The 136,132-nt window shown below is 38.3% G+C and overlaps 4 protein-coding genes and 1 long non-coding RNA gene across 5 annotated transcripts; 1 reads left to right on the top strand and 4 right to left on the bottom strand.

Moving 5' to 3' along the window:
* Positions 1 to 4,682: 4,682 nt before the first annotated feature.
* LOC104592809 (glutaredoxin-C1-like) lies at positions 4,683 to 5,674 on the bottom strand. Its single transcript, XM_010252303.3, has one exon. The coding sequence runs from the start codon at positions 5,463 to 5,465 to the stop codon at positions 5,094 to 5,096; it is 372 nt and encodes a 123-aa protein (XP_010250605.1). The 5' UTR covers positions 5,466 to 5,674; the 3' UTR covers positions 4,683 to 5,093.
* A 9,263-nt stretch (positions 5,675 to 14,937) lies between these two features.
* On the bottom strand, positions 14,938 to 82,355 carry LOC104593264 (ENTH/VHS family protein). Its single transcript, XM_019197028.1, has 8 exons — positions 82,331 to 82,355; positions 81,133 to 81,175; positions 55,240 to 55,459; positions 41,506 to 41,625; positions 41,271 to 41,427; positions 36,911 to 37,050; positions 36,771 to 36,806; positions 14,938 to 16,098 (listed from the first exon to the last, which is right to left on the bottom strand). The coding sequence occupies exons 1-8, from the start codon at positions 82,353 to 82,355 to the stop codon at positions 15,268 to 15,270; spliced, it is 1,572 nt and encodes a 523-aa protein (XP_019052573.1). The 3' UTR covers positions 14,938 to 15,267.
* Positions 82,356 to 102,886: 20,531 nt separating this feature from the next.
* On the bottom strand, positions 102,887 to 105,359 carry LOC104592808 (exocyst complex component EXO70C1-like). The gene has a single exon (XM_010252302.3). It carries the CDS (start codon positions 105,122 to 105,124, stop codon positions 103,118 to 103,120), a length of 2,007 nt encoding a protein of 668 aa, XP_010250604.1. The 5' UTR covers positions 105,125 to 105,359; the 3' UTR covers positions 102,887 to 103,117.
* A 7,817-nt stretch (positions 105,360 to 113,176) lies between these two features.
* Positions 113,177 to 124,988, top strand: LOC104592807 (uncharacterized). The gene is made up of 7 exons (XM_010252301.3): positions 113,177 to 113,743; positions 120,586 to 120,748; positions 121,222 to 121,422; positions 121,502 to 121,747; positions 123,920 to 124,070; positions 124,208 to 124,442; positions 124,543 to 124,988. The coding sequence occupies exons 1-7, from the start codon at positions 113,407 to 113,409 to the stop codon at positions 124,881 to 124,883; spliced, it is 1,674 nt and encodes a 557-aa protein (XP_010250603.1). The 5' UTR covers positions 113,177 to 113,406; the 3' UTR covers positions 124,884 to 124,988.
* Positions 124,989 to 129,569: 4,581 nt separating this feature from the next.
* LOC104592806 (uncharacterized) lies at positions 129,570 to 131,488 on the bottom strand. Its single transcript, XR_734452.3, has 2 exons — positions 130,572 to 131,488; positions 129,570 to 130,483 (listed from the first exon to the last, which is right to left on the bottom strand). It is a non-coding gene; the product is annotated as an uncharacterized LOC104592806 (long non-coding RNA).
* Between the last annotated feature and the right edge of the window lie 4,644 nt (positions 131,489 to 136,132).

The raw sequence follows: 136,132 nt of genomic DNA, 5'->3' as shown, positions 1-136,132 counted from the left end.
TCACCACCTAATGTGTACGCATTATATTTGACACACAAACCGGTTCCGGCTTCTTAATAAAACAAACAACATTAATCGGAATCCAATTCTGATTCTTGTCTGAAGTCTGAACCAAATAGATAGAGGGAATAGACCATTCCAATTCCAATCATAAACCAAACGGACCCTTTGATTCTTAAAACATCCCTATTACACCCGTTAAAGTTTAACCTTGACAGGAGGAAAGGTCTGAATATTGAAATGCCCCCATGTGCCATCAACATCGAACCATTCTTTTCTTTTTCGTCATACCACTTACCATTACCATTACCAAGATAACCCCAAAAGGAAAAGCCACATGTTAAGTTTCTAGCCGGCTAGCGTTCATAATTTCATATCGGTGAATCGATCTCTTGTAGACCTGGCAAAAAGTTAACCCAACCCGTGAATCCGATCCAATCCAACCCAAAAAAAGCAGGGTTAGGGTTTCATATTTAGATACCTGAATGTGACAATGGTCCAACCTGACCCGAAAAAAAACTGGGTTGGGTTGGGTCATGGGTGAACCTGCTAATCCGATTGTCAAGTCTAATTGAGACTATTTATACATTGTTAGAAGTTTCCACTCTTTAATTTTTTCTATTTAGTCTTTAGTCTTTATTGTTTATTCTTTAAATTGTTAGATGTTCAAATTTTTTATTTTATATTTGGAATTTTATGGTTAACTCTTTTATTTTTGGCATTTTTCATGTACTTTTTTTTTAATTTCAGTTATTTTTTAGGATGACTCGAATTGACCTATGAGTCAACCCTAACCCGAACATTTAAGGTTAGGGCCTAGCATTTGATAACCCAACCCAAAATTCAAACCAACCCGAAATCAACCCAAAGTGTCTTGACCCAACCTGAACCCAACCCATCCAACCCAATTGCCATCTCTAAATTCTCTTAACAGGCTCGATGCCCTTTTTTTGGTAATGTAAAGAAGATTATCATTAAACCCGAAGAGAAACAAAGAACAGGAACAACAGCAGACTAAAAAAGAAGGAAGCCAATCAGATGGACACGTTCCATGCTTGAATTGAAATTTCTGTATGAAGCATGCCTCTCATGGTGTATGAAAGAATGCTATTAATGTCGTGCAATCCACCTTGCCTCAATTTCGAGTAGATCATAATAGTTGAGAGTTGAGAGTTCAGTAGGGCCGGGCGATCATTTTCATCCCAGGTTTTGTGCTCAGGCCTACGCCCATGATAAATCTCTGGGCCAGGTTTGGGCCTAATGCTTCAGGCCTGGCCCAGCAGCCCATGTGTTTAAATATGATATAATATTCATAATCCTAGAATCAGGCTAATTAGCCCAATTTAGAGATAGGATTAATTGAAAACAATAGCTGTTCGGCGGACTGTGGAACCAATGAAGATAAAGCCACACACCATGTGTTTTATGACTGGCATGGGTGTTATCATTGTAGATGGTTCTACAGACCACTACACAGCCATTGCATTCATCAGCACATCTGAACCTGACCTGGGCCTGTGTAGGTCTAGGCCTGATCTATAGTCCTTATCACAGATGCGAAGTCTAGTCCGGACCAGCCCATGATCACCCCTAGAGTTCATGCTCGAATGGCTTTGTTGGAAATGTTCTTAGAAACGTTATTTTTACCTAAGGAGGAGTTTGGTACTATGGTTGTTTTGAGAAAAAAACGGTTCTACATTAGTGCCAATAGGTGTAAAGATTTTCTAAGGCAATTTTCTTTTTGACCAGAAATTGTTGTATCAAAATAGTTATTAAACTTTGCATAGAAATCCATGTCAGAGATGTTTCAAGAAAATGTCAAATTGATGGTTTTTACTAAACGAAGAAACACATTTTCTTAGGTGGTGTTCGGTAGTATAGTGAACCCATGAGATAGTAGGTTTCAAAATACACCACACTACTTATGGTTACAACTACACCTCTCCCTATCTAGTACTTCACATGTGTATTAATTCATACACTATTTTTTAATTATTTGTCTTATATCTAATTAATAATATTTATCTTACCATTACAATTGTTATTAATTTGTATTAAAAGTAGAAATTTACTTTTTTTATGTTTTTACAAATTTTAATAATTCTAGATTAATTTTTTTATTAATTATTTATCATGAACATTAGTTCTCTTATGTGTGTGTTTTATATTTTTATATTACTTTTAATTTTTAGTCCTTATTAATTATTTGAATTAATCCATTAATTTTTTATTAATTTGTATTAGTTATAGTTAAATTAATCACATGTTAAATTAATTTGTATTATGCTTAAAAAAAAGAAAAACTATTATTCTTGATTGACGTTGTAAATTATCTCACACTGTATATTTAAGATACATACAATCAAAACATAGGGTGTAGCGTAAACCACACCACACCCTGCAGAACACCTATATGGGTGTGGTGTGGTTCAGGCTACCTATTTTTGTTGACAGTACAAAACACTTATTTTGCTATGGCATGGTGTATTCTCAACCACAATACAGGTGTGGTGTGGTTGAGAATACACCACCTAATTTCTCATCCACACTACAAAACACCCCCTTAATAAAAAAGACAAGGGAGAGGATGGGTATACTTGTATTTTAAGTATAAATGGTGCTCAACTGAAACCACTTAAAGCAGAAACTTAAAAACCAATTCTACCAAACACAACATAAATAAGATGAGAAGAAAAAGAAAAGGAATTGAAGTCCTGTATGGGGGTGTTCGGTATATTGTGCCTTTCTTCTCAATTGCAAGTTTTCACTTTTGCTTTGGAGCAATACTATAATCATAGGTCTTATCTCTCACAGGGATATCAAATCATAAGAAAATAAAATTTAAAGGGGTATTTTTTTTTGTGCAAATGAGGAATCATAGGATTGGAATGTTACCTCTTAAGTTTTAAGTGGGCTCGTGATGCTAGCATCTCCTTTAATTTTCCCTTTTTTTTTTCTTGCTTTTCTCCAAAGAATTTTGACTGCTGGTAAAGAATTTTGGCTGCAACTTGAGTGGGATCGGGTCAAGCATTTGTTAAAATTTCAATAGATGCAAACCTAATGCTGTGTAAAGTTTAAGTCAGGTATTTGAAGCTGAATTGACTAGAGTCAAAATCATACACATCAAGTGAACAAATCAATATTTCATACATAGGAGACTATACAATGTATCACAAGTGAACATATGGGTGTTCCATACCATAAGGTGTAGGTCCGATATGACATTCATGTATCTGAAACACTGACCTATTTACTCATGATAGGTTTACCCAGTCCATTGGACATGATTTTGTCCCGGAACCACCTATGTTATAGTACCCCCTAAGTTGTGATAAGTTTCGCTTATGTTATTATTCCCAACTCGTACAATTCATAATTCTTTTTATCATAAAATACCTATTTTCTAATTCTTATATTATGATGTCCAAATGTGTTAATTTAATAATTAAGGGTTTATTATAAGCGGGTATGACCCGATGATCTTATTGTGTTGGGACCTAGACCCGATCCATTGACTGCACTACATGCAAGCAAGCACGCTATAACTCTTACTACGGACTTACCAGGTATTCTCATGAGTCATGAGCATGAGCATGCACCTCGAGATTGGTGGGAGAAGATACCGCATGCGTCGACCCAGAATTGTCGAGTAGTCGCATATGAAATGAAACGTGGCTACTGTCGTCTATTACTATTAATCTATGTCCTCCTCCTTTTCCTAGTAGTAAGTGTGTAAATAAAGTATTATTATTAACTAACATGGAAGCAATCTTTGTCGGGGAGGGGAGGTTGAGACTTGACTCGATACGCCTCAGCGGACAGCGGAGGAGGGACGTGGCCTGGTGGCCATCCACTCCATGATGGTGTGTCATGTGTGTTTATCGATAATTTGGAATGGTACGGTCTCAACCCTCAACCTGAAGAATGAATGGATGTGATATGTGACGTGGCGTAATAATCCCTACAGAATCTCACGCGCGTTACAGCATGAACCGGATTGCCCCAGATTTGGATTTCGACCTTTCTCCGTTCTTTTTTCCCTCCCCCCCTCCCCCCCTCATCCCCAAGTTTTTTGTTTCGTTATCCAAAAAAACAAAAAAATCTGACTTGGCGTTGGCGACGTGAATTCAAGTTGTGGACAGAGACAGAGGAGTGAGACTGTGAGAGTGTGTTGTACTCTGGATTCTGGTCAATGGTCTTGGAGACGAGAATCCGAATTTCATGCGCTTCCATTCCGTAGGACCTACACGCAATGGGGCGGCAACCGGATTGAACAAGGTTTTGGATCCGATCCACGTCATTCCTGAAATGACTCCCCGATTTGATGGAGAATGAGAACTAATAAACATTTCTTCGCCCCACCTCCTTTTCCTCCCTCCGGGTGTGATTGGTTTGGATATGGATGGAATGTTCCCGGCGGGAGACCAAAAAAGTTATTCACCCTCGCAAACCTACCATCAACTGATCAACTCTTCACATGAAGCAAGGGGAGAAGACAAACTCCCTTCTTTAATAAAACATAACATCAGGATTCAGGACCATCCTTCAAATTCACTCCAGCTTGTCAATCTTCAAATAATATATTGGATTGCCTACTAGTCCATTATCAATGTAGTCTGCAATGGTGAAATGGTAAGAGAAGAGAATTCATATTCCTTAGTTATAAGGCGAAAGAGAAAAGGTACAGAAATAAAAAAACAAATTTATATATACGAATATAAAAGCCAAGAGAAAACTGGGAAGAGGCAGCATAAGAACGGACTTGTCGACAGATAAGATAGAACCCAGTTAAAGAAAACTTTCATTTTTTCCCATTTCTCTTTCTTTCTATACAGAGGAGGGAGCAAATACATTTCTCTCTGCAACATTCATTAGAAGAAACCGAATAGAAAAAGAAGCCGAGTGATAAAAGAAATGAGAAGAGAACCTAAGCAAAGATGGGAAAGAGAAAAAAAAACAAGAATACATTGGTGTATCCAAAATGGAGGAGACAAAACAAACCCACTCCCCCCCTTCTTTCTATTCTATAGAGATTTCTGATTTTCTGTTACTATTTCCGGGAATCTTTCCCTCTGAATCATTCCATCTACGACTCAGAGCCAGAGAGCTCCAGCCTCTTTGAGAAGGGGTACCAAGGTGCCATTAATGTGAGACGCCATAACCCTGTCCATGGCGCCAACAAGCTTCCCTCCGATGAACACAACTGGAACCGCAGATGAACTACCCAGAAGCCTCATCAGAGCTTTCTCTATCTCCTTCCCTCTCGGGTCCTCGTCCAGCTCGTAGACTGTTGGATTCACACCCATCCCACAGAATAGCCTCTTAATAGCGTGGCACATGCAGCAAGTGCTGATACTGAAGATTACAACGGCGTTCTCGGAGGCGAGCCTTTCCACTCGTTCCAGCGGGTCTCCGACGCTCCTGGTCGGCATGTAAGATCCCCAAGACTCCATCTGGTAATGCATAGTACTAAGCAGAGATTGAGTCAAATAAGAAAGAAAAAACAGACACAGGAAGCTAGGAAAGAGACCGAATAACAAAACAAAGCACACACAAGGCACAAGGCAAAGAGCAAAGAGAGAGTGATAGATAGAAGTGTCTCTGAAACACTGAGAGTGAGCGAGTGAGGAGTGATTAACGGTTGGATGGTATTTATAGAGTGAATATGATACAAGAAGTCTTGAGTTGTGGTGGAGTTCTTATTACCAAAAAAAGTTGTGGAGTTCTGGCCTCTGGCCACTGGGGTGACTTTTTATTCTAGGGGCAGTTTTGTAATAATCACGCTTTTCGTTTTTCATGGACCTTTTCATAGTGTTGTAGTCGTCAGCCCACATGTTAGAGACTAAAGTTTTTAGAGGAGAAACGCTACATAGGGGGGACTGAGAGGCAGTGGAATATCTGCAAGAGTGTTTGCTCTTGATATGGTTTGTCTGACTCTCACCTTGTTTCTTCTTCTTATTATTATTTTTTCAAGAATTGTATTTTTTTTTTGTCGAAAAGAAGAAAAAGAAATGATAAATTAAATAATAATCAAGTAAAAAGAAATGAGTAACACTGTAACAGGCATTGGGGACATGGGACAGGCTTTTTCAGGAGAGTCTGTTGGTCATTAGACGGCTGTCTCCGTCCTTGTTGTCGGTTGAACTTCAAAAGGGTCTATAAGTGAGGTTGAGGTTGTGGCCATCACGAACTCTGTTTTTTTTTTCCTGGTGAAACAAATGAACCCCATGCGCATGATAGCTTGCCAACTTTTCTGGTAGGGTGGGGAGGATGTTTTTTTATACTGTGTTTGATTTCTTTAAAAACAAGTAACAAAGAGAAAGTTGTGGGAAAAGTCCTCCGGTGATACTAATTTTAGGAAAGGGCTTAAAGGACTTTTTTCATAATTTTTCCTTTCTCACTTGCTTCTCTTTTTTAATGAATTATGATATTTTTCAGGTTTCTTGGGACCCAATTATATTAAAATGAAATAAATTGTTTGTTAATTTGCTTTATTTTTCATAAGACATTTTATATTTTGTATTATTTTATATATATTTATACAGTACATATTTGTACTCCTGAAATACTGAAATAGAATGGTGTTTGTTAATTGGTCATTATTTACATGAGTTTGTCTTTTGAAGACATGTTTATAATAAATTGGACCAATTTATACAATTAGACCTGTTCATGGGCTGGGCTGCTGGACTTTCACTCTGTATTAACATATTTTTCTAAGGCCCGAGTTCGAGCCCGACCTAACCATCGGGCCTATAACTTGGGCCCAAGCCCAGCCCTCATAAAAAGCCCGAAGCCCAGGCTTGGGCTCGAGTTCGAAATTTAATCCATACTGTTACTACTGCTGAAAAGGCTGAATATATATATATATATATATATATATATATATATATAGAGAGAGAGAGAGAGAGAGAGAGAGAGAGAGAGAGAGAGAGAGAGAGAGAGAGAGAGAGAAATTATAAAGAAAAGAATAAAAAAAATATATATTAAATTATAAAATATATTTTTAATAAATATGATATTATTTATATATTTTATATAATATATAAAATACATATTATATATTTTATAAAATATATAATGCTAAATCGGGCCGGATTTTTTTGACAAATCCCGAGTCCAGCCCGAAACACAATCAGGCTTACTGTGTTAGGTCCGGAGTCATGCCCACGGGCCTAATTACATGACAAGCCCGACCAGAGTGCGGGCCGGGCCATTGGGCTACCCGGCCCATAAACAGGTCTATGTACTATATAGTTGCATAAAAACAATAAAAGCTGAATGAATATTAAAACTTGAGTAGTTAGGTGTCAGTTCTTAAATGGCTCTTTCTTCAAGGATGATGGTTTCATTCCAGAGAGAGAGAGAGAAAAGGGTATAATTCGATTTTGGTTGTCGGGGGTGGTCATGTTTCTGCTGTTGAAGCTGGGATAACCCTAATAAATAATATAATAGAGAGGCGTAAGAGGAATATAGGAAATAGACTAGTAATCAAGCCCTCATGTCATGGTTCCTTGAATAGTGTTTCCAAATTCCAAACAAATACATATGTTTGTTTATCTTAATTGAATTTTTAGTGGGTCTTTATGTGAGTGAACGTGAGAAGGGTGAGGGGAGCAGAAAATGGGTTAACTCTGAGGTCGTTTTCGCAGGGAATATGAAAGGCACGAATCTACGTTTTGTTTGTTTTTATTGGTGACGCAAATTCTGGCCTTCTGGGGGACAGTACTCTCTCTCTCACAGAGACAGAGACAGAGACAGAGACCAGAGTAGCGTAGCGCGATTGTTGCTATGCTACCCTGACTCCACTCCTTGTTCTTGAGGTTGATAACGACCGCCTGCTTCTTCATTATGCATTTATGCGGGAGTCTTCCAATAACAGAGGATTTGATCGGACGGCATGAAACAATTCATCATTTTGCTTCACCATGGTCTCCTTCCCCCTTCCAATTATCCAATGGTCGGAAGGCACGTGCTACATGAATTTTGAGGAGCGGGGGTTGAGCTTCATTATGATGTTCGCCAACTATACGGCACGTGGGAACACGGCGCCGCTACTAAAAAGCCGCTGAAATTGGATGGAGTTTCTCTTCTCGACTTCTCGTTTCTGTGAGCACGATAACCGTTACATGATGATGGATCGATCCGATTTCTTGTGTTCTGAATTTTGGTAAGTGGTTGGTTTCTTGATCTTCACATTTGGGTGACCGAAATGCCCCATCTGGAACTGTACTCACCCTTGGATTTGAGAGGGGCATTGTGGTAATTACAATATGGAGCTACATTACATCCCGTCACATAGATAGAAAGCAAAAAACAGAGATCTGTTTGTCATCACATTCATTCGTTGGCCGTGCCGTGCAATCGTACAACGTTGGGTTGATGAGTTGGAATTATCCCACTTGTTCTGGGTCTAGTCAGCGGTCGACCACCTTAGCTTCTACTCTACTAGATTTCTTTTATTTAATCAATTAAATGATGACGTCGTTCAAAAGAATGCATGATGTCATTATTTGCTGCCCATCCAACGGCTTGTATTTACCACCGGAGCAGCTAATCCAAGTTGGTATGGACGGACCATGATTCTGTGGGTGGGCAACTCGGTAATTTCAACCAGACAATTCTCTGAGAGGAGCAAGCAAAGGGCGGGCGGCGGAAGCCGGCGAGGGGTGGCGGTGCTTGCGAGGGAGATGTTATGTGGGTCCCATCCCAACAAAGCTTTTAGGACACCGTGTCGGAGCAGGTGGGTGTCACTCGCTGTCTGACCATGTTGTTGGGCATGCAATGCAATGCAATACAAGAGGAGAGAGAGAGAATCTCCATTCTCCATCCCGCCCCGCGTCTCGGCTCTTCTCCCTCATCATACTCCTGAACAGTCCCTGACGCACATACCAAGCTTGGCGTAATAGCATGAGAACTAATAATTTAGTATTCTCTGTGGCCGTTAAAGCGAAGGACGTGACGGCTTTTCTCAGTCATTGTTCGCCGTCACAGGTTAACGGCTTACGTTAAGCTTCCGTTGACCGCTATTTTGCTCTTTTAAATTTTGGCTTTACTTTTAGACTGTGTTTGATTTAAAGGAAAATTTTTAAAAGTCTTGTTTAACTTTTTCTGCCCTTTCCTTCCTTTTCCTATTTTTCTTTTAAACCATAAGTTTCCTTTTCCTTTCTTTTCCTGCTTTTCCTTCAAATCAAACGTAGCCTTACTGTTTGTCGCTTACGGTTTTGCACTCTCGAGCAAAGTTACGATTCTTTTCATCTATGGGCTTCAAACTCTCTCCATGTTTCATTGGGTTTTTCCTCAAACACTTAGAATGCACTATTGCATGGATGTGGTAGGCTGGTGGCTGAGGGTCTTTTCAATCTTGCTCTGGAGCTGAGGCGAGTTTGACAATGTACTCGCCTATGGTTTATGTCCATGAACTTTGGCTTCGATCATAGCCGCATCCGACTCAGATCCATATGCATCAGACCCGGTTAATTTACTCATAGTCATACTCAATAGATATTTAGTTACTATTAATATTAAGTAGTGAATGACCCCCGTACCAGTAATGTTAAATTTATATTTATTAATATTTTAAATAATTATTAAAATTTCAAAAAATAACTTTTTAATAATTATTAGAATATGGATTGAAAATAAATTGAAAGTGGTTGTGGATAATCACTTTTGTATTTTTTGCATTATTTTTAGGAATAGATTGAAAATGGTGGTATCAGGCTATAAGCTTTAGCAACATCTTCTCAAAAAATGCCACGTGTCTAGTTTTACAGAAAAATGAGAAGGCCATGTATTTGAATGGTGGGGAGTTATAGCCCGGTAGTGGATTGTGGACTTTAACAAGAATTTCTCAGAAATTGCCACATGTCTAACTTTCTAAAAAATGAGGAGGCCATTTGTCTGAATGACGGTAGTGGGTTGTGGGTTTTAACAACTTCTCAGAAAATGCCATGTGCTTAAATTTGAAAAAGCCACGTGTCTGAATAATGGGGGTTGTAGTCTGAAAGCCTTCCTTTAATATATAGGGAATTTGTCTAAAATTCATCATGAGTTTTTAACATTACTCTTAAACTCACCACAACCTTTTAAATTAACAAAGGTGTCCATATCAGCATAAATAACAATTTTCATGACCAAATTACCCTTGAATGGTGAATTAGAGGAAAAATTGTCTTTTTCAGTTTTCAATTTTCTTTTTTTTTTTGCATTTTTAGTGTTTTATTATAATTTTCAATGTTTTTTATAATTTCTACTTTTATACTTTCCTATTTTCTACAATCTATAAAGTTTCTTGTATTTTTGTTATTTATCTACAATTTCTGTGGTTTTCTATAATTTTTGGTATTTTTTTCTACAAATTTTATTTTCTGATTTTGTTTTCCAATTTCTATAGTTTTTATAATTTGAAAATAATTTTTTATTTTGTTTGCAATTTCTATAATTTTTTTTATATTTTTTGTAATTTCTATGTTTTTATGTATTTTATATTTGAAAATATTTTTTTGAACCTTTTCCCTTTTTTCTATAAAGGTTAAAATAGTAATATATTAACATCCATTAATCTGTTTAACGTCAAGTTAGTGACATGGTGAGTTTTAGACATTTTGGAAAGTTGTGGTGAGTTTAAGAGAAATGCTGAAAACTCATTGTGAGTTTTAGATAGAAGTAAGAAAGTAAATCCACATTTTTTTCCTTTTCTTTACATCTCTAACCAAGGTTTTTAAAATCAGATAAGACATGGAACCATTTTGGGGACCGGTTCTTAGATTGAAGGGTCCAATCGTTTGATTCAAATAGATGGCCCAATCTGTTTTGACTTAAAAAATTAAAAATAAATAAAATAAAAAATGACCAAAAAACGTTGTCCAAGTTGATGGTTGACTGAATCAACAGTTTTGGCCAAAAAACAATTTTAAGGTGAAACGAAACTAGTTTCCTGGCCATTTCCCAAGTCAACTGGTCCAAATGTATCCAGTTTACAAAACCATGTTCCAACTACACATGCAATAAAATCCCAAACTTTAGATGCACACAAAGAAACTTAGAATTTAGTTTTCAAATAGGATTTTGCCATTTTATACACGACAAATTTCTTAAACTTGTTTTAAGGTTTAGGAAATTAACTAACTATATCCCCTATTATTTCAGTATTATCTTAAATTACCCTACTGTTTCTAACAATTGACTAGCTCTACCTTTATGGTTATCATCCCTTAATATTCTGTTAAATTCCATACACATGTGACACCATGGGACTATATTTTTTTTAAATCCCAATTTTACCCTTCACTCTCTTTCTCTTTCTCTCTCCTTTTAGTTTTGTCCCCCTGTTTCGTCACCGCAGCTACAACTCGCTGCAGCAGCAGAACCCTCCACCTCGACCCCTCTCTCTCTACAACTCGTTTCATCACTGCAGCAGCGAATAGTGCAAGTTATCGAATCCGGTGTATCCACCACCAGCCGTTTCAAGGCCACCGTTGTTCAGGTGCTTGTCCATTGAGCCACACCTTTCTGTCACCCTCCCGTTCATCTCCATTCTGTCGGCCAACACCGCCGTTGCTGCATCAGCTGCCTTCCTCCATTGCTCTGTCTCTGTCTGCACCCTCAACTTCTTCTGGTGCTTCTAAATCACAACGGAGATGTACCTACTGATCCACATGCTCCACTTCCCGCTTCAGCTCTATTAGTGTTCCCAGTCCTCTGCCGCGTTAAAGTTGTTCAACGATGCTAGACAGGTGGTGGTCAAAACAGATGAAGGTAGCCGAAAGTGATTAGGTCATCTGGTGTTTCTTCAGAGTGGATTCCTCCTCCATAACTAGAAAAGAGGCAGACTTCACCGCTGCCTCCTTCACCTTCTTTTTCAAGAGCTCGTTCTCTTCCCGAGCCATCTCCAATTGCTTCTCCTTCTCTGTCAACTTCTCTTTCAGCAAGCTGATCTCGTCAATCATCACAACCAAGTTGTCCAATGCTGATTTCCTCATTGGGTTCATGGGTTTCCCCTTGAGGAGGAGGAAGGTGTTCTACCTCCTTAGTGGCCTCCTCTGCGGCTGGCTCCTTAGTCTTCTTCTCTAGCTCTTCCTGAGCTTCTTTCTTATCAGCTTCCGCAAAAGCCAACTGCTCTTTCAGCTCCTCTTGGGCCTGACCCAATTGAGATTTCAAATCGGAAATGGGGTCTCAAGCTTTTTTTATGCAAAGGATTAGAATGAGCCAGAAGTGGTATTTTTAATCCTCCCATTAACAGACATGCAGAAGATTTAGTCAATTGTCGGTAGGGACACTTTAACAAAATACTGAAACAGTAAACGTATAGTTAATCAATTTCTTAAACCTTAGAGATAATTTAAAAAACAAGTAATACTCACAAGGCCCAAACTTGACAACACCATTACCCAAGATAATAGCATAAGGTTTTGCCACGAGGGATATTTATTTAGTGGGTCCTAAGAGAGAGAGAGAATCTAGGTGGTTTGAGATTTGTTTATCTTCACATTTTTTTGGTCTCAATTCGTATAAACTATTCACAAGGCATACACACTAGAACACATACACAGACAAGATGTAGACGTAATTTCACTCAAGTGAGGACTTGAAACAAAAGTATGACCATCTTTTTGTCTCTAATCAGTGTTTCGTTCTGTCCCAAGTTACTTTGTTGTTTAGTAATAGTATATTGTTTGGGTTGAAGACCTAAGCTACAGTTCAGTCACAATCCCAAGAGCATGGGAACCTCCTGGCTCTTTGACCATAGTTTTTGCCGTAGTCAAATGCCTATTATGGTTTTTGTATTATACTTTGTTAGGGTTAGGGTTGGACACTGCAATGTGCATTAGTTATTTTGTCACCAACTTTCTGAAACATGAGTAAAACATAACAAGTTCACATTTGTGCCCCACAGCACATTCCCACTTTGTATTGGAAACATCTCCGGATGATGTTTTATCATCTCCTGTACTTGTTATGGGGAGATGTTTCCATTACAAGGTGGGAATGTGCTATGGGGCATTGTAGGGTGTTCCTTTGTGGGGGGCACACAGGGCAGATGTGAACTCAAACATAACACATGCATACACTCACGCCCTTACATATGCACGTTGTTAATTCATATATGTATGTATCTATCCCAAATGGAACTTTTATTCCATATTAGGACCATGTATTTTAGCTGATGACCCTGCAATTGAAAGGTTTGGATTTGGTCCCAACAACCATCCTAACAAGTCAATACAAGCCATACATTGGAAACATCTGCTGTGTCATTCATGAGGAGATGTTTCCAACAATGTTTAAAAGTTAAAATAAAAAATGGCTAAAAACCATTGTTTAGATTGAACAGAAGGACAGTTCCACTGCCCGGGTCAGTGGGTGGGTCACTGACCAAGTCAACAGTTTTTGGCTAAGGAACTGGTTAAGGGTGAAACAGACCCTGAATGGTTCCCGGGTCAAATGGTCCAACTGTCTAAATCAACGGTCAATGACGATTCAAAAACACTGCTTTCCAATGTACTGCTGCAATGGTTTGCGGGGACACTTGTTGAGACCAAATCCAAACTCGTAGCTGAATGGTGAGTTGGCATCCCTCCGAGTATAGAGGCATGGTATCAAACCCGCATAAATGCAGGATCTCCCTAATATAATACCACTATCTCCTATTCTCCTCGTGCACCCTGCTCTGTCCCCACCCCTTAATCCTCCTTTAATATACAACATTAGTACCAAAAAAGGTTTCAGCCACAACCATCTGTCCTACAAACATTATTCTCAACATTACCTCTGTGTTCATCTCCTCTACCTCTACCATTCTCACATATCACCACCTCTTTACCCTTCTAGCCTTCTCTTATACCCCAACAGTGGTCATTATACTCGTCTCATCAACAATCCCTCCACTACTGCCAGTCCATTTCACCTCCACTTCTACCTTATTTCCACCATCACCTCCTTCCTCATCCCTTTCACCATTAATATCATCAGGAGTTTCAAAACTATGTGAAAGTACAAGGTGGTAAATAATATAGGGGGTTAAGGGTCACGGTCTCCCTTCCCCAAGAATTTTGCATCCTTATCGTAGGGATGATGAATTGAGCACTAGGTGCAAGTGTGCAACCAAAATGCTCGAGAAAGAAGGAAATATACAAATTCAACTAATAATCCAGAAGAAAGACAATTGAAAACGAAAACAAAGCCAGAATTCCTTTGATTGATTGGGATTCCCCACTCAAAAAGAGGCCTTCCTCCATGTCTCCCTGTTAGTTACAGTACGCACCATACACAATGTATCGTATAAACATAATTCTAATTTCAAGTCTCCCTTCACGTGCTTTCCAGTTACCACTTTTTCTTTCCTTTTTTTTTATCAATCCCTTTTAAAGTATGTACGGATTTAAGTGTTAAACTCGCAAAAGTTTTTTTATTTGGGTAACAAAACTAGCAAAAGTTGATCACTTTAAATTTGTCAAAGTTATATTTGCTTATAAAAAAAAATTACTACAATGTTCATTGGCTTCAATGTTAAACGTAGGCTTTGATGGCCGTGCAAATAAAATTATATTTGTAACTTTACACAAGCCTAATTACATGTTCTGCGCTTCCCTTCTCCGCTTTATTTATTTATTCATTTTTATGGTGGGGGAGGTATTTCCATTTCAACCACTGTTCCAGAGTGATCCCATAACAGGAAACAGACATCATGGTGCTCCCTTCTCCCACCAACACATCAAAACAGTTCAATAATGTCAATCAACAGCTTTCTAGTATAGCTTGGTCGACACCATCCATATTGACCTGCGAGCCTCTTCCCTCTGAAGGTGCCAGCACAAAGTGGATAACGTTCTTCACTTACTGGCCACGACAGTTCTTTTCTGATTTCTTCCTATTTCCATAAACCCCACCCTATTATGGGGCCAACTATGCACTCTTACAATATAACAGACACGATTGAAAAGAAGAGCATTCCTGCAGAATCACTTGGCGGGTGTTCGACAATGCGAGTGGTTTTGTTTTCTTAAACAAAAACAACTGCTGTGTCAGCAGAAACAATACACATCACCCCTCAACTACTAAACTCACATCTACACGGATATAAAGATTATAAAACCCAAAGTGGTTGTGGACTGTGGAGTTTAATATACAAACATGTATGCGTTATAAGAACTCCCCGTTCATCAAGTGCTGGGAGAAAATGTTCCTTTGGTCAAAAGATCAGTGTAAAATACAGGTCACCCAACAAAACTTTCTTCCTATTGTTACCCCTTGAGGTCTGGGCATCTACTGTCGCGAAATGGGAGGTGGTGTTGACTGCAATGGTGGCTGGCTATAAAACCCACCTTCTGATGTTTGAAAACTTTGATAAGGATTCTGATGAGAAGGATAGGAAGGTACACTTGTAACAGGGGCCCCAACCATTGGATAACCAGGCAAAGGTGGGGGTTGTTGTAAGGCTGTACCATAGCTGTAAGGTACACTCATCATTGGTCCAGCTGTCTGTATGAACTGAGCAGTTGGAGGCGGCAGGGGTGGTAGTGGTGGTGGCAGTGGTTGCTGCATGGTTATACCTGAATGTGAGATTGGTGAAGATGATGTGGGCAGCTGTTGATTTGGTGTCAATTGTGAGGTGGTTGCAACCTGGTTTTGTAGTTGTGATTCAGGATGTGGAAAACATGGCAGCTGTGGTTGAGGAGCTACAAAAGATTGACCATTGTCAACTTTAGGCTTCTTGTCTGGAGGATAATCACTGAGAGATTCACTTAACGAGCCGCTAATTACACCCTCTGATGCCAGAGAGGAAAGTACAAAAGTGAGCATCTGGGCTGAGGAAGTTGAAGCTGCAAGCTTTGCTGCCACAGCAGCTGCTGCAGATTTCCGCGACTCTTCATGGATGTTGACGGACTTGTCAGGAAAAGATCCCTGTTGTGTATACATGACTGGAGCTGATTGTTCTTTGTTCCCACCAACAATCGCATTATCTGGAGTGAAACTGGGAGGTCCCTCAGAGGTGTTCACTTCGTTCAACTTTTGCTCCACTAGCAACTTCTTGCTGTTGCAGTTAAGCAACTGTTGGCAGATGTTGCCAGCATGTTCTGACTGAGACCGAGCAACCTGAGAAATGTCAAGAGAAAAAAGAGTGTAACATTGACCATATAAAACACAAAGTTCATTATCATGCTAACCTCTGACCTGTTTTGATACAATCAACCTAGATGTGAAAAATGATAAATACAAGAATCCAGACAGACGGCCATCATGTGTCATTTTTAGGCCACTGACTGCAAATGGAATTCCATGTTAAATGTGTGCCAATAAGAGAATGACAATGAGTCATATTTGATGACAAATAAAAATGATATTTAGACAAACCAGGAGCTATCATCATACAATTATCCCCTTGTTAGCTAATCTGTTGATACAACAACAAATTGTAGTTACTTTCAAAGGAGAATGATTCAGAATCCACTTTAGGATAAGCTTCGATAAATAACACATATTTTCTTTTCACCCATCTACACAGATAACACGTTTTAGCAGTGGTTTAAAAGGCATGCCTGGATGCACAGGTGAGGTGCATCTCAAGGCCTGTGCCACACCATACCACAATGTGTCCATAATTTGTTACTTCCATCCAGTCATCAAACAATAACTATTCAGTTTGACATGCTGATTAGGAAGCCTTCTGCATATTGTCATTTTACCACCGGAAACCATCATCTACACAGATCATTTGTACATTGTAGTATCAATCAAACATATAACAACCCAACAAATGTTTCCTTTTATTTGGTTACCAACTCTTGATACATTTTAGGATGTGCAATAACTATGAGTAGGCACTATTATCATGTTTTCAATCGCCAACACATGCTTTAAGTGACAAACTAATTTTGTCATCTCCTTTGCACCCTAGTATCCCAACCATTTGATGTTGGTTATATAGATCATATTTCACCATTTCACACTATGAAGGGCCAAATCCCTTGCTAAATCACAACTGTGATACTAAAGTACAGAAGGCATGCTGACACAAGCATGGATATGGGAAATGGGAATGACTCCATTTCCTAAGATCCCAAACATGGATATGGCTATGGGTACCCCACTAAATACACTTGTACTCTTAATCTAGTTTTTGAAACTGTATCATTTCATAATACTTATGTCTTGTCAAATTTAATGAAAATTTTTAAAATATGCATATTTTATAGTATGATTTGCTAAAATATATCATTTTACATATTTTGAAACATTTATTGCTATGAAGTATTCTTTTAGAAGTATTGATAGTGTCTGGTGTTGTATCAGGTACATATTAGAAACGGGTGTGTTTTCTTTGTTTTTAACTGATTTTTTTTATTAATAAACCAAAAGGATATTATGTACACAATGCCTAGCATCCCTTTGTCTAGGCTGGATTTCTCCACCTATGCCATTTGGTTGCACATATTGAAGCCCAGAATAGTTGCTCCCTATTTACCCCTTGTTTAGTCAATGTATCTACTAAACCCTTTGCTCCCATTTGGACCCACTGAAAGGTGGCTTCTAATCCCTTCTGTGGTCTTCTTGTTCTCCTAATAACTTGTCTATGAATCCATAGAACCTGGTGTTGTTCAGCCATCCCACTACCACTTTTGAGTCCCTTTCAATCATACTCTTGAGGTTAAATGACTTTGTATCTCCATTCCTTGCTTACCAATATGTCTTAAACATATGTTTAGGCACTAGTAGTTCTTCTCTCTTGATTCATAGCATTCAGCATTCAAGTACGTGTTTCTAGTTGATGAGTATCTCTTTCCTTTGGGACTCTTGGGTCGAAGCGAGTAATTGCCGATCGACTTGTTCTGTGCCGTCAACAACATTTCTTTCTTGTTGGATAGTCTATTCTTTTGTTGGTGGTCAGCAAGCCTCACATGAAGGCAGCTATGGAGTTAAGAGCTTTGTCACTTGTATTTCTTTCTAGTTAGTGATTCCTTCTTTCGTAACATGTCTCTCTAGTACCATGTTTTCTTTCCTTTCTGACTCCACTGCTCTAGGCTGTTGCTAATACTTCTGCTTACCACAGACAACCAGTCCTGAGTAAAGTGCAAGTATATCCCATTATTATCTCTAAGAGATCTGGCCAACTCTTGGAGGTCCAGGATTGACAATTGAGCTTCCATCAAAATTCAGCTGTACGCACCCAATGTTTGGAGATGTCCAATGGATATAGGCAGTATCCCTAGTAGTATATGAATCAGTCACCATTAGGGGTGATCATTTGTACCCACCCCGGAAATTTCCAAGCTTGGGCCTAGGTTGTGTCTAGACCTGTTCATGGGCTGGGCTTCAGGCCTGACTTACACTGTGTCGGGCTTGGGTTTCGGGCTGGGCCCCATTCAAATTTTAGCAAAATCCAAGCCCGAGCCCGGCCCATAAACAGGTCTACTTGTGTCCAGGCACAAGCCACAAATATTTACATATAATACATATAGATAAATGTGTTATTTTTAAATTGTATATCATCATCATTATCTAAGCCTTGTCCCAACTGTATGGTGTTGACTACATGAATCCCATTTTTCCATTCCGTTCTGTTTAGTGCCATATACAATGGACACCTAAGCATTTCTTATTATTTCCACCCAAGTCCTATTTAGCCTGCACCTAGCTCTTCTAGCCCCTTCAAATTGTAATAAATCACTTTTTCTTATCAGGTATTCTATACACGTGAACAAACCATCTTAATCTACTTTCTCTCACTGTGTCATCCATCAGAGCTACTCCTAGGTTCCTTCCTATGACTTCAATCTACTTTTTCTTGATCATACGCCTTCTTAGCTCTGTTATTTCTATCAATCTCAATTAATTCTTCCTCTTTGTATTTGTACCTTGAGATGTGCCAAAGGAACTTACCTTTCCCCCTCGCCGTAGTCCTTTTTTTTTTATTTTGCCCTTTGAATATTTCTTTCTTCCCAAATAGTCCAGATGATTGCCATTCTTGTACATCTCCATAGTATTCTCCCTATTTTTCGAAACAACTTTAAGTGATTTAGGTTGAAGAGTTTGGTCGTGTCCATCATCAACCAAAAAGAGAGAACTCCAAATGCTAGAGACTAAACAAGATGGAAGTAGTAAGTGGTCTCTTCCAGTGCAACAAAGAGGACAAACATGAGAAGTAAGACACCAATTGGGTTGTCTCTTTTGAAGAGCACCACAAGTATTGATTTTTTCAAGAGAAACCTTCCAACAAAAAGTTTGCATCTTAGGGGCAAAGGTCTACTCCAAACTTCTTTCATTGGAAAAGAAGGGACTGAAACAGGGGGGGGGGGGGTGAAAGGATATAGAAAACTGAGGCATACATGGAAAATTCCCTAGATGAGTCCCTCAGGCCTCTTCTAAAGCCAAAAATCCCAACTAGTCCCTATTGAGGATATAACAAAGAATTTAGAAATAGGCTCTTTTTTTGTAGGAGAGAGAGAGAGAGTGAGTAGAGATTAGGGTGGTCTCGGTGTAGCATCCCCCATCAAAAGGTCTTCACAGAGAAATATCTCATTTCCATCACAAGCATCATATACACTATAGCTCAGGAAGGAAGGAAGAACACAGTGAATTACCTTCCAAGGGGAGGTCTGAAACAGGATTTTAGGCATGTATACCTGGGTATCATAGATTGCAAGTCCATAGATCTTTGCCCACTGCTTCAACCTTTGTCTCTTTTGGCTTCTTCTTAGATCTTTTAGAACCCTCTAACTTGCGAGCAATTACTCTTTCTTATTGTTGTATCTTCAATAACATGATTAAACAATCTTAGTATACTTAACCTAAGTTGCCATAAAGGTGTTCATTTCTAGTTGTCTCTTTTAGACTTCCTGACTATCCACTTCTTTATCTCCACTGAAGTAATTTTATGCAAGTATTGGTTTCTGATTACCAACACTCCACCTTGTACACTTAAATGAAACATTCCAAAGATCATGATGAGACTCTTTGTGATGCTATTCACTACATGCAGCTTGTAGTTGGTCTTGTCCATCACACATCCCATTATTGCCCACGTTATCCATGTTATAGCCAGTCCATGTCAGTGCCCTGACAAATAACACCTAGCCATTGCTGACCAAGATCATTTGCTATCTAAAGGGTACTGTGTCCAAGATTATTTTCTATCACACATCCCAATCCTGACTTGGACACAGTAGACATTCTATGCTCTAGATGGTATATTCCTGGGTGATTTCCTCATCTCTTGGGCATACAAGAAGTAACCTACTGTGTCCAAATCATTTGTAAAATTGAATGCCATAATCATAAGCCTACACTGATATTATTTAGGTGCAGGGTCTTTCAGGGCCTTGGGTCTTACCACTTTATACTGATAACTTTAGTGTGATTCAAATTACCTCCAACATGGTTTTACAAATGCAACAAACCTATCGAGGTAGATTGGCACTTTATTCAGAACCAATTTCTTGTTGATATAATCACTTTTCCTCGCATAGTCTTTGTCATTCAGGTTGCTGATATCTTCACCAAATCAGTTTGAGGTAAAGTATAGAAAGACAGTCATATATAGTAATCCTACATCCCTACTGTACTATGGTACAACAATCGCACTGTGATATTTGCTATCTTTCTTTTATTTTCATTGTTGGCTTGGAGGGGCATGTTTGTACATCAGAGCCTCCCTTAATAAAACGACTCTTGAATAAAGAAAATTTTATAAAATAGTTTAAGGCCATTTATGCTATATTGAGTGGAGTATCTGGCAGTCAAGAAACAACATCCAGAAAATGAGTGGCAAAAATGTGTACTGAGATAGGATCAGTAATGAAGTCATTCGAAGGAACCTAGGAGTAGCTCCAATTGGTGATAAAATGAGAGAGTAGTAGACTAAGAAGGCTTGGTCACATGCATAGAAGTCCAGTGACAGTACCTGTAAGAAGTGATCTGTAAAATCTGAAGGAGCTAGAAGGGCTAGGGATAGGCCAAAAAGGAAATGGAGTCAAAGTAAGAAGTGATTTAAGTGCTCATAATTTAATAATGGATATGGCATTAAATAAACAGAATGGTGAAATATGATTTATGTACCCAACCCCATATATTTAGGATAAGGCTTGGATGATGATGATGATGAAATGTTTTCAAAACTGATGTAACGGCTGGAATTGTTGAACCCCAACCCATTGACTTTGGGTTGTGGTTGGGTTTGCCCAATTTCTTCACTTCCTTTTGCTAAAATATTCATGTTTTTTTTATGACTAGCAGATTAAGGTTAACTTACCTTAGCACTATTATATGTACAAGGACCTAGCTATGGTGCTTTAAAAATATAGTACATATACTAGAAAATTTTTGCCTTTAAATTTAAAACCTGTTGAAATAATTTAGTTGTTGGTGTTAGGGTCTGTTTGGCTAGTTAAAGCGTTTTTTATTTCTATTTTTTTACTTCTGTTATGTCTGTTATTGTACTCACTTATAGCAGCGGCACAAGGGTCTTTTCCCTTGTTATTTCTGCCGCCCTATATATATTATAATAAAAGTTGGCGCCGCCAGTACTGTTACATTGCCAATCCCTTCTCTTCTCTTCTCCCTTCTCTCTTCTTCTTCTCTTCTCCCTTCTCTTCTTCTTCTCTTCTCTTCTCCCTTCTCTCTTCTTCTTCTCTTCTCTTCTCTTCCCCTTATTTCTGGCTGGCCACACTGTCACGATGGTATCAGAGCGGGAATACTGACTGAGAGAACAGATCGAACAGACTTCACTCTTCCAACTTGCTGAATCTGGGCGGAACAGAGATCTGAATCTTGACTGAGGAAAACAGATCTACAACTGGTACAGTCCTTCCTTTTTTCTCTTCCTTACCCTCCTTGGTCGTGTACCAAGTGAAAAAACCAAATGAATCTGGGCTGCTGAATGCTGTCAGATCTTTGTACCTCTGTTTTTTGGGATAGTGTGATCCTGTTCCTGTGTTAAGGCGACTGTAGGTCAAGCATGACCTGTTATCTCAATTATTTGGCTTGATTATAAGTGTTAAGGATCTCTCCTTCTGATTAATGTTCTTCGACATTCTGGAAGGCTGGTAGGTTGGGACTGTTAAACCGTACAGGTCTGAAATTTGCCGAATATTGCCTTTTTTTGTCCTGAAATTGGTACTATTTGTGCTCAGACTGTTTTCAAACCCAAGTGTGTGGGTGTGGACTGAGTGGAGCATTTTTTTTTTGTGGAGTAAGGAGGGGTCCTAAGTCCGGTGTTTGGGACTGATTGTCTGTTTTGACCATGTCGTTTGAGAATTCTGCTACTTCAGAGATTTCAGGGAGCCACAATGGAGTGAGTGGGGGAATGGATATGAGTTTCCCCATGGCTGTTATTCCCTTTGATGGTCTGAACTACCTTGAGTGGTCTAGGGGAATAAAACTCTACATCACTGCTAGGGGGAAAATAGGATACATCAATGGGAGAGTGAAGGAACCAAAGTATGGAAGTGCTGAATATGATAGGTGGAACCAAGAGAATAGTATGGTGATGTCTTGGCTCTTGGTTTCCATGCTGCCACAGGTAAGTAAGACTTTTATGTGGGCTGAAATTGCTTGTGAGATATGGGAACAAGCGAAATCCACCTATTCAGAGCAGAGACACTATGCCAAGATATATCAACTGCAAACTGAATCCTCTACTTGCAAGCAGGGGGAGAGGAGTCTCTCGATGTACTATTCTGATTTGACATCGATATGGAAAGAACTTGATCACTATTAGAATGTGAATTGGAAGTGTGATGAAGATGCAAAGGCGTATAAGTCACTTGTATCTCAGCAACGGGTCTTTGCCTTTCTCCTAGGGCTGAATCATTCATATGAGTCCATCAGGGTGCAAATCTTGGGTAGTAAAGACTTGCCATTAGTTCAGGAGGTGTATGCCTTAGTGCTGTCAAAAGAGTAGAAGAAGTGTGATGAATTGTGTAGAAGGGGAGTCAGTTGCCCTAGCTGTCCAGGGAAATTCAGATACAAATGTCGGATGTGTTTTTAAAAAAGGTGACTCTTAGAAAAAAACAGATGATAAGAGTAAACTTTGGTGCACTCACTGCCAGAAGACACGACACACGAGAGATACATGTTGGATCTCCATGGAAAACCTAAATGGGCACAAGATTTGGGTAAGAAGTCAACACCTGATCAGGGCAAGAAACCAAGCCGGCAGAATCAGAAAAAGTATAATTCAGCTAATATGGCGTCAACAGAGACTAGTCCTTTGGTAACTCAGGAGAGGCATCCCAGTTCTAACCTTAAGGAAGAAATTATCAACTCCTTTCGTGAACATTTGGAATTGTATGGTAGGACTCTCAGCCAGATAGATTTTGGTCCTACTCCCTCTACCTCTTTTGCATCTACATCAGGTAATGCTGCCACTACCTTCCATGTGTCATCTCATACCACTGATTCTCCTTGGGTTATTGACTTCGGAGCCTCAAACCACATGACCGGTAAGTCAAATTTATTTCAGACATATAACCTTCTCTCTGGGAGAGATAAGGTGAGACTAGCTGATGGTTCTTTTTCTACCATAGCTGGCCGAGGTACCATACCTCTCCCACTTGGCCTTATCCTTCCTAATGTACTGCATGTTCCAAAATTACCTATTAATTTGCTGTCCATTAGTAGTATAACTCACTCCTTGAACTGTTCAGTCACTTTTTTCCGTCTTCATGTGTGTTTCAGGATTTGGCCTCGGGGAAGACAATTAGTAGAGGAAGCATGGTGGATGGCCTCTACGTGTTGGAGAATAAAGCTGGTCTTGTGGCTATAGAGTCCATGAGTTTGTCAAGTGAGAGTCAAGCCTATTTATGGCATAGTTGTCTAGGTCATCTTTCTTTTGAGTCATTAAAAGTTATGTTTCCAAAGTTGTTTGAGTCCTTGTCAGTGAGTCAGTTACAGTGTCAAACATGTCAATTGAGTAAACATTGTAGAAGTTCTTTACCTTTGTGAAATAAAAGATCTGAATTTCCATTTCATATTGTTTATTCTGATGTTTGGGGCTCTATTACTCTACCCACTGAGGCTGGATATAAGTACTTCATTACCTTGATTGATGATTATTCTAGATACACCTGGATTTACCCTATGCAATCTCGAGATGAAGTGCCGAAAATTGTGAAAGACTTTCAACGCATGGTGTTCACTCAGTTCCAAACGGAAATCCATATCTTCCAGTCGGACAATGCGAAGGAATACTTCCATAGTGATCTCACGGAGTTTTTTGCTTCGAGTGGGTCACTTCAGCGAAGCTCTTGTGCCAGGACACCCCAACAAAATGGTGTTGTTGAACGAAAGAACCGTCACCTTCTTGAAGTAGTTCGTGGCTTATTAATTCATATGAATGTGCCAAAACGTTTTTGGATGGATGCAGTCTTGTGTGCTACATACATCATCAACCGCATGCCCTCTCGGTTACTAGAGTATAAGGCCCCACATCAGCTTTTGTTTCCTACAGCTCCGTTGTCCACCATTCCGATGCGTGTTTTTGGGTGTCGTTGCTTTGTCCATAACCTGTTCCCTACTCGAGGTAAGCTTGATCCTCGGGCTATTCCCTGTGTTTTTCTTGGTTACCCTTTATCTCAAAAGGGGTATCGTTGCTATGATCCTACCTCTCGCAAGTACTATGTCTCCATTGATGTATCCTTCTTTGAGAATCAACATTTTTTCTCGATTTCTCCTCAGGGGGATAGTAGGGTGGAGGAGAAACAGACGACTCAAACTCAACTACCTCCTTTACCCGATCCTCCTCCATTCCGGGTTTTTCATCATCGCCATAAAAGCCAGCAGAGTTCAAGAGCCGTGGAACTTGACACTATGCAACCAACATCATCGGATTCACCAGAGGCAGATCCGTCTCATCAGCCAGGTACACTTGCTTCTATTGATATGTCTGTTCCTTTAAATGTTGATTCACCTGTCATCAATGATCTTGATATTCCTATTGCTAAGAGAAAGGGTGTTATGTCTTGTACCACTAATCATCCTATCTCTAATTTTGTGTCCTATGATCATGTTTCACCTTCATTCCGTGCATTCCTCTCTTCTGTGGACAGTGTCCCCGTTCCTAAGAATGTGGCAGAAGCTTTGTCTAAACCTGAATGGACAGATGCAATGCAGGAAGAAATTGATGCTTTACACAAAAATGGCACTTGGGAGTTGGTGGACCTTCTTGAAGGGAAGGAATCAGTGGGTTGCAAGTGGGTGTTCACAGTGAAACACAAGGCTGATGGAACTGTTGAAAGGTACAATGCTAGACTGGTAGCAAGAGGCTTTACACAGGTATATGAAGTGGACTATGCAGAGACTTTTGCTCCAGTAGCCAAGATGAACTCTATTAGGATCCTTCTTTCATTGGCAGCAAATCTTGACTGGGAACTGTGCCAAAGGATTCTGTGGAAGAGGAAGAGGAAGTATATGGGTTAAAACATCTGGGAGACCATGTACACTTGGAAGAGGAAGTGTACATGACCCAACCTCCAGGATTCTGTGCCAAAGGCAGTGAAAAAAAGGTGTGCAGGTTAAAAAAATCTTTATATGGGTTAAAACAATCACCTCGGGCTTGATTTAGTAAGTTCCATTTAGCAGTTCAACAGATGGGGTTCAAACAATGCCAGTCAAATCACACTCTATTTGTGAAAAAAGGTGAAGGGAAAATTGCAGCTCTAATTGTGTATGTGGATGACATAGTGATCACAGAAGATTGGGAGGCTGAAATACGGAGACTAAAAAAATTCTTAGCCACTCAATTTGAGGTGAAAGATCTAGGCCCCTTACGTTATTTCCTTGGAATTGAAGTTGTCCACTCTCACATGGGCATCTTTATTTCCCAATGGAAATATGTACTAGATCTACTAGAAGATACAGACAAGTTGGGGGTAAAACCAATTGACTCACCATCATCTGGGAGACAGTCAGGGAGAGTTTTTGAAAGATGTGAAGAAGTTCAGAGACTCGTAGGGAGACTTTTGTATTTGTCTATGACCAGGCCTGATATTGCTTATGCAGTGGGTGTCCTTAGTCAGTTCATGCACAATCCTAAGACAACTCACTTTGAAGTTGCAGAGAGGATCCTGAGATACCTCAAGAAGTTTCCCGGAGCTGGTTTGTTGTTCCAGAAACATGGTCACTTAAAGGTGGAAGTATATACTGATGCAGATTGGGCAGGAGCAGTCAATGACCGAAAGTCCAGCAGTGGGTATTGTGCCTTTGTAGGAGGGAACCTGGTCACATGGAGAAGTAAAAAACAAAGTGTGGTGGCTAGATCTAGTGCTGAAGCAGAGTATAGAGCGATGTCTCATGGGGTTTCTGAAATCATGTGGATAAGAAATCTGTTAGGTGAACTGGGTTTTGCAGTGAGCAATCCTATGTCATTCTACTGTGACAATAAAGTTGCCATCAATATTGCTGCTAATCCAGTCTTGCATGATAGGACGAAACACATTGAAGTGGACAAGCATTTTATTAGAGAGAAACTTGTAAATGGAGAAGTGTGTAGTCCATATGTCAGCTCAGAAGAACAACTTGCAGATATCTTCACCAAAGGTCTTCATCATGTGCGGCACAAAGATTTGTGTGACAAGTTGGGCATGATTGACATCTATGCTCCAACTTGAGGGGGAGTGTTGAAATAATTTAGTTGTGGTGTTAGGGTCTGTTTGGCTAGTTAAAGCATTTTTTATTTCTATTTTTTTACTTCTGTTATGTCTGTTATTGTACTCACTTATAGCAGGGGCACAAGGGTCTTTTCCCTTGTTATTTCTGCTGCCCTATATATATTATAATAAAAGCTGGCACCGCCAGTACTGTTACATTGCCAATCCCTTCTCTTCTCTTCTCCCTTCTCTCTTCTTCTCTTCTCTTCTCTTCTCTTCCTCTTATTTCTGGCCGGCCACACTGTCAAGAAAACCGTTGATACGCATTCATGGATGCTGTAGAAGAAGCTGGATCGAATCAGCTTATTCCAACTTCTTTTACAGGTGCAAAGTTGAACACACTTATACAGGCACATGCATGCATTCCTTCCATCCATCCATATATACATAAATGCCACAAGAGTACTTTAGTCCTTTTGTGTTATTTTTATTTTAGTTGCCCTAAGCTGGCACCGCCAGCCTGACTTTTTGGCTCTCTTCTTCTCTTCTCTGAGTTCTCTCCTCTCTTCCTTCCTCCCTCTCTCTCTTCATTCTCCTCTTCAATAATATGGTATCAGAGCAGGATGGTGAGCTCTAGGATTGTTTCCTCTGATTGTGGTCTCTGTTCTCTTTTCCTAGACTGAGAATGGAATGAACAACCTTCGCTCAGATCTGAAAACTCCATGCCTGCTTTTCTCTTCTTCTATCTTAGCTAAGGCATCAAGAATCAATACCGGAAATCTGTGGATGGTTGGTCTGAAGAGATTAAAGAGGTATGTACCTTTGTTTTTATTAAACATTACAACTTTTTGGATTGGAGACCTACAAAATCATACTTGGACTGAACAGGGACAAACTCTGTACCACTTGTAACCTTAGTTCTTGGTAGTAAAACCAAGAACAGTCCAGTTTTTGTATTGACCGAATGGTGTAGGGGAGTTCAAACTCCTTTGTGGATCAAAAGATCCAAAACCGTAGAAAGTTTGAACCTCTGTAGGTCATGAGTGACTTGGTTCTGTCAGCAAATTGCTGCAGTAATTAATTGCTGATGTTTGGGTGGCTTGTGTTAGCCTAAGAGTGGTCTGTATGACCTGTATATGTAGTGTAGCAGCAGCAGCATTGTCTGGATGTGTGCTTTGCATGTACCCAAGTTCATAGGGAGTGGTTGTCTAAACCTGCTGTAGTTCCTATTACCTATTTCCTATGTGGACTGAAGTAACAAATTACTGTCCTCTCTGAAGTTGTTATTTATGGCTGCTGAGGACACTACAACATCAGGAACTACATCTAATCAGGGTGGACTGAGCAGTGGTCATGATCAGTGTTTTAAAAGCGCAAGGGTCAATTTGTGCCTGAGGCGCAAGGTGTGCGCCTTTTTAAGCAAGGCGCAAAATTACAAAAAAAGGCTAAAAAAAAAGTCAGAAAATTCAAAAAAAATGCAAAAAATTCAAAAAATATTAAACATAATGTTAATAACAAATATAAACTTAAATTTTAAAATAAATGTTTTAGAAAACCTATTATCTAAAATTAAAATACATAAACATAACATTTAAAGCGTATTCAAATGAAAAATTAAAAATAAAAGCAAACATATAAAGCATTTTCAAGCATGTAAAACCCACAATCTCTTTTTTTCCTTAATTGCATTGCTTCAAGTAGCTAATGTGATGTAAAACATATTGCATTCTTGATTCTATGAGTCGCCTTTGTACCACGCCCCTCGAGGCAAGCCCGAACAAGTCTATGTTAGGGTCTGAAATTCTTATTTCTCACATAAAAAATAATGATTTTATAAATTTCATTGCCTTTTAAGAAGATATTTTATTGCAATGAATGAATGAACAACATTAGCAAATGGAGGGTTCTCAGAGCTTCGGTGAGTGAGCAAAATTTTAAAAAGGCTCATGCCTGGGCTGAGGCGCAAGGCGCATCAGGTGCACGCCTAGGTGCACCAGGTGTGCGCCTTTTGAAAGGGGTGTGCCTAGGACCTGGGCAAGAAGCATACCCCAAAATGCGCCTCGCCTGGGCACACCTGAGGCATGCCTTCCAAAACACTGGTCATGATATCTAAAATTTTCCCATGACTATTACTCCCTTAGGTGGTCGAAATTACTTGGCATGGTCTAAGGAGATGCGAATGTATATTACTCATGGTTCAAAGTATCGATACGATACGCCCCGTATCGGACGTATCGTATTGTATCTTTTACAAACGATACGGTTCGAAACACTTGTTTCTAGGTGTTTCGGACCCCCATTTTTTTTAATAATAAAGACAACCTAAATCTTTCCAAAAAACCAAAGTTTGAAAAAAAACTAAAAAAAATAAGTGTTTCAGCCATTTCTAAGTACCGATACGATACGGCCGAAACTCGTATGGTATTGATACTTTGAACCTTGATATTATTGCCAGAGGCAAGGTAAGGTATATCAATGGGAAGATAAAGGAACCAAGGAAGGTACCACTAAATATGATAAGTGGGATCAAGAGAACTGTATGATCATGTTGTGGCTTCTGGCTAGGGGTGTAAACGGATAGAATTCGAATCAGATCAGGCAATATTTGAATTCAAATCCGACTAGAAAATCTGATACCCGAATTCGACTCGATATTTGACAGATATTGAAAATTAATATCTGAATTCGAATCCGATTAAATATTCAAATATCCGATTCGATTCGAATTCGATTAATTAATTATTTTAGATAATTAATAAATATATAAATAAATATTTTATTGGCATAAAGTATAAAAATATATAAATTATTTATATAACTTAATTATTATATATAAATTATATAAAATATTTTATATATTATATATAAGAATAAAGAATCGGTCGGATTCGGGTATTTATCGAATCGAATCAGGTCATATCCGAATTTGAATCCGATTAACAATTCGGTATGAATAGGATATCTGAATTCGACCGGTTATAATATTTGAATTATCCGAATTCGATTCGACTATGTCGAATATCAAATTCGAAATCGGATTTTCGAATACCCTTGACACCCCTACTTCTAGCATCAATGCTACTTTCTATTAAGTAGAACTTTATGTGGGCAGAGATAGCTAGAGAAATATGGGAATAGACAAAGGCAACATATTTTGAACAGAGACTAATGGTAGGATTTATCAGTTACAAGCAGAATCTTCCACATGTAAGCAGGGGGAAAGGAGTTTATCTTCCTATTATTCAGCCCTTACTTCAGTCTAGAAGGAGCTGAATCATTACCAAAGCATTGAGTGGAAGAGTGACAAAGATGCTAAAGCCTACAAACAGCTGGTTTCTCAGCAGCAAGTCTTTGCTTTCTTGTTAGGCCTTAATCCACATGCATGAACCCACTAGAGTTTAAATTTTGGACAGCAAGGATCACCCTTCTATTCGAGAGGTATATGCTTTAGTCCAGTCCGAGGAGAGAAGGAGGTCTGCTATGAATGCTCCTTCGGGAGAGATTGTTGCCTTGGTAGTAAGAGGAGAGAAGGAGGTCTTCTTCTCTTCTTTGCAGAAACTTCTTTTCTCTTTCTATCACAGGTTTCAAATCAGATTGCAGTTTTGCACTTTCTACTTGGTATCGAAGAAAGACTAGGGTTTCTTGGAGTTTCCTCTATGCAGTCCTAGATTGGCCGACTGCACGAGGAGATAAAGGGCTGATCGATATACTTCAGACTGCCCAGTTATTGGATTTTTTGGTGGGTTTCAATCATTAAGAGGGTGATCTGTATTTTGGCATCAAAATCAGGAAGAACTGGAATGCGGGGAAGAGTCCTAGTTAAGTTGGACTCTTCATTTTTGACCTGATATTGGGTGATCAGACTTTTCTAGGCTTCTCTAGGTTTTCTATAGGGGCGGTTCAGTTTCTAGCAGTTTCTGAGCCCTCTGGAGAGATCGGTTCACTATTCTCTTTGGTGGGAGAAGGTGGGAGGAGAGAGATTTCTCTTTAGGTAGGTTTTTCTTCCTCCGAGAGCCCTTCTACCCTTGTTTGTGAGATCAATTTGTTTTTGGAAGCTTTCTACCTCAATATTTCTTGTTTTTGACCTGATTGAAGTCAAAATGGAGGGTTGGGGTACTGAGCAGAAGTCCACCGGTGACCTAGGTCTAGGTGGAGGAAGTATCAATGACTCTTTTGGGTCTGGGATTATTACCATAGTAAAATTGGATGGTAAAAATTATTCAGAATGGCTACAATCAGCTAAGATGGCTATTGTTGCTTGTGGGAAATTGGGGTACATCATTGGGGAGGAGAAGAAACCTGAAACAGATTCCTCTCGGTGGGTATAGGAGAATTACATGGTGATGACCTGGCTGTACAATTCTATGTTACCCCATATAAGCAAGAACTTTTTATGAGCTAACACAACCAAGGATATTTGGGATGGAGTGACAAAGTAGCAAAGTCTGTTGCAGTTTATGGTAGGAGATAGATCACTTGGAGACTATGATTTGGGAGAGTAGCAAAGATGCAACCACTTATCAAAAGCTGGTAGAGAAGAATAAAGTGTTTGAGTTTCTAGTAGGATTCAACCCAGAGCATGACATTGCATGACAACATATTCTTTCCTGGGATAAGGGTGGTAGTGATGATGAGAAACCTAGAGAGGAGAGTAGGAGGAATGTGATGATGAGAAACCTAAGCCTTGATAAATCGGCTATGGTTAACACAGTGAAACTTAAGCCGAGTGGAGATAAGGGTGGTAGTGAGCCTAGGAAGGAGGACAAAAAGGACTTGATCTGTGATTACTGTAAGAAACCTAACCATATTAGAGGTACCCACCGGAAGCTCTACCCACACCTTATACCAAGTCAGCTCAAAAACAAGAAGGGGAATGTTAATATGGCAGTGACTGGTGATTTATCAAGAGTTAGGAACACCTACTTCAACTTTTCTAGAGTCTATTGTAGCGGCTGCAGTTAGGGTCGAATTAGAGAGATATGGACAGTTTTTGAGTCAGAAAGATACAACCAGTTTCGACTCATCTTTGGGTAGACAGCAAGGTGCAAGAGGATCAGGAGGTAGTCATTCTACTTCATTTGCATATACAGGTAGTTCACATGCCACTACAAATTATGCCTCCACTACAAGCCCTAGATTATAGACTCAGGAGCCTCAGAACACATGACCAATATTTCCACCATTTTCTCCTCATACCACCTCTGCTCTATTAAGACAAAGTTTCCACAATTGATGGATCCCATGTTCCCATTGCTGGGAAGGGGTGTATCAAGATAACTGATACAATTATCCTACCATCTGTACTCTATGTTCCTAGACTGAGCACTAACCTTTTATCTATTAGTGGTTTGACAAAGAATTTGAATTATCAAAGAGGATATTGAGAGTGGTCGTGAAGTGAAGTGAATTGAATCTATCTTCATGATGTGATTCCCGGTCATCATGTCAACAGGGATAGTGAGTCAAAGTCAATGGGTCAAATTATGCTTTGGCATAATCAGTTAGGGCATTTTGTTTTTTGCTTCTTTGTGTTTTTTGTTTCCAAAGTTGTTTGAATTAGTTAGGTTGTCCAATTTAGAGTATGGGGGTTGTCAACTAGGAAAACATTGTAGATATTCTTTTAAAGCAAGCAATAAAAGATGCTCTTCAATTTTTGACATTGTCCATACTGATATGTGAGGACCATATCATATTCCTTCTATGGGTGGTTACCGTTGTTTTCTCCTATTTGTGGATGATTATTCTCGGTACTCTTGGATATACTTGATGAGATCCCATGATCAGTACCTTCTTTGGTACAATAATTCCATCAAATGGTGTTAATGTAGTTTAGAGTATGAGCGAAGGTGTTTAGAGAAAATAATGTCAGGGAATACTTTGAGAAAAATTTAGCATCATACTTATTGGAGCATGGAGTAGCCCATCATAGCAGTAGTACATATACTCCAGAACAGAATAGTGTAATAGAATGGTGAGCTCTACAGTCTTCTTGATTAATCAGGTACCCTCTTGTGTTCTTGGATACACTACTCCATTTAGCCTTCTTTTTCCCAAGGGGGAAATGTTCCATGTTCCTTTAAGGGTATTTGGATGTGTATGTTTTGCCCACATTCTTGGTCCTCACCACTCAAAGCTAGACCTTAAGGCAGAAAGGTGTGTTTTCCTTGGGTATGCAGGAAACCAGAAGGGGTACTCTTATTATGATCCGATTTCAAAGAGTCTGGATGTCACTTTCTTTAAGTCAACACCCTTTTTCATAGGCAGTTCTTCTCAAGGGGAGTGTTTTGGGGAAGGAAGTGAGCAATCTATACCACTTCCCGTTCTAGCTCCTTTGTCCACTCAAGTGTTTGACCCATCTGCTCCACCCACTTTGCTAGCTCCACTAGGTCCAGATACAGCTCCTTTGTCCACTCCAGTGTTTGACCCACCTGCTCCACCCACTTTGCCAACTCCACTGTGTTGTGCCTCTTAGTTTTTTACACGACAACACCTATGACAACACAAGGAGGTTGATTCCACAGCAAGGGAACCCATGCCACTCCTTATCGATTCATCGGAGATTCCAGGTTCTATTAACACATGCCCAGGTATGCTTCTTGCTCCCTCTAATGGTCCAGTTCTTGTTGATACTAACACCCCTGTTCTTAACACTATTGTAGATGACCTAGACCTCCCTATTTCACTCTGGAAGGGGAAAAGGAAGCGTACAACTCATTGCATCTCACATCACCTTTCCTACAGTAGGTAATCTCCCTCCTACCGGGCATTACTTTCCTCCCTTGACTCGATGTCTATACCTAAGAGTGTTAGTGAGGCTCTCTCCAAACCTAAGTGGAAGATAGTTATGCAAGAAGAAATGAAAGCATTGATTAAAAATCAGACATGGGAGATTGTAGATTTACCTGATGGCAAGGAGACAGTTGGATGTAGATGGGTTTATACAATGAAGTACAGGGTTAATGGAAGCATAGAAAGGTATAAGACGAGGCTGATTGCAAAAGGGTACACTCAAACTTTACTTAGAAACTTTTGCACTGAAGACCAAGATGAGTTCAGTTTTGATCCTTTTATCTCTAGCAGCTACCTACTCTTGGCCTCTCTTCCAACTTGATGTGAAAAATGCTTTTCTTAACAGAGACTTGCAGGAAGAGGTGTACATGGACGTTCCAGTTGGTTTTTATAGTGATGTAGCCAAAGGAAAGTTATGTATATTAAAGAAATCTTTATATGGTTTAAAGCAATCACCCAGAGCTTGGTTTGACAAGCTTAGGAGTGCATTGATTGAAATTGGCTATACTCAAACTCAATCTGATCATACTCTATTTGTAAAGAGAACGGGATCATTAGTGTCAATGTTGATAGTGTATGTGGATGATATTGTAGTCACGGGAAATGGCCTAAGTGAGATTGATACCTTGAAAATAAACCTATACTAGGAGTTTGAGATTAAGGACCTTGGGGAGCTAAAGTATTTTTTTGGGCATTAAGGTGGCAAGGTCCAAGCATGGGATCTTCATTTCATAGAGGATATGTTTTGGACCTACTACAGGAGACAAGAAAACTTGTGGCAAGGCCAGCTGATACACCTATTGATTAAAACCACAGGATGAATGCTTCAGATGGTGAGCTAGTGAAGGTTGTTGGAAGGTATTAGAGATTGGTGGGCCGGTTGTTATACTTATGTATGACACGACTAGATCTCTTATGCAATTAGTGTGGTAAGTCAGTATATGCATGCCCCACGAGTTCAACACTGGGAAGCTATTGATAGGATACTTGCCTATTTAAAGGGACAACTAGGTAGAGGCATAATGTTTGCTGACCATGGACATTTGAAGTTAGAAGATTAGACAGATGTTGATTGGGCAGATAACATGAGATCTACATCAGGAGTTTGCACTCTTGTTGAAGGTAATCTGGTTTCATGGAAGAGTAAGAAACAGTCAGTTGTAACAAGGTCAAGTGCAGAAGCTGAATACAGAGCTATGGCACATGGTGATAGTCATAGAAGAACCTATGATGTTATATTGTGATAATCAAACAACAATTAACATTGCCCATAACCTAGTTCAGTATGGGACTATGTTGTAGTGTGCCATGTATGTCAATATAATAAATACAATAGCCAGGCCCCTGCAGGACTCTTGCAACTTCTACCCATACCAAACAAAGTCTAGGAGGAGATTACCATAGATTTTATCACCGACCTCCCTACTTCTTATGGTAAGTCAATCATCCTAGTAGTTGTTGGTTGGTTCACAAAGTATGCCCATATCTCTGTCCTCTCCCATTCCTACACATCATCCCAAGTGGGACGGATTTTCATCCAAGATGTTGCCAAGCTCCAAAGCACCCTGATGTCCATTGTAACAAATTTGAACCCTACTTTTATGAGTAGATTTTGAAAGGACTACTTCAAGGCTCAAGGAACTGAACTGCATTATTCAACCAGCTACCATCCACAGACGGACGGCCAAACTGAGGTGGTGACCAGGTCCCTGGAGACTTACCTCCATTGCTTCGTCGGTGACAGACCTAAGCAATGGACTAAATGGCTCCTGTGGGTAGAGCTTTGGTAATAACACTTCCTTTCACGCCCTGGCTGGTAATGACACCCTTCAAAGCACTATACAGGAGGGAACCCCCATCTATTCTACCTTATGAGAAAGGGTTCTCAGCCATCAAAGAGGTGGATGCCCACCTAACAGAACGGGATGAAGTTTTAAAATTGTTAAAGGACCACCCACGCCGGGCTCAGTCTCAGATGAAGTTCTATTATGAGAAGAGGCATAAAGAAATGCAATTCAAAGTTGGTGATTCTGTTTATTTGAAACTACAAGCCCTACTGGCAGTTGACTGTGGCAAGAAAAGCAAACCAAAAACTATCTCCCTGGTACTATGGTCCATTTCAAATAACAGCCCGGGTAGGCGAGGTAGCTTACCAGCTGGCTCTTCCCCCCGTCTCCAAACTGCAACCTATATTTCATGTCTCTCTTCTGAAGTGGTGCCTCAACCCAAACACACAGGTCTGCGCCACCCTCCCTGAATTCTTAGAGGATGGCACACCCCAGTTGATTCCTCTTTAGGTGCTGGATTACTGCTGGGTGAAACAGGGTAAGAAGTTGGTACAAGAGGCTTTAATTGCCTAGACTGGGCTTCCTCTAGACAACGCAACTTGGGAATCATGCTCTTACTACATCAAGCATCAGTACCCTGGTTTCAACCTTGAGGACAAGGTTGCTGTTGAGTTCTGATCAAAAAAAAAAAAAACAAGGTTGTTGGTTGAGGGGGAGGCAATTGATGGAAGCCCACTAGACTCACAGACCCCAGCTGCAACTCAGGCCCATGAGAAGGCCATGCGGACAGCAGCCCAGGCCTGGCACCCAGTTCGTTTTGTGTACACTCGCAGACTGAAGAACATGTCAGCCTGATCAGTTAGGATTTGCACATGGGAAATCAGAATTGGTTAAGGAACGAATAGTGGATAATGATTGTAATAAAATGTTATAAATAGTAAGTCCGGCAAGAGAGGAAGGCATGCAGAGAGATATTTCCTAATTTCTTCTTCTTCCCTCTTCCCCTATTCTTCTGTTGGAGGTGAACCCCCTCGAAGAGGTTCCTGAGTTGGGCAGTATCCCAACACAATATCACTACAAGCACTAGAAGGAACTCTTCATAGCTGTCGAAGGTATGTACACGGGTGAATTCCTCTACTATGACAACAAGGCCAATCTAATGGTCGGCAATGTGTTGCCACTCCAGTAGAGAGACATGGAAGTTGTTCCTTTTTCAGTGTACAAAAAGAAACATAGAAGAAAGGGCAATTTTATCCAAAAAAGAATTTTAATTTTTATGTTGACCAATTTGAACATTTTTTTTTTCAAAATGTCACCAATTTTGTCAATTAACAAAACTTCATTAATTGTTTGTAAAAATCCCTAAAACATATACAAATATCACATAAACCAAGAAAAATGAAACCTCATGCATGATAACCAGAAAGCACACCCCTACTCCAAACCAACACTCAAATTTGTAAACATGCACAGACCAATACCTTTAAATTTCCCAGGCCATTATTCTTTTTTTATCACCTTATTTGGAACCTCCAAAATCTTAAATGTCAAAGTCCAAAGATAAATCTTTGACCTACAAATCACATGGACAGAAGAGTTAAAGAATTACCTTAAGTTGATTACGCACTTGATCCAGCTTCAATTCCTAAGAACATATTCATGTTAATTCTCTTCCAAGAAAATAAATTATTTATAAAATGAAAGAAAAGACAGAAGATTTGCTCCTGAAGAGCCTTCTAGACAACCAACCTGCTCCTGAAGAACCTCCCTTAAATGAGACACAAGATTTGTTCTTGATGATTCAACCACTCTCAGTTGTTCAATACATTCTCTCAGAATATCATGCTGCCCTTGCAATTCTTCCAAAAATTCAGAACCATTCAGTTGTCCTGTTCACCAAGAAGACAACATTACAGAAAGAACATGATAGAGAGAACTTCTTGGTTAATCTGTAAATCTAGGTTTAAAGAGATTTTATAAGAGAATGAAGAGGAGAAGAAAAGAGAGAGAATGGAGGGAACTTCTTGGGATGTGGGCACAACCCCTTCCTTTGCTATTTATATGAAACTTGCAAAAAAATTACAATAATACTCCTGACTGACAATGATAAAGATAGAAATGAATAAGAACAAAAAATAACATAATCAACACTAGAACGACAACTGCTTTCACTCTCAACACTCACCCTGAGGCCAAGTATAGATACAAATAATGCCCAACTTGCTTACATTATGATTCAGCTCAGAGTTGAGTGCCCCTTTAGTGAACACATCTACCAACTAATTATTTGACGGCACAAATGGATGACAAATTTTACCAAAAGACACCCACTACCTAATTGAAAAGCCTATCCCCCTCACTATATTTTGTTCTGTTATGCTGAATGGGGTTATAACCTATGTTAATACTACTTGATTGTTAGAGTAGAGCATCATTGATCTTTCATACTCAAGTCCCACCTCATCAAGTAGCAACCAAATGCACAGTATCTTTGAAATGCCATGAGCCATGACTCTGTACACTGTTTCAGCATTAGATCAAGCTACAACCAACTATTCTTATTCCTCCATGATACCAAATTGCTACCAACAAGAGTACTATACCTAGAAGCAGTGTTTTAAAAGCGCAAGGCGCAAAAAAGGCGCAGGGGTCAATTTGCGCCTAAGGCGCAAGGCAAGGCGCGCGCCTTTTTTAAGCAAGGCAAGAAAATAAAATAAAAAGGATAAAAAATAAAAAAATGCCAAAAATTATTAAACATAAGATTAATAAAAAGATAAACTTTAATTTTAAAATAAATGTTTTAAAAAATCTATTATATAATATTAAAATACATAAATATAACATGTAAAGCATATTCAAATGAGAATTTAAAAATAAAATCAAATATATAAAACATTTTCAAGCATATGAAACACACAATCTCTTTTTTTCTCAATTGCATTACTTCAAGTAGCTAATGTGATGTAAAACACATTACACTCTTGATTCTACAAGCCGCTTTTCTACCACGCCCCTCGACGCAAGCCCAAACAAATCCACATTAGGTCTTAAATTCTTAGTCCTTACACAAAAAATAATGATTTTATAATTTTAATTGCTTTTTAAATGTCTTCTTAAAAAGAAATTAAAACTATAAAATCGTTATTTTTTGTGTGAGAACAAAGAATTTAAGACCTAACGTGGACTTGTTTGGGCTTGCCTCGAGGGACATGGCATGGGGGTCTGGGGGCTGAGCCCTTGGCCCAGCCGCTAGACACAAAGAAAGCAAAAAAGTGTCAAAGTTTCAAAAGGCGCACACCTGGGCTGAGGCGCAAGGTGCACCAAACATGTGCCTTTTGAAAGGGTTGTGCCTAGGACCTGGGCGAGGCGCCTACCTTGAAATGCGCCTCGCCTGTGCGCCTAGGCATGCCTTTTAAATCACTACCTAGAAGTGGAACATTTATCATCAATTGAACCATCCCAATCTATATCTATGGGATTATTGAAGGGATGAGAGATCCATCATATGGATGGCCGAACCCTGCAGGTAGGTTGGGCGAAATTTCAAAAATCTCTCTCTCCCATGTGGGAATCACATTCCCTATTTTAGAAAACTGCATTTTCAAGGATCAATCTTGAACCTAAACCAGACTAGATCTGAAACCAAAAGGGAGTGGAGGGTTATACCTGATACGAAGTAACGATAACCTCCAATGAAGGTGTTCATGCCCAAATCCAAAGACTGCTTCCACCGAAGATGACACGGTGCAAGATGAAATAGAATCAGCAGGATGGCTCTTCAACAAGAACCTGATTTTTCAACAAGAATCCGATGGAGGGCTAGTGAGCACGACTTCTGATTACCTTTTCTGCCAAAAGGTAATATCAAGAACCCTTCTTGATTGCTCCCACAGTGGAGATCGAACAGGTATGGCGGCAATGGCAGGAGAGAGCAAGAGCAGAAGATAGAAGCAGTCAAACTGTATGTTGTCTTCTCTCTTAAATCAGTAGACTGATGGATGAACTGGAGGTTCGCCCTGCTCCTCTATATATAGCCTTAAAAAGAGATTCTTCTAATCCTATTAGGAGTTTCCTAATCCAAATCTTGTATTTGGATCTGGACTCTCTTCAAGAAATAAGGATAATCTCTTATCTTATCTGCAGATAAAGATCAGCCCTCCTAATCTAATTAGGAGTTTCCTGATCCAAATCTCTATTTGGATCTGGACTCTCTGAGTGGATAGGGACAATCCCTTATCCTATCCGCTGATCTAAATCCCAGAACCGCCCCTCTTTAATTAATCTCATTAAGCCAATTCGAATTGGGCTTTAGGCCCATTAAGTCTATGTGCTCACTTATCCTCCAAATTGCTGCCCAGTTGGATATCTTTGTAATGCGTGGGACCTAAACATTGATCTACACATTAGCCACATGGGTTCAGCCCAGCCTTTGTTATAAGGCCTGGCCGAATTCACTATAGGAGACAGTGAACCCTTGAGTCCATCACCATGGGCTCTTATTGGGCCCAACATTTACACTAAATGGTCACTAGGTCAAGCCAACTTATAAAAACCCAAGGATTGTGAGCAGATGCAAGATTAGCCCATCAGGTATTACCCTCAAAGGTCTTACGCTTAACCTCTCAGCCCATAATGATCAAACACTGCCCGACAAGAGAGAACCTCTCCCCTGGGTGCAAGGTACAGTGCTGCACTCTCTACTCACATGGATCCCAGGAATTAAAACTTTTTGCAAACAATTTGAAAACATAATATATATGTATATCTCTATATAAATATATTTTGCAAAACAAATTTCAACAGTTGAAATCAACTGCCAGCAGTTTAGGTTTCCATCAGAGAGAGTGCATCCCCGATCATTCACTTTGTTCGACAAAGGGGCTGATCCTGTCACTATGATCACCCACTCAAATGAATTCTCAGACTGTCCCAACAGCCCAATCCGACCCAAGGATCTCACCTATACCTTTTTATGCAAACAGTACTAGTGCTACAGCATTGCATCCAATCCCATGTTCCAAAAGACCAAAACGAGTAACTTGCAAGAATGACTATCCTTCCTCATGTGCCATTTGAATTTATGTGTGTGTATAGATCTAAACAAAGTCGTGGATGTGGAAGTGCAAGTAAGCAAAATTATGGGTTTATTTTTTGTAGGTGGGGGAGGGGGGGAGTTTGCAAGGAAGGTTTTTATGGAACTAGAAGTTAAGGATCAAGAAAATAGTGTTGGAATTGGAGTGGATAGGAATCGGGTTTACTCTGTTGGTAGAGTGGTTTTTTGAAGTGAATGGATTTGGGTCATTTTTTTCTTGGGAGTGGGTCGATGTGGGTTCTTTGTTATATGCTGGGTTGATTTGGGGGAGGTATTGAAGATCTGTCGGTGGGTGGGTTCAGTGTTGTTTTGTTTTATTTCTTTTTTTTTTTTCTTTCAGGTGATTTCTCATTGCTTGATGATGTAGTTGATTCTTGAGCTTAATGAATTTTTTTATTTATCTTAAAAAAAAAAGAATTCGAAACTTCCAGTAACAAACTGTGACTGCATGGTTTGTAAGTGATAAGACAACACTGTGACTGCATGGTTCTTGCACTGCATATTGATTGGGTGTTTCATAAGAAGGTATTCTCCATCACAAGTGAAGAAACCATGAATAAAATCGTAGAGTAGATGAAATGAGGAACCCCAAATGAGTATTTAATGGATGTGCCTTCAATAATGGCTACTCAACCATGGCAATGCCCAGTTGTGGTGTCCAGTGGATATGGCTTTAAATAGAATGGATTGGTGAAACAAGATTCATGTAGCCAACCCCATACAGTTGGGATAAGGCATGAATGATGAGATGATGAACTTTTTTGAAATCAAATTCATTGATAACAACATGGCTGAGATTGCAAAATAGATAAAAAGTCTCTTACTGCTGTTTTAATCATATTATAGAAAAATGAAATAACAAGAACTCTGCAAAACTATGAATGATGCAAATCTTTTACATAACAATGCAAAGCTTGCAATGTAAAAATAGACATCATACTTGAAAAAACTTCAAGAAATAGTATATGATGAAAAGGGAAGATAAATGGAAAAAAATGCAGTCAACCTAAGCAGTACCTGAGCTAAAACTGCCACCAACTTCTTTCTCTACTTTCTCAAGACTGTTAATAGCAGTTCTGCATTTGCTCCATACAGCATCTTCATCCACAGAACCATCATAAAGAACCTCATAACTTGAAATAATTTTTTCCAGTGTATCTCCAACAGATGGTTTCTGGTAAACAACAACAATAAAAATAAACTGCAATATTCCAACAAAAATAAATCCACGCATCAGTAAAGTGTCACTCACTAGTTTGAAGGCTGAATGTTTTCCACTTCTATTGCTGTTTCCCAAGTTCCTTCCTACAAGCTCTTCCTTGAGGACTTGCCCACGAGAACCAAAAACTTTTCTCTCTTCCCATATGTCAATCTGGTCAAAACATAGAAAACAGTAAAGAATATAAGATATGCAGATATTCTTAGCTAGATAATGACACTAAAAGAAAAAGAGATTATGATACAACCATAAAGCTGAAGCATGTAAGAGGAGTTTCATAAACCATATATTAATGGTATGTCCATACTTTGATTCCACTAATCAGCCTAATTTTTTACTGGGAACAGAACCTTGAAACTAAAAGATTTCATTCTATTCAGCCTAATTATCAGTGTTTATAAAGTATTTTTTGTATTCCTTCTTTTTGAGAATATAATAATAAAATAGACATTATGACACTAAATTATTCATTTTGTGAATTCATATACTAGTTTTTTTTATTTTCTTACTTGTTAGGGTTCGATCGACACACATGTTGGTGTATGCTGTCTCAAACCCTTGAAGATTTCAAACTCTGAACTGATAATCAAGGAAGAACTGAAAACTGTCTCGAACCATTGACCAATAACAGAATTTCATTGGAATTAATTAGGAGGTATTACGATCAAACAGAGGGAGGTAAACTGTCTTAACTCCCCCACAAGCAAAAAACAGAATTAGAAAGAAGCCCAAAACAATGAAGCCCTATACACCCCTTGCTTAGCTAGCCCGTCAGCAAAGGCATTTGCAGTTCTTTTAACCCAGTTGTACTTAACTTCAATATCCTTTGCCAGCCATTTAAATTTTTTCCTCTCATTGTTGTATTTCCACAAACCAGGCTTGTCTTCCTTTAACCAACTTACTACTATCTCCGAATCTCCTTCAAGAATCAGTCTCCTAATATCCAGTTCTCTTGCTCTTTGGGTCCCCTTCCAGGGCTGCTGATGTCTCAGCCCTGAGAGAGTCACCCTCCCCAATTGGACCAGAGAAAAGGGCAATAGTATTTCCTTCCTCGTTTCTGAAAACCCCTCCAATTCCTGATTGTCCTGGATTCCCAATGCTGCTGCCATCAAAGTTTTTTATATACCCAGCAGAAGGGGGATCCAAGAAGGACTAATGACCCTCTTGACCTGGACTGATTTTACTATTTCTTTCCAATTTCCCAACAAAACATCCACAGAAAAGTCTGAAAACAAATTCATGGATTTCAGCCAATGCACTACCCTTAGGTGGATCATCTCCATTAAGTTCTCAACTTCCCTCTCCTTTTCTGAGAAGATTCTGGAGTTTCTTTCTTCCCACAAAGACCAACATACAGCAGCCCTAACACTCCTCAACATGATCCTACCCCTCTTTGCAGGCCAACTGAAAAAGGATGAAGAAAATAAACTCTGCACATTCGGAGGGGGGATCCAGCTACACCCAAAGATGGACAAAGCCCAGGCCAAATAGATGTTGCATAATGACAAGACACTAATAAGTGGTACCCAGTCTCTCCATCAGCTTTGCAAATAACACACCTGTGTGGGGATAGACAAGTCTTGGGTCTTTTTCTTTGAAGAAGATCATGTGTTGATTCTTTTCAGAAAGGTTTCCTCTTACACTAATAAGTGGTACCCAATAGGAAGTTTATACTTTTTATGAAGATAATCAATAATTACTAGTGAAAGATAAATGCTGGTTGCTATGGAACCTAGGGAATTTCCCTAAGATTTAGGATTTTTATTTAAAAAAAATCACCAAGGGGACGCCTAGGCACCTAGGCGATAAAGCACCGCCCCTGTCAACTAGCCTCACCCTAGCACCTAGAAAACTATGGGAGCATCCCTTACTTACCAGTTACCACTTACCACCTATTGAGAGATCTTTTGTCTTCCAAGAGCAAGCTTTCTTTCCACTCTTTCTATAACCAGATCCCATATATGGTTGGCATTGCATCTAGCTCCCACCTCCCAGGAGTAGACCCACATACTTGATAGATAGATTATTAGTGACACATCATACCATATCAGCCACTTCCTTCAGATTTTTTGCCTACCCAATTGGGATAATGAAACTTTTCTTAAGGTTGACATGAAAACCTAGGAAGAAAATAGTGTTCTCAGCAAACCGTAACAAATTGACCTGGGAAGCACCTTCCTCACTACAAAAATCCTCCAGTACCACCATCCACCACTTTGTGTGTGAGTCTAGAGGCCTTAGTCACACATGAACAAGAGGGAGGGAAGGGAGTCATCTTGCAAGTTGCTGCTATAACTTCTAAAGAAATTAGCTAGTTCACATGTGAGAACTGAGAAGAATGGAGGATTTCTTGGTTCAAACATTCACCTAAATCCAGCTTCTCCACATCAAACTAAACCTCATTCTGTCTAGTATATAATCCAGAAATTTTGAACTCACATGGCATTATGCTTCTTCAAGTCAATCTTGCGAAGTATACTTGGCAGGCATTCCATTAATTTGGAAATCAATGATTCATTTGCAGAGAGCACATCATCCAACATTTGCCTTCCTAGGACCAATGCTCCTTGTGACTTAGAAATAAGAGTTGAAGGCACTAGTTCATTTTTTCAACCAACACCTTGGCCAAGATTTTTTAGAATTTTCCTACATAGCTTATTAGTTTTAAGTCTTTTAAGTTTATTGCACCTTTTTTAAGCACAAGGGTAGAGAAAGGAGAATTCTGAGCTCAAGTTTGATGGTAAAATTGATTGATACAAGTTGCCAATCAAATCTCCCCCTAATATTACTCATGTTGTTCAAGTTGCCAATAAATTCTCCCATATCCTGGAAATGCAAGAAACAACCCACTATCCCAAATCCTATGATGAAGCAATGTACTGTTCTATGTCCGCTGGTTGCAGTGAAAATTATTTAGTTACAAGGTCTTCTTAAGAGTCTCTAATTCCTCTCACTGGCCCCATGCCTCTTTATGCCAACAACTTAAGTGCCATAAGCATTGCTCCCAATCGGGCCTTTAATGACTGCACCAAAGCATACAGAGGTGAACTGTCACCTTGTTTGAGCCCAATTTCTTGCAGGCACTATCATACTTCTTCATGTTTCCTCTGATCCCAAGTGTGCTGGCATCTTTACTAAAGCTACCACTAGATCTCATCATCACTTTCTTTTTGATAAATTGATACTATCCTCGCACCAGTTTGAGGAGTGTGCATAGATTTATGTATTTGTGCATTTCTTTGAATATAATAATGGTATCTTTTCTATCGTCCTGGTGTTATAAAATAGGTTGGTTGTACAAAACTATGTGTTTTCATTTAGCGCAGAGGCAGTTTGGTAATTGTACATATCTATGCTCTCTTAATAAAATAAAACCTTTGGAGGTGGCGGTTATTCATTCCAATACACCTAAGACTGCTCTTCGTTCATATACTACCATGAGAAACCCTAAGTTTTCAATTATATATTCCTATTGTTTATTCATTTACTTATTCAAACATTGCACCAGCTTGAGCCTTATTCTTCATGATTTAGGTAAGAGAAATACTGAGATGCCTCAGCTCAAATATTAATGTTTAAAAATACTTCTATCAACCACAGGGTTGCAAAATTATAAGGCTTTAGGACTATGGACTACGAAAATGGGGTATCTCAATGGTGAACCATCATGGGGAATGCAGTGTCAGAGTCAAGTCGAAAAGGCAGAAATAGAAGAGAGAAAAGAACAAACAATTTGGTGGGTGTGTCGCCTTGTGACTGTCGACACCCTAAAAGAGAGATTTATATTAAAGAAAGTAAAAGGACAAATCTGCCCCTAGTATACAAAAGAAAGAGTACAGAAAATAGATGTATAACAAAAGAAGCAAAAGTACAAAAATAGCCCTACGGCTAGATCTTCTCACTATCTCTACATTCCCCCTCAAACGAATGCCTAGGAATAAGCATCAGTTTGTCCATGAGAAATAGATGTCAAGCCCAAGTCATTGCTTTTGTGAATAGATCCACCAATTGGAGCTCGGAGGAGACATGAGGAAGAGATATAACACCCTCAAGAAGGAGGTCGCGGATTAAGTGGCAATCAACTTTTATGTGTTTGGTGCGCTCATGGAAGACAGGGTTGGAGGCAATTCTGATTGCACTGACATTGTCTGCATAGAGAGGAACAGACGGCGATGGTTCATTAAGTATTTCAAGTAAAAGAGCTCGAAGCCATATGATTTCACTACACACGGAAGACATAGCTCTGTACTCATCTTTAGTGGAAGATTTTGATACAATAGGTTGTTTCTTGCACTTCCACGAGATAAGGGAGTTGCCTAAGAATACACACTAGTAGGTAGTGGACCGTTGGGTGTTAGGGCATCCAACCCAATCAGCATCCACATAAGTCGTAAGGTTAATGGGGGATGAAGAGGAGAAAAATATCCCATGTGATAAGGTGCCCCGTACATATCTAATGATCCGATGAACTACAGATAAATGAGGTTGTCTTCGAGAAGACACAAACTGGCTCACCAGTTGAACTGCATATGATATATCCGACCGAGTCATAGTGAGATAGATTAAACTCCCCACTAGTTGACGATAAAGAGTTGTATCTTCCAGAAGAGAACCATCATCTTTGCTGAGTTTCAAATTCAGTTCTAGTGGGGTATCCACAATCTTGGAGTCACTGAGATTGGCCAGTTTAACTAGATCAACTGCATACTTTTGTTGGTTAACAAAATAGCCCCGAGAGTTTTGGCTCACTTCAAACCCCAAGAAATATGTCAAAGGCCCCAAGTCTTTCATCTTAAAGGATTTACTGAGTAACTGTTGCAGTTCAGCAATTCCTTATACATCATCCCCTGTAATGAGCATATCATCAACATAAAGAAGTAAGATCGTCACTCCCTGCTTCCACCTTAAAATGAATAAAGAATAATCTGAAGAACTCCGGATAAAGCATGCATCAGTGATAATAGATATGAACTTCTCAAACCAGGCTCTAGGAGTTTGCTGCAAGTCATAGAGTGACTTCTTCATACGACAAACAAGTTGTGGGTCTGTACAATATCCAGGAGGGGGCTTCATATAGACTGTCTCCTTCAACTCCCCATTGAGGAGAGCATTCTTTATGTCCATCTGATGGATTGTCCACTATTTGGCTGTAAATATAGCCATCAGAAGTCGTACAGTGATCATTTTTGCTACAGGAGCAAAGGTTTGCTCATAGTCTATCCCATATTCATGTTTATAGCCTTGTGCAACCAACCTGGCCTTGTATCTATCTAGGCTCCCATCAGATTTCAGTTTCACGGAGTAGACCCATCGACTCCCTATGAGAGGTGTCTCAGGTGAAGCTTTGACCAAATCCCAGGTATCATTCTCAAGAAGGGCTCGGATCTCAGAATCCATGGCTTCTTTCCATTATGGTTCTAGTACAGCCTGCTGGTAAGATCTGGGAATGTCTATGATAGATAAAACAACAAAGAAGGAGCTATGGTCCGATAAAAAACCATAGCGGTCAAGTGGGCAAGAAATTCTAGAAGAACGACGTAAAGTGGGTATAGTGGGTTCAAGTGGAGGATCAGGTGCACTTACTGGGGCAATTGGAGTAACTGGATCAACAACTAGTGGTGGAGTGGAGGGGGGCATTGAGACTGAAGAAGACCGTTGCTTCCTGATGTAGGTCTGAAGTTGCTACGAAGGTGATATTGGTATGCATATGCTTGAGGCACTTGTAGACTCAAAACTGTGCAACAAGGAAGTGGAAGGAGTTGGAAATTTTACAATATGTTGAAAAAAGACACTCTCAAGGAAAACTACATTACGAGAGATTCGAATACGACGGGCCAAAGGATCATAGCAAAGGAATCCTTTATGTTCAGAACTGTACCCCATAAAGGCACACAAAGCCGCTTGTGTAGTTAGCTTTGTGCGTTCATGAGGTGAAAGGTGAACAAAACAAGCACAACCAAAAACCCTGAGCATAGATAGATCTGGAGGTTTGTGGAAGAGAGTTTGGAAAGGGGAAGAATTATTTAAAACAGATGGAGGAAGACGATTTATGAGATACACAGCAGTGCTGGCCGCCTCCACCCAAAACCAAGAGGGTACATGGGAATCTTGTAGACGTGTCCTAACTACACTCAAAATATGCCCATTCTTTTTTTCTGCTACCACGTTTTGTTGTGGGGTGCCTAGACAGGATTTTTGGGATTGAATTCCATGTTTTAAGTACGTTTGGAAATCCCCATCAAAATACTCTCCACTTGAATTCGGTCATAGCACACATATCTAGGCATCAAATTGGGTAGTAACATAAGCATGAAAGTGCCTAAATACAGAATAAACTTTAGATTTCTTTCTAAGAAAATAAACCCAAGTGAAACGGGTGTAGCCATTAATAAAGGTTACAAAGTACTTATAATCCAACCGTGAAATAACATGAGATGACCAAACATCACTATGTATTAAATGAAAATGAATTGTAGCACTCTCAAGGTGAGAAGGAAAAGGTAAAATATGACTCTTACATAAACCACAAGTAATGCAGCCGTTATTAACGTTCTTAAAGGAAATAACAGAAATAGGTAAACTACCAGAAGCAAATAACTAATCAAGTTTCTAAGAAAACGGATGGCCAAGGCGTTTATGCCACAAATGCCAATCATTATTACAATTAAAGGACTCAAAACTAGTAGTAGAAAGCAAACAAGAAGTAGAAACGGGTGCAGCCTTATTCTTCTCAAACTCCAGAGCAAATAGTCATCCCGGTCTACACCCCTTCCCCTTCACCTCCCCAGTTTGCTAGTCCTGTATCAAACGGCCATCATAAGTGAATGAGATAGTGTTACCTTCCTCTACAAGTTGGCCAACAGAAATTAAATTGGTGGTGAGCTTAGGTAAAAATAAAGTTTTGGATAAATGAAACGGAGATGACTTAGAGGTAGATAAATACAAATCATCACAGCCAAGTATATATAATTTTTCACCATTTGTAGTGACAATGCGTTTATTGGGAAGATGGGGTTTGGGATACTGACCGAGTGTGGCTCCTGTCATATGGTTTGTTTGAAATGGTAGAAAACTGATCTGCTTCATTCCATTGCCAATCGGCATATTTATACAGTAAGCTGCTGCAATAAATAGAAAAAAAAAACTTTCTAAATCAATCCCTATAATTAAGGGACTAACCTTTTTAATCCCCATATTTAAGGGATTATATTTTTCCACAATCCTAGGAATACATATTCACATAATTCTATTTTTACACAATTACCAAATATAAATGCTAACTACCAAATATACATCTACACCAGTAATCCCACGTTTTCCAACACTCCCCCTCAAGCTGGTGAATAGAGATCCTCCATTCCCAGCTTGGCTATAATTCTTCTAAAGTCTGTACTATTGAGCCCTTTAGTAAGTACATTGGTCAGTTGTCCTTTTGTAGATACATAGGGAGTGCAAATCAACTTGCTATCCAGTTTCTCTTTTATAAAGTGTCGGTCAATTTCAATGTGCTTCGTCTTGTCATGTTGAACAGGACTGTGAGCAATATTGATGGCTGACTTGTTGTCACAATATAGTTTCATAGGCTCTTCTCGTGGAATCTTCAGGTCTTCTAAAATTATCTTCAACCAGAGTAATTCACACACTCCTTGTGCCATAGCCCTGAATTCTGCCTCTGCACTTGACCGAGCCACTACATTTTGCTTCTTACTCCTCCAAGTTACTAAGTTTCCTCCCAAAAAGGTACAGTAACCAGAAGTGGACCATCTATCTACTGAAGATCCTGCATAATCGGCATTTGTATATGCTTCAAGAGCCAGTCCCCCATTTCTTCTAAATATCCCTTCAAATAGTGCAGAATTCGATGAGCAGCCTGCAGATGAACTTCCTTAGGATTATGCATAAACCGACTTATTACACTTACAGCGTATGCAATATCTGACCGTGTATGTGCAAGATAAACGAGTTTTCCAACCAGTCTTTGGAACATCTCCTTGTCTACACTTGCATTCTCGCTGGCTTCTCCAAGTTTATGATTGGGATCTATAGGCGTGGAAGCTGGTTTACATGCCATATTTCCTGTTTCTCTCAAAAGATCAACAACATACTTTTGTTGAGAGATAAAGATGCCTTGTTTAGAATGTGCAACTTCAATTCCGAGAAAATATTTTAGTCTCCCCAAGTCTTTTATCTCAAATTCTCTGGAAAGGCAGTTTTTCAATGCTTCCTTCTCCTTTTTATCATTCCCAGTAACGATTATATCGTCCACATAGACTAATAGTGCAGTAACTCCCCCTGAGGCTGTAGGTTTGATAAACAATGTGTGGTCACCTTGACTTTGCTTGTAACCTGTACTAAGCATCACCTTTGTAAACCTTCCAAACCATGCTCTCGGAGATTGTTTGAGGCCATATAGTGTTTTCTTCAACCTACAAACTTTATTCCCCTTAATGCCTTCTCCAAAACCTGGTGGAATGTCCATGTATATCTCCTCTTCTAGATCACCATGAAGAAATGCATTATTTACATCAAACTGTTGCAAATCCCAATTATAGTTAGCAGCCAAAGACAACAACACCCTTACTGTATTCATTTTTGCTACTGGGGCAAAAGTTTCCTGATAATCTACCCCATAAGTCTATGTATATCCCTTGGCTACCAGTCGTGCTTTATACCTTTCTAATGACCCATCAGATTTGTACTTAATTGTGAACACCCATTTACAACCTATAGTCTTCTTGTTTCTTGGTAGATCCACAACTTCCCATGTGTTGTTCTTTTCTAGTGCCTCCATTTCCACTCTCATGGCTTTTTCTCCACTCCTTATTAGAAAGTGCCTCTACTAGAGTATTAGGAATTGGAATGGTGTTAAGGCTGGCTAGAAAACTTTTATGGGATTTAGAGAATCTTTGGAACGACACAGATTTGGCTAAAGGGTACAATGGGTGTTTGGTACATTCTCTGGTTCCTTTTCTCAGTGCAATAGGTAGGTCATACTCAGACTGTGAAGGTGCAGGTTCAGGTTCTGCATATCCCTCAGTTCCAGGATTAGGAGTTGAATCTTGGACTTGCACAAGTTGAGGATCTGGATTTCTTCTCCTAGAGTAAACCTGCATATATCTCACATCATCATGCACATCATTGGTGGGGTTAACAGTGTCTAAACTTGGTTCAATGGTCGGGTTGTTTGACTCTTGTTGAGACTCGGGAATGTGGAGCTCAGAGAATTGTGACTCGGAGGGATGTGATTCTTGACGGTTGGATGACTGTGAGGAGGGTAATACATCTAAGGAGAGTAGATCTGAGGCCTTATCTTCCATTAATAAGGGCTCCCCCTGAAGATAAGGTTGAGTGAAAAAGGATTGTCCCTCCTCAAATGTGACATCGATGGAGGTATAGAATTTTCTGGTGGCTGGATGATAACATTTATAACCTTTCTGAGTTGGGGAATATCCCAAGAAGACACACCTGATTGCTCGTGGATCCAATTTTCCCTTATTATCGACATGAACAAAGGCAGTGCAGCCAAAAATTCATGGTGTGAGATTACTTGAGGTTCGAATATCAGGGTAGAATTGAGAAAGGACTTGTATTGGGCTTCGGTTGTCAAGAACTTTAGATAGTAGTCTATTTATGGTGTATGCAGCAGTAAGGACAGCTTCCCCCCAATATTGTTTTGGCACCCGGTTTTGAAAGAGAAAAGCTCGGGTGGTTTGCAAAAGATGGCCATTTTTCCTCTCAACTATCCCATTCTGTTGGGGAGTGTTAACACAGGAGGATTCATGCACAATGCCTTCTTTCTGAAAAAATGGGGACAAATTCTAATTAAAATAATCTGTAGCATTAACAGATCGAAACCTTTTAATTCTCACACCAAACTGAGTTTGGACCATGTTATAAAAGTTGGGAAGAATGGTACCCACATCAAATTTAGACTTAAGAGGAAAGGTCCATGTGACCCTAGTGCAATCGTCAATAAAGGTGACAAACCATCTAGAACCAATAATGTTGGGAATTTGAGAAAGGCCCCATATATCCGAATGAATCAAATAAAAAGGAGTTGAAGATCTTTATTTGCTGATTGGGAAAGAATCCCTTTTGTGCTTAGCAAGTTCACAAACATCACAATAAAAGGTTTCAACATCAATCCCTTTAAACAAGGAAGGAAGCATTGTTTTTAAAACAGGAAATGAAGGATGACCGAACCGAAAGTGATGACGCAAAATTAAATCTTTATTGGAGGTAGATAAGGATGACTCGTGTGTGACATGCATAACAGTGTGAGATGGTTTGCTGGTTTCTTCAAGGTAGTAGAGTCCAACCCTTTCCTTAGCAAGTCCAATCTTCTTCCCCGAAACCTGGTCCTGAAATACATAGTAAGAAGGAAAGAACACAACATTGAAGTTCACATCCTGGGTGAGTTTATGTATAGAGATAAGGCTAGTGGATAACTTAGGAACATGAAGCACATTTTTAAGTAATAGGGATGGAGTAATTTGAATATTCCCAATTCCTGCCACTGTGTTAAAAGAACCATCAGCAACAAAAATTTTTCTATTACTAGGACAGGGTGTATAGGTGAGAAAACGTAGTGAAGAGGGTGTCATGTGGTCAGTAGCTCCAGAATCAAGAATCCATGGAAAAACACTAGCCAAAACATGTAATCCTAGAAATAAAGACTCACCTGAGAGAGCAAGAGAGGTAGAACCACTTCCTGGTTTCAAGGATTTCAGGAAACTCCTTAGCCTTTCAATTTCTTCATCATTAAATGGCCCCTGACTTAGTGTTCTTACTGCGGGATTGTGGAGACATTATGGGCCTGTTGAACTGCTTTCGAAACTCCATCGGTTTGAACGGGAGCACTTGTTACAGTCACGTCGGACATTGTTAATGGAGGAAGAATAAGGCCAGCAGGAAAGGAGATTAAAGAAGGGAAGAACTGGCCAGAATAAAGGAGAATAAAGAAACACTTCTGGTTACAGATCAACACTAAAGACCAGAAAAACACGAAGAGAAAAAACTGGCAATGAAGGCCGAAAAAAATTCTCAAGGTTGGCAAACCTAGAGCTCTGATATCATGTTTGAAATGGTAGAAAACTGATCTGCTTCATTCCATTGCTAATCAGCATATTTATACAGTAAGCTGCTGCAATAAATAGAAAAAAAAAACTTTCTAAATCAATCCCTATAATTAAGGGAATCAATCCCTATAATTAAGGGACTAACATTTTTAATCCCCATATTTAAGGGATTATATTTTTCCACAATCCTAAGAATACATATTCACATAATTCTATTTTTACACAATTACCAAATATAAATGCTAACTACCAAATATACATCTACACCAGTAATCCCATGTTTTCCAACATGGTTAGAGGCTCCTAAGTCAATATACCAGAGGTGATTTGGTGAAGGACAATAGGTGGTGATTTACCAGACAGGCCAATAGCAAAAAAGGTTAAGGAGATGACCAAGGACATGAGCTATCAAATCCATTCTTCAAACATGCCACCAAAGGTCATTTTGGCCAGCCACATAAGTAATGGAGGAGGAGGCATCTGATCCATATATAGCAATCTGATAGGCCTTGTAGCTTCCTTTCTTCTGATTTGATCCACCACTTTTCTGAAGCCAAGTAGGGCATTCAGTAATTATATGGCCTAATTGGTTGCAATAAGTGCATGTATTCTTTTTCTTGCAATGGAAGACAACATTCCCAAACTCCTTATATTCATAGCACTGTACTTTAGAGAAGCCCTTCTTCCCTTTCGGTTTTGTTGCTAGGAAGATAGCATCAACGTTGGAATCTTTTCTCCCATCAAGAGTGGTCTGTATAGCAAATCTGGTTTCAGCTCTCAGAATTTCCCCACGAATAGTATCTAAGTCAGGAAGTATTCCTCAGCTCAAGATATTAAAACTAACAACTTCAAACTCAGGCCTGGGATGCATTAGAAAATGCATAGCCTTCCTTCTATCAAAGTATTCATATACTTCATGCAATAGTTCGACGAATCCTTTCCCATGTGTACTAACTCATACTTTATCTAGAGGTTAACAAACCCTACATAGTATTCCTGGACTCTCCTCTCCTTGATAATATGAGAAGATGTCAACCTCTATCCGGTAATGTTTAGAGGTGTTCGATTACTGATAAACTTTCTCAAGGTACTCGTACATCTCATAGGCAGTCCTATACCCTCTCATAGGGATTGCAATGTCGGTTTCGACTGATCCTAGGATCCATGATGCAATTTTTGCATTGTCGATCTTCCACTGATTAAGACCCTTAATATCCGAATCATCAAGTTTAGCTACAAAACTATCCAAATATCCCCAAAGACCCTTGGCTTCGACATGGAATTGAAAGTTAAACTTCCATAAAGCATAGTTTGTGCCATTGAATTTAATAGGGAGAACCCCCATCCTTTCTGATGCCATTGAAGGACAAAAGACAATAATGCACACTTCCAAGAAATCAATAAAATTCGAACCAGAGGGTAGAAAAGAGAGTACCTTTCAGCTGAGGTCCAAAAAAAGGTAATTGTAGTATTATGTGCTTCTGCCAAACTGAAAAGTGGATCGAAACCCTTCAAAATCAAAACTGATGCAAACCAAACCAAAATGATTCAGTAGATCTGCTCCGGGCGACACCAGATCTAAGATTTCAGGCTGATCCGATGTCTCTACAAGGAGATCCAAGAAGAAGGAGAAATCTGATGGCCCAACAGCCCAGAGAAATGATATGTAAAGTTCAGATCTGAAGCTTCTATAGGAAGAAGATTCAAAGACACTCAAAAGCCTCCCAAATACTGTTAGAGAGTTCTTGAGATAGCAGCAACAGAGATGATTGAAAAGATACTATATGCAGATCAAATCGTGACCTGCTCTGATACCATGTCAGAGTCAAGTCGAAAAGGCAAAATTAGAAGAGAGAAAAGAACAAACAGTTTGGTGGGTGTGTCACCTTGTGATTGTTGACACCCTAAAAGAGATATTTATGTTAAAGAAAGTAAAAGGACAAATCCACCCTTAGTGTACAAAAGAAAGAGTACAAAAAATAGATGTACAAAAATAGCCTTGTGGCTAGATCTTCTCACTGTCTCTACAAAAAACAGATATTAGCGTTTAAAAATACTTCTATCAACCACAGGGTTGCAAAATTATAAGGCTTTAGGACTATGGACTACCAAAGTAGGGTATCTCAATGGTGAACCATCATGGGGAATGCACTTCACATTGACATAAACCTCTCACCAACTGTTATGTTACGGTTGTTACCTATGTTACCCAAGGAGAAATGCAAGAATCCAAAATTCTGTGTTGTGAGCCTCTTCCAAATAAAGCATACAAAGCCATGCTTTTCCCCAATTCCCCCTTAACCTCCAAAAATTGTCAACACTCTCACTGACAATCAAATTATTCCAAACTTTGTTTACCCCTCAAAAGTACCTTGTAAGGGAGAAACTAGATCAAATACCTCACTAAGCCCATTGGGAAAAACCCCAGTGGCAATCCTACAAATACTTCCAATCAGGCTTATAAGTAAATTATCTAAGCTCCAATATACCTGTTTTCTTAGGGGTAAAGGAGATGAAAGTGGCATTCGTACTTTTGTAGTTTTGTTCATCATTCCTTCCCATTGTCTATTATACTTACAGATTGTAATATTGATCCAGAAAAGAGTTCCAATATATGAAATACAGGTATACACACAATTTTTTGGATTCAAGATAGTAACATAATGTGAAAAAGCATATTTCTACATACCAGTCTAAAAGCAGCATTTCTAACAAGCTCATCCCCATTTTCAATTACATCACTGAGGGCATCTGGAAGAACCTTCCAAAATTCATTGACAAACTCAGAACCCTTTCGCCTACTATTCTGTAAAATATCATTTGCAAGGTATAGAAAAGACAGCCGCTGTTCTTGAGGAGAACAATGAAACTGCCTGTCCCATGTTTCAACAACATATTTTGCTTTCTTCCTGTGAAAGATACACCAGTGTGATAAAGCTTGACTCTGTTAAGGATAACTAAGAAACATTTATAGATTAGGATATGAAGTAAAGAAGTACAAATAAAAAAGGAAAACTAGGCATAAAGTCCACATAGATATGTACAACCATATAGAGTACATCCTTTTTTCTTGGGAATAGGCAATGGTATTTGTATTCCATTCATAAGAAGGCATAAAGTACACAAAAATATGTACAAGCATGATTGATTAGAACTATACAGGGGCCTTTTGTATTCTGTCCTTTTGTTATTAATGAAATACTTTACCTTACAGTTCTCAATATATATATATATATATATATACATATGTACAAGCATGATTTATTAGAACTATACATTAGCAGTATACAAGGAGCTATATACATCATAGTAGTGTCAAGGATGATTACATACCAATAGGTGAAGGACACTCCGAGATGAAAGAATTGCATGCAGCACTTTATGGTTTAAGACTGGCTCTCAAGAATATGAAAATCTGATTGAAGGGGATTAAGAAACAATTGTGGGTTGGCTCAAGGATGGGATGGAAGGACCATGGTATAAAGCATCAGATGAGGGAGGTGAGACATTTGGCCATCATCGCGGAAGTAATATGTTTATGGATCAACAATCTGCAAATATTTTCGCCGACTCCCTGGCTTAGGAAATAGGAAGTTAGTTGACAGTCACTGATTTTGGGGGTATATCCATTTGAATTGAAAAAAAAAAAAAGGCATTTATGTTCCATGGGGCTTATTAGAATTTTTGGTAAAACAGCACTTGGCTAGCTCTAATTTTAATGGTTGGTAAGTGTTTTCTATGAATCTATGTACTTATACTTTGTATTATATTTTCCCCGTCAATACATTTTTTTATCAGCAGAAAAGAGTTTTATTAAATTGATAAAGAGAGTTAATACATTCAGTTAACAAAAATTTCCACCCAACTCTAGAACAGAGTTACATAGTAGCCCAAAAAAGTTGCTGCCTCAATACCCCTTGTTAAAGGGCATCAGCTATCCCATTTGCTGTCCTTCTCACCCACTTAAAGTGAATTTCATGGTCCTTTGCAATGCTTTCCATTTCTCTAAATGCATGTCTGAGAGTCCAGGGGATGTGTCTATTGCAACTTGCGCAGGAAATAATTAACTTTGAATCCCCTTCCACCACCACCCGTCTATAGCCCAACTGTTTTGCTAATCTTAGACCCTGCAGCAATGCCAACAGTTCTGCTTTTAAAGAGTTTCCAATTCCAATAGGCCTTGAATATAGTTCTAATATTCTGCTCTGGGACTCTCTGAATACACCTTCTATTCCTGCCATGCCCGGGTTTCCATAAGAGCTTCCATGAAAATTCAGTAATCCTAAAGATTTAAACCCATAGCAACTTATAACAAATCAGGAAAATGGCCACTATACTCATTACTCACACAAGACACATGACATCAGATCAACAAGATCTTGATGTGTCATTAGATAAGTCCCTGAATAACCTACCTAATAACTAAAATCAAGCCAAAAGGACAAGAAATCAACTCAACTCATCTAAGGGGCTGTTTGATAACAGCTGATGTGGCTGAACTGAAAAGATTATTGCTTTGTCTTTTAGTGAACAAGTTTTTGAGAAGGTTGTGGGCTCCTTAATTGTTGAAGCTGAAGTTGGGTAGATCACTACACCCTTAAAATTTTCATTATTTAATTATTTTATCAACTAAAAGACAAAGTAATGTGTCTTTCAGTTCAGCAACTTCGTCCATTATCAAACAGCACCTAAGCCTTGTCACCTTGTCCAAACAATATGGGGCCAGCTGCCAGCTACATAATCCTGTTCTACCATTCTCCTCTGTTCAGTGCCATATCTGTTGTTAAGTTATGGGTCCTTAAATCATTTCTCACTACTTTAACCCATGTCCTTTTTGGTCTGCCCCTAGCTCTTCTAGATCCTTCAACTTGTAACAGACTATTTCTCACTGTTTCTATAGATCGTCTTCCCTGTACATGACTGATCCATCTTAATCTACTTTCCCTCGTTTTATCACCTGTTGGTACCACCCCCACGTTCCTTCGAACAAGTTCATTTCTGTTCCTATCCTTTCTAGTTTCCCACTCGTACATTTCAATATTTGCATTTTTACTATTCAAAAACATGTGTTTGACACATGAAATATAGGGTGCAAGAAAAAGAAAATTTTAACATATTTTGATTCTCTAGATTAAATATAAGCACATCTACAACAACTATAAACTTCTCTAAATTCAAAAAAAAAAAAAATCTAACAAGAAATTATAACATATTTTGGTTCTCTAGATCAATAAATAAATAAATAAACACATGTACAACAACTATAAACTATAAATAACTAAAATTCACCCAAGTATAGAAGAAAAAACCCCAAAACTATGAAAAAGCCACCGCAATAGGAGAAATTGAGAAAAACTTATTTTCTTCCTCTACAGATCTTTCCCTCTTTACGTGTATTGTTAGAGTCAGCAGCCATAAGGGTAGTTTGGTCTTTTGTCATGTAATTAGAGCTGAGTTGTCTATTTTGTCTTTGTTTAAGTTATGTGTCCCACACTTAATGAGGGACATAATTGTCTTTGTAGTTCAAGATACATAACATATAAATAAGAGGGGAGTCAGCTGAGAGAGTCTTCTTTTTTCTCTGGCCAAACTCTCTATTTTTCTTCTCTTCTTTCCCTTCTTCTCTTTCTCTCTTTCTTTCTTATTTCAGACCTAGGACTGAACCGGTGTTAACCGAACCATTAACATGTATCAATCAGATTTCAACCTTTTGGCAGTATTCTAGTTAATGGGTGGACCAACTGAAGGGGCAAATCTCACGCTAAATCAATTGCAATCCAACTTATTAGGATGGCCCCAGGTTACAACTATAGTAAACTTTGAGAAGATTCCTAACAATACAGGCCACAAATGGGACCCTATGAAAGATTGCATAGACCAAAAGTTCACTCTCCCATTCGGCCTGCCCTTTAATTCTGTTAGACTGGTAACAGTCAAAGTAAAAGAAATAGAGAAAGAGAGAGAAGAAAGGAAGAGAAAGATCTGGTTCGAACAAGAGAGAAAAGTTCACTCTCCCATTTGGCCAGATTTGTATTTATATTACTAATGCTCTGGGAATGACACATGTGCCCCTACTTAAGTGAGGGACATAAGATCTAACATAACCTTACACATCAGCAACTTAAACATAAGCATAAAGACAAAAATACCCCTACATAGTTGACATTAACACTCCCCCTCAAGCTAGTGAGTATATATCATATAATCCCAGCTTGTTACATATGTAGTCCACTCTTACCCGACTCAACCCTTTAGCAAACAAGTCTGCCCATTGGTTTCCTGTGTTAACATATGCAGTATCTATCACTCCACTTAGCACCTTCTCTCTCACAAAGTGACAGTCAACCTCTATGTGCTTGGTTCTCTCATGAAACACCGGATGAGAGGAGATATGGACTATAGCCAGATTGTCACAATAGAGCTTCATTGGTATGCCAACAGTGTATCCCATCTCCTATAGAAGGTTCATTAGCCACACTAATTCACAAGTAGTATGTGCCATTGCTCTATATTCTGCCTCTGCACTGCTTCTTGCCACAACAGTCTTCTTCTTACTCTTCCATGTCACCAGATTACCCCCAAGAAAAGTGCAATAGCCTGTAGTAGATCTCCTATCAGATATAGAACCGGCCCAATCAGCATCAGTATACCCTTCTATTTCAAGTTTTCCACCACTTCTGTATATCAAACCACGACCAGGAGCCCCCTTTAAATACCTCACAATCCTTAGAACTGCATCCCAATGTGGAACCAGAGGCTTCTGCATGAACTGACTTACCACACTAACTGCAGATGAAATGTCTAGCCAAGTAAGGGTTAGGTAGTTCAATTTGCCTACAAGTCGCCGGTATCTGCCAGGATCTTCAAACTCTTCACCCAATCACTGCTCAGCTTAGTGTTTGTTTCCATAGGTATTTCAGCTGGTTTAGCACCTAACAAACATGTTTCTTCTAGAAAATCAAGAACATATTTCCTCTGACACAAGTTAATACCATGCTTAGACCTTGCTACTTCTATCCCCAAGAAATATTTTAGTTTACCAAGGTCCTTTGTCTGAAAATGTTCCTGCAGAAAAGTTTTCAACCTATTAATTCCCATTTTATCATTTCCAGTAATAACAATATCATCTACATACACCACCAAGAGGATCTTTCCTGCCTGAGAGTCATAACTGAAGACTGAATGGTCAACTTGGCACTGTTTCATACCAAACTTCTTTACCATCTCACTGAACCTACCAAACCATGCTCAAGGAAACTATTTGAGCCCATAAATAGCCTTCTTCAGTCAACACACCTTGCCATCCTCCCCCTGGGCAACAAACCCCGATGGTTGCTTCATATAGACCTCCTTGAGCAGATCACCATTCAAGAAAGCATTCTTGATATCAAGCTGATAGAGGGGCCAATCATACATAGCAACAAGAGAAATCACAACACAAATCGAACCAATCTTAGCAACCAGGGAAAAGGTCTTTGTGTAGCCAATACCATAGGTTTGGGAGTACCCTTTGGCAACCAGTCTAGCTTTCAGCCGCTCTACACTACCATCAGGTGAGTACTTAACAGTATAAACCCAGTTACAACCAACAGCCTGCTTACTAGGAGGAAGAGTGGTGAGGTCCCATGTATGATTATGAGTTAGAGCTAAGAGTTCTTCTTCCATTGCACGATGCCATCCTGGAGAGGCAAGGGCTTCCTGGACATCCTTAGGGACAACAACAGAGGATAACAAGGAGATAAACTAGCGATGGAAAGTAGAAGGTGAGTGAGAGAAACATAATTAAAAACAGGATGAAGGGTACAACTGTGTTTACATTTCCGCCAGGCAATGGGAAGATCAAGATCAAATATTGGGGTTAGGGATGGTGTGGGAACAACTACTGGATCTGTCGACGATGATGGAGCTGGAGGAGGAGTCGGTACATGTTGGCAATGTGTATACACTTGACGGATAGGTAGTCGTTCAACAGGTGGTGGCACCAGAGGCAAGGACTTGGTCACAGCTGGAACAAGAGGAATAGAATCCACAACTGGAAGAGGAAGGGGAGGAGGTGATGAGGAGGAAGAAACATCACAGGACCCCAAGAAAAACGGAGTAGACTCAAAGAAAGTAACATCAGCACACACAAAGAAACGTCGAGAGCAAGGATGATAACACTTATACCCTTTCTAAGTTCGGGAGTAGCCAAGGAAGATGCACATAATGGATCATGCATCTAACTTGTCCCTTCCTGGCCCTAGATTATGAAACGAAGCACACACACCCAAAAACTCAAGAAAGAGGAAACAGAGACGAGGTAGGAAACAAAGTGGTGAATGGAGAATGACCATCAAGGATAGACATGGGCATCCGGTTAATCAGGAAGCAAGAAGTAAGCACCGCATCACTCCAAAAAGGTTTAGGTACATTCATGTGGTGCATGAGGGATCGAGTTATTTCCAAAAGATGACGATTCTTTCTCTCAGCCACCTCATTTTGTTGTGGGGTGTAGGTACATAAAGTTTGATGGATAATGCCATGTTGGTCCAAGTATTCTTGAAATGATGTAGAGAAATATTCACGGCCATTATCGGAGCGAAAAATTTTAATATGGACACCAAATTGGTTGCGAATCTCAGCATAAATATTTTGGAAAATGGCAAATAATTCACTCATTTCTTTCATTAAATAAAGCCACATAATCCTTGAATAATCATCAACAAAAATGACAAAATATCTATATCCATTGTATGACATTACTTTATAAGGACCCCAAACATCTGAATGAACTAAAGAAAAAGGACTCGACATACGGTTATCAACCCTAGGACTAAAGGGAACACGATGATGTTTCCCCAACTAACACGACTCACAATCCAAAACAGAAAGATGACTCAATGAAGGAACCAAAGACTTCAAAACTTTCAACGAAGGATGACCAAATCGACAGTGCCACTGGAGAGGAGAAAGAGATGACTAGAGAGTTGTTGACGTACTTCCACAACCGTCAAGGTAATACAATCCACCAGCTTCATGCCCTCCACCAATCTTCATCCCCATCTTGAGATCCTGAAAAACACACGAAAAAGGGTAAAAAGTAATAGAACAATTAAGAGACTTGGTCAACTTACTAACTGACATAAGGTTAAACGGAAATTTAGGGACATACAAAACTAAGGATAAGGGTAAGGGGTCCATGTTAACATTACCAACACCACAAATGGAGGATGTAGAGCCATTAGCAAGGGTAACAGATTGTGATATTAGGCAATGAGAGAGGGAAGAAAACACACATGGAGTTCCAGTCATGTGATCGGATGCCGGACAAGCCATAATCCAAAAACTGGGTGTGGATGCCGGACAAGCCATACCTGAGTGTGCGATAGTGGCTGTGTTCTACTGAGATGTGGCCTGGACAAACCTCTCATACTCATCACAGGGAACACTCATCATCTCCTTCCCTGAAACATCTGTGGATGTAGGGAGCATCTAATCAGCTGAATGACTCTCCTATCCAAAGCTACTGTCACAAGTCATGCCACAGTGTGTACATCTCCTCGGACCTGAACTACGTCGTCTGCCACGGGCTCCCTCTGAATCTCGACCACCACCACGGTTATATGTAGGTCCACCACCACCACTCCGGCCATATACCGGTCCACTGCTACCACTACGGCCAGACTGAGCTCCTCGAGCTCTACCTCTAACACCACGGCCCCTTGATACTGCAAATGCTGATCTGTCGGAAACACTAGGGTTCTCGGTAAATCCAATAAAAATCCTCCTAAGTCGAGCAAACACCTCTTCTAAGAAAGGGAGAGCCCCGCATTGGTTCATATTTAGACTTCAGCCCCACCAAAAATCGAGTCACATCTAGTTGTTCTCTCTATTGTTGCTGAATTTTGACATCAGAAATAAGGGGGTAATAAACATTCAACTCATTACGGATGTTTCTCATACTAGCATAGTACTCCTCAAGACTCTGATTACCCTGTTGCAGATTAAGTATTCCTAATACAGCTGATATACTCTAGTTGTGTTGTCTTGACCCGAATACAACTTCTTAGCATGGTCCCACACTTCCTTGGTAGTATCAAGAAACAAGAAATTTACACTAATCTTGGGTTCCATAACCATGTGATAATCTGTGCATCTTCTTGTTCCCAGTCACCATACTCATGAGAATTAGTGGAGGGTTTTTCTTCCCTTGTGTGTTTTACCTTCTTTTTTGCCTTGAGAAAGACTTCTACAGATTTAGCCCAAGGTACATATTTTCTCCATTCAGTTTAATAGAGGTCATCTGAACATTCAGGTAGTCAGTAGGGACCATCACACTAGTCTTGTTGTCACTGTTGTCTCCCATTGCTGAATTATGTTATTGCTGAATTCGGTACACTGCACACTAAGGTGTCATTTGATTGCACTTTTTAGAGGTCTGAATCTGAAAATGCTACTTTTCAGACCTCATCCTTTGTTTGGTTGTACCTCTTAAATTGGGTCTAAAACTGATTTTCAAATCTGAAAATCATAAACCTTGGGCAGGCTCTTAACACGCTCAGATGCGTTTCAGAGCCAGCCCAATGTCCAAAATATCCTTACAATTTTTCATAAATGACCCAAGTTACCCATGATACCCCTGAACCCAGAAAACCTAAACATTCGACCTCTCTCTCTCTCTCTCTCTCTCTTCGCCATGTCTTCCCGCCACCGCCGCTGCAAGTTGTAGCGGCGGCTCTCTCCCCCTATCTTCTCTCGCTCTGTATTCCCGCCACCGCTGCAGCAACTTGCAACGGCTCTCTCTCTCTCTCTCTCTCTCCCTGTCTTCTCTCGCTCTCACTCTCACTCTCGCTCTCGCCATCTCTCTCTTCGCTCTGTATTCCCGCCACCATTGCTGCAACTTGCAACCGCGGCTCTCTCTCTCTCTTCCTCCCTTGTCTTCCCACCACCACCACCACCGTTGCAACAAGCAGTAGTGGTGGTTCGGTACTTCAGTGAATAATAATAATGCCTCTCTTAATTATTTTAACATTTTTTATTAAACATTAATTAATTTTTATTGAATTTACTTGTGTTATTTATTAATTAATAATTTTTAATTATTTCATTATTTCTTAAAAATTATTTTAATTTTATTTGTATAAATTATTAATTATTTTTATATTTTTATAATCATTAATTTTTTTTAATTTTAATAGTTTCATTTATTAATTTATTATTTTGTATTTGTATTGTTTCAATATTATTTTGAAGTTGAAAATTATTTTTTATGAGATAATATAAATTGAATTCAATATTCCCAAATTGTATGTTTTAGGGTTAAAATTGTAAAATCAGTAAATTTCAGATGGTAAAGGGTTGATCCAACACAAACAAACTTATGGATTCAAATCCTCTAAAAAGTAGAAAAGCAACTATGCCTCTTCTCAGATTTCAGACACATTTAATATCTTTTTAACTTTTCAAATCTAAATTTTCAGATTTATCAAACGCCACCTAAACCACACTACATATTGTTTTCAGCACTTATTATTGCTAAAAAATGCACTCTCTACACCACAACCCTACCATGACTACCTGAAAACTCATCACACTATTTGAGGATCACTCCCCCTTCGAATCACACTGAAATTTGCATAAACCCTAGCACACTACAATCTAAATTCCCACCATACAATTTGAAGCAGACTTATCATATGATTCACAACAAGAAATTGCAGAGAAACCTCTTACCTAATCACCGAAAATCAGACCACACAAGGCACCCACTACATAGCACGAATCAGCCCTCTTCTCTTCATCGATTGGGGGAGGGCTTCTTACAAATCACAGCAACCAACCACAAACAGCACAACTGGAGGCATAGAAACCTCCAAGGGGAGAGGCCGATCACTCCTTTTCAGCCCTTTCCCTTATCTCCAACTGATGGCAAACAAAGCAAAGGGAAACCCTAGACTGGGTGCGCAAATAACAGAATTCTAGGCAGATCCGATTTGCTCAATTTGGCTCTGATACCATATTAGGATTCGGCCTGCCCTTTAATTCTGTTAGATTGATAACTGTCAAAGTAAAAGAAATAGAGAAAGAGAGAGAAGAAGAAGAAGAAGAAGAAGAAGAAGAAGAAGAGAAGAGAAGAAAGGAAGAGAAAGATCTGGTTCGAACAAGAGAGAAGTTCACTCTCCCATTCGGCCAGATATGTTTTCATATTACTAATACTCTAGAAATGACACATATGCCCCTACTTAAGTGAGGGACATAAGATCTAACATAACCTTACACATCAGCAACATAAAAATAAGCATACAGACAAAAATACCCCTACATAGTCGACATTAACAACTTCAAAATGGGTGCCTTGTCTACCTTGGACACTTCAATTTTTATAATGAACATCTTATACCTGGTCCATGCTGCCTCCTTGTCCAAAATAGGTGGTCAGTCCTCTTGAACTACACATAGTGCTTTCTTTTTTATCTTTTCTTTTTCTAATGAGTAATTAAAAAAATGTCAAATATCAATTGTATAGAAAACGTTCCAAAAAATGCCTTTTCTTCCTTTTAGAAATAATACCAGCCAATTGATTTTGCCTTGAATTAGATATTAACATCCAAGAAGAGGAAAAAAATGTGCCATGTACTTTTACGAAACTTAGGAGGATACTCTCTATGCTCTGCTGTGAACTGTTAAGCTTGGCTAGTTTTTCCACCAAAATCTGACCATTAAATGTTCCATTCATGACTTCCAGTTTCTGCCCAACAAATAAGAAAAAACACAATGAGAAACATGAAGTTTAACTAAAAGCAAAGAATCCTCATATAATACAAATTGTAAAAAGATTAGCTACAATAGACCCCCTTATAATTTTTTTATTGGTAACTATTACTCCACTTAAGTGGAAAAACAGTTGGGTTTACAAAGTATATGGTCCAAAGATGTAATGATGGCCCCTAGGCAGACACAGCTGCATAACCCCATAAACTCATTTGAGTAAATATGTACAAGTCTATAATCCTGCATCCCAGATTCCCAGTTGGTCACTCCCCAAAATAATTGCTCCCTATTGATCCCTTATAAGGCTAACCTATCTGCAAAGCTAAAATCATGTGAACCCCCTATAATTAATATATTATGTAAGATTAAAAACAGCCCTAGAAGTATGGGACTGTGCAAGAAAACTAGAAAGAACAAACAAGAGAAGATTAGAGAAGCTAAGAGAGAGAGAGTTGCAGCAAGGAGGGTTAGAGGATGAGAGATTCGAACTAAAACTCCCTCTAACACTCTAATAAACTTTTATTAAGTTAATCTTTGAGTAATTACAAGAGAGGCCCTTGGTTGGACAAGAAATTACAAAAAACAGAGCATAGAAGAGTATGGACCCAGAATAAGGCCCATTACAGAGAAGAACATAAATATAACATAGAAAACAGCCTATGGGCCATTCGGCCCATCTTCTCTACACTCCCCCTCAAGCTGAGCATAGATGTTAATCATGCCCAGCTTGCCAGTGTCATGCTGAAGCCTTGCCTTGGAAATACCCTTGGTGAGAAAATCTGCCAATTGTCCTTCAGAAGTAATGAATGGAAGACACACTTCACCCGAAGAGACTCTTTCTCGAATAAAGTGTCTATCAACCTCAATATGTTTAGTTCTATCATGTTGTACGGGGTTGTGGGCAATGTTGATGGCAGCCTGATCATCACAGTACAGCATCATTGGCTTGTCATAATCAATCCCAAGTTCTTCCATCAATGACCTTAGCCACAACAGTTCAGAGACTCCATGTGCCATGGCCCTATATTCTGCTTCTGCTGAGGATCGGGCCACAACTGATTGTTTCTTGCTCCTCCAAGAGACAACATTACCAGCCACCAGACTGCAATACCCTGAAGTAGATCTTTTGTCATCAATATTTCCAGCCCAATCAGCATCAGTATAGGCTTCAAGTTTCAGATGTCCATGCTTGGTAAACAGAATCCCTTTTCCTGGGGAGCCTTTCAAATAACACAAAATTCGTTCTGCAGCTGCCATATGAGTATCTCGAGGAGCATGCATGAACTGGCTAATACAACTGACAGCATATGCAATATCTGGCCGAGTCATGCACAGGTATAGGAGCTTCCCAAGAAGTCTCTAAAAGACCCCTTTATCTTCCAACAATGTTCCATCTGAAGTAGAAAGTTTGTGACTCGTATCAATAGGAGTTACAGCTGGTCTAGCACCCATCTTCCCAAATTCAGAGAGCAAGTCAAGGACATACTTCCTTTGGGAGATAAGAATCTCATTCTTGGATCTAGCAACTTCTATGCCAATGAAGTATCTCAACTCCCCCAAATCCTTAATCTCAAATTATGTATGAAGGAAAGACTTAAGAGCACGAATTCCTGAGGCATCATTACTAGTCACAACAATGTCATCAACATACACAATGAGATATACTGCCAGAGATTCACTTCTCTTCACAAAAAGAGTATTATCTGACTGTGTCTGAGTATAGTCGAATTTAACAAGTGTTGTTCTAAATTTCTCAAACCATGCTCTAGGAGACTGTTTGAGGCCATAAAAAGATTTCTTCAATTTGCATACATTTCCTTGCATATCACTTCCAAACATTCCTGGAGGGAGAGACATATAGACCTCCTCATGTAAGTCACCATTCAGAAACGCATTCTTTACATCCAACTGATAAAGGGGTCAATCAAAGTGAGCTGCCAGAGATAAGAGAACCCTCACAGATGTCATCTTAGCAACAGGAGCAAAGGTCTCCAGGTAACCAGTCTGACCTTGTACCACTCAATAGTCCCATCAACCCGGTATTTAATGGTAAAGACTCACTTGCAACCAACCGGATCCTTCCCTTCAGGTAAATCCACTACTTCCCAAGTATCATTTTTGTGTAAGGCAACCATTTTAGATTCCATGGCATCTCTCCATTTTGGAATCTCAAGAGCTTCTGGCACAGACCTAGGAATAGGGTTAGAAGCAACTGAAGAGAGATAGGCAAAGTATGAAGGAGAAAGTAGATCATAAGAAAGGTGTTTGGAAATGCAGTGTGCAGTGCACTTCCGTTTTCCTTTCCTAACAGCAATGGGAATATCAAGATCTGGGAAAGATGGTTCCAAAGAGGTTGAAACAGCACATGTTGTCTCATCTGTGATTGGAAGTGTATGAGGCTCATCTATTGTAAGGGAAACAAACTGCTCATTCCTGGCTCTTTGCCTTTGATACACCTTGGGATTGTGGGTAGGACGAGGAGGTAAAGAGATAGGAGCACTAGGACAAGAAGAATGAAGTGACTGATCCTCCCTTGATTCATTTGGTGAGGACACAGGCTCATCAAGAGACTCAACTGGGACAGGGAGAGGAAGAGCAAACACTAGTGACAAACTCTCCCCCTGTTGACAATGTCCTTCCTGAGAGGACCCATAAAAAGGAGAAAGTTCATCAAAGGTAACATCCATTGAGACATACCGAATGCCAGTCTTTGGATCAAAACAACAGTAACCCTTTTGTGTGGGGGAATAACCAAGGAAGATGCATTTGTGGGCTTCTGGTTCAAACTTATGTCTCTGGGCACTTGGAATGTGAACATAACAGGTGCAGCCAAACACACGAAGAGGAATAGGGAAGAGATCCTTATCTGGATGAATAAGACTGAAGGGGGATTTAAACCCTAAAACCCTGGATGGCATACGGTTTAATAAGGATCTGGATGAAGAAGACTTGGAATGTCACAGTAGTTACAGATCTGTAGTCTTGAAGCAATAACACCTTTTTGGGGATAATAAGGATCATTCGATCCACATACAATGAGAGAAGACACTCTCACACTAGCCACAGGTCATTAGACCCACATAACCCACACATCTGAGTACAAAAGGATCAGTTCGATCCACAAACTGAGGAAGAAAAACTAAAAAAAAAACTCACAGCATTCAATTTTTTTCTAATAGTTTTTGGGCTCACGACCAAGAAAAAAGAATAGCTTTGCAGTGAGTTTCCTCACACGTCCACCAGAGATCTTGTTCTTTGGTTCGATCACCAATAGACAAAAAAGGAAAGAAGTGCCGCCCTGGTCCTAAGGTTAGATCTGCCGCTCTAATACCATGTTTTCTTGGTGTTGAGATGGTATGATTCCAGAACAGAGAGAAGAGAAGGAGAAAGGAGAAGAGAGAAAAGAGAGAAGAGAGACAGAATTGAAAGAGGCAAAAAGTCAACTGGCAACGCCAGTTTATTTGGTATTTATACTAGGGCAACCATACAAAAAAAAGAGAGAAAATTACAAAGGTGCCCTTGCGGCACTAAACTTAAAATAAACTAAGTTATTTCAACAGGAAACATCATTCTGGTAATTTTCTTTTATCTTAAGAAAACCATTTAGCATCTAAAATATCAAAATTGGCATTATATAAGAAGTTGAAGAGAGCATGGTTTCAAGTGTCGCCAAATGTCGCTAATGCCGCCCGACATATGTCGATGTCGAGGCTCACTGACATGAAAATGGATGGTAATATAAAAATTACATTATGTCAGTCGACATTTCCTATATTTCGGAAATGTCAACCAAATCGGTCCAAATAACCAAAAAAATACAGTTTTTCCTATTATGTCGACAGGATGTCGACTAATGTACATTAAAAATATAGTTTATTAGTATATTATATTAATATAATACAGTATATTAAAAAAGATTATTCCGTTAATAATTTCTATTTAATATTTCAAATAAAATATTTATAAAAAAGAATTAACAAAGTATAAAAACAAAAGAATAAATTAATTACTTTATAATATAAAACATAAAATATTTTTCAAGTAATAAAATATTAACTAGTTAGTATTTTTTAAAATATTTATTAAAATCAGAAAATGTTTATTAAATTTTATAATAAGTCATATTCTACATTTAATATAAAAAATCAGAATAAATTTAATAAATTTTATACTAAATCATAATTTATTATAAATTTAGTATTAAAAATCATAATAAATTCATTAAGTTTTATGAGAAATCAGAATTTATCATAATCTTAACACTACAAAAAGGAAAATCAGTTTATTAAATTTATAATAAAACATAATGTATTATAACTTTAATATTTAAAAAAATCGGAATAAATGTATTTCTATGTACTAGTGTGAAATAATTATATTAGATTTTATAATAAATCAGAATTAAAAATAGGAAAAGAAAATATCAGATAACCTTGTAAAACCATCAAAATGCATAATAAATCAGTAAGTCATCATTTACTAATTTGTTATTGATCTTAGTTTCTTAGCTTTATATAATGGTTGGGAATAAGATTGTTTCGAATGCTGCTACAGTAGTCCGAACCAGGAAGAGAAGGAAGGAGAAGAGGAAGAAGAAGAGAAGAAGAAGAAAGAAAATAAGGGTCTGTCGAAATCTGTTGGATTCCCCCTACAGTCGACCCCCTTAATCTTCATTAGATTCTGATGATCTTTACAAAGACAAAAATGCCCTTACTTAATTTGGGGCAAAGTGACTCTAATAACACTACCACATAAGCAAGTTACTTAACAAACATAAGAAGACTAAACTACCCCTATTCGGCACACTTTAACACTCCCCCTCAAGCTGGAGAATATATGTCATATAATCCCAGCTTGTTACATAGATAGTTCACTTTCCCTGAACTTAGAGCTTTTGTAAACAAACCTGCCCACTGGTCATTAGAGCCCACATGTTTTGTATTTATCTCTCCAGCAAGGACCTTCTCTCTCACAAAGTGACAATCAACCTCTATGTGCTTTGTTCTCTCATGAAAGACAGGGTTGGATGAGATATGGAGTGCAGCTTGGTTGTCACAATACAATCTCATAGGTTTATCCATGTGAAATCCAATTTCTTATAGGAGACTCCTCAACCACACTAATTCACAGGTAGTGTGCACCATGGCCCTATACTCGGCTTCAGCACTGCTTCTGGCCACAACCGCCTGCTTTTTACTCTTCCATGTCACAAGATTTCCTCCAAGAAATGTGCAATAGCCTGTAGTAGATCTTCTGTCATTCACTGAGTCTGCCCAGTCTGCATCTGTATACCCAACTACTTCAAGTTTTCCTCCTAATTTATACAATAGCCCACGACCTGGAGCTCCTTTCAGATACCTCACAATTCTAAGGACTACATCCCAGTGAGGTATACGAGGGTTCTGCATGAATTGGCTCACCACACTGACTGCAAAGGAGATGTCGGGTCTCGTGAAAGTCAGATAGTTCAGCTTTCCCACTAGTCGTCTATACCTTCCAGGATCTTCAAATACTTCTCTTGTATCACTCCTCAACTTAACATTTGGTTCCATAGGGGTCTCAGCCGGTTTTGCACCTAACAGTCCTGTTTCTTCCAATAGATCAAGAACATATTTCCTTTGGCACAAATTTACACCTTGTTTTGACCTGACAACTTCTATTCCCAAGAAATACTTTAATGTTCCAAGGTCTTTTGTTTGAAAATGATTTTGCATAAATACCTTTAGTTTGCCAATCCCCAAATTATCACTACCAGTAATGACAATATCATCCACATAGACCACTAATAAAATCTTCCCAGCTTCTGAGTCATAGCTGAACACTGAGTGATCAACCTGGCATTGCTTCATTCCAAAACTCTTCACCACTTCGCTGAACTTCCCAAACCAAGCACGTGGAGATTGCTTCAACCCATAAATTGCCTTCTTCAGTTTGCACACCTTACCATCCTCCCCCTGAGCAACAAACCCAGGTGGTTGCTCCATATATACCTCCTCCACCAGATCACCATGGAGGAAGGCATTCTTTATGTCAAGTTGAAAGAGAGGCCAATCATACATAACTGCCAGGGAGATTAGTACACAAACAGAACTAATCTTAGCCACCGGAGAGAATGTCTCCATGTAGTCCACTCCATACAACTGTGAGTAACTTTTAGCAACAAGTCTGGCCTTCAGACGCTCCACACTACCATCTGGCAAGTATTTCACAGTATACACCCATTTACAGCCCACAGCATGCTTACCAAGTGGGAGAGTAGTAAGTTCCCACATTTGAGAATGTTGAAGAGCAGAGAGTTCCTCCTCCATTGCCTGCCGCCATCCAAGTGAACTAAGAGCTTCTTGAACATTGTTAAGTATGAAAATAGAGGACAAAAGTGAAACAAACTAGCGATGTGAGGTAGAAAGACGAGATAATGAAACAAAATTGGAAATGGGATGGAGGGTAGAACTACGTTTACCTTTCCGTAAGGCAATGGGTAGGTCAAGGTCTAAAGGTTCAGCAATAAGAGCCATGAGGGGACCCGCAGATGAGGTAGAAGCTGGAGGAGGGGCCGGTGTCGTTCGACGTGTATACACTTGTCGGATCGGTGGTCGTTCGGTGGTGACCTGCACTGGATGAGGTGATGAGTCTACTCCCACAACAGTATCTGGAACTGGATCACTAACAGGAAGAGGAAGAGGAAGTGAGGGTGAAGACAAGGATGCATCAGGATTTGAGAAGAAGGATACAAACTCAAAAAAGGTGACATCAGGGCAAACATAGCACTTTCGGGTAATGGGATTATAACACTTGTACCCTTTTTGAGTCCGAGAGTAACCAAAGAAGACACATTTAATTGAGCGTGCATCTAGCTTGTCTATTCCAGGACTCAGATTGTAGACAAAACACACACAACCAAAGACACGAGGAGTTAATGGAAATGGAGATAAAGTGGGAAACAAGATAGAGAAGGGGGACCGACCATGAAGAATAAAAGAGGGCATCCGATTAATGAGAAAACATGCAGTGAGTATAGCATCACTCCAAAACCGTTTAGGAACATTCATGTGGTGAATCATAGACTGAGCAGTTTCAAGAAGTTGACGATTCTTCCGTTCAGCTACCCCATTTTGTTGAGGGGTGAATGCACATGAGGTCTGATGAATAATGCCATGTTGTTCTAAATATTGTTGAAATGAAATAAGAAAGTATTCACGACCATTATCTGAACAGAGAACTTTGATTGAAACACCAAATTGTGTGCGTATTTCAGCATGGAATTTCTAAAAAATGGAAAATAATTCACTTCTTTCTTTCATTAAATAAATCCATGTCATTCTTGAACAATCATCAATAAAGGAGACAAAATACTTGTACCCATTATAAGACTATTTTGATTGGACCCCAAACATTTGAATGAATCAAAGAAAAAGGACTCAACATACAACTCTCAATTCTTGGACTGAAGAACACACGACGATGTTTACCAAACTGACATGACTCACATTGCAAAACTGACAACTGACTCAATGACGGAACCAACATCTTGAGAGCCTTGAGAGATGGATGTCCCAGTTGGCAATGCCATTGTAGAGGAGTAAGTGAAGTTTGAAGAGCAATTGAAGATCCACCACCGTCAAGGTAATACAATCCACCGGCTTCATGCCCCCCACCAATCTTCTTCCCCGTCTTGAGATCCTGGAAAACACATGTGGAAAGAAAGAAGGTAACAGAACAGTTAAGAGCTTTGGTTATTTTACTAATAGACATAAGATTGAATGGAAACTTAGGTACATATAAAACAGATGATAAGGGCACAGAAGCCATGTCAACATTACCAACATCATAGATGGGAGATGAGGACCCATTGACAAGTGTAACAGTTTGTGATGTGGAGGTTTCAGAAAGAGAAGAGAACACACCTGGAGTCTCGGTCATATGATCCGAGGCTCCAAAGTCAATAATCCAGGGAGAGGTTTTAGATGGCATGCAAGCAATACCTGAATGGACAAGTATGGTAGTGGTATGCTATGAAGTAGTTTGAAGGAACCGTTCATACTCATCACGCGGTACACTCACCATTTCCCTCCCAGAAGTAGATGCAGATGTGTGAGGAGTTCGATCTACCTGTTTACAGTCACTGATGTCAACCTCACCTGCTACAGCATGATTAGCCCATTTAGAGGGAGGGCCATGTAGGTCATAACAGAAATTCACTATGTGTCCTTCCCTGCCACAATGAGTACACTTCCTTGCAGAGTTATTCTTCCCTCTGCCACGGCCTCCCCCTGAGTCACTACCACCCCGACTAATCATGGAACTGCCACGACCTCCTCGGGAGGCATGTCCTCCCCCCCTTTGTACTGTGTTCACCTCCTTTAGCAATCACAAGTGCTGATCTATCAGACTGTGTGGGATTCTCTGTTTGTCCCAAAGAAATTCTGCAAAGCCGTGAAAATACTTCCTCAAGTGTAGGAAGGGTGGAGCTCCCTAATATTTGGGCTCTAACTAGTTCATACTTTGATTTCAGCCCCACCAAGAATTTTATAACATCTAGTTGTTCCCTTTGTTGTTGTTGAACTTTAATATCTGGAGTGAGGGGATGATAGGCATTGAGTTCATTCCTTATATTCTTCATACAGGCATAGTACTCTTCTAGCGTTTTGTTTCCTTGTTGCAAATCAAAGTACTCCTGATAAAGTTGATATACTCTTGTTGTATTATCTTGTCCAGAATACAACTTCTTAGCATGTTCCCATATATCCTTAGTTGTATCAAGAAACATGAAGTTCACACTGATTTTGGGTTCCATGCTGTTCCATAGCCAAGTCATGATTTGAGCATCTTCTTGTTCCCAATCATCAAACCCTGTGGAGTCAGCCGATGGTTTCTCATCTTTTATGTGCTTCACTTTCCTCTTGGCCTTGAGAAAAACTTCCACAGATTTAGCCCATGGAATATAGTTCTCCCCATTCAGTTTAATTGAGGTCATCTGTACACCTAGGTGGTCAGAGGAAACCACCACACTAGGTTTCTGATCATTATACCCATCTCATATTGCTGCCATTGTACTCTTTCACAATTGCCTCTAACCTGAATTCTCAGCAACAAGTTGACTGTTGTTATTCAAAAAATTGATGTTCCAGCCCCTATAGCAACTCCTAAACACAACAGTGGGTACACACGCCTTGTTCTTATTCACACTACTGCTGATTTTACAATACCACTGACCACATAGGCATCAATTTAACACTCACTAATCACATGTAAGCCCTCTTACATCCACTCAATAGGGATTGTGCAACATAAGCACCACAACATAGTTAAACCTGTTACACCCAGTTCAAACTAATTTAACAGTTTTAAGAGAGCACTACACACCCACAAAAAAACTCGGCTAGGTCACAGCATTACACCTTACACCACTCGGCCACTCACAGCAGCCCTAACACCACTCAACAACTCACAACAGCCCCTACACCATTCGGCTACTGCACACACAGCCCTTTCTAGGACAACAATGAACCTAGTTCTCTAGGTTCTGATCGATACTAGTAGCTTCTTGTAGGGTTTCTACCCAAAAATATCAGTAACACAAGAAGAAGAGATAACCAACCTTCCTTTGAGAATATCAACCAACCATTCACTGTTGAAGTCACTTTTCTTGATGAAGAAGGTTATGCGCAGCAGAGAGAGACGACCTGTGATATTTCAGACCTAGGGCGAACCAGTTCTCTCCATAGACTGACTAGAAACGAAGGAGGGCAATCACGAACACTGCTGAGGTGCTTTACCAACTGAAGTAGGTCAGGAGCATGGCTCTGATACCATGTTTCGAATGTTGCTACAGTAGTCTGAACCAGGAAGAGAAGGAAGGAGAAGAGGAAGAAGAAGAGAAGAAGAAGAAAGAAAATAAGGGTCTGTCGAAATCTGTTGGATTCCCCCTACAGTCGACCCCCTTAATCTTCATTAGATTCTAATGATCTTTACAAAGACAAAAATGCCCTTACTTAAGTGTGGGGCAGAGTGACTCTAATAACACTGCCACATAAGCAAGTTACTTAACAAGCATAAGAAGACTAAACTACCCCTATTCGGCACACTTTAACAAAGATAATAGTCTAGAAATATGTATTAATGTTTCTTTTATCATTTTACAAAATATCTTTGCATATTTCCACATATTTCATAATATTTCCACAATGTCTCTAATTTTTACAATATTTCCTCTCGACATTTCCGACATATGTCCTATATTTTGGTAAGCGACATTTCCATCGACATCGACATTTTAAACCTTGGAAGAGAGTACATACATGCATATATTAGGTATATATTAGGGTAATAATAACAGTAATAAATGTTTTTTTATAAGCAACAAAGAAGTAATCCATTCATTAAATGTAAGAGAGATAAAACAAAAGGTTGTGGTACAAAAGAAAACATACACAATATAGATATAACCATTCACCCTTTTTTACATTTGAGCCCAAAACATTTGCTATTTATTCACCCCTTGTTTAGCCAAACCATTGGCCAAACAATTTTCAGACCTACGTACCCATCTGATTTGTAATTGCATATCTTTTGAAAACCATTTGAACTGTCTAAGCTCATTTCTGAAATTCCAGAACACATTCTTTTCCTTCATTAACCACCTTTCAACCCCCTTCAATGAACAACCTCCCAACCATCATTTTTTTAGATTTTTGCAACCCAAACACCACTGCCAAAAGTTCTACCCTTATTAAATCACCTTCTTCTATTGGAGATGAAAACATTGCAAAAAAGTGCCCATTCTCATTTCTCACCTCTTATCACTCCCCCAATCCCAAAAGGCCCAGGATTGTCCATGCTACAGCTATTGAAGTTCAGTTTCTCACCCACCCTCCCTTTGCAGGACTCCAATCTTCTTTTATTTTTGGTTTTTTAGAGGATGTCCCTGCTATTGCTCCCCAGTTTCTAAAGAAATCTTCCACAGTGAAATCCAAGAACAGTGCCCAAGTCTTCACCCATTGTGCTACTCTTAAAGTGATGGTACCAATTACTACCTTGCTGCTTCTTTCTTTCTCATAAAAAATTCTTGCATTTCATTCTTTCCAAATTGTCCAAATCACCGCTGCCCTTGTCCATTTCCAAATGATTCTGCCCCTCTTTTTTGTGCATCTTAATACAGATGAATCGAACAATCTGTCCAAACTAACAGGAGGTTCCACCTAAAAAAAAGTAGAAAAACCATTCCCGAATGTCACAAACAAATGGACAGGAGATTAACAGGTGGTAGGCAGTTTCACCATGCAAGACTGGAAGTAGAAAAACATTTATTTAACAGTAATAAATGTTTTTCTACTTCCAGACTCCACAACTCCAGCATATTGCATTCCATCTCTTCATACCTTTCATGGCTGATTCAAGTGGGTTTAGGCTGTTGTCACCATTCTTCTTTTCCCCACTCTTATATATTGTATCTTCAACTCTAACTCTCTTTTCTTCATTTTTTGAGAAAACACCTTCAATTTTTAAAATAAATAATGTTTCTGAGAGAAGAATGACTAAATTTTCTTTCAACAGATAAAGGCCTATTGTGAAACAAAACTGACCTTTTAAGTTTAGTAGCCTAATATGTTTGCCTAAAAATGAGAGTTCAAGAAACAAATGAAGTTGCTATATGAAAAACAATTTTCTACAGCAAGTAACCTCAAATAACTAACAAAATTGTCAATCACTTGTTTCTATGTTGTCATATGACTGCCACCATCCGCGAATTTTTTAAATGAGTAACAACTTGATTTTATTGATTTAAAAAGAATGAGTTACATATGGCTACACCCTTGAGATTGAAATGGCCAATACAGAATATGTGTAATTGTGTACATCATATATTTCCCCCCACTCCCCAAAGTAAATCTTCTCTATTTACCCCTTGTTTTGCCAGAGCATCTGTGAACCAATGCTGTAAGGATACTTCTATTTTCTTGAGCTCCTTTATCTCCTTCATAATATTTCTATACTGCCAAGGATCCATACCTTCATTCTGAATCCAGTCCACTACCACTTTGGACTGATATCACTTGTTTTTATTTACATAGCACATAGTTAAGGAGTTATTGGGCCCAAGGTCCATTAGTTTATGTTTTAAGTTAAGAGTGTTTATTCAGTCCATACAAGTAGCTGACTTACTAAGGGCATACTTGTCTGTGTACTCTGTTTTTATTTGAGAGTATATAATCTAATGAAAGGGGCGGCCAGACCTAATTTTGGCTTCTCCCATTCTCCTCAATCTCTCTCCTCTTTTTTTCACTGCATAAACCTTCTCTTCTCTTTCTTTTCTTCTTTCTTTCACAGTTTTTATATCAAAACAGATCTTCCAAACTTTTCTACTCCCTCAGTTAGCAGCATAGTTATCAAGGCATAGAACTCAAGACAATTCTGGGTGACAGTGAAGTGCTTAGTTACATAGGTAGCACCTAGGTAATTAAATTTTGGTTAGTTCCCTATTTTTATATACTAATCAGCAAGTATATTAATTGAAAAAAAAAAACAATTGTCTTTAATAAGAACATTAAACTTCCTCTCAAAAACATGGCAAATCATCATATTCAAAAGAAAATAGTATTGTAAATATATTAATTTCAATATTTTTCAAAAATAATACTAATTTAATAAATATTTAATAGATCAATTCATATCAAACTATCAACTAAAGATAGCAATATTTTATATGATAAAGAATCAAAAATAGAGCAAGTAAAAGAGAAAAAAGATCAAGGTTGGAAGCACTGCTTTATTTAATGTGTGTGTGTGTGTGAGAGAGAGAGAGAGAGAGAATGTGTGTGTGCGGAAAAAGCAAAAGAAAAAAGAAACATTATCCTTTTCTCCCTTTTCTCTTCTCAAAACCCTTGGATCTTTTAAATTTCAAAGTAAAACTTTAAAACAAAGTATAAATGATATATAGTATAAAATAGAACCTATTAACACAGATATTAGTAAGATGTAGCTATGGTAATGATATTATAACAAGGTTCCTACATAGGTGACAAAAATCACAAGGCGGCCACCTTATCACCCATGCAGATGCCTAGTCACCTAGAATGTGCCTTGTTCTACAAGCCAAGGCTTTCAGGCTAGTGTTTCAAAAGCGCAAGGCGCAAAAAAAAAAAAAAAAAGCACAAGGGGCATTTTGTGCTCAAGGCACAATGTGCAAGGTGAGGTGTGTGCCTTTTCGAAGCAAGGAGCAAAAATACAAAAAAAAATGCTAAAAATGAAAAACAAAATGGAAAATTAAAAATATTCAACAAAACATTAATTAAAAATATAAACTTAAATTTTAAAATAAATGTTTTAAAAAAACTATTATCTCAAACACAGTTGTCAAGGCGCCCTTAGAGGTTCGCCTTGCCTAGTCACCAAGCAGTTTTATGCATTGGGTTATAAAATACTTTTATATTTTAAATTTTTTTGACATTATTAAACTAGAATATTCATTCTATGTGTTTATATACTAATTTCTTTTTATTATTTTCTTATTTTGTTAGGGTTTAATCAACGCAAACATTGCAAACTGCTGTATTGAGCCCATGGTTCAAAGTATCAATACACCTCTGTGTATAGGCAGAGGTGTATCAGTACTTGTAACAATACTCCCCCCATTTTTTTATTTCTTTGGTAATCAATTTCATTTTAAAATATACATATTTATATATTATTTAAAAAAATGGGTCCCCAAAAACACCTGTAAACAAGTATCGGGACCCCAAAGATACAATACAATACACCCGATACGGGGCATATTGTGTCGAAATTTTGATCCTTGATTGAACCCTCAAAATTTTCAAAACCTGAACCAATAAGCAAGGGAAGAACTTAAAATTTTGTCTAATCAACACATTTTCTTCTTCCACATCTTCTTCTTCTTTCACCTTTTCTTTTCTTCTTTCCTATAACAAAAGTAGGGGTACAGCCCCTATATTTTTTGAATTTTCTTTCCTTTGTTCTTTTTCTTCTCATTAAATGTTGATTTTCTAGACTTAAACATGAAATTTATACTTCTCTTATGAAAAATATGAATAATTATTAAAGAAAGATGGTTATGGAACCTAGGAAACTACCCTAGGATATATGGTTTTACTTAAAATAAAAAAAATCCATCGCCTAGGCAGGCGCCTAGGCAACCATGCAACAAGGCACCCCCTATCACATAGCCTCGCCTTGGCGCCTTGAAAACTCTGATCTCAAATTAAAATATATAAACATATTTAACATGAAAATTCAAAAATTAAATCAAACATGACATATAAAACATATTTAATAGACCTGTTCATGGGCCGGGCTCAAGCTTGGCTTTTGTCAAAATTCTAATGGGCCCAGCCCGAGCCCGAAACAATGTAAAGTTGGGCCCGAAGCCCAGCCCGTGAACAGGTCTAATATTTAAGTATGTAAAACTTTCAATCTCTATATTTTTTTCCCAATTGCATTAGTTTAAATGGCTAATATGATGTTAACCATTTTGCATTCCTAATTATGAGTCACCTTTGTACCAAGCCTCTTGAGGCAAGCCCAAATAAGTCCATGTTAGGGTCTTACATTCTTAATCCCTACAAAAAATGATTTTATAATTTTAATGTCTTATAAAAATATCTGGAAGAATGAATGAACAACATTAGGAAATAGGGGGGGTTCCCGGAGCTTCGGCGAGCAAGCAAATTTTGAAAAGGTGCACGCTTGGGCTGAAGCGCAAGGCGCACCAGGCACATGCATTTTGAGAGTGCTGCACCTGGGGACTAGACAAGGCACATACCTAACATGTCTTGCCTATGCGCCTAGGCATGCCTGAGGTACACCTTTTAACTGGTTTGGGCAAAGTTACCAAGAGGTGCCTAACTGCGTAGGTGATGTCTAGGCAATACCTTCACAACTATTTAACAGATTTGTATAGTTCAGGTCTTTTGCCAGCCCCCCAAAAAAATAGTTATAATGTCTCCATTATGATTCCTAAAGATCCCTCCTATCCCCAACTGGTCAGCTATTTAATTTCTCATGTGCACCTCCTTGGTCATTTAAAGAAGCTCTTTCATGGTTATGTTTCATTTGGTTGAAGGAGGGGTTCTTTGGTATACAGTTCCTTGCCAATATGCTGGTGTACATGGAAAGAGAAGAATAGACATTTTTTTAGGGGAAAGAGAAAGACATCCCAAGACTGCGCACAGATGTGACTAGCATATCATGGACTGGACCATTTCTCTTAAGGATATTTCAGTTCTTCCAAGAGGAGGATTTTATCTATCTATAGTCTGATATTTTGGGTGTAGAGAGTGACATATGTATTACTTATCAATAAATAAATAAATAATAGAATCCCTTTTCTTCCATGATAAGTGGTTATTACTTACTAGAGCATTTATTGTAATGATAAATAAATAAATAAGCATTGTTGTCAATCCAAAGAGAAAATAACTAAACAATTTGATCATGGCTTATGGCTAACTATATGAACAAATTGATATACTCAAATTTTTTTGGTTGTGGTTCATTTATATGCAGCATGGATAGTTGATACAAGGAATACTTTTTCCAGTGCCCTTTTCGTACTTGATGGATAGCTCCTAGTTGCACATTCATCTCTTCCACTGCATCTTTATTCACATTTCTAATGAATACCTGATACTTTACGTTCTCAAAATAAAATCAATCTTGGCCAGGTATTTGTGTAATGACCAAATCAATAGTTTCAAAATGTCCTAGGCAAGTAGGCATTCACCTAAACAAGTTCATATTGTTGCTTTTGCCTCCAAGTAGAAATCTAGAAGAATGTATATTGAAAATCCTAAAAACATATTCTGTTATCACTTACCTCAAGGAGTTGATTTTTCTTGGAATATGCTTTAAGAAGAATCCTACAAATAGGCATTAAAGTACAATACAGATTGTTAGCAATCACTTCCCATTCCACAAAATTAGTATATGGCTACAATAAAAGATTCACTACTGGAATCATGAAAGAATAACAAAAGTGTTCAGATGCAGTAATAACAGAAATACTGTCTGAAAGAAGCATGATATCTACAAGGATATGTCTAGATGTCAATTAAGAAACAGAAAAGATTGTAATATATAGATTATTTAGAGCACCCATAAGAAGCAATCTGTTGCCAATTGAAAAGGCTAGAAGGGATAAGGGGCAGACTAGAAAGAACATTAGTTGTAGTAAGAAATGATCTAAGTGCTCATAATTTAACAACGGATATGGTAGGAGTGAGCATTAGTTGGTTAAAACCAAACCAAAAATTTGGTTTTGGTTTTTTACTTAAATTGGTTTCAGTTTCGGTTTCAGTTTTTAGCTTTAGAACTTCGCTATATATATGGTTTTCAAAATTTCGGTTTGTTCAGTTCGGTTTTTAACCAAATAAACTGAACACTCACCCCGAGGATAAAGCACTAAACTGAACACAATGGAAGGGTTCATATGGCCACCCCCATATAGTTGGGACAAAGCTTAAATTATGATGATGATGGTGTATGTGTAATCACATGAATGAACCTTATGCATACATAGTTTTTAAAATATAATACCAGAATGGACTAAAGAATTAAACCAGTCAACCTAGAACAAGAACCCTCTGCAGACCAGTTTTGTCACTTGATCTGAGTTAGTCACTGCTGAACATGATGAGAAGTCTGATGTTTCGATTATCTGGTGAAAACTTTTCACCTAGATGAAATCTCTTTTTGTTTTAATTCCATTTTACCTTCTTATGTTACTTCTTAATCAGGCTATAGAGCCCAAATGAAAGGTATAAGTGAAAAATATGAATAAGAAGGCTATTTTTTATGAATGAGTAAAGAGATTTATTAATCAGAAAATATGAATAAGAAGGCTTTCAAACCTGAATAATCCACGCATGATCAACCAAGCCCACCTGAGCCCAGCCCAAGTTGCGTTACATTTATCTTAGGCTGGGCTTGGGTTTGCAAACTCAGGCTTTGACTTCTGGTTGGGCCAGGCCCAGACCAAAGGTCCAGGTCTTAGCACCTACTAAACCCAGCCTAACCTGCCTGATTTGCATCCCCACCCATTGATGTAGGCTACAAAGCTGAACCACATAAAACCTATTTCTGTTGTTCTTGTTCTTTATTTTCTATCTTCTCTTCTTCACTGAGGGTTGAGACTCACAAGTTCAGACAATTTACGTACTTAAGATTTAACAAGTAAAAAGTAAAAACCACAAAAAAAAGGACAGCTAAAAAAGGGAGAAAGCATTTAAGGAGGGGGACTGATGCATGTATCCTTCTGGAAGGCTTTAATGCAGAGAGAGCTTACTGGAGAGATGTGACTAAACCTTTCAGCAAACATTGCAGATATCAATCAACAAGAATGCAGGATCAGCAAACAGCGATACAGAAACAAATTATAAATCTAGGTGCAGGCTTTTTTCTTGGGATATTATCTAAAACTCACCATGACTTTTTCACAATTCTCTTAAACTCAACATGACTTTTCAAAATCTCCAATGAGCCCCCCTGTCAGTGAGTTTTATTAACCCACCTTCCGTTAGATTTTTGTCAGATCACCGTTAGTGATTATTAACAGAAGTTGTCCACATAAGCATTTAAGTATTTTAACTACCTCTGAATGGTCAGTCAAGCCTATTAAAATATATATTTTAAATATATGTGTGTTGGGACTGGTGTGGGCCCAGGCCTGGGTTAGGGGTAATTTTGTCATTAAAAAATATTTAATAAGGATGACTAACCATTCAGGGGTAGTTTGGTCATGTAAAATACTTAAATGCTTACGTGGACAACTTTTATTAATGACCACTAGTGGTGATATTACAGAAATCTAATGGAAGGTGAGTTTTGGACAATAAAACTCAATGACAAGGGGCTCTCTAGAGGTTTTGAAAAATCATGGTGAGTTTTAGATAATATCCCTTTTTTCTTCGCTGAGATAAATCTAGGAACAGGTTCTAAAATGGTAGAACTTTAACTGCTTAATTGCATCATCATAAGATGAGATGTAGATCTACATGTAGGAATATGTAATCCAGCTGTTCATTTTCAGTGTATTTAGGCTCATCTGGAGTTAGAAAGAGGGTGCACTGTTATTTATTTGTCATGTTATTTTTATTAGTTGAATTTAGTTTCTAAGAAGGAAACATTGCGAAGAAAATTTGAAGTATGGTCAGAAGTTTTTTTCTTGTTGAAAGTCCTAGAAGAGATGGGAAAAATTAGTCTATTTCTATGTCCTTGTATCATTATATGGGGATCAACTGGTCAGACTTTGGATATTTTAAGATTTTGGCTTTGAATGAAGGTAAGAAGTGAATTTGGAAATTGGCTGTCTCTCAGCTTTTGTTTTCTCCACTATATTATATATATATACATACATATATATATATAGAGAGAGAGAGAGAAGAGAGAGTAAAATAAAATTTTATTAAATAAAAAGAAACAGAGTACAGGTGAAGCAAGGTGCTAAACAGATCAAAGACAAGGAACAGAAACCATCAGCCACACATGAAGCAGAAGAAAGCCCATCCAACCAGATGAAGACATCCTCAATCATCGACTTCAAACAGATCTTCATTCCCATCGGCTTCCTCGTTCCATGCCTCACCTCCTTCCCTTGCTAAAGAAATCTACATCTTCTCTTCCCTTTTATTCTTTTCAAATACTTCAAAGGCCCTTGTTAGAGTCAGCTGTACAAGGGTAGTACAGTCCTTTTATGCTTAGTTATATGTATTGCTCTGCAGATGTGACCCTCACTTATGTGAGGGCACAATGGTAATCCTTGTATATCTTAGAAGAGTATAAATAAAAGAAGGGCCGACTAGAGGTTTTGAGATTTTTCTCTCTAGTTCGGTTGTGACTTTTCTCCTTTTTCTTCTCTTTCTCCTTCTCCTCTCTCTCTCTCTTTTCCTTCTCTTTCTTCTGATCTGAACATATACGAACATCTAATCTGAGTTTTATCATGGTATCAGAGCCACGATAATCAGTTCAGATCAGTTGTCTCCTTTTCCCTCTGTTCTGCACATTCCTCTCTAGGGTTTTGCAGAATCTTCATTGATATTTAGAGAGTTTTCCAGAAAGGAAGAAAAGGACTGGTCGTTTTCTCCTTTTGGGGGTTTCCATGCCTCCAATGAGTGCAGTCGTTGTGGTTTTGTGTGGTTGGTAGAAAACCCTCTACTCGCAATTCGAAGAGGGCTGGTTTTGTGATAGTGACAGTGCAGACTTGGTACCCTCTACTCAACAGGTACATGATCTTCGAACTAAGTTGTGGTATGTAGCAAGTTTCTTTTATATGTTGCAGAACTGAAAATATTATTTGTGAAGTGTGTTGTGAGGGTTTCTAGTGCTAACAGTAAACGGCAACAGTAGTGCTGTTGCTAAAAGTGGTGAACAGTTGTGAATATTATTGCTGAAACAATGGTAAATAGTTGTGAGTGTTGCTGCTGAAACTTGGTATAGGAACCCTAGTGGTGTTCAGTCATTCGTGTGGAGTGTGGTGATTTATTAGGGCAATAGAGTAACAATTTAGTGGTACAACCTCCCACTGTTTTTTGTGCAGTCATGGGAGACAGCAGTGAGTACAAATCAAGTGTGATGGTGCCTTCTGATTATCTGAATGTGCAGATGACCTCTATAAAATTGAATGGTGAGAATTATGTCCCTTGGGCTAAGTCTGTTGAAGTTTTCCTGAAAGCCAAAAAGAAAGTGAAACATGTGAGGGAAGATAAACCCTCAGTTGATTCTCCGGGATATGATGAATGGGAGCAGGAGGATGCTCAAATTATGACTTGGCTATGGAATAGCATGGAGTCCAAAATTAGTGTGAACTTCATGTTTTTAGATACAGCCAAGGAAGTCTGGGATCATGCAAGGAAACTATATTCTGGACAATATAATACTACTAGCGTTTACCAACTGTACCAAGAGTACTTCAATCTGCAACAAGGGAATCAGAGTCTTGAGGACTATTATGCCAGTTTGAGAAATTTACAAAATGAGTTGAATGTTTATCATCCTCTTACACCTGATGTCCAAATTCAGCAACAACAAAGAGAGCAGTTGGATGTGACCAGATTTTTAGTAGGGCTGAAATCTGAGTATGAACCCGTAAGGGCACAGATATTAGGTGGATCTGCTCTTCCCTCTCTTGAGGAAGTGTTAGCTCGTCTTCGGAGGACTTCAGTTGGACCCATAGAGACTTCCACTATGTCAGATAGGTCTGCATTTGCAGTTACAAGAGGGGGAGGTCGTGGTGGTAGAGGAGGTCAGCATGGACGTGGTAGTGGTGGTGGACCCATGTATGGTCGTGGTGGTGGTGGAATGTATAATTGTGATGGTGGTCGTGTTGGAGGACGAGACTCAAGGGGAGCCCGTGGTAGGGGACGTGGTAATACTCAAAGAAGGTGTACTCATTGTGGTATGGAGGGACATACTATCAACTTTTGCTACGACCTCCATGGCCCACCTTCAACCTGGGCGAATCATGTAGCTGTAAATGGTGGTAGCTCAAGACAAGAATCTCAAGTCATTGATCAGATTCCCACTACATCTATAGATACTTCTAGAAAGGAGATGGTGAGTGTTTCACGAAATGAGTATGAGTGGTTCATTCAGGGTACATCTCAACAGAACACAGCTACCCTTGTACACACAGGTACGGCTTGTCTGGCATCCACATCTTCCTATTGGATTATAGATTCTGGAGCTTCCGATCATATGACAGGAACTCCAAGTGTGTTTTCATCAATTTCTCCATCCTCCACTTCCCAATCTGTTACTCTTGCCAATGGCTCTACATCAGCCATATGTGGTGTTGGTAATGTTGACACTGACTCATTATCCCTCTCCTCAGTTTTATATGTTCCCAAGTTCCCAAGTTGCTCAATAACTTTTTACCCTTCCTCTTGTGTGTTTCAGGATCTCAAGACGGGGATGAAGATTGGTGGAGGGCATGAAGCTGGTGGACTATATTATCTTGATGGAGGTGGTTCGACAACAGTTCTTCAGTCATCTCTCTCCCCTCATCAGTGGCACTGCAGACTTGGTCATTCATCTCTTAGAGCTCTTCAGTTACTTGTTCTGTCGTTGCGTCGTCTTTCTAATTTAAATTGTGAGTCATGCCAGTTTGGGAAACATCATCGTGTCTCCTTTAGTCCTAGAGTTGATAGTTGTACATCGAGTCCTTTTTCTTTAGTCCATTCGGACATCTGGGGTCCAAACAGAGTAGTGTCTTATAATGGATACAAGTACTTTGTAATTTTTGTTGATGATTATTCAAGGATGACATGGCTTTACCTTATGAAAGAAAAGAGTGAATTGTTTTCTATCTTCCAGAAATTTTATGCTGAAATTCGCAATCAATTTGGTGTAAATATTAAAATTCTTCGTTCTGATAATGGCCGCGAGTATTTTTCCACACACTTTCAAGAATATTTGGAACAACATGGCATTATCCATCAAACCTCATGTACCTACACCCCTCAACAAAATGGGGTGGCTGAAAGAAAAAACCGTCACCTTTTGGAAACTACTCGGTCCCTCTTACATCAGATGAATGCCCCAAACCCTTTTGGAGTGATGTTGTACTCACATCTTGCTTTATTATTAACCGCATGCCCATGTCTATCCTTGAAGGTCAATCCCCTTTCTCTGTTCTGTTTCCCACGTTGTCTCATTTTCCCCTTACTCCCAGAGTTTTTGGATGCGTGTGTTTCATTCATAATCTTGGGCCTGGAATGGACAAGTTAGATGCTAGATCCACTAAGTGTGTCTTTCTTAGCTATTCCAAGACTCAAAAAGGGTACAAGTGTTATAACCCTCATTCTCGGCGTTCTTTTGTGTGTTCTTATGTTACATTTTTTGAGTATGTTCCTTTCTTCTCCAGGTCGGATACTTCTTCTCTTTTGTTGCCATCACTCCCTCTTCCAATTCCTGTTGAGGATCCCGTTCCTCTTGTTCCGGTCGTGACCCAATCTTTGCCTCCAGTGAAGCTACCTGAGAGAGGACCACCAATCCGGCAAGTGTATACACATCGTCAGGCATCGGCTCCTCCCCTAGCTTCGTCACCGTCGACAGATCCAGCAGTTGATCCCACCCCAGCCCCAACTCCAAGTTCTGATCTTGATCTTCCTATTACTTTGTAGAAAGGTAAACGCAATTGCACTCTCCATCCCATTTCCAATTTTGTTTTGTATCTCACATTTCGGCTTCCCATCGACAGTTTGTTTCTATGTTATCCTTTGTCTCTGTTCCCAAGGATGTCCAGGAAGCCCTCAATTCTCTAGGGTGGCACCAAGCAATGGAAGAAGAACTCTCGGCCCTTACTCGTACTCATATGTGGGACCTCACTACTCTTCCTTCTGGTAAGCATGTGGTTGGCTGTAAGTGGGTGTACACGGTTAAATACTTACCTGATGGAAGTGTTTAACGGTTGAAAGCTCGGTTAGTTGCCAAAGGTTATTCATAGCAGTATAGTATTGATTACACAGACACCTTCTCTCCGGTTGCCAAAATTGGGTCAGTTCGTGTTCTAATTTCTCTTGCTGCTATGTTTGATTGGCCCTTGTTTCAACTTGACATCAAGAATGCCTTTTTACATGGTGATCTTCTTGAGGAGGTGTACATAGAGCAACCACCAGGGTTCGTTGCTCAGGGGGAGGGTGAGAAGGTCTGTAGACTTAAGAAGGCTATTTATGGACTTAAACAATCTCCCCGTGCATGGTTTGGGAGATTTAGTGAAGTGGTGAAGAAGTTTGGAATGAAACAGTGTCAGGTTGATCATTCTGTATTCAGCTATGAATCAAATGCTAGGAAGATTCTCTTGGTGGTATATGTAGATGACATTGTTATCACAGGCAGTGACAGACCAAAAATTGACAGGTTGAAGACTTACTTGCATGATCACTTCCAAACAAAGGATCTTGGCAAATTAAGATACTTCCTAGGGATAGAGGTTGCAAGGTCCAAGAATGGTATTAATCTGTGCTAGAGGAAATATGTTCTTGATTTGCTAGAGGAAACAGGGTTGTTGGGTGCCAAACCAGTTGAAACACCTATGGAACTGAATGCTAGATTGGGTAGTGATACAGGTGAGGAGTTTGAGGATCCAGGAAGGTACAGAAGGCTGGTGGGTAAGCTTAATTACCTTAACCATCACTCGACCTGATATCTCATTTGTGGTCAGTGTAGTGAGTCGATTTATGCAAAATCCGAGAATCCCACACTGGGAGGCAGTCCTAAGGATTGTGAGGTATTTGAAGGGTGCTTCAGGTCGTGGTTTGTTGTATAAGAGTGGAGGAAGTATTGAGATAGAGGGATACACAGATGCTGATTGGGCCGGGTGCATATCTGACAGAAGGTCCACTACAGGATATTGCAATTTTCTTGGTGGGAACTTAGTGACATGGAAGAGTAAGAAGCAGACAGTGGTAGCAAGAAGCAGTGTAGAGGCTGAATATAGGGCTATGGCTCACACAACATGCGAACTGGTGTGGTTGAAGCATCTACTAGAGGAGATGGGATACTCGATTGACAATCCTATGAAGCTATACTGTGATAACCAAGTTGCAGTTCATATCTCCTCTAATCCAATGTTTCACGAAAGGACGAAGCACATAGAAGTGGATTGCCACTTTGTACGTGAGAAGGTGCTTAGTGGAGTGATAAGTACAGCATAATGTGAACACAGGAAATCAATGGGCAGATCTGTTTACCAAAGGGTTGAATCAGGGAAGAGTGAACTACATATGTAACAAGTTGGGACTATATGACATATACTCACCAGCTTGAAGGGGAGTGTTAGAGTCGGTTGTACAAGGGTAGTACAGTCCTTTTATGTTTAGTTATATATGTATTACTCTGCTGATGTGGCCCTCACTTAAGTGAGGGCACAATGGTAATCCTTGTATATCTTAGATAAAAGAAGGGCCGACTAGAGGTTTTGAGATTTTTCTCTCTAATTCAGCTGTGACTTTTCTCCTTCTTTTTCTTCTCTTTCTCCTTCTCCTTCTCTCTCTCTTTTCCTTCTCTTTCTTCTGATCTGAACATATATGAACATCTAATCTGAGTTTTATCAGCCCTTCTAACAAACTCCTCTCCGCCTCAAAAGAACAGGCTTAAGCTCTTGCCAACTCTAACATTCCTGATCGCCAAATTCTCAATCCTCACTCTACCTTCCTTTTCCTCCTTGCAAACTAACTAAGGCTCCTTAGCGCTCTTCTCTGAATCTCAAGCACCCTCCTCCTTATCTTCCGATTCAGGTTGCCTTTCCAAACCATCCCCGAGAGAATCCAACATCTGCACCTTCTCCCCATCTAAATCATGAGATTCTTCTCCTCACCCCTCTTAACACCTTCTTCTTCAAACCTTTGGTCTTTAATCTTTTTCTCTTATATACCCTCTTGAACTTGTTCCTCAGACCATCCCAATCAAACTGTCATTTAACCTTGAAAAAACTTGAGACATGAACAATATGGGACTTACTTGAGTTGCTCATTTACTTAACTATCTCTGAAGTAATAGCCACTCCTTTCTTACTCGTTGCTTTCTTCTTCAACCTAAATCAACTCCAGTCCTGCTGATTGAGACTTCAAAATTTAAAAATTTCTAACCTCCTTCAGATTATAGTCTGAAGTCAAACATTTATTCATATTGATCTTTTTTTCTTTTCTTTTTTTTTTTTGAGATGTTTAAGATGCATGTGTACAACTATAAAAGGTAAGTTTTTGATCTACATTTGGTACTCTTATATTCTGTAATCTCAGTTTATCGCTACTTTATTAGTTTATTAGTACTATTAAATTGAGAATACAGTAGGTCTCCTGTGCCTCGTACTACCTAATGCAGCATCCATGAACTATTAAACAGAGAATTGTTTTCTATATTTTTTTCCTTTCGGTAAGTAGAAAAAAAGACCAGAAGGCTTTATTTAGATTGTAATAACTTTGGGGGTGTTCTGTTTGTGGTTGTGTTCATGTTTCATCAGGTTCATAAACACAACCAGCATTCCGAAAGACATTTTCATTCTGTTTCTGGTTATGGAACCAGCAAAATCCCATTTTTTTTATAACAAACTGAATACCCCATCCCCATGTACCCATGTGCATCCAGATGCATACATCAACCGCAATCCATGCAACAAAGAGAGAAGATGAGATCAGATAGAGTCTTCTCTGGCCCATGGACCCTGAATCAAGGTTTAAAATATCGATATTAACAATTGTTTTTCCTTTTCTCTACTTTTTCAGTTTGATACATTGGGATGGTTATAAGCATCTGAAACTATTAAAGTCCCCTAACTCTCATTACATATCAATACTTTGAACCTTGCCCTGAATAACACTAAAGCATCATTCCTCCAGAATTTCTAAATGATGAATCAGTATTACCCAAAGAGCCAAGATTCCCCAAGGAGCAAGCATAAAATAAGTCAAGTTTTCTGATTAAAAAACATATAAGAGTCAAGTTTCAATGCTCCTTGACGCGCAGGATTTCAAACTATGGATCTAACTGCTCCAATCATTGATGGAGAAGCGACAGCACCCCCCCCCCATGCCTCACCACACCATCCAACTATACTCATTTTAGGTCCTTAACAAATCAGCCACCCAATTGTTAATGAGAACAACTAAAGCTTCCACTGATGTATTTGTTTTGAAAGCATCAGACAGGACGACATAAAAAGAGAAGCAACAGCATCCCCATGCATCACCACACATCCATGGTGACGTCCCTGAACTTGTTTTAGGTCCTTAACCAATCAGCCACCCGATTGTTAATGAGATCAACCAAAGCTTCCACTGATGTATTTGTTTTGAAAGCATTAGACAGGACAAGAGAGTTATTCCATACTCTCTACCATTCTGTTTCTCCTATTCCTTTCCCTATTAAAGCAATTCATCAAGATCAATTCTAAAGTTCAAGTATTTTTGTTGAGAGGTGATATGCTTGAAAATTAGTGTGTGTGTGTGTATATATATATATATATATATATATATATATATAATTTAGCATTAACAGTGTAACTGGCCCCTTCCCTGGTCCCTCCAAATGTGCTTCCTTTGTAGGCTTAGTCAATTCCTAGGCATCAACTAGTCATTGCATTGACTAGAGAGGCTAAACAGTTAGTCATCTCCTCAGTCCTCACTATATTGATATCACTTTCCCTCTTGTCAAGGTTTGGGCTCTCATGTGCTCTGGATGTTTGGCTTCTTGGGGACCTCATGCAGTCAGTCTCTTTGAGCTGCTCAATACCCTCTTTTTTGTATTGTGTTTAGGACTCCTGATAATCCAAGGCCTTTTTTCCCTTAAGCATAGTCCTTGAAGCAAAAAGTAGTAGCAAAGAATTTGGGCCATACCTTAAGCACCCTTTTGTCCTTTCTTCTATTCTTTGTAATTAAACCTTTGCAGATAACAAGAAAAATGTTTCTAATGCAACCTAAAACTAATAATATTTCATAAAGACCAAGAGATAACTCGATGTAACCTCTTCCATTACCTTAATCCATAACAAAGGGGATATTGAGGATGTCAGTCATAGAATTAGAGCAGCTATGTTGTATGGAGCAGTGTTGGGCAGTTAAAAAACAACATGCCCATAAAATGAATATGGAATAAATGTGGGTGCTTAGATGAATGAGTGCTAAAACTAGAAAGGAAAGGATAAGGTCAGATATAAATCTGTACAAAGGAACCCAAAAGTAGCTCCAATAGGTGATAAAATGAGAGAGAGTAGACTGAGGTGGTTTGGTAACATGCATAGAAGACCATCTACAGAACCCATTAGAAAAGTGATCTGTTACAAAGTTGAGGGGCTAGAAGAGCTAGGGCAGACTGAAAAAGGACTTGGATGGAAATAGGAAAAAAATTTAAATGCCCATAATTTGACAATGGATATGATACTGAACAAAACAGAATGGCAAAACATGATTCATGTAGCTGAACCCATATAGTTGGGACTTGGGACAAGGCTTAGGTGATGTCATTTGTTAAAAAGTATATTGTGTCAATTTGTGGTGGAAGATGTGCATTATATGCATAAGGAAGGCCAACTACATAAGCAAGGAAGTATTTCTGAAAACCATTGACTAAAGTAAGTTTAACACAAGGGATTTTATTCAAATGGGTATTACACAGAACAGAAGCACCTTCCCTCCACCCACCTACCCCAAAAAGGGCCCTTAAGCAATTAGCTTAACACTAATACTTAATGCCAGCAAGTACCAGTTTTAGAGAACTATCAAATTCGCTGTTAAATTCATCACCTTTGGAGAACTTAATAGGAATAACAATTTTGAGCATTGTCAGATAATCTTATGATATGCTTGCTTCTTTCAGACAGGTTTAAATATAATGAAGCTATTTATTGAAAAAAAAAATGACACAAAAATATAAGATTACCCAGGCTGTCATTGCTAAGGAGGCAGTAAGTTTGCTAACTTAAAGAGGTCTTTAATAGGCAATGGATTTCAAACTAGGTTCTCTCATAAACTCGACATGCATTCAAGAGTAACCAGAACTTTCAAATCCAGTTTTAAAAGAGATTGGGACACCCCATCCAATGATTGGTTTTGTTTGGGAAGGGATTGTAAAAAGATGCCATCTAGATTTCTGTACCATAGAAGGGACACCAGAAACTCATTAAAATATCACAAAGTGAACAAATAAGATACACTTTTGGTTTATTGCATTGATAAATGAGAGTTCAAAGGTTATTCGCATGCATTGTCTATGGAGGAAAAGCAGAAAGCATATAACCACGAAATTGACTGAGAGTTCTATGCTTTCTACTCAAGGAAATGAATCCTATAGAAACGCTCTTTCAGGTGGTGCAGATCTCTGAACCAAAACCTAAATTCAATCTCTTAGGAAATGATATATGGTCAAATGGAAGCTCAATGTGAAGGCAGTAAACTTGATCAGTTAGGTTGGACTACAGCATGTGCTGGAATGAGTGTATCCTCATTATTTGCCACTTCAATGAGACAGCTTTTATCATACATTGGCGAAGGTTGATTTTGAAGGAAGCTCTTGTGAAGTTATCAACAATGAAAACGAACAAAAAGAAAACAATCTCTAGTTATTTATCTACCTCTATAATCCTAGCATGGAAAAGTACTTAGCAAGAGCATCATTCATTTAAAACCAATGAAAAGGAAGGCAACGCAGAACTGGTCCTGAAATCAGAAGATATAGCAGAAACCAAAAAGAGAGAAAGCCAAAAAACTGTCAATAGATACAATAGAATCGTTCGTCCTGACATGCCAGATAGAACTACTAATAAATCGGACTTGAAAATATATATTACAGAAAAAAAGCAATTCACTAAGCTTAGAACCCTAAAGCAGCATTCTTTCAGAATTCAATCCGTCACGTCCAATCAAAGAGAATAATCTGTGAATAGAAAAAATATGGAACTAGAGCACATATTTAACAGATTGCCCCATAAAAGAAAAGGCACCGAGACCTTCATAGAATCAACTCAAAAGGGAAAGGAGCCCAAGAGTCGAACCTGTCAACAAAAATATAGCCCGGGAAGAAGGAGAAGATCAACTACCAAGAAAGATGATCCGCTCGAGTTTTTCATTTGGGTAGCTCTGCTCCCGGATGACTAGGGTTTTATTAAGGTTTTATTCTTTATTAGTTTAGAAGATAGCAATAATCATAATGGAGCTCAGCAATCGTTATCCATCTGTTGTTCATACTGCAGAACGGTAAGAATCCGTTCCAACTTCCAGACGTGTTTTTAGTTTCTCTTTTTCCTTATTGTAGTATGGTGGTGAACGTCAAGACTATTCCCACCCTTCAGTCTGAATTATCTATCTCCGTTTGAGCTTCGAATTAAACATAAGATAACGAAAGTATAGAACTTGTTCTCAAGCGAGAAAAAAAAGGTAAATTACAGATTACCACCCCGTATTTTTCAGATTTGAAAATTTAGCCTTTCGAACATTCTTTTGCCATAAAGACCCTCTGAATTTTCAAATTCTAACCGTTTGCAGATATCACCGTTAATTAGAACGACAGAGAGGAGTTAATTTACTAAAATGCTCTTTTATAATTTGTATTTTTGGGGTTGGGGGTATTTAGTGATACCCACCACTGATATTCCCCCCTTCCCCAACGACGGTGGTTGCGCGAATAGAAGCCGCATCAAATACTAGAGTGAATCACCTAACGTACCATCTGACTCTAGCCACCATTTAGAGTAAAAACTCCCCCCCCCCCTAATAACTTTGTTCAGATCAATACATACACAAATTCAAATGACACATGAGGAAGGATATTCATTCCTACAATATTGATAAAAAAAAATCATTCCTGCAAGTTACTAGATACTAGTTATAGATGAAATGAGAGTCCACTCTATGTGCTTGTACAGGTTTGGAACATGGGATTGGATGCAATGCTGTAGCACTAGTATTGTTTGCATAAAAAACTATTGATAGATTTTCAACTCTTAGTAGTGGTGGCATTTTAGTATCATGGAGGAATAAGAAATAGTTGGTTGTAGCATGATCTAATGCTGAAATAGTGTACAGAGTCACAGCTCATGGCATTTCAAAGATACTGGGTTGCTACTTGATGAGGTGGGACTGAGTACGAAAGATCAATGACACTCTACTCTAACAATCAAGTAATATTGACATTGCTAGGTTATAATCCCATCCGGCATAACAGGACAAAACATAGTGAGGAGGGGTCCTGAGGGGAATAGGCTTTTCATTAAGTAGCGGGTGTCTAGGTAAAATTTGTCATCTGTTTTTGCCGTCAAATAATTAGACAGTGTCTGGTTTTAAGGAAAAAAGTAGGGAAAGGAAGGGGCACTCAAATCTAAGTTGAATCATAATGCAAGCAGGTTGGGCATTATTGGTATCTAACTTGGCCTCAGTGTGAGTGTTAGAGTTAAAGTACTATGCCTTTTTAATGTTGATTATGTTATATTTTGTTCTTATTCATTTCTGACTTTTATCAGTGGCAATCAGGAGCATTGTTGTAATTTTTTTGTATGCTATTTTTAAGGGAAAATTTTCGATAGGTACTCTGTACTTTACGTCGAGTGCCAATTTAGTACCTAAACTTTAAAATGCAATAATCTACTACTTAAACTTTCATTTTGCGACAATCTAGTACCTATCGTTAATGGACCATCAGTTATGTATATCACGTAACCTTATGTGCGATTTAAGAATTTTGGAACTATCAAAATTACCCTTAGAAAAATACATTGTTCATCTTCTTCTTTCTTGGGAAAATGAAACAGAATCCAAAGGGCTCGCTGCTGGCTACCACCATGGCCAACGAGGGGATAAAGAGTTTAAGACCATCTGTCTAATGGATAGCATGCGCGTGTTGTTATCATGATCTTCATCGCTGGTCGCTCTTGCTTTCCTCTGTTGCTCTGTTGCTCTTTGTTTGTTAATCACCTGTTTACTTCAACACTCTTCCATTCCAGTGGTAGTAGATGCATGTGGAGTTGCGCTTGCAGGTCCCATATCCATCTCTCTGTATTTCTCTTCTCTTGGGTCTCTCTCTCTCTCTATATATATATATATATATATATCTATTTATCTATCTATCTATCTAGCTTTGCAAAGGTACATGCAGATGAGTTTCATGATGTCTCGTTCTAAAACCAAACTCCATCCTTCCCTCCATTCAAAGGACCCAACAAATTCCTCGAGAGGTTCAGAGATTTCAAGTTTGAACACGAAGACAAATGGGAAATGTCCGAAACGGAACTAGACAAATCGTTCTCTGCCAGATCCAGCTCGCTCAACATCTCACTACACCGATGACCTGAAGCCGACAAGAGGTTCCCGGTAAGATTCATACGCTTCAGCACCAACGACTCCAAACACTCCAAACTCAAGAGAGTCGAAGCAACAGACTTAAAATCAGAGGCTAACAGGATAGAGCTAAGATCGAGAACTGAAACACTGGAGTCCTTACATGTAACTCCGTTGAAACCGCAAGGATTCTGATTCCACCACCAATTTTGGAGTAAGTTTGGATTTAAAACTGCAAGAACTGGAACAGTTGCGGTGAACAGTGTTCAAAGACTGGAACAATGGCGGTGAACTTTTGTTTAGTTCTGACTTTGAACACTGGTTTTTTCTTCTGTGGTGGGGAACAGTGGTGGTGTTCAATGAAGGAGACGATGAACAGTGGCAGTGAACAGTAAAAAATTAGATGAAATTTAAGGGGCATTTGTGTCTTTTACCATGACACTTAACGATGAATTACGTTAACGCCAGGTACTATATTGTCGCAAAATGAAAGTTTATGCACTAAATTGGCACTCAGCCTAAAGTACAAGGTGCCTATCGGGAATTTTCCCTATTTTTAAATAGCAAAGGAAGGGGTTGCGTGGTCTCTCTCTCTCTCTCTCACACACACACACATATCCACATCTCTAACTAGTTAAAGCTTGTTGGTTTTTTGCCAAGCTTTCTCTTTGAAAGCATTGCAAAATCTTCATAGCTCTCCAACGAATTGTTGATTTCTATTATACATAGTTTTCATTTTCTCGTGTAGTCGATTGGGGTAAAACAAGTGTTGTCCTGATAGCTTTCTAGTTTTGATCCATTTGTAGGCTTTATTAAGTGCTTTTTACTATGCCTCCTTTATATTTGCAAGTTTTTTTTCTATTATACCTTCCTTATGTTTTACTTTGGAAATGGCCCAACTTCTTCTCTTTTTCTGCCACCTCACTTATCTTTTTCCCCTTTCATGCCCATAATGGAAAATAGGATTTTAAAATTTTTAAACGACTTGTATTTAAGGGTGACCACGATCCAAGCTCTTCACGAGCTACTCGAGCTCGACTCAGCTTGGTTTCAACCGAGCTTCAAGCCGAGCTCAAGCCCAATTTATAGGCTCGATTAATAAATGAGCCAAGCTAGATATATATATATATATATACACTAAAGTTATAGAAAAAATATTATAATTCTTAATTTTCTCAAATCGAGCTTGAGCCTCGTACTATTCGGCTCAGCTCGGCTCGAATCCACCCCTACTTGTATTCATTAATGGAGGGTATGTTAAATCCAATGGGGTCAATCCATAAGGTAGGGGTGTAAGCGAGTTGAGCCCATTTGCGAGCTGTTCGGGCTTAGCTTGCTAAATACTCGGACTCAGCTCGTAATAATCAAGCTCAACTCGAGTCAAGTACATGGGCGAGTCGAGCTCGAGCTTCATAATAGCTGGCTCGAGTGGCTCGCAAGCTTAATATAATAAGATTACATTTTTTAATAAATTTGTATTTATAATATAAATAAGCATTGAGTTTTTCATATTAACTTATTTATAGTATAAATGAATACATTTATAGTTAACTTTCAAAAATATACTTTTATTTATAATATTAATTTATTTATAATTTTAATATACTTAATATTGATTTATTTATAATTTTTAATATTAATTTAATTATAATCGGCTCGAGTCAAGTTCAAGCCAAATATATGAAATTTGATCGAGCTTGAGTCTAATTTCGAGCTCCATGTTTTTGAGTTGAGCTCTAGCTCGAGTAGCTTGATACTTGGCTCAACTCGAATCGATTACACCCCTACCATAAGGTATATATAAGTCTATTTGAAAATTCCATGGTATGTTTAAGTCAATTTATGGAAACTTAGGACATGTTTAAGTTCTTTAATGTTTTGCAATTTTGGGGACATTTTGGTGATTTCATATGATAAATGGGTTGCTTGGAATTCCACTTTCGTGGCTTGGATTTCTAGTTGATCTTTCGATGGTAGAGATGGGGTTTAAGGGTGCAAGAAGGTATCAAGGAAATGGTTGAATGAGATTGTGTGAAATTAAATCTATTTTAATTAATGGGACAAATGAGGGTATTTTTTAATGAAAAAACAAAATGACAAGATCGAGGCTTTGATTTTTGAGGCTTCTGGATCAACTGGTAGAGTTTGATTGGTCTAATTGTTCTTAGATCAAATGGATTTAGAGGATGGATGGATGGATGTTTTAACCAATGAGAAAGCTTAGAAATGAATTTTGATTTGATAGAGGGGCAAATGGAGGAGATTTAGGATGAAATTTAGTATCTAAGGCTCAGTTTGGAAGGAGTAAAAATGCAAATATGTAGAATGCAAAACCTTATATTTTGTATTATTTTATATGTATTTGCATTTGTACTCTTCCCAAACTGAGCCTAAGTGTTTTGTGATGTCTATAAGTCAATGATGGTGTATGATGAGTTCGGAGTTGGGCTAGAGGGTTAAATTTGGGGTTTGAAGGTCTTGTCTCAACCAATGAGTGTACAGAGGCATTTGAGGTCCAATGGAAAAGGTGAATCTTCGATCAAGCAAGTATAGTGAGAGATCTAATGACTATAAGCATCTAATGTCATATTGGGTTAGTCAAAGAGGGTCTTATAATGAAATTTAGGACCGCCCATGGGTTAAACTAGGGAATTTTATCATGAAATTGGCAAATTTTGAGTATGTTTTTTTGGGGCTTATCGTGAAGGTCTCGTTGTTTTAGAAGTGTGTCAATAGACAATTTTAAGCTTCGAAGACTTAACTATTCAACATTGTTGACATTTAGGCCTCGTTTGCTTTTTGGTAAGTTATTTACCTGGGTAAATGCACTTACTCGGGTAAGTGTTTCCCATGAAAGACTTACCTGGGTAAGTGAATTTACCCATGTTCTTTTATTTTCCATGCAAACAAGACAAAGACCATTTTAGCCATAAAAATCCATTATTACAAGGGCATTTTTGTCCCATTCAAGTGTTGACAACTTCCCCCAAGGCGGGAAAGTTATTTACCCACCTAGGAGATGGGTAAGTGATACCTAGGAAAATAAACTTTCCCTGGTCCCCACATAAATCTAAAAAAAGAACATGGGAGTCTTGGTCAATGGGAATCAAATTCCCCCTCTCAAAATCCAGAAAAAGAATGCCCCCTTAATCTTTAGTTAATGGATGGTGAGACCAAGGAGTTCAAGGCTAAAAGTTAACGTTAGATTCATATATTTATAAGAACAATATCTACCATGTGAAAATTATAAGAACAATAAAAACAATCTATATCTATATATTAAAACCAAATGTGTCAAGCTTGCACTTTCTTGCTTTCCGGTTTCTTCTCAAAGGCACTTATCTTTTTTTAATTTTTAATTTTTAATTTTAAAAATTAATAAATTAACTCAAGTGGCTAATCACCTTTTAAGACTCCACTTTTCTCACTTAGCCACTATTAATTCTCTCTCATCTTTCCCATTAACTCTTTTAATTATCTCACCTTGTTAATTATGCCATTAACTCTCTCCTTTAATAACTCATTCCAACAATTCTCTAATCTCCTCTCTATTACTCCATTTAATTGCCTAAAAATCATTAATTTTATTTATATCTATACCCATTCAATTTAACTATACTTTTATATACATTAGATATAGTTATATTAAACTGTAATTAGTAATAAAGATCAATTATATTGAAATGGATATATTCAATGATAAATTATTAGGCAAAATAATATATTTCCATTTAAAAGATAGTTAATTTTTAAGTTAACTGATCAAGTAATTTGCATTTTAGAATAGATATTATTTACTTTACCCAACAAATAAAATCAGTGTTTTAAAAACTAACTTGGAGGTTGAATAGTTTTTGTCTCTAGGTCACATGCCAATGGTTTAGCTGTATGAGTCAGACAAGTCAAAACGTGACACGTCATCCATCTATATATGTAGAATATAAGGTTTATTTGTTTTTTATTTTATTTTATAATTATAAGAGCCAAAAATTGAAAATTGAGGCCAACAATTGGGTTTTTTTATAGTGGGTTTGCAAAGATTGCAAAAAGTTATCCAAAATAAGGAAAAAGATTATCCCCAATTAGACAACCAAACACAAAGTTAAATCCTCTACAAGTTTTCAATACATTGTATATTGTAACTTCTAACCCAATGACTAGGTTAAAAGTGTCAGTGGTTCAACTATCGAGGTCGAACATGGTAGATTTTAGGAAACCTGGAATTAGATATAGGTTCGAGTGATGTTTGGATTGTTAATCCGTCCAAGTCAATGACAAGTTGAAAACATTAAATAAAACATCATAAAAATTATAATTCATTTTTATTCCATTTGAAAATAATAAAAATTAACTAACCATATGAAAAATATTTTAGTAGGTTACTTAAATAAAATAAAATTATTTATTGATTATCATTATTGAATAAAAATAATTTTATTAATATAATAAAAATGAATAAGATAAATTAAGAACTAATATTTGTTTAAAATTAATATAAAATAGTACAAAGCTATCTAACAATTATTAATTTTATAATTAATTTTTACTAATTTAAACCACTTATGTTCCACTAAAAAATAAAAACTTATTATAGTTAGTTAAATTTAATAGGGATTAAGAAAAAAATAATAAAAAGTTTTTAATTTTAAATATAATTTTATTAATATAAAAATCAAATTAAATTCCAATTTAAAATAGGGAAAATTATAAAAAACCTCATTGGGTTTTCTAACATTCCCATAAAACTCCCCCTGTTCTAGGACCATAACAAACCCCCCTATTGTTTTGAAAAAATGTGCAAATACCTTCCTTTTGCCAGCATTTCAAATAAAAAATGTTGATGTAATGCATTAATTTTACTTCACTTCAGCCTTTTTACCTTACTTTGTCCAATAAGAACATGGGGAATTACTCTTTGAAAGTTATTGGCAGAATAAATTAGTGGAGAGTAAAGTTAAAATTTTAAATTGTTTGTGATAATGCATTAACAATGATAAGGGTATATTGGTAATTTCAATGTCTTTGTTATTGAAAAGCCAAGAGAAGGGAGGTATTTGCACTACAAGAGAGGCTTTTGTTAGGGTTAAAACTCGAAACACAAAGGTGGTTTATAGAATTGCTATAAGAAGATGTTTTTATAATTTACCTAAAAATAATACAAAAATAATAACGAACAAATAAAAATTAATAAAAAATAGCATTAAGATATAAAAACAATACGAATTTATATAGAAAAAACCAGACATCCCAAAATATAATACTTGAATTGGATTTACACGGCAATGCTTAATTGGAAGTGTCTTAGTGTTCCATCATCAACTTATAAATAGAGCCCATACATCACACAAGTCCTGACTAGTATTCTCTTAAAATGGAGGTCTTTTGGGTATACAGGTTGGGCCATCCCGTAAATACCACATGACAATCATAAAGGATAACTTTCCCTTTTTTTCAGGTATATGGGCTGACTCGGCCCATATCAATTGCGCGGTGGCCACAAGGATGCCAAAGACTCCTTTTTCTCATTTAAAACTAGTAGGGCCTTGTGTGATGCATAGGAAAATAAAAAATTTGATTACTTTTATTAATTAATAATCTGAAAGATGTTAGGGTTTTCTTTTTTCTTTTTCTAGACAACCAAGGGGATCATCCCCCAAACCTACAAGCAGGATTTGATCCTAAATCTCCACTACAACAATAGGAGACCTTACCAACCAACCAATTATATTTATTGTTGTTTGCAGAATATAAAAAAAAGAAAAAAATGAATATCATAGAAATACTTAGTACAAATATTGATATGAATAAATTAAATTTTAAGAAATTTATGAATAAATTTTTCAAAATTTATTGATACGAAGAAATTATTTTTCAAAAAGTTCTGAATTTATGGATAATTAATTACTAAAAATATAAAAAAATCAGCAAATTATAAATTTAAATTAAATTTTACTAAATTAAATTACCAAAAACATGAAATTAGTTTATGAAAATTAATAAATCAAAATTTCCAAATAAATATAAAAAACCAATGTAAATTACCAATAATTATAGAAATTATTAATAATTTCCAAATATAAATTATCAATATTAAAATTCCTCAATAATTTCCAATATAATAATTACCAAAAACCAATGTAAATTACCAATAATTAATTATGGATATTATTAAAATTTTAATTTAATAATTTTCAAACTACTAAATTTTTTGAATAGTTATGAAAATTATAAATATAATTAAGATTCCCCAATACTTTTTCAATGTAATATTTAACAATTACCAAAAAACAATTTAATATTTAAAATGAATTTCAGCATATGGATTGACCCGACCTTGTTGTGACATTTGGCATAGAGGAAATTGAAAAAAAAAAACATTTAATTTAGGTGAACGGGTCAATATGGGTGATGGGTGGGTGAGGGTCAGGGTGTGTTGTGACCCACTAACAAGCAATGCATATGGATATGGGTTACTACTCACTAGTGGGTTAGTGGGTCATAATGGGTGGATTGGCATTCAACCCGCACCCAACCCACCCATTTGTCACCCCTACCTTACCAATTCAAATAAGACTTTCTATGGTGTTAGTCCCATTCACTGAGATGAAATTTATAAACCCAAATTAAATTAATCAAACAAAATAATAATTATAGTTATACAACTAAGTTATGAGTATATGACAAAATTTGGGATTTAGTCCTGTTTTATTTACTTGTTTCATGGTTTTATTTTTCCAATACTACAAGAAAGTCAGGCGAATGGAAGGATGTTCTTCCCTAAGGCCTAAAGTCTTAATATATGGAAAAATATCCTGTAACTGTAATATTATATACCTTAAACAAAATTAAGGTTACATCGGATGACATTTATCCCTTGAAGCATAAGGATACCAAAAAAAAAAGAGGCAAAAAGAATGTAAAAGCTATAAACCAAGACAAGAAATACCACCTCAAAACATCTCCTTTTTTTTCCTTTTAAGTTTCATTCAATTTTCCCTTTTTTTAGGTAACTTCCAACGAATAATGTTGTCGTACCTTTCGTTAATTTTTCCTCTTCACCATTGATGCCGGATTCCCCTCAAACAGCTCATCGATGTATGTCTCGATATCTTCTGGTCCATACTTAATATACTTCTCTGCTTGCCTACCGGAATCCAAATATTGCCGGAACCTCCCCACGAAGGAGCGATATGCTGGAATCACAACTGCCGATATGGACACCCTAAGCTCGGATTGAAGTTGTTCATCGCTTACCACCCACGAAGACTGCGTCTTGTGAATCTCCTCAAACATGGAATTGAAGGACTTGAACCTCTCCTTGAGCGCTTGCTTCGCTACTTTCCCATGCACTTGCAAGCCCTCATCTCTGAGTAATGCTAACACCTTATTCCACGTCTCTCTTTGGTAATTCTTATGGTATTGCCTGAGTTCGGATGATTTTTTCCGGCACCATGAGTTACCAATTAACTCGTATATCTCCGCGGATCCCTTGATCTTCTGCACGATGTACCGCCCATTGTTCATCAAAAAGATGTAGCTCAAGGACGGGTCCTTGTAGAGTTTCGATTTTATCTCTAGATTTGAGCTCAAAAGATCCATAACCCTCAGTAGTTGTTTTGAAAAAGGTGATTGCTTCGCCACCTGATCAGCCCCGCTCGATGGCTCGCTTTCCGCATCTGATCCAGCCGACGCGTCTGATTGTTCAATCTTTTGATGTTCTTGGAATACCTGTTCTAAGGTATCCTTGTACTCGCATGCGTATTTTAGATAGTTCATGGTGTAGCGCGTCAAGGGGTGAACCGCACCACCGGGAACTGGAGTTTTCCCTGCATCAGTCTTGATTGAATTCTCGAGTTCACAGAAAATGGTGACCGCAGCTTCACCCAGTCGGCACCGAGCAGATGTGGTCTCTGTTTTTAGTTCGCGTAACGGCTCTTCCGAAAATAGGCCAGTCATGGCCGGAATCAAATCGCGCAAGGTTTCGTACATATCAAGAAACTTGAACAGCTTCTCAGCCGACCGCTTCGTCATTGCGACCGCTTCAGCGAAATTAAGAAGCTGTATGAGGACACCACGCGTAAGGTTACAAAATAGTCCGTCGTAAAGTGTTGGATTGCATGAAAAAACGGACTCGCAAAGCTGCCGTTCGGCGGAGAAATAGATCGAGATGCAACGCTTGAATGCCTTGATCCATGTAGCAATTTCTGCTTCCAGTGTTTCCCATTGCATCTTCTGCACATCGTCGATGCTAATCTTCTCAAACCCGTGCTTGCTCAATCTCTCCTCGAAAGCATTTCGCCTTGCGATGGTATAGACCTGGCAGCACTCAGTCTCGTAGCCTGCTGAAATCATTGCTGATGCAATCCTATTCAAATTGTCCACTGTATCGGGCGAGTAGCCCGGAAAATTGGTGTCTCTAGCGGAATCGGGTTCCCCTTGGGCGTTACGGTCGGAATCATTATTAGAATTAAAAGAAGGTTGCTTTGTTATAGTCGGATCCGAATCGACGGATCTCGAATCTTCTAGGAGCGAGCGGAATTCCTCCTCCAAGAATGACATTGCTCGTTGAAGAATTCTGCTGGCACGGCTAAGTGAATAAGTGTATTTTGTCTCCGACGGGAATCCACCGAAGGCGTTCGCTAGCTTTGAGATTCTATTTACAGCTTCAAGAAGACTAGACGTGTCTTCATCCAATTCATGGCTCCACTTGGTGGTAGATTCGTTCGACTCGTACTTAGTAATCTCTGTTTCAACAAGCTCTGCGAACTGCTCAATGGAATTGGGAACTTCTGGTGGATTGGGGGTAGATATGGAATCGCAAAGATCAGAAATGAATCGATCGATGTCTTCGGAGACTTTAGGAAGAGTGATGGAATCGGTATCGGGAGAAGAATCGTCCTTCTGCTCACTCTCCTCTTCCTCCTTGTGTTTTTCCTTAGTCTCGTGTTCGTCAGGCTGCGCTTCAACGTTCACGGACTCGGATGCCGGACAAGAGTCGGGGTCACGGCAGGCAAAGCTGCCGGATTTTTTAGGCTGATCTTTCTCCATCTGGATCTCTAAATTATTTGTCTCTGTATGTTTTTCATTCCCAAGGAAAAGAGGGTATGAAGAAGAGTAGCAGAGGCATGTGAAGACACAAGCGAAAATGAAGGGGAGTTATTCATTTTCTTTGTATATGTTTATTTCAAGGGATTGAAATGGTCGTCGTTTGCGCGTGTAGAGAGAGAAGAAACAGGAGAGAGAGAGACGGAGAGACGTAAGGACGAGGATTCCCTTCCTGGAATGGAAAGAATCAAAGAACGTTGTCCATGTTTAGAATTTAGAAATGGTTGACGGTTGGCCCGTTTAGATAGTTTAGTTTGTGCTTGCCACCACTGCTCCGAAATCCGAATCCCCTGGTTGACACTGACCAATAGCACAGAAGACGCGTATCAGTCAAATGGCAGTTTTATCATTAAATAATAATAGCTCTTTTACTAAAATACCCTCCACATACTAATAATTGTTTTCTTACTGCTGTATCCTGTAGGTCCATATTCCCGGCTCAGCAGTTGATCCTTCGAACTATTCATGTATTCCCGGTTCCCTCGGGGTTAATCAGTAATGTTCCCCTTACCCATGACCTTTCCCCATCATTTCTATATTTTCTAAAGCTTGTGTTTATTGAAAAAGCGCTGTAACAACAGTGTTAAATATTGGTTTTTATTGTGCATAAAACTATTATTTAGATTTAATATTTATTATATATATATATATTAAAATTGGTTTGTCCATGTCATCAATTATTTTCTTGCAAGAAAAACCCCATTCTAATTTCTTGCTTTTTTTGAATTTTTTATTTTTTTAATTTCATATAATTGACTACTAAACCAATAAGAAAACAACATAGGCTAAATTATTTTTAACAACCACTAGATAAAGAAAAGAGATATTTGATTTTCTAATGTCTAGCCAAGTGGTATCACTATCCCCCACTTTCTCATAAATTATTTCTAATTCCTATTTATCTTCTCCCTACCTTGCCAAGTGGCACCATTATCCCCCACTTTCTCCTAAATTGTCTCTAATTCATATTTATCCTCTCTCTCCACTTTTTATCTATATTCATCCAAAGAAAGTTTATTAATATTTATTAAAAACACCAAAAATAATTAGGGTAAAATATAAAATCTTCTCCTGAAGTTTCTGACAATTATAAAAACCTCCCCTATAGTTTTATTTTAACAAAAACCTTCCCTAAATTTTTAAAAAATTGGACAAATACCTCCCTTCGTCAATAACCCAAACAAAAAACGTTTATGCTTACAAAATTACCCCTGAGGCGTCATTTAAAGATTTTGTAAAGTAGCATGGCGCAAACACGTATTCAGCCTCCTCGGTGTTATTTGGTCCTTCATTTCCTTCCGGTGAGCTTCTCGCCGAAGAAAAACTGATTTTTCCCATGAAGCATCCATTATCTAATTATTTGTCGTTATGCTTGTTGAGTTTTTAGCTTATGGAGTATTTCTTTTTCGTTAATGCAAGTGGGACGTGTCGATGTTGCAAATAATAAAGGGATCAATCTCTATACTCTCTGACGCCGGTCTAATGGCCATGTTCTGGTTAGGTGAGTTCAGTCAATGAAACTGAATGTGTATGTACTTTTGTATAGACAGTTAGTTATATTACAGCGTTAGAGTCAGCCTAAGCATTGGCCGGATACGAATGACCGGCGTTAATAACTTATTAACGGTCCCCTGTTTTCAAAGTTGGTTTCTCAGCCATTTGAAAATGGCAAAGAGAACATGGCCATCCAATTTGTGGGCCATGGTTAATGATCTTCTCTAGCAACAAGAAGATTGAATAGAGAACTGACTGAGGCTTGATGGGATTAGTCATTTACTGCAAGCGACGACTACGTTGGATGGCAATAGCCTGTGACATTTCTGGTAAATTAAGAGGTGTGTCAATTATCCCAGGTCCATTGACCGATATGTGGGACCAAGGATCACTTTTCTTGTGGTCGTCCTGGTCTTGTGTGGTCGGCTCCATGACTGAAAATGCACCGATTCAGTTATCGGAAGAAAGGTCTCCATGACTGAAACTGCACCGGTTTAGTTATGGTGCTCCGGCATGTGGGAGCTTGGTTGCAGCGTTCATCATGGTCATGCGTTTTCTAACGGGCCCAACAGTAATGGTTGCGGCTTCCATTTCTATTGGCTGACGAGGCCATCTCCTCCACATCGCAATTTTACATGTCGAGCTCCCTCAAAGGATCGTCACTTTCGTCTTCGCCAAAGAGTATAACGTTCATCTGGCAATAAAGAGCTAAGTTCAGATTTGATATGCTGTTAATTTACCGTGTTCAGAAATTGATGTTGTTCAACGTAAATCTTAGGGTGATGTTTGGAATGTTAATAGCATTGTCAATCACATTGGTTTATTACCGTGTTCAGAGATTGATGTTTTAACGTTACTCGAAGAAAAGAAAGGGCGCAAAGGATTTGGGGGTGTGAAACAACAAACAAGCGTCGATTTTCCCCGGATTTGGGTGTGTGATAAGGGCAATTTCGTAAATGTGGATGAATAATTTCGTAAATAGTGATGTTTTCTGTCTGGGTTATTGACGGAAGAGAGATTTTTGTCTAATTATTTAAAAATTTAAGGGAGGTTTTTGCTAAAATGAAACTATAAGGGAGATTTTTATGATTATTAGAAACTTTAGGGGAGGTTTTTGTATTTTACTTAAATAATTATAATAGATTTAATAATATTATATTATTAATAGGGTAAAATACAAAAACCTCCCCTGAAGTTTCTGACAATCATAAAAACCTCCGCTATAGTTTCATTTTAGCAAAAACCTCCCTTAGATTTTTAAATAATTCGATAAAAAACTCCCTTATGTCAATTATCATGACAAAAAACGTTAAATCGATTAATAATTTTTCTTATTGTTATTTAAATTCTTAAAATATTAATTATTTATTGAATTTAATAATCCATAAAATTATAATTATACTATTATTACATAATTCGTTATTAATTTTGTAAAATATTAAATTCTTATTAATATGAATATTATGAATTCTATTATAATTATTTTTCTACTTTTAAGATTTTTTTTAATTTATTACATAATTTCGTTATTTTAACTATTTAAAATTTTGTCATGTTAAATATTTTGTTATTTAAATAATATGTAAAATATTAAAAAATTTCATTGTTTGAATTTTATTTATTTTAATGTTATTACATAATATTAAATATTTTTTATATTATTTAGCTACTTTTAATGTTTTTTATTTAAGATTTTTAGTTATTGAAATATTTAAATAATATTTTATTTTTTAATGTTAATTTGTTATTATTTGAATAACATTTAAATTGAATAATTCATAAAATTATAATTTATATTGTTACTACAAAATTTATGATGAATTTTGTAAAAATATTGAATTATTAATAATATGAATATTGTTAAATCTATTAATTTTTGTGTTTTGAATAAATATTTTAAATTTAGTGTATAATTTTGTTATAACATTTAAATAGTTCTGAGTTTTTTTAATTGAAACTTTCTTTAAATAGATATAGATAAAAGTTGGGGGAGAGGATAAATAAGAATTAAGGCCCTGTTTGATGATTAAGTACTTGTTATACAAGTACTTCTAAGAAGTACTTGTTTTAGCAACCACTAAGTTTGTTTGGTAACCCACTTCTCAAATCACTTATTATGTTTTTAAGCACTTATTAGGGTCGGGATGTTTGATAAGTTACTTTCCCCATAAGTGTTTATATTGACACAAATGACAATTTTACCCTATACTTAGATATCTCCCTCTCCCTCTCATTTTCTTCACTAGAAATGTCGGAACCGTCGGAACTGTAGATTGGACAACAGAAAGACTCCTCCGATTAACAACCTTCACAAAATTCTTAGATTCTCATTTCTGCCTCTTGAGTCTCTCATTTCGGGCAACTTAACAACCATCACTACCGGTGGATTATTCTCACACTTTCATTCCATTCTTGACAACAAGTAATTAATTTCCTTAGTCTCTGCAAATTTTGGTATTTGATCTACTCGATTGTTTACACATACTAATATCTCAAATTCTCAATTTGGTTTTGTTTACTAGGTGGTCGAAAATCACGAAACAGCTCCCTGGCCGAACTAATAATGAAATTAAAATTTTCTGGAAAACTTGACTAAAAAGAAGTTGATAAAGATGGGCGTCGATCCGATCACCCACCAACCTCGAACTAACTTCTTCATCATGGACTAATCCCATCTGTTACATCGGGCTACTACTCCACCAGAAGCTTATGAGTTGGGTAAGCTTCAGTATTTTCAATGCCTCCTCCAGACGGCAACTTTGTTGATGACAAACTCTTCCATTGGTTCCATGAACAACAACCTAGTATTGAACTCAGTCTTGAATAATGAAAATCCTGTTTTAGGTTCATCACAACTCGATGATCTCACCCGATTTTTTGTTGGAACTGCATCTCAAGCTTTGCCTTCTTCAATCCTTTCCTTTCGTTTGCCTGCAGATATGCAGCTACCACCTATTCAAGTTAAGAAAGTGTCGAAACAACTTTGAAAGGAAGAAAGCATATATGCAACATTACCGAAAATTTCGTAAGTTGTAGCTCCGTTAATTTCTACAGAAGTCACGACAAGCGTCTCGCAAAATGTGACCGAGTGACCGGAGACAGATTTATCACTAAGCCACCGCAGTACATAAATGAACAAAATCAGATTAGAACGTCTACAAGTTAGAATGTCTTGTAGATTAGATATTAGGGATGGTGGTAAAAAATTGTTCTTCACAGAAGTCGTCATTCAGATACTGTAGAAACTAAAAGTTATCTGGAACCAGGAATTCAATCACACTGATGACGAAGAAGAAGAAATGGATTTGGTGGTTTTGGGTTAAAAAAAAGGAAATGAAAATAAAAAACCCTAGAAACCAAGTCACATTGATAAACTTTTCTTTCTTTCTTCATCGGCGGTGGCTTTTGCTCACCGTGGAACATCGCTGGTGGACCTGCAACCAAACGTCGTTGCTGCCTATTGTTGTAGGGTTTCAAATGGAAGAAGAAGATGATAAACTTGAGTGGGGGTAGTTTTGTCATTAAAGAAAAAAACAAGGACAAGTTTGTCCTATTCGAATGAAGAAGCACTTCTTTAAAAAGTTTTAAAAAAAGCCACATCCATGTCACTTTTTTAAGAAGTAGTTTTTACCCTCTTTTTTACCAAACACCCATAAGTACTTAAAAACCACTTAATGTGTGGTCCATGTCTTAAAAGAAGTACTTGTTTAAATAAGTACTTCTTTTAAGTGTTCTCAAACAAGGCCTAAAAATAGTTTAGTAGAGAATCTCTCTACTAAATTAGAGATAATTTAAGAGATAAATAGGAGTTAGAGATAATTTAAGAGATAAATAGGAGTTAGAGATAATTTAGGAGGAAGTGGGGGAAAGTGGTGACACTTGGCTAAACATTAGAAAAGCAAATCCCTCTTTCTTTATGGTTATTAGAAATAATTAAGCATATGTGATTTACTTATTGGTTTAATGGGTAATTATGTGGAATTAAAAAAATAAAAAATAAAAAAAAACAGAAAATTAGAAAGGGGGATTTGAAGCAAGGAGAGGTATGGTGACGTGGACAGACCAACAATGCAGTGCTTTTGTCACCTTGATGTTCCAACTAGGGTTGTTCATAAGAAGGCCCAACCCGACCAAACCGACTAACCCGGATCGACCCAACATGAGTCGGTCAGGTTTTTATCAGCACCGGTTGGTTTCGGGTTGTACAAATTCATAAACCAATGGTTCGGGTCGGTTTCGGTTTTCTTGTGTGAAAACTGAAACCGACCCAACCCGAATCGACTTAGTTCCTACTTAACTAAAAACTGAAATATCTAAAAATATATATTCCAATATCTATATCTAAAAAATATATATTATGAAATATGTCAGATATATATTTCAATGTATTTGTATGTATATTTTTGTTTATATATATATATATATATTTCTAAAATACATATTTCAGTTTTAAATATATTTCCAGAAAACTAGGTGGCCATGGGGGGCATGGATGAACTTAGAGCCGAAACCGACCCAAACTGACCCAACCCGACTCAAACCGACCAGGTCGGTTTTGCTTAACACTGGGTTGGTTTTGGTTTCCATCTCAGGTAACCCGATCAGGTCGGGTCGGTTGGAAAAACCTCAGTAAATCGACTCAACCCGACCCGTGAACAACCCTAGTTCCAATAATGGCTAATTATGAGTGCTTTCTCTCCGGATGTTAGCAATATGTTAGATAAGCCAGGAGGAAATTCGCATGTGATAGTCATGTGCGCCTTTGAACATTTATAAAACCCTATAACCAATAGAAATATTTCTGTTACAATGGTGTTACCATGCTGAGTTTTTGTCACCTTGATGTTTATTCTTAGATGACGGCTGACTCCAACTACCTTCTTAGGCCATGTTTAGGAGTATTTATGTTAAAAATAAGTGTTTAAAAAGATGTGCTTATTTGAATAAGAACTTATTTACATTTGGCACCCAGCTTTTTCAAGTACTTATTTTTATTGGACGTTTGGTGGTCTTTTTCTCCAATAAGCACTCGTAGCTCTTTTGTCCTTCATTTTTTTTTTAAATTTCAAAATATCCAGTCCAAAGTGAATGAATACAAGTGCTTTGATAGAACTGCTTTCGTAAAAGTGGTTTTATAAAGGTGTTTTGATAAAAGTACTTTGATAAAAGTGCTTTTGTAAAAGTCTTTACATAAAAATGATTTTGTAAACGTACTTTCATAAAAATGCTTTTATAAAAAGTATTTTCATAAAAGTGCTTTCATGTAAAAGTGTTTTCATAAAAGTACTTTGCTTTGGTAAAAGTAACAATATTGAAAGGGTATAATTGGTATTCTAAAAATTTTAATGAGGACAATTTTGGAAGAAAAATTTTGAATAAGTGCTTATTGTATGAGCACTTACAAAAAAGATAGAAATTTGGGATTAAAAAATAAGCCCTTATTTTAAAAATAAGCACTTATTTCAGACTTATTTCTCAAACACTAATAAATGCTTAATGATGTGGTCCTAACCCAAATAAGTACTTATTTCAAATTAGCACTTATTTTTAAGCACTCCCAAACATGGCCTTAATGGCCCTCCTCACCTCAACTCAAATTATAGAACTCTTCAACCTAGTATGAGAATCTCTGCTTTTCTAAACCTAGTTGGGAAGTATAACATTAACATTTTCACTCCCAAAAATTAAATGATGCTTTGAAATGTCGCATCGACCTTGATCGAGTTCAATAGATTTCTTCTCAGACTGGTAATCTCAAGTCTCCTTGGACTATTTTGATGTTTCACGTTCTTAAGTGGCCAAAGATTACAACTAAAGACTTCCTTAAGGACTTATCTCATTTTTGCTGTTAAAAATTCAGTATTTATTAGGGCATTTTAACTATAAAAAAATAGATAAATCCTTAAAATAAGAAATGTCAAATGCAGTCTTAAGTCAATTAGACATTCGGTGCGTTTTAAGTTTCAACAATCACCTCCACTTGACATGTGAAAATTTCGACAAGAAGATTGTTGATCTTCCGATAGATATCCACCTCAACATCGTGGTCCAACTCGAAGGTGTGATCCATGGGATTGAATAGTTATTGATTCCTCGATCCACAAGAAGACTTCAACGGCCGACAGGTTCTAGAGTCCACATATGGTGCTCCTTTAGTTTGATAGAGGCCATGGCTTCTACTTCATCTAGTGCCAAGTACCTACGTTAAGGTCGGGCTAGCCTCGACATTGGTTTGATAGCGAGAGCTAGGTGAAAGACTTTATCCAAACCTCTTATATCATAGTGGATAGAATTTTGTTTTTGATATTTATTATGGTGGATAGATGGGATATGGTTCTTTTTGCTGGAGCCCACAAGTTCGATTCCGAAAGCACATTGTAACTCTTTGTGCAAATGAAAGTTCTAGTTCCATGTGTCCACTCTAAGATATCTAATATATATTTTCAGGCTATAGTTCCATGTGTCCACATTGTAACTCTTTGTAACTCTTTGGCATGGGGGGCGTTATCAATTAATCATTCGCACCCGCTACATAGTCAAAAGTATTCAGCTAATCCGTAATATTTCAACACATGTTCCCTTTGGTAAAATACAAGAGCTCCATTTAAATGTTAAGAGCTAAACCTTAGAACTCCCACTACAGATCTGGCCCTTGGAAGTTCGACCTGCTCTACTGACCCAGCTACATTTCGATTCAGTGTTACTTCTCTATACATTTTTGGCCGAAACACATGGGATATCGAAGAAGGCGTGCGTCCCTGCACGGATTTCTTGTGCTATCTGCAGTTTTTACCGGTTGCGGCCTCCTATTGCTCACTCTGAGGTCCGACGTCGATCCTTCTTTCAGGCCTAGGTTACCGGTAAATTACGGCAAACAAGAACCCTTAGTTGTCGACGTATTTTCCGATATGAATGCAAGTTATCAGAGCGGGTTTAGGTCTGATGTGCCAGCTGAGAGGAATCGAATCTGCGCCACAGTTGAAGAAATGGGGGAGACTTTCGCCGGAGGGTTTGGTGAAGAGAGCCTCCGTGTAAGAAGGATCATTCAAGATCATTTTGCACTCCACGGTACGTTTTCTTCTCTGACCATTTATTTACTTGTGCCCGTGTCCGACTAATAGTTTCTTATTTGCTTGCCTTGTAATCCAACTATATTCGTGTAGATAATTCGAATTGCTGCCTTACTGTTGAGCATATTTATCTGGTTCAGCGTTTGCAATTCACTTAACTTATGAAACTAGAGTCTGCATTTGTTTCACCATAAAAAAGTTAACATAATTGTTAACTTGATTATATTCACTAAATCGATTTTTAATTCCCTGGTCTTGTACAGGATTCTAAAACTACGACATTTCCAAGCTAAACCCATTTATGAAGAACAGCCATTACCTACTAATATTACGCTTATGCAAGAAAAGAGCTCCAAATATCATCTGGGTTTACTCTAGATTTTCACAAAATATTTTAGTGGCAAATTCTGGTTCAAGGTTGCATTGGAGATAAACTTATGCGGATGGGATTACCGTTATACTATTCTAATGCATTTTTATGAAGCACAATTAGCCTAAATATCAATTTTTGGCATGACAATATGAACTTATGCAACTTGAGGTAATTTTATTCGTATTAATAATTGCCACATGTTTTCAGTAAATATAAGTAATAATTTTGATATATATTCTCATCAGTTTTTAAACCATAAGTTAAAAGTTATTAAAACATGTCGGTTTAGTGAGAGTACTTCACAGTTGTCAAAGTGCCTAGTATTGCCGTCTCTCTTTGTGGGGGGGGGGGGGGGGGGGGGGGGTATTGGTAGTCTACAGGGTTTTGTAAATTGTAAGGAAGGCCACTGTGTACTGTAGACAGATTGACAGAGTGATACACATGGAAGACCGGTAGGTTCAACCAAACAGGAGACAACATAGTTAAAAGAATTGATTAGGTTATTGCTTAGGAGCTTTGGAGACGTTTTACTTACCAACCAACTGGACAGGTGATATAGTTTCAGTAGGGCCAAATAAGTAAATATTTCAAATATATTATATGCATGTGTATAACCAATTTTGGGTCTATACCAGTGTATGTAAAATTTAAGATTTGGACTCTTAACCCTGTATGTATATCCCTGTTTTGCTTTAAACCATTAATGTGATTCAAGATTTCTTATCTTCTTGTTGTCCTAAAAGTCAGATTTAAGCTTCCATTAACTTGATTTGTGATTTAATTAGTAATTTAATAATATAGTTAAGACATAATTACACGATACTTAATTATAAATGTATATTACAATTTATGCATATACTTTTTTATCATTGCTGCCCAGGCATTGGCTCACTTTACCTGGTGGTTATACTGTTTCCTATCTGTACTCATTGAAGATATGGTGCAATGGGGGAAAGTACATGGCTTCAGTATTTCAAAATGAACGCACTAAGGGGCCATTTGATAATTCTGGAATCACTGAACTTAATGGCTTAATGCTTTGTCCTTAGTGCATGTCATTAAATAGGTGGTGGGCTTCTTAACAGCTGAATGGCACACTCATTGAAGATATGGTGGAGGAAAGAACACAGCTTCAGTATTTCAAAATGAATGCACTAAGGGACCATTTGATAATGTCTCAAATCGCTGAACTTAATGGCTTAACTCTTCGTCCTTTAGTGCATGTTGTTAAGTAGGTTGTGAGCTTCTTAACAACTGAGTGGCATGTCGGGCTGATTATACTATAACCCTAAATATTTGATCATATAACCAAAATATCCATTCAAAGGGAAACAATAAGTCATTTAGTTAAGCTACTTTAGCCATAATCAAATGCCACTGATAGCTTTTGCATTGTTTCATGGTTGTAAAGAAAATGAACAGCCAACTATTAAGTGGAATCAAAGATACATTGATTCTCATCATGTCTTCTTTGTTGGAAATAGTTTATGTGCACATTATGCATGTTCTGTTTAGAAAGTGCTTTATCCTAAATTCCTAATCTGGCTCAAATTTATTTGGGGTTGGTATTAGCTAGATCTTATAGATATGCTATGTAGAACGTACCTAGACTTGAAGTTGTGCTGAGATAGTGAGAGTACTTAACCTTAAGCAAGAAAGAAACCAGGTTGTGATGGAGTTAGATTTGGTAGTGGAAGAAACCCATCGATGTCTGGGCCTGTGTGTCTAGGACAAGCCTTTTGTGATGTAAGGGCCAAATGTAGGCCAATTGATAGCTCCACCAAGGTTAGTGACACTGTATCATGACCTCATTGCCCATGGTTGGGGCTTTTGTTTGGCTCTTGCCGATTCATGGGAGGTGTGTCGCTTATGTGCCAAGGTGGATTGTGCCAATGGTATCTGTACAAGGCAACTGTTGGGCCTTGAACACACCCGAGTGCTAGGACACGGGATAGCTCGACCAACTTAGACATGGGGCTGGTGGGGTGAAGGGATATGGCTATGGCCAACCCACATGCAAAACCTCCCTCTCATGTATGGTACAAAGTGCCAGTCCATGCACTGTCCCCATGTGTGTGTGTGTGTGCGCGCATGAGCCCATGAGGAACCCTAGTAGCCTAATAGCCATTAACTAGGGCTGTCCCACGATGGATATGAGGCCTTGGAAGTGCTAAGGGTAGGCACCCGAGGAGGTCGACCACCCCTCAAAGAGGAAGTTAAGATCCACTAGAAGATAACATCATTTTCCCCAAAAGTCATAATGGAGAGATTTACAATAATGCCACTCAACACAGCTCACCAAGCATATGTAGACTAAGCTTGCTTTTCGACCGTGATAAGGTGGATTGACAACTATGCTACATGTAGTGTTTTAAAAGTGCAAGGTCTAAGAAAAGCACAAGGTGATGTCTGTGCCTTTTCAAAGAAAGGAAAAATTTTTGAAAAAAAAACAGTAACACATAAAAATTGCATTGCTTGAATTTTAAAAGAAATTAAATGTTTTTGAAAGTCTATTGTCTCAAATTAAAGTATGTAGCTATAATATATAAAACATATTTAAATTGAAAATGTGGAAGTGAAAAGCAAACATATATGGGTTGTGCTAAAGTGCTTCAAACACTCAACAATTCAAGCATGTGAAACTTTCAATTTGTTTATTTATCTCTTAATTGCATCACTTCAAATAGCAAGTGTGGTGTTAAACATCTTGCATTCCTAATCCTAGGAGATTTTCCTTCATAAAGGACCCTTGAAGCAAGCTCAAACAAATCCATGTGGGGGTTTGGGCAGTGCTCCCAACCTTTTTCTTTTCCTGCTTTCAAGCAATTTTTGGGTTTTTGAGAAGATTTTTTGGGGTTTTTTTGTGATTCTGATGTATGTTCCTGGCTTTACATGTTGAACATATGATATACTTGTAATCTATGTTTACGGTATAGAATTAATACAATCATTACTTTACCTTCTTGTGAAAAAAAAAATTGGCCTGTACATCTGAAGGGGCTGGTTTTGTGATTTTAGTCATAGTCCATTTTATTTTAGGGATTAGGGGTCAGATATTAGTTGTTGCTTCTTTAGTAGAAATTTTGTTATTGAGATCCTATTTGCAAGAACTAAGTCTTTAGGTATTTAAAGATCTTTGTTTTAATTTATTTTAAAAATTAGCAGACCATTACTATTGTACAGACAGTAATGAAAAGGTAACTTAGAGGCTAATAAACCATTACAAAGATGTAAACCCCATAGGAATTTAAAAAAGTCATTTAAAAAAGGCACACGCTTGGATTGAGGTGCAAGGTGCACCAGGTGCGTGCTTTTTGAAATAGGATGTTCTTGGGTTCAGCCTAGGAAGATGCCTTAAAATGTGTGTTGCCTATGTGCCTTTTAAAGAATTGGCTACATGGAAACTTCAAAGTGGGTTCCTTATCTGTATTAGACATTATTTGATATCAACACTGACATGACACTCGAGGAGTCTCTTCTCTTTTTCAGAGCTGTAATATGAAGCTAAAAGGCCTCATAACTGATAAAGGAAAAAGATTGAAGAGCCTCAAACTCAAAGGGTAAAACCTGGAAGTAAATTGTTGATTTATAGTATTTGACAATTTAGTATGATCAGTTATAAACGATAAAAAATTATTTTATTTGTTTGTTATTATTTGCATTGATTCGTGCTTCTAAATTCAATTTGTTTTCCTTTTTAACAATCATCTCGCCATTTATATAACACAAAAATATATGATCAACAAATACAACTTCAAAATTAAACTGTGCCAGCTGAGTTGACACCTGATACCCCTGTTACTTTCTGACAATTCTGATGCTTGTACTGGCATCCATGTAACATTGCTTGGTTTGCTAGGTTAAAAACATAATTGGTAAATACTTCGGCTGGAGATAGTCTGAGTTATATTTTTACTGAAGTGTCAGAGATTCAAGTCTTGAAAGTTATTCTGAGTTATCTATTCATGATATCTTATATTGAAGTCATTTCCAGTTCATTTCATTAATATTGTGTAATATTTCTGTTCTTCTAGTTTAATTTATTGTTGATATATGTTATCAAAATCTGATTTGAATCAGGCAGATAAGATTCAAATTCAAATATTAATAAAACCAAATTCAGATCTGGGTATATTTATCCAAGATTAACTGATAAATACATACTGAACTCAGCTCAATTTAGCATTAATGCCTATTTTATCAAATTATATGTCCTTGAAGTAATTATTTACCACTTCAGACCATGTTTTCTTTGGTCTTCTTTTTTCTTATAGATCCTAGTCCTAATAAATACATCGACATGTAGAACATAAGTTTAGTACAGGAAAAATTTGTCATTGTAGTTTTTTCAAAAAATTTTAGTATATATATATATATATATTAAATAAATACAAAGGTGCCAGCTCTCTAGCTGGTTATAGCTGAGACCTGGGATTGAGTCCCGCCTTCACCAGGGTTGGGGGTTTGGGGAGCACTGCCCCCTATTATATAGACTATTTGCCTATCAATGGTAAAAAATAAAAATACAGTCAAATGTATGTGGCATGGTAAGGTTAAAGATGATGACATGTTTAATACATTTCATTTGGAAATACAGAGTGAAAATTTGGCTTATCTCATGCGAAACTCCTTGCATAATTTATTAAAAAAATGCACACATATAAAAATTGTATTTATATGTTATATAACTATACTAGAAAATAAAATATGCCATACTTTTTAAAAACCAATATTTTTAATGCACTATATGGTTTCTATTCGAAACTTTGTCCATTTTCCATACTTTGAAAAACATGCCATTTCATACATTTTTGCCCAGAAATACAAAACACATGTATTGCATATGCAGTTACTAATCGTTGTCAAGAATTGCCACCCCCACTAACATAGGATCTATTATAGATGAGAAAATCATGTAGAAGTTGAATGATTTTACCAGATAGTGAGAAATAATCAGAAAACATCAAATCAACGGAGTGATGACATCAGGAATAAAAACAAGAACTTTATGAGCTCAATGTGCAACCTTGTTTTAGGACTGAAAGACAGTCTTATGTTGGCAAAATATTGGACTCAGGGCCCAAGTATGTTATCATCTCCCTGTTGATTGCAATTATGATAATGGTTACTAGCATAATAAAAAAGGTCCTTGCCCAGTATTGGTCTCGGCTCTCTGGGATCTTGTGAGGGGTGGACTGGATGTGGACCTAACCTTTGGCATTTTTTTTTTGCACAAAGTGGCCATCCTCAAACTTCAACCTGCATTCTCATGCTTGTCAGCCTGAGTTTTTACTATTACACCAAACCAAGCAATTGGTGGTATTGAAATATTTATCATGGGAAATATTGAAGAAAACCCCGATAGTTTTGTATTGAGCTTTAAAGTACTAAAAGAGCAACTGAATAGACTATCTAATTAATTTATGAGATCTTGATAGAAATCCCCAGTAATTTTGTGTTCAGCTTTAAAGAAGTAAACGAGCAACAGACTTCAAGTTTAAATTTTATGATATTCTAATGGAAAAAAATTTATATCTGGCTAAAAATCATGCAAACCCTAGTTTTGTTAAAACACTTCCCTCTAATTCCTTATTATTTTTCCATAGTTGGTTAAGTGCTTTTTATTTTCTCAATCACAAGCAATATCTTCTTTCTCAGGGGAAGAAAGATCAGTTGCCACTTGCCAGTGATCTTAGAAATGTTTCACCTGTCTTTAGGAGGAAAGCTATTGAGAGAGAGAGAGAGAGATTCAGACATGGCCATAGTTATGGGCGGGTTCGAGCCGAGCCGAGCCAAATATCTGACTATTTGAGACATGACCTCAAATTTGGCTCAATTTCAAAGCTCGTTTATTCTAGCTTGGCTTGGCTTGAGCTCGACAATGAGCGAAGCTTCATATAAAAAATTATACATGTAAAAAATTAAAATTATACATATAAAAATTATTTGTTACAATTTATATAAAAATTAAAAATATTATATATAATATAGCTTGATTAGGCTCACGAGCCTCATGAGTCAAGCTTCATTAGGCTCGAGCTCAGCTTGATTAGCAAATGAGCCTACGTATTGGGTTTGAACTCAGCTCAAAGCTCGGTTTAAACTAAGCTGAATCGAGCTTTTTACAGGCTGAGCTCAAATTGCTGGTGAAAAGCTCGGTTCATGTCCAGCCTTAGCCATAGTGTCATCGTATGCCATGCCGTTAGAAACCTCACTGGGAATATCATGCAAACAAAGAACTTAAGTTTCAAAAATTTCATATATTCTATTCTGCTTGACTTTTTTTGAATCAGCTGAGCACTCTATTTTGCTTGGCTTTCCTACTATTATTTATAATCAGTGGTTGTTTGCAAAAATATTTATTAGTTGATTTTTTATTAGACTTTATTAGTTGATTTATCATCAATACATGAGTCTTGCAAAAGAAAAGGTTTAGTCATATGCTTGTATATTAATTTACATGTCAGGAGCTTCAAGAATTCGAGAGTTACCTCCAGAGCAGTTCTGCAGACAGGGATTTGTCCTAGGGAAAGCATCAGAAGCAGGCTTTGGCAATGAAATGTACAAGATTTTAACTGCTGCAGCCTTGAGCATTATGTTAAATCGGTCCCTGATCATCGGGCAAACCAGGCATATTGGTTCTCTCTCAAGCCTTTATGTTCTATAAGTAGTACTTGTTTCAGATATAAATGATAAAAAATTAGTTTTGCACTGTAAAAGATCTTTACTGGCACTTATTTCAGATATAAATTATAGGAGGATAACTTGTCTTGGTTTTAGGCATGTGCTTTTCAACGAGTCAAGAACATGTTTCACACTAAGAGTATTTGTATGCAATTGGCACTTATTTACATCATTTGCTTCCATAATATTTGACTTAGTAGAGGAACTCCTTTAAAATGTTGTGTTATATCTATAAACTTCTTTTATATTACCCATATTTTAGGTAATACTTGTCCATCACATGCATGCAAACACACACATAGTCACATACATACACATATATGTATATAAGTTAGGTCAGAACTTATACCATATAGATTATGTTGTTTGTAAGATTAGTTCCTTGTGCTAAATACTTTGCTCTTTATTTTTTTTTTCAGGGACCAATTTCCTTTTGGTGATTATATTTCTTATACCAACTTTGCATTTACTTTGAAAGAGGTGAAGCATCTGTGGAGAAGGAATGATTGTGGGGGAAAGTATGGAAGGCATTTGATAGTGAGAACTGATAATTTTGAGAAGCCATCAGAAACAAATGTCCTTTGTAGCAATTGGATAGAATGGAAACAACCCATCATATGGTACAGTGAGAACATTGGGGAGAATTAACTGCACCTCATTGTTAGGTATTTGAACTTACTGCTGAATTTTCTATGGCAGGTTCCAAGGTACAACAGATGCAGTGGCAATTCAATTTTTCTTGAAGAACATACACCCTAAGATGAGGAATGCAGCTTCTGATTTATTTGGACAGAGTGGAACTTCTCAGTCTAGGTCAAATGTTTTTGGGGAGCTGATGAGAGTTATCATATCTCCCTCAGAAGATGTTGAAGAAGCTGTGGACTGGGTTCTAAATGGTGGTGTGGACCCTGATGTGACATTGCACATGCGCATGCTTATGAACAGGTACTGCAAGAGAAAGAGATTTTATTACTCTGACCTTTTTTGTGATTGCTGCCGGATCAGAGATTTTATTAATTAGGAGAAGAAAAGAAAGAGTGCAAAAGAAAGTGATAGGCCCCCAATTATCCTCACATATGCCAGGAGAGGGAAAGGGCAGCGTAAGCCAGGTCAGCAGTCGGTTAAGGAGGGAAATGTTTAGATATTGGTGTGCTTATTGTAGCTATGCCAGCTGGGCATTTCTAGAGGGAGTTAGTTATGATATCAGGAGGGAATATTTCTAGAGGGAGTTAGTTATGATGTCAGGAGGGAATATTTCCAGAGGGAGTTAGTTAGGATGTCAGGAGGGAATAATAAATGGGAGTTTCTGGATAGGGGGAGACAGGGAGAAACATTTTGAGTGTTTGGGAGAGCCGGCGGTCTCTCGAAGAACCGACCAACTGTTATTACTCTCCATTGAATGAATACAAGTTCCTTTTCATTTGAGCTGTGTATTTTTGGCTGTGTGCCTGTGAATTGTGTGTGAGATTTCCGGGACCTATCAGAAAGAAAAATTAGAGTGTATGTCTCCTCATAGAAGAAACTGAGAGCTAGACCTCACATACTACTTTTCCCTCGCTTATGTACCCAATCCTAATATAATACATCTCCTATCTATTGGTCTCTTCTCTAGCATGTATTGTAAGGTGCTTTGTAATATTTGGGCCCAATTGGATGAACTGTTCTTCTAGCCAAGTATCCTTCTTCCTGGATCTGATATGACTACCATGGCCTCTGGTACCATACAATATCCATCCTATTGATTACCTTTGAAACCCTTTCCACTTCAAGAATGCTGTACCCAAGAAATGGTCCATCTGAAGATCCTGCAACAACAAAAGGAGTTAGTTTCCATTATCAATCAGGTCCAGATACACTGTCAATGTATCTTCTTGATGATTCCTAGAAACTATGGTAATTCAACATTTGCTTGGATTCTGAAGACCACATCCATTAAGATTAACTGATGGAATTAGGAGGTTGAGGCAGGCTTGTGGAATAGGTATTCTTCTTGAAGATGATGGCTTATAACTGAACCTCTGATTGTGTCATCCATCAAACTTATCTTTCATCTTGACCCAATATACAACTAACCCTAATTATTATCATTTTAATCAATGCCTTGGGAGCTATCTTTGTTGGAGAAGATTCTACAGTTCTTTCCTCTTGTATATGTGTCATAGAATAGCTATTTTTGTGGAATGGCACACAATCTTCCCTCTTTTCTTTGGTGGTAAGAAGGCTGGATGACTAGTGTCCTGTGAAGGTACCCATCTAAAAGCAAACAAGGAAAAGAAATGGTCTCAAGTGCCAGTTAGCCAAAAAAAAAAAAAAAAACAAAGAAAGAAAGAAGTAAATCAGAAGTGAAAGGTATCATCGGAGCCTTATATTTGAAGGACAATAAGGTATCAAGTGTACCACCTCAGTAAAAAAAAAAGCTCTAATCTTAGGTAGTTAGGTGGATTAGTTGCTTTTGCTGGGAAAACCAACACGCAATGAGAGTGAAGGAATATAGACCCAGAGAAATAATCACATCAAAACTACTCAGACTCAAAGGTTTAAAATTTACAAACGGGCTTGTTAGATTCAAAAAACACCAAGTGGTTCCAAGTTGTCCTTAGACTTGAATTCCCTCAAACCAACAGGAGAATTGGAAACCAAAAAAGATACAAGTTTGTTTTAGTACAATGCGAAGGGATAAAGCCTCAGGACTTGCAGCACTAAAGTAATTATTTCCCCACCAGAAGTCCTCCCAAAATCTTTGTCACCTTTCCAAGTATCATATCTGATATAGGCTTCTTTCTACTCTTGATTCCAAGACTGTTCCGAGCCATTGGATTTAAGACCATGGATGTTCTTGATTACAGAATGACAGTTCATTTGAATCACCAAGTAATCTCCAAAAGCACTTGAAAAATAGAGAAGTAATTGAAAGCCTAGCCTTCCAACAACAGATATCCCTTCTCTAAGCTTCAAGTAATTTGAATAAGGTTAAACATGTATTAATATGTCTTGCAATGAGCGTATACTTAGGTTACTTGTAGTAATTATCATTAACACACTGTTTTTGTTTGTCTAATACAAGACTAGAAGCACCGACTTTAAACAACAAGACATGTCTCTGGGTTTTGGTTCCAGGTCTGTAAGAGCAGTACGGGCAGCATTGAATTGCATAAGAAAATCCCTGATCAACTATCAGATTCAGACGAGGAGGCCTAGAATTGTTTTGGTTTCAGATACACCTTCTCTTATTAAAGATATTACACCTAACCTGGAGGAATTTGCAGAGGTAAATGCCTAAGAAATAATTGGTGTATTTTGATTGCTACTTGCATGCATCTGCCTCTGAAAGCATACTCTGCTTCCTATGAGGTTTGACTTTAAGATTAGTTCTTTGGTAATTTGGTTGCTTGCACCCTTCCTCAGGTTCTTCATTTTAATTATGAGTCATTCAGAGGGAGTATTTCTAGTGCAAGAGGAAATGAAATTCAGCAATTAGATTTTAGAGTAAAGGATTGGGGCCCTGCACCAAGGTGGGTTGCATTTGTTGATTTCTTTCTTGCATCGCGAGCAAAGCATGCTGTTGTTTCAGGGGCCCATAGGCGTGTTGGGACAACCTATGCACAGCTAATTGCAGCATTGGCAGCAGCACATCAACTTGGTAAATGGCCTTGTTTTTATTAGATCTATCATCCTAAGATGATGTCTACCAAAAAAAATCCTAAGATATCATTTTAATTCTCATTCTTCCCCTTTCCCAGGTGACAATTCTTCTGCAGATTCAAGTTTTTCCTTCTTAAGTAGCTTCCAAAGCAATTTGTTGTCAGAAGGCTTGCACAACCAGGTAGGGTGGGGACATGTCTGGAACAGATTTGCAGGTCCATTGAGTTGTCATAGTCAGTCCAGCCAATGTGCTCTCACGCCACTTCTACCGCCTGCCTGGTGGGATGGGATTTGGCAGTCGCCTATTCCACGGGATGTTCACAAGATGGAGGCATATGGGATCCAACTAACAGGTTTTGGCCGAGTCAATGAAAGCCATCTCCTTTCTTTCTGTAAATTGAGAAAAACAAAAGTGAAAACAATTCCAGTCTTTCAGTAGCATAACTAATGAGAAGTGTACATGATTCATTGGTTCATTTTGTTGTAAAGTTACTCTTAAATATCAATTTTTTGTTTTTTTTTGTTTTTTTATTTATAAGTTAAACCATTCTCTTTCTGTGTTTGTAAGCGTATGCGGTTACCTTCGTCTTCAAGTTCACCTCGTGAAGGATGATGGGAGCATTTGGTATGGTATGAAAATCTTCCTAAGAGCTTTAAATTATATTATAAGGCCATAGTGGAAAGCCAGTAAACAACTACTAAGGCTGCATTTGGCATTCATTATTTTAACGATTTATCTCCTTTCTGCAGTTAAAAATTCAATGTTGATAGGAGCATTTTAACTGTAAAAAGGAGATAAGTCCTTAAAATAAGGAATGCCAAATGCAGCTCGTCAGGTTGCCGGATGGTTTGCTCATTTCATAACATCACTTTCAGTTATGGCATTCCAGGAGGATATGGGATCCAAAAACCAGATCAGACCGGATGGTTGGATCATTTGACTTGGAGACTGGTATTGGCTCTGGGTCCATTTTTGGGCCCAAAAACCATTTGACCCAGGAACTGGTGGTTAAAGCAGTTCCATTTCTAGGTTGTTTTTTAAAACTATGATTGAATGCATAGTTCCTATGGGCGCCCCACAGCATATCCCAAATCGTGTTTTGGGAACATCTCCCAATGACAAGAGAGATGTTTTCAATGCACGCTGAGATGTACATACAGGGCACAAACGTGGGTAGCAATGTCATCAAAACAAGAGATGTTTTCAATGACAAGAGAGATGTTTTCAATGCACGCTGACACTCGTTTTTCTCTTTTAGTAGGGTGGTGTTTGATGGTTCTTAAATCTGATGGCTGATTTTTTAAAGCTTTTTTCAGGTTTTAATTGTTTTTTCAGCATCTGATAACTAGCTATTTTACTATTTTGCCAATGGAAATAGACTATTGGGGTTCTTCCTCTGCTGGTGGCCACTCATTCATCTACTCTCTCTCTCTCTCTCTCTCTTCCTTGGCCTTATTCTTCTCCTTAGTTTTCCTCTCTCCGTCCCTATTTCTCTTCCTCGACCCCTTCAGTTGACTAAGTATAGCAGTCATCGTTTCTTTTCAATCACCAAACATCACATAGCATCATTAGTGTTGATGCACAAAATGCTTGTTGAAGAAGACACAACAATAACGATAATGGCGGAAGACAGTGATCTCTTTTATCTTTAGAGAGTAGAGAATTTGAATTGGGTTTAAAGGGGCAACACAAGTCATTTTGAAAAGTTGTAGGAGTATTTAGGATTTCAAACACAAGTCATTTTGACAGTGTTCGGGTTTGCATTTTCACTCCCGAGTCTCGATCTTGGGTGAGTCTTGGACAGATGTTCATTCCATAGTTCCCAAATACCAATGCAGCAGGTCTCTAACTCAAATTCAACTTCAGACTTCAGAGTTCAGACAACGGAATAGTAACATTGAATCCGGATTCCAGATGCTGTTTCTTCCTGAGTCAGGTATCCTAATTGTTAGAAGGTAATCAATTTAAACCGAGTTATAACAGTAAGCCGGTGCTTCATCTTTTACGTGGCGTATTTCAATTGGACCGTAGTAGATGGTCAACGACTTCGCTTTTTTTGGGTAAGAAGGTCAACGACTTCACATTACTGTAGTAAGTTGAAATGTTCGAATTTCGATGCCCAAGTTGAATGTTCAGTTTCTTTTGATAGGCATCTGGACCTACGTATTGACAAAATTAAGAATTTATGTTTTGAATTCTATTCTGTAAATATTCGGTTTAAACTCAGGAAATTAACTTTTGTTGCTCCTCTAAAAGGCTAAATCTGATATATATTGTTATTGTTATTGAGAGAACAGTCCCTTTTGGCTCTCCCCGTCTCCTTGTATTCATCTTTAGTTTTCAATAGAATCTTTTATCCGTTTAACCTATCCAGATTATTTGACGTGAACAAGCAAAACATCTATTGCATTATGTGCTATAAAAGTACTGTATTGTTCATATAGCTTTTAGAACAAATTAGTTTGGCCTTACACGTGGCCCAACAACTTATCAATCATGAAATTCTTGAACATTTTCCTCCCTACCCCATCAACCTCATTTCCTCCATTTTCTCCTTATTCAAAATGAAAACGGTAGATTGAGGAGTTGAGAATCCATAGCCATGTGTCTGATGCCCACGGGCCAATACATCTATTGGCCCCACATGTCTCACATGCAGTCTAAGGTGGCGTTTGATAAATGTGAGATCTGAAAAATTAAAAAGATATGAAAAGTGTCTAAAAAAGGAGCTATGATGCTTTTCTATTTTTTAGATACCCTGAATAGATAAGGTTGTTTGTGTTGGATCAACCCTTTATCATCTGAAGTTCCTAGATTTTACTATTTTACCCCTAAAACAAACTATTTGACAATTTTGAGTTCAATTTAAACTATTTTATATCAAATAATTTATAAAATTCAATATAATATTGAAATAATACAAATAAAAATAAAAAAAATAATAATTTAAAAATAAAAATAACATAATTAAAATAAAAAATAATTAATGACTAAAAAATACTTAAATAATTAATAATTAATACAAATTAAAATAATTATTAACTAATAATTAGTAATTAATAAAAAATAATTAATAATTAAGCTGGTTAAAACCTAAAGCCAAAACATTTTTGAGCCCCAGAACACAAAGCCTAAAATTTGGACATTGAAGGCACAAAACCTAAAGCTTATCCAAATTCAACCTAATTTAAGATGGTTTCTGCAATTGATAACAACGTTTTAGCTTTCAGCAGTACAATAAAGATCCAATTAGGAAGAAAAAATTATAATGAACTAGTAATCTGAAAAGCAAAAAAGAAAAGAACTGTGTGATCTACCTATCGGGTGGGGGCGGGTGTTATGGGTACTTGTGTAACCCCATTAAGACTTAACGATGTAATGAGTTGGTCCATAACCACACTATTGGATGGGGACATGGGAAAAAGAAGAGGAGTCAAGAACTCGAGATTCAATAAACAAAGTATGATGTTTTCAGATTTAATAAACAATTAAGAGATTTAATAGTTAAACCTAAACAAACCAAACAAATCAAACAATTGTAAATAGGAAAGAAGAAGAAGAAGAAGAAGAAAGGAAAGAAGGAAGGTACCTTTAAAGAAGAAGATGCCTTTGCTAGGTGCCTGGCGCAATTATAACCCCTGAAAAAATGAAGATTTTACGAGGAGAAATCCAACGTTTGACAGAGAAGAAGAAGCAAACATGAGAGAAAAAGAAGGTCTTGCGGCCAAACCTTTTGCAACGAGCGGAGAGTTCTTTCATGTTTGAAACAAAATGGTCTAGGTTTTTCGGGTTGGGGGTAATCAGGGGCATCTACGTGTCATTTCAAAAATGTTGGGGGTACTTTTAACTTTTTACTAGCTCTAAATGCATCTGAACGTGTTAAGAGCCAGACCGCACGCTTTAAGTTTCAGATCAGAAAATGAGATTCAAATCATTTTCAGACGCATAACCAAATGGGTCTCATGTCTGAAAAACAATCAGACACTAGACATCTGAAAAGTGTTATCAAGTGCACCCTAAGATTCGGAGTGACTGAAAACCGTGGGTTGGTCAACAATTTCCGAACTACTTACCAGTTTGTGATCTACTCATTCTTCTTTTCTTTTTACTTTCTTTCCTTTTTTTTAGAACTTTATTTTGTGCCAATCATCTATGATTTTCGAACCACCATTGACATAGATGGTTGGACCTTTCGGCCTAAAAAACATCCAGGCAACTGGTTCGATTTCCATCCCAAATTGGGATTTTGTGAAAAAAAAAAAAAAATTGGTCAGTGACCCGCTGATTTGGATTATCAAACAAGAAAACATTGCTTGCTTGCAACACTTGAAGCTGTATATACAATCTTCAGTCAGACCAATTGGGGAATCGGGAGAGATGATGTGGTCGATTCGATTCAGACGGTGCACAAATCAATTAAAGTATTTTTTTTTTAATTATAACACGTGCTTATTTTCGTCCAATCAAAAACGAGTACACGTCTCCCCCCACAACACCCCATACCACATCCCTGCTGTATATTAAGAATATTTCTCGATAATGATATCATTAGTTCCGGTATTATATATCGGGAGATGTTTTCAATACATGGTGTGGGGCGGCTCTCAGTGAAGCGGAGATGTGAACTCATCAAAAGATAAGCCAGAAAAGGTCTTAATAGGGGCACGTTGTTGGAAGATGTGGAGAAGGGTGGGTGCCCCAACTAGTGGCAGTGGCAGTGTGGCACCTAACCTACAGGAATTCAAGATTTCCCAAGTCGGTACCTCCCTTCTTTGAATGGTCTACGTCTACCAAATCCCACCCTCACGAGTCATGACTAAACAAGCAAAGCCGAGGGGCCAAAGACGTAGTACTGGACAAGTACCAACTACCAAGGCCCAAGGCTTTCTCCCTCTCACAAGTCCCAAACATGCTACCCATTTTCCCTTGACCCCTACTGCCGACGCATTTGACCGAAGTCGATATTTCCAATTCATGGTGCAAAAGGCTGTACTAACGGTGTTAGCACAATCTTTGTGAGCATTGAAGCCGATCTCCATTTCACCCTACACGTCCCCTTTCCTTCCTGGTCTGTACCCTGTTGATAAAACCAATATCTCAATATTTACGTTTACACTTTTGGTCTTGCAAAATCCCGTTCTCTATTGGAGGAGTCTTCTTGAGAAATTGATCTAACAACAGTTTCTAATCAACCGTTACAAACATTCCTTCTGTTGATTTGGCTAGAAAGCTTTGTGTTAAAATTCTACGGCAAAACCAAAATGAAAGAGACCCATGGTTCTTAATCTAAGGCTACGTTTGGGGGACATTTTAAAAAGTGCTTTTGCGGACCCGGCAATTAAAGGGCTTTTTTGTATCTTGGCACCAGCCGTTGAGCCCTAGTACTGTGTGCTACACCGAGAGTTGGGCTTTTTAATGGTGTTGAGATCTTTTGCCAATAAAACATGTGAGTTCGGCTTCAGTCCAGGCACGTTATATATGCGCAGCACTACGATGCGCCATGCGTCTTTTGATTCGTGCGTTGGCTTAATACGTGCGAAATGAATTAACGGAGTCTTTCCTTCATGCCGTTAGTTTCTCTGCCTTCTCATCCATTCCATCCCACTTCCCGCTCCAGATTCATCGGACTCTGCAACCGGCGGCAACCAACAGTTATCACCGGCGACTATTAACACCGGCAACCGGAGAAAAACCTCAAATATTTTGGACTCTACCCTGATAGAAGCTAGACTGTTATCACCGATGACTGATAGAAGCTAGACTGTTATCACTGATGACTGATAGAAGCCGGATTCCTCCTAACGGTAATCAGAGTTCGGATTCGCCGACCCTTGCTGAACAAGCAAGAATGGAGGATTCTATGGAGAAAGAAATGCAGATTGTAGAGTAGAAAACCTTGTATTTTGTATACTTTACATATTTCTGTTTGTACCCTTTCCGCCAAAACCCCTTTCCTTGGCTTCATGGTGGATCTTGTGAAGCTCCCTTATATTCCTTTCATCATTGTCCGACAATCACAGCATTCGCGCTACCTGAGCCTGAAATTAACAATCACACGCTAAGTTAATAAACTGGAGGAAGAGAAAGAAGGGCAATACTACAAGTAGTAGGTAGATAGTTGAGTACCAACAGAACTTCTTGATCGTCGGGAGAGAGGGAAGTGGTGCCGAGAACGCGGACATGGAGAGAAGGGGAATTGGGGGGATGGGAGATGCAGACGAGAATGGAAGTGGTTTCATCAGAGAGTCTCAATGGGCGCTGGAAGATAGGTCTTAGTCATGGGTCGCACTGGTTCAGCGCCACCGTGAACAGTCCATGGTTGCAGACGACATTCTCCAGATTGAAGGTTGAAACCGACTCCCCAAGCGGCAGAGTGATAAAACACGAGACAACTGACGATGACACCTCCACTTCTTGTTTCCGGTGGCCATCTCTTATCTCATGGACTCTTTGTCCATAGAATCCTCCATTCTTGCTTGTTCATCAAGGGTAGGCGAATCTGAATGATTACTGTTGACAGGAGTCCGGCTTCTATCAGTCGCCGGTGATAGCAGTCCGACTTCTGTCGGGGTAGAGTCCAAAATACCTGATGGGGTCGCCGATGATGGCTGTTAATCACCGCTGGTTGAAAAGGGAGAGAGTGAGAGTGATTGGCGACGGCAGAGTCCGGTGAGTCTCGAGAAGGAAGTGGAATGGAACTAAGGAGAAGCTAACGGCATGAAGGATAGACTCCGTTTAATTCATTTCGCACGTATTAAACCAACGCACGAATTAAAAGACGTGTGGCGCGTGCTCATGTTGCAAGAACGGTGCGCGTATATAGCGTGCCTGGACTGAAGCCGAACTCGTTTCAACCAAATGTAAATGTATTGAATCATAATCCGATTGTATTTGGTCAAATTCGGATCACTTATGTTCGGATTTTTTTATCAAATCAGATTGGACAATAGGAGCTGATCGAATTCGGATCGTTCCTTATTTGATTCGAAGATTCGACCCCATATATATATATATTATATATTATAAATATAAATATATAATATATATATGTTATTTATTTGTTTATAAATATATTTTTATAAATTTTTTATATTATAAATTTTTTTTATAAAAAGGATGTATATATATATGATGATGAAAAAAATTAAAAAATACTTGTATTTTTTGTTTTTTATTTTATTTAAGTTAATATATTTTATTTTTCTTTTATTAATTTATTAATTTTTAAATAAAACAAATTGGATTGGATTAGGTTCAAAAATCTAACTTATCGATAGGATTCGAATTCAAATTGAATCCTATTAGATCTGATTGAATCGGATCTGACATGATCAGAGTCAATTGGATGCATCCCTAGTTCAAACACTCTATCAACTTGATCTAACACCGAACATTTTATTATGAAACTGGGACTCACCATATAAGTGAGACCCGCCATGTATGAAATGCGAGATATGAAATTATGTTGGTAGAGGATTAGAACGTGTGTTATTGGCAGATGATCCGGACTCTTTTTAACGCAGTGCTCGGGCCATTGACAAGTAAGTGCTTAACCACACTAGAAACCAAACATGCCCTTTCACTTGCTGTTTGACCAAATGCACTTATAATACCTTTCCCAGATGAAGCCTTGACATATTCGCATCTCGAAGTTGGAGTTTTGCCTGTTTTTAGAGACTTGTAACGTAACCCCCCCCCCCCCCCCCTCTCTCTCTCTCTGAGCGTAAGTGCATTGTGCATAACTGCATCTGCATGTGCGTTACTTTTGAAAATATGTCGGCGGCACGTTATAATCTAAGAATCTGTGATTACGTGGCAACTTTTAGTGGCTCTAAAGTGCAGCAGAGCATTCGTGCATGTCCACTTGACTCACACCGCAAAAGATTACCCGATTATTTTATTTAATGGTGTAACATGAAAAAATTAATTTTACTCTTTTTCTAGTAGACTAATTGTAATCTTAATTTTGTTTGGCAAATCGGGATCAAATCGACACCACCCACCCCGACGGTCGAGGATCTAATCTATTGTTTATTGTTCTCAATTCTTAACTCTATAATCACCTAAATTTGACTTGCATTTCAAACATTTTTACTGATTAATTTCAATTTTTTTCTTGTTTGATCAATCAAATAATTAAACTTATATCACTTAATTACACAGTACTGAAGAGTCAATTGTTAAAGGGAAGTGATGGGTTAGTCACATGATCACCCTTGATCTCAGGCCTTTTCTTAGTGACTTCAGACTGAAGGAAGAGATCATACAGGAAAAAAAAAAACTAGTGTAGTAATAGTTAATGGAATCAAGAAAATGCTGGTTCTACCGCTTTTTCTCTTTTTCTTTTCCTGTTTTGTGTTAGGGATGTATTTTCAATTTCTGAATCGATACCCTCTCAGAACTTTTTAATTCGGATCTGGTCCAGTAGTTTTCACATTATTTAAGATGGGTTTCCTAATTCAACACTGGTTGGGCTCACCTGCAGGCTCCCCAACAAGCAGATTCAATTCTATGACAATTCACAGAAGCGCCTAGCAGCCGGCCTAGATGTATATATCCAGTTTTAATTTCCCTGGTTTAGTTATTTGTGTTAAACAATAAAATCTAGATTGGAATGCATTCCAATGCAAGTCCGCTCATTGAGATTTGAGACTAGATGAGGCAAATCATAGATGCATGGGTATACATTATACCAAAACCAATCGACTGGTAAATCCAAGCTATTGTATTTATCAATTACCAGTTTTAAAACAGTAGAATTCATAAAAAGAAAGTAAAAAACAATGCTTATAGAACACTTGATGAGACAATATTGCTTCATGCCTTTTGCGTTTTAGGGTTTTGTAAAAGTAGGGCTCTCAATGCGTCAGTTCTAGATTGGACCGAACCAACCAATTATATATTTATACTGATTCTGGTTCTGGGATTTTATGAAGATTAATAATAATTGGGTCAGTCCGGTTCTTACTTGTTTTGAACTAATTCAAACCTGAACATACATTTGTCTAAATGTTTCCTAGTTTTTATTTTTTATTATATTTTATGTCTAAAAGGGTAAGTTTGATAGATAATATATATATATATAGGACAACTTTAATTAAAAAAAAAGACTCGATCTATTAAGATTGTATTATGAAAAATAAAATTTTAATTTATTATCTATATAAATAATTATATTGATCAGTATATAATTGGGTGTATTGGTTAGACTAATTATCCCGATTGTTAATCAGAACGGTTTTTGATGAGGCAGATTTGGCCCTCCAGTGAAATTGCGACATGTGGCACCTCGTGACAACTAGGCAAACACCCAGGCAACAACTTACCAAATTGGTGTCCCACCCGGGCACCGGTCTGGCCGGCCTGACGCGGCCTGGCGCGACCTGCATGCGGCCTACGGGCGGCTTGCACGCGGCCTGGCGCGGCCTGCATGGCCTGCGCGACCTGGCCGGATCAGCCTGGCACATGATCCGACCTGGCTGACCTGGCAACCCATAAGACGCCCACCGATGAACCATAACGGCATACCCCGCGAGCTCGGTAGCTCACCAAGGAGCTCGGCAAGGAGCTCGGTATCTCACCAAAGAGCTCGCCAAGGAGCTAGGCAGCTCTCCAAGGACCTCGCCACCAAGGAGTCAGGCAACTCGGCAAATCTCGCCACAAGTAGCTCGGCATAGCTCCCCCGGGCAGCTCGCCACTTGTAGGGTAGCTCGGTACAAAAGAGTAGTTTGGCGTATCGCAGGAAGATCAGCCTGACAACCTGGCCCAGACACTGACCCGCCGACTGACACGGGCGCCGACCTGACAACCTGGCCCAGACACTGACCCACCGACTGACACGAGCGCTGACCTGACAACCTGGCCCAGACACCGACCCGCCGACTAACACAGGCGCTGACCTGACAACCTGGCCCAGGCGCCGACTTGGCCGCCTGACACAAGCGCCAGCCTGACAACCTTGAGGAGTTCACCACCGTACCCCGGTTCTGACGAGTCTTACCGTTTGAAGGCTTTTCACCCACCTAACCCGCGAGGACACCACTATATAAGGACTCCGACCCCCAAAGCCAAAGGGAGGGGGAAAAAAAGGATGGTAACCCCTGCTCTCTAGCTCTCTCATTTCTCCCCAATCTCTCTGTAATCAGAATGCTAACTTAGACATCGGAGAGTCCCTGCTGGGAAAATACCCTCAGGTCCTCTGATTCAGTTCTCGCAGGTCCCTCAGCTCCCGCCGCCTTCAAAGGAGAGGAAATCACCTCACGCAGAGGGTAGTCGGGTTGCGCTGCACCAGGGAGCTCCACCATCCTCTGAGTTGCAGGCCGCCTAGGAGCAGGTCAAATGACGAGTCCACCAGGGAGTTCGCCACCAGGGAGCTCGCCACCAGGCAGCTCACCACCCACCAGTTCTCCACCAGGGAGTTCGCCACCAAGCAGTTCGTCACCAAGTAGCTCTCCACCAGGGAGCTCGCCACCAGGCAGTTCGCCACCGGGCAGTTCTTCACCGGGCAATTTGCCACTGGGCAGTTCGCCACCGGGCAGTTCGCCACCAGGCAGTTCGCCACCAGGGAGCTCACCACCGGGCAGTTCTCCACCAGGGAGTTTGCCACCAAGTAGCTCGCCATCGGACAGTTCTCCACTTGGGAGTTCGCCACCAAGCAGTTCGTCACCAAGTAGCTCTCTACCAGGGAGCTTGCCACCAGGCAGTTCTCCACCAGGGAGTTCGCCACCAAGTAGCTCATCACCAAGGCACGTCACCACCGGGTCAAATAACGAGGTACTTAGCTAAAAAAATTTATACATCACAAAAAAATGGTACGTGACCAGAAACGGTTACATCAATTTTGACTGTAATTTGTCTCAATTAATAATCATCTCAAGACTGAGACATCCATCCCGACCCATTAGATTTATCAATAGGCCTCTTTTAGGGTTTTAAACTTTTGGTACACTTTAAATGTTCTTTGGTTTAATGATGCACGATTGCAAGAGTAATGCCCATTAGCATTGTAAAAAAAGAAAGAAATAACAAATCAGATGCCATGAATTCTAATATTAATTAATAAAGTTTGCTTTTGATAACATATACAAGTCATGTTGAACATGGCTAGCTTCACCTATTAACCAGCTAAAGAATCTGATTGCCTTTAGTAGTAGAAAGAAAACAGCAAAAAGCACATAAAAATATAATATAGATAACAAGCACGTTTTCTTTCCTGGATGATACAATGACTTAGCTTACAGGTTCAAAACATCTAATCTAATTGATGCTACACCTACACGGTTCGGCAGGAGAAAACTGGAATTAATTTAATCCAAACATCACGACTATGACTATGAGGTCATCTGTGCGCAAAAGTGATGCTCTTGCTAGGGCCGGAGACTTCTATGGTTAAGTTAACAAAGGGGCTAGAGATAGAGATGATAAACGAACTGAAGAGTTTTGATAAGTAAGCAAAGGTGTGAGGTGCATGAGTCAAGGTTACTAGAAAGCAAGAGAGTAGTGTTTGGTGTGTACTGTGTACGTAGAGAGTTATACATTTGGGAGACTTGCTTATTTATAGGGACTAGGGAGGGAGCCATTAGTGATGAGAGTAATGGATCTCGTAACGGTTCCCTAGGTTGTTCACTTCCTCCCCCTTAACCCTTTGCATTGTGTCTAGGTGGTTGGCATTATGGAATTACCAAATT

Source organism: Nelumbo nucifera, chromosome 3 (assembly GCF_055504915.1).
Source record: "Nelumbo nucifera cultivar China Antique chromosome 3, China Antique-T2T, whole genome shotgun sequence".
NCBI classification, from domain to species: Eukaryota; Viridiplantae; Streptophyta; class Magnoliopsida; order Proteales; family Nelumbonaceae; genus Nelumbo; species Nelumbo nucifera.
This window is presented reverse-complemented; position numbering and strand designations above follow the sequence as displayed.

What these genes read in the sequence shown, in the direction of transcription:
- LOC104592807 (XM_010252301.3), top strand. Translation starts at nt 113,407, where the DNA reads ATGGGATATCGAAGAAGGCGTGCGTCCCTGCACGGATTTCTTGTGCTA. An exon ending in CTGATCATCGGGCAAACCAG is followed by an intron (nt 120,749 to 121,221) that starts GCATATTGGTTC and finishes TTTTTTTTTCAG; the next exon opens with GGACCAATTTCCTTTTGGTG. An exon ending in ACCTGGAGGAATTTGCAGAG is followed by an intron (nt 124,071 to 124,207) that starts GTAAATGCCTAA and finishes ACCCTTCCTCAG; the next exon opens with GTTCTTCATTTTAATTATGA.
- LOC104592808 (XM_010252302.3), bottom strand. Translation starts at nt 105,124, where the DNA reads ATGGAGAAAGATCAGCCTAAAAAATCCGGCAGCTTTGCCTGCCGTGAC.
- LOC104592809 (XM_010252303.3), bottom strand. Translation starts at nt 5,465, where the DNA reads ATGCATTACCAGATGGAGTCTTGGGGATCTTACATGCCGACCAGGAGC.
- LOC104593264 (XM_019197028.1), bottom strand. Translation starts at nt 82,355, where the DNA reads ATGGGTGGGGATGCAAATCAGGCAG. An exon ending in GAAATGCTGCTTTTAGACTG is followed by an intron (nt 41,626 to 55,239) that starts GTATGTAGAAAT and finishes TGTTTTGACCAG; the next exon opens with ATTGACATATGGGAAGAGAG. An exon ending in AACATTCAGCCTTCAAACTA is followed by an intron (nt 41,428 to 41,505) that starts GTGAGTGACACT and finishes GTTGTTTACCAG; the next exon opens with AAACCATCTGTTGGAGATAC.